Below are 144,179 nucleotides of genomic sequence, written 5' to 3' on the forward strand. Positions count from 1 at the left end.
ATTTCTCACTTCGCTAGCACGTTGCACGGGTAACAACCCAGAGATAACAACTCGGTTTGTTCTAGCTCTCAGCTTCCACCCTAACTCCCTGAATTTCTGTCTCAAATCCCCATCTCTCTTTCTACCTATGTCGTTGGTACCTATGTGGACCACGACTTGGGGCTGCTCCCCCTCCCCCTTAAGGATCCCAAAAACACGATCAGAGACATCACGAACCCTGGCACCTGGGCGGCAACACACCAACCGTGAGTCTCTTTCGTTCCCACAGAACCTCTTGTCTGTTCCTCTAACTATGGAGTCCCCAATGACAAGTTCTCTGTTCCTCTTCTCCCTTCCCTTCTGAGCAACAGGGACAGACTCTGTGCCAGAGACCTGTGCCCTATTGCTTACCCCTGGTAGGTCGTCCCCCGCAACAGTATCCAAAACGGTATACTTGTTATAGAGGGGAATGACCACAGTGGATCCCTGCACTGCCTGCCGGTTCCCGCTCCCTCCCCTGACGGTAACCCATCTACCTTCTTCTTTTACCTGAGGTGTGACTACCTCCCTATAACTCCTCTCAATAACCTCTTCCGCCTCCCGAATGATCCGAAGTTCATCCAGCTCCAGCTCCAGGTCCCTAATGCGGCTCTCGAGGAGCTGGAGTTGGGTGCACTTCCCGCAGATGTAGTCATCAGGGACACTAGAGGTGACCCTTTCCTCCAACATTCTGCAGGAGGAACATTCAACTGCCCTAGCCTCCATTCCCACTGAACTAACTTCCCAACTACTGAAAAATAAAAAATAAAAACTTGTTAGTTTAGCAATCCAACGGACAGCACTTTTTTTTGGTTAGAGGAGGAGGATCTTGGCACAGCTCGGATATTAGCAGCTACTTCATTCACAACAGAATTTCAGCGATTTACAAATGAACATATTTAATCACCATCTCAAACATGTCTAAATGTATGACAAATGCAACTTACTGAGGATGCTTCAAACGGAAACAAAAACAGAAAATACTGGATAATCTCAGCAGGTCTGACAGCCTCTGGGGAGCGAAATGGCAGCTGTCGTTTTCAGTCAAGTGGACTCTTTGTCAAAGCTGGAGAACTGGAATTGGAGATTCAGCCGATTGTGGGTGGGGGGTGGGGGTGGTGGAGTGCTGTATTGGGCATCGATAGAGGGCTAGCAATAGGTGGGAAATGACGAAAATGTCTCGGACACAAGGAAAAAGGCAATGTAAATGAGGCTAATCAAGGCTATGAAAGGTGCTGATGGCGCATCAAGCGGTCAGAATGTGTTAATGGCAGAACAAAGGTAAGCAGTGCGTCAGAGAACAATTACAAACAGGGATCAGATTGCTGAAGTAGGATGGTATGGGCTGGGGGGAGGTGGGCAATGCTGAGGGTAAAACATATCAATGTAAGGAATGATAAGTTGATGGAAAAAACATGTGGTGGAGGGGGAAGTGAGAGTTCACAGTCTGAAGTTGTTGAACTGATAAAATGAAAGGGACAAAGAGCTGTCTGAGTCCACCAGAATTAGTCAATAGAAATGTGAATGCCCACACATAGACAAACTTCTCGGGAACGTATTGGTTTCATGCAGTTTGAGCTCAGCTTCTCAAAGCAAACCCAATGTGAATGAATCCCGCCGTCGACGCCGCAAAGAAATGAAGAAAACATGCGGCTTGACCAACGGGAAAACCTCATCGAAGGGCTCGTCCGGGATTTGAACCCGGGACCTCTCGCAAATTCCGACAGCGAGAATCATACCTCCAGACCAAAGAGCTCGGCGAAAAAACATAAACCATTCTGTCATTGCCATCGAAAACCAACTAACATCTGCGGAGAACGAAAAAGTACTGCAACATCTCAGGTAGTCAGGCGGCATTTGTCGACAGGACAACAAAATTCGTCTTTCACCGTCACCTTTCATTAAAACCGGGACAGGTTAGAAATCAGAAGGGGGTTCAGTGCAGTTAGATTGCGAATGTACAGACCGGACCATGTACCACATGCTATGGTGTCAGCAAAAGCCGGCACAGCCGCCGAGATTGGTCATCATTAACATATTGACGATGAAGAAAGAGGAGATCTCAGGACGATATCTGGCGGCTGCCAACAAGTCTAAAAAGAATGGTTATCTCAATATAAACGCGCTCAGTGTGGAGGACGGGGCGGTCTATTACTGTGCAATGAGCACAGTGTCACAAAGCAGCTCCAACCACGTACGAAAGCCTCAGAGAGTATTTTCAATTCCAGTACATTTGCGTTCCTGCCCTTGTACCGGAGGATGGTTTGATCTGGATTCAGAAAAATACTCAGGTCTATCTCTCCACAATTGCATTGCCGTCTCTGTCCTTGTATAGGTCAATATTATTTCTGTTAACCGGAAGGTTGGTGGTTCGATCCCACCCAGAGACGAATTGTTGTTCAACTCCTGGATGATATGTTTTTAGGGGCTGTTTAGGACAGGGCTAAATCGCCGGCTTTGAAAGCCGACGAAGCAGGTCAGCAGCACGGTTCGATTCCCGTAACAGCCTCCCCGAACAGGCGCCGGAATGTGACGACGAGGGGATTTTCAGAGTAACTTCATTTGAAGCCGACTCGTGACAATAAGCGATTTTCCTGTTCTGATAACACGTACCGTGCACCGGCTGCAGCATGGAGTTGCCTCTATCGCTGCAATATCCTTCATGGCGCTGAGCTGGGGAATAGCTCAACGATGCTGTGTCTCCCTCGATAACTCAGGAGATTGTGACACCTCCTCACGGACTTGCTGACAGACGAATGTTGAGCAGGAGTTGGCTATTCATCCCCTTGAGCCTTCTCCAACATTCAATAAGTTCGTGACAGATGCGAACATGACCTCAGATTCACATTTCACCTACCCCGGATAACCTTTGATTACCTTTTCAGTTGAGAATCCAACCACATCTGTCTTAAAATCTTCTTTGGGCCTATCTCAGCGGTCTCTGGAGAAGAATCCCTCAGAAAAAAAGCCCAAAGATCTACATAACCGGGCCGGTCCGAGCAGTATCTCTGGCCATGATGTGGAGATGCTGGCGCTGGACTGGGGTGAGCACAGTAAGAAGTCTTACAACACCAGGTTAAATGATTCTGTTTTGTGATTCCCCTGAGGAAGGAGCTGCGCTCCTAAAGCTCGTGTTTGAAACAAACCTGTTGGACTTTAACCTGTTCGACTTTAACCTGGTGTTGTAAGACTTCTTACTGTATCTCTGGCAGAAGCGCATCCCTTCCCGATGAACTTAATGCATTCTATGCTCAGTTTGAGCAGGTAACCAACAATCCGCTGTCCAGTGCCCCAGCAGCCCTTAATTCACCCATACCCACCATCACAGTTTCCGAAGTCAGATCGGCCTTCCTGAAAGTGAACCCACGGAAGGCGACGGGCCCGGACGGGATCCCTGGTCGTGCACTCAGAGCCTGCGCATACCAGCTGGCAGAGGTATTCACAGACATCTTTAACCAATCCCTACTCCACTCCGAGGTCCCCACCTGCTTCATAAAGACCACCATCATACCGGTACCAAAGAAGAACCAGGCAACATGCCTCAATGACTACCCTCCGGCGGCCCTGACGTCAGTTGTAATGAAGTGCTTCGAGAGGCTGATCATGAAGCGCATCACCTCCATACTCCTGGAACGCCTTGACCCACTTCAATTCGCATACCATCGCAACCGGTCCACATCAGATGGCATTTCCCTGGCCCTACACTCATCCCGAGAGCATCTCGAAAACAAGGACTCCGACATCAGACTCCTATTTATTGACTACAGCTCCGCCTTCAACACCATAATCCCAGCCAAGCTCATATCAAAGCTCCAAAACCTAGGACTTGGCCCTCCACTCTGCAACTGGATCCTTGACTTTCTGACCAACAGACCACAATCAGTAAGAATGAACACCAACACCTCCTTCACAATCGTCCTCAATACCGGTGCCCCGCAAGGCTGGGTACTTAGCCCCCTACTTTACTCCCTGTACACATACGACTGCGTGGCAAAACTTGGTTCCAACTCCATCTACAAGTTGGCTGACTATACGACTAGAGTGGGCCGGATCTTCAATAACGACGAGTCCGAATACAGGAGGGAGATAGAGAACCTAGTGGAGTGGTGTAACGACAACAATCTCTCCCTCAATGCCAGCAAAACTAAAGAGCTGGTCATCGACTTCAGGAAGCAAAGTACTGTGCACACCCCTGTCAGCATCAACGTGGACGAGGTGGAGATGGTTAGCAATTTCAAATTCCTAGGGGTGCACATCACCAAAACTCTGTCCTGGTCCACTCACGTCGACGCTATCACCAAGAAAGCACAACAGCGCCTACGCTTCCTCAGGAAACTAAGGAAATTCGGCATGTCCACATTAACCCTTACCAACTTTTACAGATGCATTATAGAGAGCATCCTATCAGGCTGCATCACAGCCTGGTATGGCAACTGCTCGGCCCTGGACCGCAAGGAACTTCAGAGAGTCGTGAATAGCGCCCAGTCCATCACACGAACCTGCCTCCCATCCATGGACTCCATCTACACCTCCCGCTGCCGGGGGAAAGCGGGCAGCATAATCAAATTCCCTTTAAATCTTCTGCCCCTTACCTTAAATCTACGCCTCCTCGTTGTTGATCTCTCTACTAATGGAAAGGTATATTCCTATCTATATTATGCATAATTTTGAACACCTCGATTAGGTTCTCCTCAGTATTCTCTGCTCGAAGGACAATATCGCAGACTATCCAGCCTCTCCTCATAGCTGAAACATTCCTGCCCAGAAAACCTCCTGATTAATCTCTTCTGCAGCCTCTCCGGTGTAATCTCATCCTTTCCGTAAGGTGGCGACCGGATATGCACAGAATACTCCAGCTGAAGTCTAACCAGCGTTTTAAACAGCTCCATAATAACCTCCCAGCTCTGAAATGCTGCCTCCCAGGCAGCACGGTAGCATGGTGGTTAGCATCAATGCTTCACAGCTCCAGGGTCCCAGGTTCGATTCCTGGCTTGGGTCACTGTCTGTGTGGAGTCTGCACGTCCTCCCCGTGTGTGCGTGGGTTTCCTCCGGGTGTTCCGGTTTCCTCCCACAGTCCAAAGATGTGCGGGTTAGGTGGATTGGCCATGCTAAACTGCCCTTAGTGTCCTAAAAAAATAAGGTTAATGGGGGTTGTTGGGTTACTGGTATAGGGTGTATATGTGGGCTTGGGTAGGGTGATCATTGCTCGGCACAACATCGAGGGCCGAAGGGCCTGTTCTGTGCTGTACTGTTCTTAAAAAAAAATATTCCATGCCTCAGCTAATAAAGGCAGGTATCCCGTATGTCTGCTTCACCACCTTGTCCAGTTGCCTGCGGGGATCTGTGGGCATGAACGCCAAGGTCCCTCTTGCCTCTGTATTTCTTGGCGTCCTGCCATTCATTGTGTATTTTCTTGCAATGTAGGTCCTCCCAAAATGCATCAGGGTTAAATTCCATTTGCCACTGTTCTGCCCATCTGGCCCGTCCGTCTATATCATCCTGCAATCTAAACCTTTCCTCCTCGCTATTTAGCACACCTACGATTTTCATGTTGTCTGCGAACGACGGTTGAGGATAGCTCAGGAGATTGGAAAGCCAGAAGGGTCTGGATTCCTGTTCCAGCGCTGGGGTGGTTGCGACCTGTCTCCCAGTGACGTTGCAATGGATTGGACGTGCCTTCCGAAAGATGGCGCCAGAGAAAGAAATAGTGAGAATCCAGATTTGGATAGTCAGTTCTCATTCCTGACATTGATGTTTTGACATACAAACCAATAAACCTTAAATCCATTCAGTAACCCCCATTCTGAACCGGATTGAACAGAATCCTCCAGCAGATGGCGCAAAGCCCCAAGCATTATAGTTCGAAAGTCACATGAGACCAAAGCCAGACGTATACTCAGTGATGTCACAGTGGGCCTGGCTCCCTTTCTGTGTCTGGGTGGGACATTGAGTTGAACAGAGCTCGGGTTCCCTCTCTCCTCTCAATCTCTAATTCATTCCATTCCCAATCACTGAGAGATCCAGACAGACATGTTTCTAGTAATACTGGCGGGGCTCTTGCACATTAAGTACTGGATTATGCGCATCAAGACAGTTTAACAGATTGATGGGAATTTAAACAGACCCATACAGTTAGATAGAGGTTAATACTTCGATCCTGTTTAACCTTTTGCTCTTGAGATTCTCTACTTTCACAGGCGGACTACTTGCAGATCCAGTTTCCGGTGACGGTAGCTGTGTTTGAACGGTTGGAAAAGTTATACAACCCAGGTAATAAGAAACATCCACTGATATGAACGGAAACGCGCACAGTGTCCAAACTGGATTATTAATGAAGTAGTAAGACTATAAAAACTGTAAAAAGATGGAATCTGAAGACAATGTCTACCTGTTGCTCATAATATAAGCGGTCTAAGTGTGATGGTCTTTTCCTGTGCAGTGAAACACAGCATCAGATAAAAACCAAGAACCCGCAAAAAACTCCGCTGCGAGTATTTGTGTAGTCTTCTTTAGCTCCTTGATCAGCCAGGTTAATCCCATCCCAGGCCCACGGGGAACAAACATTGGCAGGTTTCTTAATCAAACATTTGCACTGTTGTCTTTATCCTTGTTCAAATCAACCGATGTGAGAAATATTGTGACGTAGCTCAATGTCTCAGCCGATACCTCCTCAGTAAATATCTCGCAGTTATCCCGTCATATTGACCTGCCTACATAGGCAGGGAAAGCTCTTGGATATGGAGTGATTATAACTGAACTGTCTTTCCAGAGCCTTCAACTCGGACGGATCCTGGGAGACTCATTGTGCATCATTCATCTCTGTAACAAAACGTGGAATGTGTCTCAGTCTGGAATTTGATTTATCACAAGAAATAGACAACAGCTTCTGAATATTGACTCGCCGAACGGCACAATGATTATTATCTTTAAGCACCATGGAACAGAAGCTCTCTGTTTGTGACTTCTACAGAAATAAAATGAATTCTGGCCCTTCTTTTCTGATATGAAAGAGCAAACCCAAATCATGAACTGGCCTCTCGGATAACTGCGCAGGCTACTTTCAGATTCACCCGGCATGTTTTTGTACGGCGCTGAATTGTCTTCAGTTCACTGTGCCTCACTGCACAGAGATAGGTGGCGGTTTCTGTCACTCGAGTGTCACTAACATTCAGAACGCTGTGCTTGTCTGCTGAAATAAACCGAGCTGTGATCCTGTCCTGATCTCTGCTACCGCTCGCCAGATGCTGCATGGTTCCATCTGGGTATTGTCTGTACCATTGTAGGATCCGTCCTGTTACTGTGGTGGAACAGGCCAAGGATGCAACGTCTCCCTCGGTAACCACCATTGACTCAGGAGACTGTGATACATCGTCACTGCCAGCAGCATCTGAGAAATATGCAGATGTAAAATAATATGATTAATTTAATATCACACAGAGCAGTAGAATACACTACAGCACAATCAATTACAAAATGGCACAACAAGATCGACAATAAAGCAAACTATATGTTACTACAACATGACATATCTGATGTGTGACATATTCCTGCCAGATATAGTGATCACACTCACACGGAGAGAAGAGCAAGAAATTCAGGGAGATAATCACTAAAGTGAAGCTCAGCTTCATGTTGGATCCTATCGATCTGTGTTAAGTAGCTCTCGGTAGTTTTCAGGACGAGAGACAATGCTGCGAAGGAAGCGCTGTTGAATATCAAACTGAGTCTAACACCAATTGCACCGTGCCCGCCCGAGCCGGGTCTCTGGGGCTTGTGATCACAAAGTGAAGCTGTGAAGGAGCTTCAGCATTGGTGGAGTGTGGGTAGGAGAATGCGCACGCGGCAGACCAGCGTCACTGTGACGTCAGAATGAGGACACGTGTGACGTTACCCTGCATATTTAGTGACGTAGGTCTGTAAACTGAGTGACGTCAGTGGGACTGGTTGAAGGGGCAGAAACATCTTTGCCGGAGCTGATCTGAACATCCAGCCCTGAGTTTCAGAGAATTAACAGCTGATCAGAAACAGAAAGGACGGGTTAACCTGGAGACTGGTTTGATGATGGATCTGGCGGTCGGATCGGATTCTCCAGTGTATTTTTACTGCCGTTGTTGGAAACAGGTGGCTAACAGTTTGATTCGAGGTTAAGGTGGCTTCCTCCCGGTCTGGGTTTGAGCGGCTGACATCGCCACTGGTCGATGTGGCTGAATCTGCTCGAGTTTCTGTCGAAACGTCAACAGACTGGTGCTCGAAGACACAGTTCAAAGTAAGGGAGTGGGACTCTTGTTCATGGTATACTCAGTCTGTGAGTCCCACTTCTGATCAACTCTTCAGAGCCACTTTCTCCACCCAGAGATAGAGAGAGTTTAGCTCCCTGAGTGGTGCTGTTGCTGTTTTGTTATTTTAGCCTCACTGCTCGCCTGCTGACATGAGTAACGCAGCAGAGGTGAAATCCTAGAACTCCTTCCCTGACAGCACATAGACTGCAGCGGTTCAAGAAGGCAGTATCAAAGGTTAAACTAAAAACAGCAACTTCTTCTGTCATAACATCTGAGGACAGTAGCCGAGAAACAGAATTTCCGTCACTCAGATCAGAAATACATGTTCAAACAGGAAATAATCACGTGTTTACATTTCCGATTGAAACCATGATTTCAAATGCGATGAAATGTGTTTGTTCCACAATTACCTCCCGAAAAGCCCGCCTGCACCAGCCCCAAACAATCCAGACACTGGCTGACCGCTGTCGATCTGTAAAAATTGAAATTCGAAGCATCAACTTCTATTCCGCGCCATTAAGAATCGGCTGTCTTTCGCAGGTTTTTCTTACTTCACTTTCTTGCGTCTCCAAAGGTGATTTAACACCTGTAGGTGGCGAACTGTCTGTCAGTGAATGGGAACAATCCGAGCTGGGATACAGTCAGTGCCTTCGAAGAAGAATCGCTGCATAGATCCAGACGGGAGTCGGAATGGGTTTGCTGGACTGGTTATTGTAGGACGGAAACACAGTTGTATCAGAAAACATTAAATAGACACTGGAAAGGAGAAAAACCATTAGGGGGACTCTGTTCTTGGGGTTTGCTATAAACTGTGAAATCACTTCCTTGTGAAATTTGCTCCTTTCCTACAAACTGTCTGTCAACCAATAAAATTCCTCGGAGGTCTTCCGGGATACTGATTGTACCAGAACAGAGTATCAAAAACAGCTGTCGAGTATCTACAGCCTAGGTTAATGCTCTGTCCTTTCAGAACCGTTATCTCAGATCGATCCTGGGGCACTGATTCTTCACCATTTGTTCCTGAAAAAAAACACAAAACGTATTCAATATCTGGGAGTGAAGATCGTACACGGAGCAGCAGGGTATCATTATGGTTAGCACAATTGCTTCACAGCTTCAGGCTCCCAGGTTCAATTCCCGACTTGGACCACTGTCTGTGCGGAGTCTGCACATTCTCCCCGTGTTTGTCTGGGTTTCCTCATGGTGCTCCGGTTTCCTCCCACAGTCCAAAGATGTGCAGGTGGATTGGCCATGCTAAATTGCCCCTAGTGTTGGGTGGGGTTACTGGGTTGTGGGGACAGGTTGGAGTTGTGGACCTTGGGTAGGGTGCTCTTTCCAAGAGCCAGTGCAGACTCGATAGGCCGAATGGCCTCCTTCTGCACTGTAACTTCTGTGAAATCTATGAAAATAATCCCGTCATGTGGACCCTGTGACCCGGCTTTGATCAAAGGGATCTAGAAGAGCGGAACGGAGATGGAGAAATAATTCAGACAGCAATGTAAAGATCATAAAAAGACTAAATGTGAGCTAACGAACCGGAAATTAAGTTGTGAAATTCATTTTAGTAGAAATGCAAGTTATAAACTAATGAATATTATTATTCAGTTTCTGCTCGCTTGTTCTCAGTGAGTGTTGTGTTTGTTTTTGATGGTTTGGTAATGACACTGTGACGACCACAGGCTGAGTAATTGTGCCTGTCTATCAATGTGAGAGCGCCCTCTGCCGAGAAATTACTGGAATTCCAGTAGAGGGCAGCAGAGCAGAGCTACTGATCAGCTGTTCTGGGGAAATTTGCATACGTGCAGTGCGGTCAGCCTAAGTTGAAGGTGAACCTGCGAAGAAGACCCAAGGAGTTTGAGTAAAGGCAAGCAACCAGCAGAGGGCAGCAGAGCAGAGCTACTGATCAGCTGTTCTGGGGAAATTTGCATACGTGCAGTGCGGTCAGCCTAAGTTGAAGGTGAACCTGCGAAGAAGACCCAAGGAGTTTGAGTAAAGGCAAGCAACCAGCAGAGGGCAGCAGAGCAGAGCTACTGATCAGCTGTTCTGGGGAAATTTGCATACGTGCAGTGCGGTCAGCCTAAGTTGAAGGTGAACCTGCGAAGAAGACCCAAGGAGTTTGAGTAAAGGCAAGCAACCAGCAGAGGGCAGCAGAGCAGAGCTACTGATCAGCTGTTCTGGGGAAATTTGCATACGTGCAGTGCGGTCAGCCTAAGTTGAAGGTGAACCTGCGAAGAAGACCCAAGGAGTTTGAGTAAAGGCAAGCAACCAGCAGAGGGCAGCAGAGCAGAGCTACTGATCAGCTGTTCTGGGGAAATTTGCATACGTGCAGTGCGGTCAGCCTAAGTTGAAGGTGAACCTGCGAAGAAGACCCAAGGAGTTTGAGTAAAGGCAAGCAACCAGCAGAGGGCAGCAGAGCAGAGCTACTGATCAGCTGTTCTGGGGAAATTTGCATACGTGCAGTGCGGTCAGCCTAAGTTGAAGGTGAACCTGCGAAGAAGACCCAAGGAGTTTGAGTAAAGGCAAGCAACCAGCAGAGGGCAGCAGAGCAGAGCTACTGATCAGCTGTTCTGGGGAAATTTGCATACGTGCAGTGCGGTCAGCCTAAGTTGAAGGTGAACCTGCGAAGAAGACCCAAGGAGTTTGAGTAAAGGCAAGCAACCAGCAGAGGGCAGCAGAGCAGAGCTACTGATCAGCTGTTCTGGGGAAATTTGCATACGTGCAGTGCGGTCAGCCTAAGTTGAAGGTGAACCTGCGAAGAAGACCCAAGGAGTTTGAGTAAAGGCAAGCAACCAGCAGAGGGCAGCAGAGCAGAGCTACTGATCAGCTGTTCTGGGGAAATTTGCATACGTGCAGTGCGGTCAGCCTAAGTTGAAGGTGGTTTGTGGAGGGGCTGTTGGCAAGTGACAGTTAAACCCGAAACACTTTGTGAGTGTTTCCCACCCTACCTCCTCCTCTAACCAACCCCCCCACCCCACGGTGGTTGGGAAGCGGGAGCAGGGGCCTGTCGTGAAGGTGAGTGAGTGCCTTTAAATTTGCTTACCTTTCAGCGGGATCAGCGTTTGAGGTAATATCAGGTAAGCTCTTCCTTTCTTTTTCTTTTTCTTGTTTTTTTTTTAATCTAGAGGGGATGTCAGGGAAGGCAGTACAATGCTCCTCCTGCAGAATGTTTGAGGTGAGGGACGCCGTCAGTGTCCCTGCTGATTTCATCTGTGGGAAGTGCACCCAACTCCAGCTCCTCAAAAACCGTGTTAGGGACCTGGAGCTTGAGCTGGATGAACTTCGGATCATTCGGGAGGCAGAGGGGGTCATAGATAGGAGCTTCAGGGAAGTAGTTACACCAAAGATTGGAGATAGATGGGTAACTGTAAGAGGGACTGGGAAGAAGCAGTCAGTGCAGGGACCCCCTGCGGTCGTTCCCCTGAGTAACAAGTATACCGTTTTGGATACTTGTGGGGGGGACGACTTACCAGGGGTAAGCCATGGGGTACGGGCCTCTGGCACGGAGTCTGTCCCTGTTGCTCAGAAGGGAAGGGGGGAAAGGAGTAGAACATTAGTAATTGGGGACTCAATAGTCAGGGGCACAGATAGGAGATTTTGTGGGAGCGAGAGAGACTCACGTTTGGTATGTTGCCTCCCAGGTGCAAGGGTACGTGATGTCTCGGATCGTGTTTTCCGGGTCCTTAAGGGGGAGGGGGAGCAGCCCCAAGTCGTAGTCCACATTGGCACTAACGACATAGGTAGGAAAGGGGACAAGGATGTCAGGCAGGCCTTTAGGGAGCTAGGATGGAAGCTCAGAGCGAGAACAAACAGAGTTGTTATCTCTGGGTTGTTGCCCGTGCCACGTGATAGTGAGATGAGGAATAGGGAGAGAGAGCAATTAAACACGTGGCTGCAGGGATGGTGCAGGCGGGAGGGATTCAGATTTCTGGATAACTGGGGCTCTTTCTGGGGAAGGTGGGACCTCTATAGACAGGATGGTCTACATCTGAACCTGAGGGGCACCAATATCCTGGGGGGAGATTTGTTAGTACTCTTTGGGGGGGTTTAAACTAATTCAGCAGGGGCATGGGAACCTGGATTGTAGTTTTGGGGTGCGAGAGATTGAGAGTAGAGAGGTCAGGAGCACAGTTTTGACTTCGCAGGAGGGCGGCAGTGTTCAGGTCTGTGGTTTGAAGTGTGTCTATTTCAATGCCAGGAGTATACGAAATAAGGTAGGGGAACTGGCAGCATGGGTTGGTACCTGGGACTTCGATGTTGTGGCCATTTCAGAGACATGGATAGAGCAGGGACAGGAATGGTTGTTGCAGGTTCCGGGGTTTAGGTGCTTTAGTAAGGTCAGAGAAGGGGGCAAAAGAGGGGGAGGTGTGGCGCTGCTAGTCAAGGACAGTATTACGGTGGTAGAAAGGATGCAAGATGGGGACTCTTCTTCCGAGGTAGTATGGGCTGAGGTTAGAAACAGGAAAGGAGAGGTCACCCTGTTGGGAGTTTTTTATAGGCCACCTAATAGTTCTAGAGATGTAGAGGAAAGGATGGCGAAGATGATTCTGGAAAAGAGCGAAAGTAACAGGGTAGTTGTTATGGGAGACTTTAACTTTCCTAATATTGACTGGAAAAGATATAGTTCGAGTACATTGGATGGGTCGTTCTTTGTACAATGTGTGCAGGAGGGTTTTCTGACACAATATGTTGACAGGCCAACAAGAGGTGAGGCCACTTTGGATTTGGTTTTGGGTAATGAACCAGGCCAGGTGTTAGATCTGGAGGTAGGTGAACACTTTGGAGACAGTGACCACAATTCGGTGACCTTTACGTTAGTGATGGAAAGGGATAAGTATACCCCGCAGAGCAAGAGTTATAGCTGGGGGAAGGGCAATTATGATGCCATTAGACATGACTTAGGATGTGTTGGTTGGAGAAGTAGGCTGCAAGGGTTGGGCACACTGGATATGTGGAGCTTGTTCAAGGAACAGCTATTGCATGTTCTTGATAAGTACGTACCAGTCAGGCAGGGAGGAAGGGGTCGAGCGAGGGAACCGTGGTTTACCAAAGAAGTGGAATCTCTTGTTAAGAGGAAGAAGGAGGCCTATGTGAAGATGAGGCGTGAAGTTTCAGTTGGGGCGCTTGATAGTTACAAGGAAGCGAGGAAGGATCTAAAGAGAGAGCTGAGACGAGCAAGGAGGGGACATGAGAAGTCTTTGGCAGGTAGGATCAAGGAAAACCCAAAAGCTTTCTATAGGTATGTCAGGAATAAAAGAATGACTAGGGTAAGAGTAGGGCCAGTCAAGGACAGTGGTGGGAAGTTGTGTGTGGAGGCTGAGGAGATAAGCGAGATACTAAATGAATACTTTTCGTCAGTATTCACTCAAGAAAAAGATAATATTGAGGAGGAGAATGCTGAGACCCAGGCTATTAGAATAGATGGCATTGAGGTGCGTAGGGAAGAAGTGTTGGCAATTCTGGACAAGGTGAAAATAGACAAGTCCCCGGGGTCGGATGGGATTTATCCTAGGATTCTCTGGGAAGCCAGGGAAGAGATTGCTGAGCCTTTGGCTTTGATTTTTAGGTCATCATTGGCTACAGGAATAGTGCCAGAGGACTGGAGGATAGCAAATGTGGTCCCTTTGTTCAAGAAGGGGAGTAGAGATAACCCCGGTAACTATAGGCCGGTGAGCCTAACGTCTGTGGTGGGTAAAGTCTTGGAGAGGATTATAAAAGATACGATTTATAATCATCTAGATAGGAATAATATGATTAGGGATAGTCAGCATGGTTTTGTGAAGGGTAGGTCATGCCTCACAAACCTTATCGAGTTCTTTGAGAAGGTGACTGAACAGGTAGACGAGGGTAGAGCAGTTGATGTGGTGTATATGGATTTCAGTAAAGCGTTTGATAAGGTTCCCCACGGTCGGCTATTGCAGAAAATACGGAGGCTGGGGATTGAGGGTGATTTAGAGATGTGGATCAGAAATTGACTAGTTAAAAGAAGACAGAGAGTGGTAGTTGATGGGAAATGTTCAGAATGGAGTTCAGTTACGAGTGGCGTACCACAAGGATCTGTTCTGGGGCCGTTGCTGTTTGTCATTTTTATAAATGACCTAGAGGAGGGCGCAGAAGGATGGGTGAGTAAATTTGCAGACGACACTAAAGTCGGTGGAGTTGTAGACAGTGCGGAAGGATGTTGCAGTTTACAGAGGGACATAGATAAGCTGCAGAGCTGGGCTGAGAGGTGGCAAATGGAGTTTAATGTGGAGAAGTGTGAGGTGATTCACTTTGGAAAGAATAACAGGAATGCGGAATATTTGGCTAATGGTAAAATTCTTGGTAGTGTGGATGAGCAGAGGGATCTCGGTGTCCATGTACATAGATCCCTGAAAGTTGCCACCCAGGTTGATAGGGTTGTGAAGAAGGCCTATGGTGTGTTGGCCTTTATTGGTAGAGGGATTGAGTTCCGGAGCCATGAGGTCATGATGCAGCTGTACCAAACTCTGGTACGGCCGCATTTGGAGTATTGCGTACAGTTCTGGTCGCCTCATTATAGGAAGGACGTGGAAGCTTTGGAACGGGTGCAGAGGAGATTTACCAGGATGTTGCCTGGTATGGAGGGAAAATCTTATGAGGAAAGGCTGATGGACTTGAGGTTGTTTTCGTTAGAGAGAAGAAGGTTAAGAGGTGACTTAATAGAGGCATACAAAATGATCAGAGGGTTAGATAGGGTGGACAGCGAGAGCCTTCTCCCGCGGATGGAGGTGGCTAGCACGAGGGGACATAGCCTTAAATTGAGGGGTAATAGATATAGGACAGAGGTCAGAGGTGGGTTTTTTACGCAAAGAGTGGTGAGGCCGTGGAATGCCCTACCTGCAACAGTAGTGAACTCGCCAACATTGAGGGCATTTAAAAATTTATTGGATAAGCATATGGATGATAAGGGCATAGTGTAGGTTAGATGGCCTTTAGTTTTTTTTTCCATGTCGGTGCAACATCGAGGGCCGAAGGGCCTGTACTGCGCTGTATCGTTCTATGTTCTATGTTCTATGTCCAGTGTGAGTGTTTGTACGGGACCCGCAATACCTCTGCAGCAGTGTGGGCTCCATGGCGCAGAAATAATAGGCACTGTCGGAGAGATCAGCCACGGCGATATTTAAAGATACCGTTTGGTTTTCTTTGAGCAAAGCAGCCAAAAACCTGGCTAGGAAATCTGGAGATTTATCTGAACTGCCCTAACTATAGATTCTCAATACATTCCTCGGAGGTCTTCCGGGATACTGAATGTACCAGAAAAGAGTTTCAAAAACAGCTGTGGAATATCTACAGTCCGGGTTAATGCTCTGTCCTTCCAGAACCCGTTAACTCAGATCGATCCTGGGCCACTGAGTCTTCACCATTTCTTCCTGGAACTAAACACAAAATGTATTCAATATCTGAGAGTGAAGATAGCACACGGGGCACACGGTGAACATTAGAACATCAACTCACCATTCACCAGTCACCAACATGGGGAATATATGGTGCCTGGATTAGAGTCCGACAGAAATCAATCAGATTTTGCATATGGTCTGGTATTAAAGCGGAAATTCAGATGAATGAATGCTTCAGTTACTGGGAAAAGGAGGGGGTGGTGGCGTGCTGTATTGGGCCTCGATAGAGGGCTAGCAATAGGTGGGAAATTACGAAAGTGTCTCGGGCAGAAAGAAAAAGGGAATGTAAATGAGCCTCATCAAGGCTATGAAAGGTGCTGATGGCGCATCAAGCGGTCAGAATGTGTTAATGGCAGAACAAAGGTAAGCAGTGCGTCAGAGAACAATTGCAAACAGGGATCAGATTGCTGAAGTAGGATGGTATGGGCTGGGGGGAGGTGGGCAATGCTGAGGGTAAAACATATCAATGGAAGGGATGATAAGTTGATGGAAAAAACATGTGGTGGAGGGGGAAGTGGGAGTTCACAGTCTGAAGTTGTTGAACTGATAAAATGAAAGGGGCAAAGAGCTGTCTGAGTCCACCAGAATTAGTCAATAGAAATGTGAATGCCCACACATAGACAAACTTCTTGGGAACGTATTGGTTCCATGCAGTTTGAGCTCAGCTTCTCAAAGCAAACCCAATGTGATTGAATCCCGCTGTCTCCGCCGCAAAGAAATGAAGAAAACATGCTGCTTGCCCAACGGAAAACCTCACTGAAGGGCTCGTCCGGGATCTCTCGCAAATTCCGACAGCGACACACCCAAAGCGAGAATCATACCTCTAGACCAACGAGCCCCGCAAAAAGAGCCAAAGCATACTGTCATTGCCATCGAAAATCAATCTAACATCTGCGGAGAACGCCAAAAGTACTGCAACATCTCAGGGACTCAGGCGGCATTTGTCGACAGGACAACAAAGTTCGTCTTTCACCATCACCTTTCATTAAAACCGGGACAGGTTAGAAATGTAGTACGTCTTAACCAAGTGAACTCCCGGAGGGAGGAAACAGAACAACAGGAAAGGGCTCTAATGGGGGGCAAGTCAGGAGAGATTCAATGAGAAGAGGCCTTGGGACCCTGGCCACAGAGTGAGGTTAGCATCAAATCAGAGAATAATGACACCACAGTATGAGGCCATTCCGGCCGCCGTGTCTGTGCCAGCTCTCTGTTAGCGCAATGGAAGAAACAAAGAAACAAAAGATATGTCTGGAGGAGCTATCGATGGCAGATTGATCAACAACTACCGCCCGGGCACAAAGAACAAGTGGAAACAAGATTGAAACCCAAATCTGCGATGGAAGGACACACAAAATGGGTGCAGCATTTACAGTGTGAAACTACTGAACACACACTGAGTGTGAAAGCTTATTGAGCCCAGTGGAAAGATGCACTGCTGCTCCTCGAGTGGCTGTTGAGCTTCTTTGGAACATTTCACGACGCCGAGGTCCGGGAGGTCAGCGTTAAGATCCAGCTCCCCAGTCAGTTCAATTCTCCACTTTGGCTCTGTGGATTAGATGGGTCACGTCCCTGTGGTTAACACAGATCTGGAGCATCAATTCTACCCAAACGCACTCCAGCTCAGACACTATCTCTCTCTCTCTCGAGCATCATCTGTGGGGAGAGAAACGACGTAAACATTCCGAGTCCTGAGAAATATTTTTCAGAGTGGGCCAATGTAAATCAACCCCGCCGTCAGCATCGCAAACAATTCGTAATCTCTGACCTGGAGTAAAGAGCCTGTCCTGGATTTAAACCCACGACCACTCCCATAGGCATTGCTTGAAAATCCTTAAACGAGAACCAGACCTCGAGACCAAAGAGCACAAATTTAAGACCGACATTCAGCAAAATATAACTTATGTTAATTTCGATATAATTTCTACATCTCACGGCTTTATATGTTGAGACATCTGTTAATTTCAGACACACCTGTCGCTTGCAACAAGGGACCTGGCCTCTTAAACAGACCATCAGAATCTGCAGCAACACAGTGAGGTTGTACATTCCGTAAGTCCATTGATGCCAGCGGTTTCTGCAGTGTAGCGGTTATGACATTCGCCTCACACGCGCATGGTCCCCGGTTCGAAACCGGGCAGAAACATCCAACGTTTAGCATTTCGTGTGAGAAAAGTTTGCCCAATTATTGGGCATAAAATAATTCTATTCCTAAATGTTGCCGGAATCTCGTGTGTTCCATGACTACGAAATTTCGTCTCACACGAGCCACTACACAGAATTGAACATTAAGGCCCAAGCACTGAATGTTCGGCAGGCAATGAGAGGTGAAGAATTTTCATATCTTGGCACACCTCGGATATTAGCAGCTAGTTCTTCCATAACAGAGTTTCAGCGATTTACAAATGAACATATTTAATCACCACCTCAAACATGTCTAAATGTGTGACAAATGCAACTTACTGCGGATGCTTCAAACGGAAACAAAAACAGAAAATACTGGATAATCTCAGCAGATCTGACAGCCTCTGGGGAGCGAAATGGCAGCTGTCGTTTCCAGTCAAGATGTGGAGATGCCGGCGTTGGACTGCGGTGAGCACAGTAAGAAGTCTTACAACACCAGGTTAAAGTCCAACAGGTTTGTTTCAAACACGAGCTTTCGGAGCACGGCTCCTTCTTCAGGTGAATGGAAAGGCTTGTTCCAGAAATGTTTATATAGACACAGTCAGAGATGCCCCGGAATGCGAGCACCTGCAGGCAATCAAATCATCAAAGATGCAGAGAGAGAGGTAACTCCAGGTTAAAGAGGTGTGAATTGTCCCAAGCCAGTTCAGTCGGTAGGCCTCTGCAAGTCCAGGCTTGTTGGTGGGGGCCGAATGTAATGCGACATGAATCCCAGATCCCGGTTGAGTCCGCATTCATGCGTGCAGAACTTAGCTATAAGTTTTTGCTCAGCAATTTTGCGTTGTCGCGTCTCCTGAAGGCCTCCTTGTAGAATGCTGACCCGGAGATCAGAGGCTGAATGTCCTTGACTGCTGAAGTGTTCCCCAACTGGAAGGGAACAGTCCTGCCTGTTGATAGTCGCACGATGCCCGTTTATTCGTTGTCGCAGTGTCTGCATGGTCTCGCCAATGTACCACGCTTCGGGACATCCTTTCCTGCAGCGTATGAGGTAGACTACATTGGTCGAGTCGCACGAGTATGCGCCGCGTACCTGGTGGGTGGTGTTTCCACGTGTAATGGTGGTGTCCATGTCGATGATCTGGCATGTCTTGCAGAGATTACCCTGGCAGGGTTTTGTGGTGTTGTGGTTGCTGTTCTGAAGGCTGGGTAATTTGCTGCAAACAATGGTTTGTTTGAGGTTGCGCGGTTGTTTGAAGGCCAGTAGTGGGGGTGTGGGGATGACCTTGGCAAGATGTCCATCCTCGCTGATGATGTGTTGGAGGCTGCGAAGAAGATGTCGTAGTTTCTCCGCCCCAGGAAAGTACTGGACGACGAAGGGTACTCTGTCAGTGGTGTCCCGTGTTTGTCTTCTGAGGAGGTCGGTGCGGTTTTTTGCTGTGGCGCGGTGGAACTGTCGATCAATGAGTCGAGCGCCATATCCCGTTCGTACGAGGGCATCTTTCAGCATCTGTAGGTGTCTGTTGCGCTCCTCCTTGTCTGAGCAGATCCTGTATACGGAGGGCTTGTCCATAGGGGATGGCTTCTTTAATGTGTTTCGGGTGAAAGCTGGAGAAGTGGAGCATCGTGAGATTATCTGTGGGCTTGCGGTAAAGCGAGGTGCTGAGGTGACCGTCCTTGATGGAGACGAGTGTGTCCAAGAATGGAACTGAATTTGGAGAATAGTCCATGGTGAGTTTGATGGTGGGATGGAACTTATTGATGTCATCGTGTAGTCGTTTCAGTGATGTCTCGCCGTGGGTCCAAAGGAAAAAAATGTCATCGATGTATCTGGTGTATAGCATCGGTTGAAAGTCCTGTGTGGTGAGGAAGTCCTGTTCAAACTTGTGCATGAAGATGTTGGCATATTGAGGTGCAAATTTGGTCCCCATGGCTGTTCCGTGCGTCTGGATGAAGAATTTGTTGTCGAAGGTGAAGACGTTGTGGTCTAGAATGAAACGGATGAGTTTCAGAATTGCGTCTGGAGATTGGCAGTTGTCGGTGTTGAGGACTGAGGCTGTTGCAGCAATGCCGTCGTCATGGGGGATGCTGGTGTAGAGTGCCGAGACATCCATTGTGACGAGGAATGTTCCTGGTTCAACTGGTCCATGGGTGCTGAGTTTCTGTAGGAAGTCCGTCGTGTCGCGACAGAAGCTGGGTGTACCTTGTACGATGGGTTTCAAGATGCCCTCGATGTGGCCAGAGAGGTTCTCACACAGGGTCCCATTGCCTGAAACGATAGGACGGCCTGGTGTGTTGGCCTTGTGTATTTTCGGGAGGCAGTAGAGATCTCCAATGCGGGGATTACGTGGGATGAGAGCACGTAGGGTGTTCTGAAGGTCTGGATCTAAGGTCTTGATCAGTCTGCTGAGTTGGCGGATGTGTTCCTTGGTTGGATCTGCGGGTAACTGCCTGTAGTGTTCCTGGTTGTCGAGTTGTCGGTATACTTCTTTGCAGTAGTCTGTTCTGTTCAGTATGACGGTGGCCCCTCCTTTGTCTGCTGGTTTGATGACGATGTTGCGGTTGGTCTTGAGAGTGCGGATGGCGTTGCGTTGTGCTTGGGTGACGTTTGAGGCTGCCTTGTTTCCAGTCAAGTGGACACTTTTTTGTGGGTGGGGGGGGGGGGGGGGGTGGAGTGCTGTATTGGGTCTCGATAGAGGGCTAGCAATATGTGGGAAATGACGAAAATATCTCGGGCAGAAAGAAAAAGGGAATGTAAATGAGGCTAATCAAGGCTATGAAAGGTGCTGATGGCGCATCGAGCGGTCAGAATGTGTTAATGGCAGAACAAAGGTAAGCAGTGTGTCAGAGAACAATTACAAACAGGGATCAGTTTGCTGAAGTAGGATGGGATGGGCTGGTGGGAGGTGGGCGATGCTGAGGATAAAACATACCAAAAGAAGGGATGATAAGTTGATGGAAAAAACATGTGGTGAAGGGGGAAGTGAGAGTTCACAGTCTGAAGTTGTTGAACTGATAAAATGAAAGGGACAAAGAGCTGTCTGAGTCCACCAGAATTAGTCAATAGAAATGTGAATGCCCACACATAGACAAACTTCTCGGGAACGTATTGGTTTCATGCAGTTTGAGCTCAGCTTCTCAAAGCAAACCCAATGTGAAAGAATCCCGCCGTCGACGCCGCAAAGAAGTGAAGGAAACATGCGGCTTGACCAACGGGAAAACCTCATCGAAGGGCGCGTCCGGGATTTGAACCCGGGACCTCTCGCAAATTCCGACAGCGATACACCCAGAGCGAGAATCATACCCCTAGACCAACGCGTCCCGCGAAAAGAGCCAAAGCATACTGTCATTGCCATCGAAAATCAATCTAACATCTGTGGAGAACGCCAAAAGTACTGCAACATCTCAGGTAGTCAGTCGACAGGACAACAAAGTTCGTCTTTCACCATCACCTTTCATAAAAACCGGGACAGGTTAGAAATCAGAAGGGGGTTCAGTGCAGTTAGATTGCGAATGTACAGACCGGACCATGTACCACATGCTATGGTATCAGCAAAAGCCGGCACAGCCGCCGAGATTGGTCATCATTAACATATTGACGATGAAGAAAGAGGAGATCTCAGGACGATATCTGGCGGCTGCCAACAAGTCTAAAAAGAATGGTTACCTCAATATAAACGCGCTCAGTGTGGAGGACGGAGCGGTCTATTACTGTGCAATGAGCACAGTGTCACAAAGCAGCTACGATGTGGAGATGCCGGCGTTGGACTGGGGTGAGCACATGTCTGCTTTTTTGCATCTTTGTAGAAACTGAATGTCAGTGTCTATATGCGCGATCTTCCTGGAGATCCTCTCCACTTTGAGTTTGCGGTGTCAATGGTAGCCATGATGTGGAGATGCCGGCGTTGGACTGGGGTGAGCACATAAGAAGTCTTACAACACCAGGTTAAAGTCCAACAGGTTTGTTTCAAACACGAGCTTTCGGAGCACGTGTCCTTCTTCAGGTGAAGAAGGACACGTGCTCCGAAAGCTCGTGTTTGAAACAAACCTGTTGGACTTTAACCTGGTGTTGTAAGACTTCTTACAAAGCAGCTACAACCACGTACGAAAGCCTCAGAGAGTATTTTCAATTCCAGCAAATTTGCGTTCCTGCCCTTGAACCGGAGGATGGTTTGATCTGGATTCAGAAAAATACTCAGGTCTATTTCTCCACAATTGCATTGCCGGCTGTGTCCTTGTATAGGTCAAGAGAGGAGCCGTTTCGGATTCGTGAGATTAATCAGCATGTCGCGATGCACAGTAAATTTAAGCTTGGAATATCCACTTCCGAGCAGCAGTAATGAAAGTTCTCAGATGTGGGGATAATAAAATCTTCCAGGACCGTTAACTTAGGTCGACCTTGTGCCAACGAGTCTGAGCCCCTAGTAGTCTTCAGCGGAACATCGACTTTCCGATCGAAAATACATCAAATCTATGTTGACACTTCCTGCTTTCTGTTATGGAGGTTCCCAGATAAGGGACGTGTTTCAAAGAAAGTGCGGTGCTGTCCAAGTGAGTTCTGTAAAATCCACGGGCCTGTGATGATTCCACGTCTCACAAATGTCCATGCCCGCGGGACCATGTGTACGGTCCTTCCAGATATTTTCCGCACTGCCTCAGGGGACCAATATTGCCAGCATTCTCATTCGGTCCCTGGCAATCAGAGGATTGCCCGTCACTGTTGAAATGCACAGAGTTGCGATCTCGCTGTCGTTTCCGTGGCGCAATCGGTTAGCGCGTTCGGCTGTTAACCGAAAGGTTGGTGGTTCGATCCCACCCGGCGACGAATTGTTGTTCAACTCCTGGATGATATGTTTTTAGGGGCTGTTTAGGACAGGGCTAAATCGCTGGCTTTGAAAGCAGACCAAGCAAACCAGCAGCTCGGTTCGATTCCCGTAACAGCCTCCCCGAACAGGCGCCGGAATGTGACGACTCGGGGATTTTCAGAGTAAATTCATTTGAAGCCCACTCGTGACAATAAGCGATTTTCTTGTTCTGATAACACGTACCGTGCACCGGCTGCAGCATGGAGTTGCCTCTATCGCTGTAATATCCTTCATGGCGCTGAGCTGGGGAATAGCTCAACGATGCTGTGTCTCCCTCGATAACTCAGGAGATTGTGACGCCTCCTCACGGACCTGCCAACAGACGAATGTTGAGCAGGAGTTGGCTATTCATCCGCTTGAGCCTTCTTCAACAATTCCAGACAATTTGGTCTCTGAAAAAAGCGATGTTCAGAGCAGTTTCCCTTTTGTACCTTCTTCGTCAGAACCAAAATAAAGAAAACTAGTCTGTTGAGCCCTGCTATTATTCTGAGTTCTAACCTCCGCCTGTCCACCAAAGTCTTGGCATTCTTTCGACTTCGTCCTAAGGTGTGAAACGAGAACTCCAGGGATGATTTGCACAGATTAAGCATAGTTTTTTGATTAGAAACACCTATAGTGACAAAGATAGTGTATAAACAGCTGAAATTTAGATTTCTGTGTAGGTGTCTCGCCCTGATATGCATTGCAGTCAACACTGAATCCACTCAACAGCCGAATTCTAACACGGAGTAAACCGAATCCGGCAGCAGAGGGCGCCAAATTCAAGCACGGGCGTCAGAAACTCACCTGATGGTGTCGGCCAAGCCGATAGGATGGGAGGCGAGTGATGTCACAATAGACCCTCTCCCTGCACTGCACTAAGTTCCCTCTCTCCTACACAATCCCTGACTCAGTCCAGTCCAGTTCACTGGGAGAGATTCAGTCAGACATGGTTGTGATAATACTGGCGGCGCTTTGGCACAGTAAGTAGTTATAGTGTTAATTAAACCAGATTAGCATATTAATACACATAGGCTAGAGTATAATTAACGATCGGGAATATCTAAGAAGTGCCTGCATCAGAGGTCCCAGAAAATGCCGCAGATACAAGCAAATTTGTATCAACTCTGTTTAAACTCAGGGCGGCACGGTGGCGCAATGGTTGGCACTGCTGCCTCATTGCACTGAGGACACGGGTTCGATCCCGGTCCCAGATCACTGTTTGAACATTCTCACTCCCACAACCTAGATGTACAGGCTCAGTGGACTAGCCACGCTAAAAAGCACCTCTTAATTGAACAAACTCTAACTTCATAAAGGAACAACAATCTGTTCATTTCAGTCCTTCACTTTCGCAGGCCGGCTATATGCAATCCAGTAGCTCAGTCACCAGTGACAATAACAGTCTCAGAAGGGGCTTCGGTGAAGTTAAATTGCCAATATAAAGGCCCCAACATGTACAAAATGCAATGATATCAGGAGAAACCGGCACAGCCACTGAGATGGATTATCACCAACAACTCAGCAATGAAGAAAGATGTGGGTTCAGGACGATATCTGGCGTTTGCTGACAAATCTAAACAGAAAGGTTACCTCAGGAAAAGCGCATTCGATGTGGAGGACGGGGAGGTCTATTACTGCGCACTGAGAAACAGCGTTCGAGAAAACCTAAAGCCCCGTACACAACCCTGAGTGAGTGTTTACAGCATCACTGAGGTTCCTTTCCGAGAAGGAATTGATCCCAGGCACAGGCAGTCAATCATGTCTATTTACCGGACATGTCTCTGTCCTTGTGTAGGTCAAGAGAGGAATAGTTTGGGAAATCTTGAGAGCTATGGTTGAAAACATCAGCCATGATTGAATGGCAGAGCGGACTCGATGGGCCAAGTGACCTAATTCTGCTCCTATGTCTGATAGTCTTATGGTCTTATTATGGTCTATTATACCGCAAATTGTATTGTAACTTTAAAACCAGAATATCTACCTACCTGCAGAGGGTGGCACTCAACTGAGGAGATGGACGAAAATCATGTCCTGCTCTTGCAGAAAGTCCAAGGACAAAGACTCCTCGTTATCTGTTCTTTTAACGCAAAGCAGAATGGATCAATACGTTCTGCGGTACAAAATGTACAAGGTACTTAATGGGCGGCACTGTGGCTCAGTGGGTTGCTCTGCTGCCTCACGCTCCTAGGACCCGCGTTTGATTCCCGGCTTGGTTCTCTATCTGTGCGATGTCTGCACGTCCTCCCCGTGTCTACGTGGGTTTCCTCCGGGTGCTCCGGTTTCCTCCCTCAAATCCCGAAAGGACGTGCTGTTAGGCGAATTGGACATTCTGAATTCTCCCTCTGTGTACCTGAACAGGGGCCGGAGTGTGGTGACTCGGGAATTTTCACAGTAACTTCATTGCAGTGTTAATGTAAGCCTACTTATGACACTAGTGAAGATTATTATTACGACAATGTACGCTTAATAGAAATCAATTTTTCGATCGAAAATACCTGAAATTTCTGTTGACACGACATGTCTTCTGTTCGATTCCCACGCAGATCAGGGACATACTTCGCCCATTTATGTTATGAAGAGACGTTGCATAGTTTTGGGTGTACAGGATTATGAGGGGCATGGCAGGGTAGATAGGGAGCAGTTGTTCCCCTTAGTTGAAGGGTCAGTTACGGGGGGACACAAGTTCAAGGTGAGGGGCAGGAGGTTATGGTGAATTTGAGGAAAATCTTATTTAGCCAGAGGATGGTGACTGTCTGGAGTAAACTACGTGGGAGGGTGGGAGAGGCAGTGTGCTTCACATCCATTAAATAGTACCTGGCTGAACACATGGCATGTCTTCACATTCAAGGCTATGGAACACGTGCTGACAAATGAGGTCCTGTAGTTAGTCCTGTATTTTTCACACGTTGGTGCAGACTCTATTGACCGGAAGGCCTCATCTGAATTGCTTGGTTCTGTGCATCTGTGATTCTGGGTGCTATAACATTCCTGGCGCTATAATAATTCCGCGAGTGACAAACTTCCAGGATTTCTACGTACATATTTATGTCCAGGTATTGGCTGCCCATTTTTACTGGCCTTGTCTTTCACTGGCGTGTCACTGGCAATCAGAGGAATGCATTTCCCTGCTGCAATAAAGCAAGATGTGATAATGTTGTGATAACAAGTATCGTGAGCTGGCTGCAGTATTGGGATCGCCGCACCATTGAAGGATACGGCCTGCTGGACCGCTCGCAAATTCTGACAGCGAGACACCCAAAGCGAGAATCATACCCCTAGACCAACGCCCTTCTAATCCACAGAGCCCAAGTGGAGAATTGAACTGACTGGAGAACTGGATCTCAACGCTGACCTCCCGGACCTCGGACTTTGAATTGTTCCAAAGAAGCTCAACAGACATTTGTTGCTTCCATTGATCTGACAGAGAGCTGGCACAGGCACGTCGGGCGGAATGGACTCAATCTGTGGTGTAATCATTCTCTGATTTGATGCGAACCTCCCCTTCTGGGCAGGAACCCAAGGCCTCTTCTCATTTAATCTCTCTTGACTTGCCCCCTATTAGAGCCCTTTCCTGTTGTTCTGTTTGCTCCCTCCGGGATTTCACTTGGTTAAGACGCCCTACATTTCTAACCTGTCCCAGTTTTAATGAAAGGTGATGGTGAAAGCCGAGCTTTATTGTCCTTTGGACAAATGCCGCCTGACACCCTGAGTTGTTCCAGTATTTTCCGCTTTCTCCGCAGATGCTAGAGTCACAGACAGACTCTCGGTGGTTGTGGCAAGGACTAAACAACATAACGGGCTACAAAGCGAAGCCGAGCAGTATCTCTGGCAGCAGCGCACCCCTCCCCGATGAACGAAATGCATTCTATGCTCGGTTTAGGCAGGTAACCAGCAATCCGCGGTCGAGTGCCCCAGCAGCCCATAATTCACCCATATCCACGATCAAGTTTCCGAAGTCAGATCGGCCTTCCTGAAAGTGAACGCACGGAAGGCGATGGGCTGGGACAGGATCCCTGGTCGTGCACTCAGAGCCTGTGCATACCAGCTGGCAGAGGTATTCACAGACATCTTTAACCTATCCCTACTCCAGTCCGCGGTCCCCACCTGCTTCAAGAAGACCACCATCATACCGGTACCAAAGAAGAACCAGGCAACATGCCTCAATGACTACCGCCCGGTGGCCCTGACGTCAGTTGTAATGAAGTGCTTCGAGAGGCTGATCATGAAGCGCATCACCTCCATACTCCTGCAACGCCTTGACCCACTTCAATTCGCATACCGTCGTAACCAGTGCACATCAGACGCCATTTCCCTGGCCCTACACTCATCCCTAGAGCATCTCGAAAACAAGGACTCCTACATCAGACTCCTATTTATTGACTACAACTTCGCACCGTAAAATCACTCTTCCCACTTAACCACATGTTTATTTACATCAACTTAATTTCATTGCTTCCATTGATATGTCTTCCTCTCCCATTGTCTCCCCCTCCCCATTCCCCTAGCCAATTGCATCCCTCTTGGGAAATCCGCCCCTTGTTCCTCATTGTCATCTGCCATTAATACATTCTAATCTTCTAATCGCCTCTATCAGCACCGTTCTTAACACTGATTAGAAACATTTACATTCCCTTTTTCTTCCAACCCACACATTTTTGTTATTCTCCACCCATGGCTGGCCCTCTGTCGAGGCCCAATGCTTCACACTCCTCCCCCCCCCCCGCCCCCCGCCCATCCTACTTCCCCAACACACTCCGCAAGTCTACACCTGACCAAAGATCCAGTTGTCCAGCTTCGACAAAGAGTCACCCAGACTCGAAACGACACTTGCCATCTCTCTCCACAGAGTCTGTCAGACCTGCTGAGACTGTCCTGTGTTTTTTGTTTTTCTTTCCCATTGACGCATACGCAGTAAGTTGCTTTTATCGTACATTTAGACATGTTTGAAATGGTGATTAAATATGTTCATCTGCATCTGTAAACCCAACAGATTCTGTGGTGGATGAACAAACTGCTAATATCCGAATCGTGGCGAAATAGTGGAGACTTTTCTTCCCCTGGCGTCTTGAAAATTCAGTATTTCTGACTTTGTTGCAGGAATTTTAATATATCATGCGGGACCAAATTTCATGTTCCTCGAACGTGCGAGATTGAGGAAGAAAGGTATTTTGTGCAAACATTCGTCACACAAAATGAGAAGCACACAATGTTGTTACCCGGTTTCGAACTGGGGACCTTTCGCGTGTTAGGCGAATGTGATAACCACTACACTACAGAAATTGCTGGGAGCACCGCAATCAGTGGCCCTGTGCAATGTTGAACCTCAATGTACTGTTGCAGCTTCTAACGGTTCCGCTGAGAGGCCATGTAACTTATTGGAAGAAGCCGTTTCTTTAAAACTGATGTCTCAACTTATCAAAGGATCAGATATTGAACTTTGCTGAACTGGAGATAAGTTATGTTTTGCTTGAAGTTAAATTGAGAGGGCAGGGCTTTCATAAGTAACCACAGCTGAAACGAGAATTGATGATGCCCTGCTCACTTTGCTCTGCATCGGGATTTTGTTCAGCAAATCTCTCACGGCGAAATGCTCTCTTCTATTATTAACGCAGCATTCTGAAATCCTACAGAAAAAAGCAACCGACTTTATACAATATTCGTTTCGTTATTCAATGCTTGAGTTGAGTTTAAGAATTGACAATTATGTGTTTCTTATATTGGACCTCTTTGTGTTTTGGTGTGTAAAATTCTGCAGCCTAAATACCGTTCATGTATAAGAAAGGAGGGGTAATTCGAAATCAACATTGAGCCTGGATTCCCACACTGGCTTTTCCTGTTTCTCCATCAGGAAAACCGTTTTTTCTTTCCCAAAGCTGGTTCAGTTAAGTCTCTGGCATTTCCTCTAAGTCAGTTTCAGTATCGTTTGTGTCTGTCCTTTTGACTACACATTACTATAAGACATCCTTCAATTTGGCCTGTTGCATTTGCTGATCCCAATGCCATCTACTCTCCATTGGAGAGACTAAATGCCGACTGGGTGACCACTTTGCAAAACACCTTCGCTCCATCGACAAACTGGTGGCAGACTCTCCTGTCGCTTGCTATTTGAACTCACTGTCCTGCTCTCATGTCCACATGTCCGATCTTGGCCTGCTGCAATGTTCCCATGTAGCTCAGCACAACGCCGAGGAACAGCACCCCATCCTCCGAATAGGCACGGTACAGCCTTGCTGATTTTACAGTAGGCTCAACAACTTCGCACCGTGAAATCACTCTTCCCACTTCACCACATGTTTATTTCCATCAACTTATTTTCATTGCCTCCATTGATATGTCTTCCTCTCCCATTGTCTCCCCCTCCCCATTCCCCTAGCCAATCGCATCCCTCTTGGGAAATCCGCCCCTTGTTCCTCATTTTCATCTGCCATTAACACATTCTAATCTTCTAATCGCCTCTGTCGGCACAGTTCTTAACACTGATTAGAAACATTTATATTCCCTTTTTCTTTCGACCCAACACATTTTTGTTATTCTCCACCCATGGCTGGCCGTCTGCCGAGGCCAAATGCTTCACGCTCCCCTCTCCCCCCACCCAACCACACTTCCCCCACACACTCCGCCAGTCTACACCTGACCAAAGATCCAGTTGTCCAGCTTCGACAAAGAGTCACCCAGACTCGAAACGACACTTGCCATCTCTCTCCACAGAGGCTGTCAGACCTGATGAGACTGTCCTGTGTTTTCTGTTTTTCTTTCCCATTGACGCATACGCAGTAAGTTGCTTTTATCGTACATTTAGACATGTTTGAAATGGTGACTAAATATGTTCATCTGCATCTGTAAACCCAAAAGATTCTGTGGTGGATGAACAAACTGCTAATATCCGAATCGTGGCAAATAGGGAAGGCTTTTCTTCCCCTGGCGTCTTGAATATTCCGTATTTCTGACATTGTTGCAGGAATTTTAATATCTCATGAGAGACCAAATCTCATGTTCCTCGAACGTGCGAGATTGAGGAAGAAAGGTATTTTGTGCAAACATTCGTCACACAAAATGAGAAGCACGCTATGTTTCTGCCCAGTTTCGAACCGGGGACCTTTCGCGTGTTAGGCGAATGCGATAACCACTACACTACAGAAACTGTTGGGTGTATCACACTCAGTGGCCCTGTGTAATGTTGAAACTCAATGTACTGTTGCAGCTTCTAACGGTTCCGCTGAGAGGCCATGTAACTTATTGGAAGAAGCCGTTTCTTTAAAACTGATGTCTCAACTTATCAAAGGATCAGGTATTGGACTTTGGTGAACTGGAGATAAGTTATGCTTTGCTTGAAGTTAAATTGAGACGGCAGGGCTTTCATAAGTAACCACAGCTGAAACGAGAATTGATGATGCCCTGCTCACTTTGCTCTGCATCGGGAACCAGCTGTCCAACCCACTGAACTGAAGGGGACGCCAAAACTAGGAACTGCACGCCAGCCAGGAGTCGAACCTGGAATCTCCTGATTCGTAGTCAGACGCGTTATCCATTGCGCCACTGGCCCACAGCAGTTATTGGCTTTTGCTATTCCTCGATGATGAAGACCAGTTACGAGATTGAGGTAATATTTAGCAACAGACTAAACTGAAAACACCAGATGTCTCTGCTCGATTTCGAACCGGGGACCTTTCGGGTGTAAGACGAATGTGATAACCACTACACTACAAAAACCGCCGGCCATCAATCGACGTGCGGAATGTACAACCTCACTGTGTTGCTGCAGATTCTGATGGTCTATTTGAGAGGCCAGGCCCCTTGTTACAGACGACAGCTGTTTCTTAAATTAACAGATGTCTCAACATATAAAGCCGTGAGATGTAGAAATTATATCGAAATTAACATAAGTTATATTTTGCTTAATGTCGGTCTTAAATTTGTGCTCTTTGGTCTCGAGGTCTGGCTCTCGTTTAAGGATTTTCAAGCAATGCCTATGGGAGTAGTCGTGGGTTTAAATCCAGGACAGGTTCTTTGCTCCAGGTCAGAGATTATGAATTGTTTGTGATGCTGACGGCGGACTTGATTTACATTGGCCCACTCTGAAAAAAGATTTCTCAGGACTCGGGATGTTTACGTCGTTTCTCTCCCCACAGGTGATGCTCGAGAGAGAGACAGTGTCTGAGCTGGAGTGCGTTTGGATAAAATTGATGCTCCAGATCTGTGTTAACCACAGGGACGTGACCCATCTGATCCACAGAGCCAAAGTGGAGAATTGAACTGACTGGGGAGCTGGATCCTAACGCTGACATCCCGGACCTCGGCGTCGTGAAATGTTCCAAAGAAGCTCAACAGACACTCGAGGAACAGCAGCGCATCTTTCCACTGGGTTCAATACAGCTTTCACACTCAGTGTGTGCTCAGCAGTTTCACACTGTAAATGCTGCACCCATTTTGTGTGTCCTTACATCGCAGATTTGGGTTTCAATCTTGTTTCCACTTGTTCTTTGTGTCCGGGCGGTAGTTGTTGATCAATCTACCATCAATAGCTCCTCCAGACATACCTTTTGTTTCATTGTTTCTTCCATAGCGCTAACAGAGAGCTGGCACAGACACGGCGGCCGGAATGGCCTCATACTGTGGTGTCATTATTCTCTGATTTGATGCTAACCTAACTCTGTGGCCAGGGTCCCAAGGCCTCTTCTCATTTAATCTCTCCTGACTTTCCCCCTATTAGAGCCCTTTCCCGTTGTTCTGTTTCCTCCCTCCGGTAATTCACTTGGTTAAGACGTACCACATTTCTAACCTGTCCCGGTTTTAATGAAAGGTGACGGTGAAAGACGAACTTTGTTGTCCTGTCGACAAATGCCGCCTGACTACCTGAGAAGTTGCAGTACTTTTGGCGTTCTCCGCAGATGTTTGATTGATTTTCGATGGCAATGACTGTATGCTTTGACTCTTTTCGCGGGGCTCGTTGGTCTAGGGTATGATTCTCGCTTTGGGTGTCTCGCTGTCGGAATTTGCGAGAGGTCCAGCAGGCCGTATCCTTCAATGGTGCGGCGATCCCAATACCGCAGCCGGCTCACGGTACTTGTTATCACAACATTATCACATCTTGCTTTATTGCAGCAGAGAAATGCATTCCTCTGATTGCCAGTGAGACGCCAATGAAAGACAAGGCCAGTAAAATTGGGCAGCCAATACCTGGACATAAATATATACGTAGAAATCCTGGAAGTTTGTCACTCGCGGAATTATTATAGTGCCAGGAATGTTATAGCACTCAGAATCACAGATGCACAGAACCAAGCAATTCAGATGAGGCCTTCCGGTCAATCGAGTCTGCACCAACATGTGAAAAATACAGGACTAACTACAGGACCTCATTTGTCAGCACGTGTTCCATAACCTTGTATGTGGAGACGTGCCGTGTGTTCAGCCAGGTACTATTTAATGGATGTGGAGCACACTGCCTCTACCACCCTCCCACGTAGTTTACTCCAGACAGTCACCATCCTCTGGCTAAATAAGATTTTCCTCAAATTCACCATAACCTCCTGCCCCTCACCTTGAACTTGTGTCCCCCCGTAACTGACCCTTCAACTAAGGGGAACAACTGCTCCCTATCCACCCTGCCATGCCCCTCATAATCCTGTACACCCAAAACTATGCAACGTCTCTTCATAACATAAATGGGCGCAGTATGTCACTGATCTGCGTGGGAATCGAACAGAAGACATGTCGTGTCAACAGAAATGTCAGGTATTTTCGATCGAAAAATTGATTTCTATTAAAGTCTAAACCTGGCACCATGTGCTTCCCATGTCCCAACTGATAGTAATTCTCATGTTGCTCGGCGGTTATTATACATTAAGCGTACATTGTCGTAATAATAATCTTCACTAGTGTCATAAGTAGGCTTACATTAACACTGCAATTAAGTTACTGTGAAAATTCCCGAGTCACCACACTCCGGCCCCTGTTCAGGTGCACAGAGGGAGAATTCAGAATGTCCAATTCACCTAACAGCACGGTTTTTCGGGACTTGAGTGAGGAAACCGGAGCACCCGGAGTAAACCCACGTAGACACGGGGAGGACGTGCAGACTCCGCACAGATAGAGAACCAAGCCGGGAATCGAACGCGGGTCCTAGGAGCATGAGGCAGCAGAGCAACCCACTGAGCCACAGTGCCGCCCATTAAGTACCTTGTACATTTTGTACCGCAGCACGTATTGATCCATTCTGCTTTGCGTTAAAAGAACAGGTAACGAGGAGTCTTTGTCCTTGGACTTTCTGCAAGAGCAGGCCATGATTTTCGTCCATCTCCTCAGTTGAGTGCCACCCTCTGCCGGTAGGTAGATATTCTGGTTTTAAAGTTACAATACAATTTGCGGTATGATAGACCATAATAAGACCATAAGACTATTAGGCATAGGAGCAGAATTAGGTCACTTGGCCCATCGAGTCCGCTCTGCCATTCAATCATGGCTGATATTTTCAACCATAGCTCTCACGATTTCCCAAACTATTCCTCTCTTGATCTACACAAGGACAGAGACATGTCCGGTAAATAGACCTGATTGCTTGCCTGAGCCTGGGATCAATTCCTTCTCGGAAAGGAACCTCAGTGATGCTGTAAACACTCACTCAGGGTTGTGTACGGGGCTTTAGGTTTTCTCGAACGCTGTTTCTCAGTGCGCAGTAATAGACCTCCCCATCCTCCACATCGAATGCGCTTATACTGAGGTAACCGTTCTGTTTAGATTTGTCAGCAAACGCCAGATATCGTCCTGAACCCACATCTTTCTTCATTGCTGACTTGTTGGTGATAATCCATCTCGGTGGCTGTGCCGGTTTCTCCTGATATCATTGCATTTTGTACATGTTGGGGCTTTATATTGGCAATTTAACTTCACCGAAGCCCCTTCTGAGACTGTTATTGTCACTGGTGACTGAGCTACTGGATTGAACATTGCCGGCCTGCGAAAGCGAAGGACTGAAATGAACAGATTGTTGTTCCTTTATAAAGTTTAAGTTTGTTCAATTAAGAGGTGCTTTTTAGCGTGGCTAGTCCACTGAGCCTGTACATCTAGGTTGTGGGAGTGAGAATGTTCAAACACCACACGGACAGTGATCTGGGACCGGGATCTAACCCGTGTCCTCAGTGCAATGAGGCTGCAGTGCCAACCATTGCGCCACCGTGCCGCCCTGAGTTTAAACAGAGTTGATACAAATTTGCTTGTATCTGCGGCATTTTCTGGGACCTCTGATGCAGGCACTTCATAGACATTCCCGATCGTTAATTATACTCTAGCCGATGTGTATTAATATGCTAATCTGGTTTAATTAACACTATAATTACTTACTGTGCCAAAGCGCCGCCAGTATTATCACAACCATGTCTGACTGAATCTCTCTCAGTGAACTGGACTGGACTGAGTCAGGGATTGTGTAGGAGAGAGGGAACTTAGTGCAGCGCAGGGAGAGGGTCTATTGTGACATCACTCGCCTCCCATCCTATCGGCTTGGCTGACACCATCAGGTGAGTTTCTGACGCCCGTGCTTGAATTTGGCGCCCTCTGCTGCCGGATTCGGTTTACTCCGTGTTAGAATTCGGCTGTTGAGTGGATTCAGTGTTGACTACAATGCATATCAGGACGGGAAACCTAGACTGAAATCTAAATTTCAGCTGTTTATAAACTATCTTTGTCACTATAGGTGTTTCTAATCAAAAAACGATGCTTAATCTGTGCAAATCATCCCTGGAGTTCTCGGTTCACACTTTAGGACGAAGTCGAAAGAATGCCAAGACTTTGGTGGACATGCGGAGGTTAGAACTCAGAATAATAGCAGGGCTCAACAGACTAGTTTTCTTTATTTTGGTTCTGACGAAGAAGGTACAAAAGGGGAACTGCTCTGAACATCGCTTTTTTCAGAGACCAAATTGTCTGGAATTATTTTCATTAGCTGAAGGTGAAATGTCCTATGAAGGAAATAGGTGAATGATATTTCATGCTGCAAGTGTTTGCGAGAAAATGAAACGTCACAGAGGACTTTGAATGGATCAGCACCGAGGCACGGGCGGGATCCGAACCCGCGATTTTTGGGATTATGGTGTTGAAGGCGGAGCTGTAGTCAATAAATAGGAGTCTGATGTAGGTGTCCTTGTTTTCGAGATGCTCTAGGGATGAGTGTAGGGCCAGGGAAATGCCGTCTGATGTTGACCGGTAGCGACGGTATGCGAATTGAAGTGGGTCAAGGCGCTCTAGGAGAATGGAGGTGATGCGCTTCATGATCAGCCTCTGGAAGCACTTCATCACAACTGATGTCAGGGCCGCCGGAGGGTAGTCATTGAGGCATGTTGCCTCGTTCTTCTTTGGTACCAGTATGATGGTGGTCTTCTTGAAGCAGGTGGGGACCTCGGAGTGGAGTAGGGATAGGTTAAAGATGTCTGTGAATACCTCTGCCAGCTGGTATGCGCAGGCTCTGAGTGCACGACCGGGGATCCCATCCGGGCCCATCGCCTTCCGTGGGTTCACTTTCAGGAAGGCCGATCTGACTTCGGAAACTGTGATGGTGGGTATGGGTGAATTATGGGCTGCTGGGGCACTCGACAGCGGATTGTTGGTTACATGCTCAAACCGAGCATAGAATGCATTAAGTTCATCGGGAAGGGATGCGCTGCTGCCAGAGACACAGTAAGAAGTCTTACAACACCAGTTTAAAGTCCAACAGGTTTGTTTCAAACACGAGCTTTCGGAGCGCAGCTCCTTCCTCAGGGGAATCACAAAACAGAATCATTTAACCTGATGTTGTAAGACTTCTTACTGTGCTCACCCCAGTCCAACGCCGGCATCTCCACATCATGGCCAGAGATACTGCTCGACCCGGCCCGGTTATGTAGATCTTTGGGCTTTTTTTCTGAGGGATTCTTCTCCAGAGACCGCTGAGATAGGCCCATTGAAGATTTTAAGACAGATGTGGTTGGATTCTCAACTGAAAAGGTAATCAAAGGTTATCCGGGGTAGGTGAAATGTGAATCTGAGGTCACGTTCGCATCTGTCACGAACTTATTGAATGTTGGAGAAGGCTCAAGGGGATGAATAGCCAACTCCTGCTCAACATTCGTCTGTTAGCAGGTCTGTGACGAGGTGTCACAATCTCCTGAGTTATCGAGGGAGACACAGCATCGTTGAGCTATTCCCCAGCTCGGCGCCATGAAGGATATTACAGCGATAGAGGCAACTCCATGCCGCAGCCGGTGCACGGTAACTGTTATCAGAACAGGAAAATCGCTTATTGTCACGAGTCGGCTTCAAATTAAGTTACTCTGAAAATCCCCTAGTCGTCACATTCCGGCCCCTGCTCGGGGAGGCTGTTACGGGAATCGAACCGTGCTGCTGGCCTGCTTGGTCTGCTTTCAAAGCCAGCGATTTAGCCCTGTCCAAAACAGCCCCTAAAAATATATCATCCAGGAATGGAACAGCAATTCGTCTCTGGGTGGGATCGAACCACCAACCTTTCGGTTAACAGCCGAACGCGCTAACCGATTGCGCCACAGAGACGGCAGCTGGATCACAACTCTGTGCATTTCAACAGTGACGGCCAATCCTCTGATTGCCAGGGACCGAATGAGAATGCTGGCAATATTGGTCCCCTGAGGCAGTGCGGAAAATATCTGGAAGGAGCGAACACATGGTCCCGCGGGCATGGACATTTGTGAGACGTGGAATCATCACAGGCCCGTGGATTTTACAGAACTCACTTGGACAGCACCACACTTTCTTTGAAACACGTCCCTTATCTGGGAACCTCCATAACAGAAAGCAGGAAGTGTCAACATAGATTTGATGTATTTTCGATCGGAAAGTCGATGTTCTACTGAAGACTACTAGGGGCTCAGACTCGTTGGCATAAGGTCGACCTAAGTTAACGGTCCTGGAAGATTTTATTATCCCCACATCTGAGAACTTTCATTACTGCTGCTCGGAAGTGGATATTCCAAGCTTAAATTTACTGTGCATCGCGACATGCTGATTAATCTCACGAATCCGAAACGGCTCCTCTATTGACCTATACAAGGACAGAGACGGCAATGCAATTGTGGAGAAATAGACCTGAATATTTTTCTGAATCCAGATGAAACCATCCTCCGGTACAAGGGCAGGAACGCAAATTTACTGGAATTGAAAATACTCTCTGAGGCTTTCGTACGTGGTTGTAGCTGCTTTGTGAGACTGTGCTCATTGCACAGTAATAGACCGCTCCATCCTCCACACTGAGCGCGTTTATATTGAGGTAACCATTCTTTTTGGACTTGTTGGCCGATATCGTCCTGAGATCTCCTCTTTCTTCATCGTCAATATGTTAATGATGACCAATCTCGGCGGCTGTGCCGGCTTTTGCTGATACCATAGCATGTGGTACATGGTCCGGTCTGTATATTCGCAATCTAACTGCACTGAACCCCCTTCTGATTTTTAACCTGTCCCGGTTTTAATGAAAGGTGATGGTGAAAGACGAACTTTGCTGTCCTGTCGACAAATGCCGCCTGACTACCTGAGATGTTGCAGTACTTTTGGCGTTCTCCGCAGATATTAGATTGATTTTCGATGGCAATGACAGTATGATTGGCTCTTTCCGTGCGGCTCGTTGGTCTATGGGTATGATTCTCGCTTGGGTTTGTCACTGTCGGAAGTTGCGAGAGGTCCCGGGTTCAAATCCCGGACGAGCCCTTCGATGAGGTTTTCCGTTGGTCAAACCGCATGTTTCCTTCACTTCTTGCGGCGTCGACGGCGGGATTTATTCACATTGGGTTTGCTTTGAGTAGCTGAGCTCAAACTGCATGGAACCAATACGTTCCCGAGAAGTTTGTCTATGTGTGGGCATTCACATTTCTATTGACTAATTCTGGTGGACTCAGACAGCTCTTTGTCCCTTTCATTTTATCAGTTCAACAACTCAGACTGTGAACCCTCACTTCCCCCTCCACCACATGTTTTTTCCATCAACTATCATTCCTTCCATTGATATGTTTTACCCTCAGCATCCCCCCCCCCCCTCCCAGACCATCCTACTTGATCATCAGATCCCTGTTTGTAATTGTTCTCTGACGCACTGCTTACCTTTGTTCTGCCATTAACGCATTCTGACCGCTTGATGCGCCATCAGCACCTTTCATAGCCTTGATTAGCCTCATTTACATTCCCTTTTTCTTTCTGTCCGAGGCATTTTCGTCATTTCCACCTATTGCTAGCCCTCTATCGAGGCCCAATACGCCACCCACAATCGTCTGAATCTGACCCTATTTCCCGTTCTCCAGCTTTGACAAAGAATCAACTTGACTGGAAACATCAGTTGCCGACAGATCCACAGAGGCTATCAAACATGCTGAAATTGTCCAGTGTTCTTGTTTCCCATTGAAGCATCCGTAGTAAGTTGCATTTGTAGTTCATTTCGACATGTTTGAGATGGGGATTGAATACGTTCATCTGCATTGTAAATCGATGAAATTCTGTTGTGGATGAACTTGCTAATATCCGAACTAAGCTAAAATAGGAAGATCCTTTTCTTCTGCCTGTCGAAAATTCAGTGCTTGTGACTTAATGTTGAATATATTTTAGTGGCTCATGTGAGACGAAATCTCGTTTTCTTCCAACATCCGAGATTCCGGCAATATTCAGGATTAGACGTGTTTTGTGCAAACGTTCCTCACAGGAATTGCTAAATGTCTAATGTTTCTGCCCGGTTTCTTTCTGACCGGGACCTTTCACATGTGAGGCGAATGTTATAACCACTGCACTACAGAAACAGCTGGCAACCAATCGATGTGTACAATGTACCACCTTACTGTGTTGATGCAGATTCGAATGGTGAGGCTGAGAGGTCACGTCACTAATTACAAGACGACAGCTGTTTCTTTCAAAAACAAATGTTTCAATATATAAAACAATGAGATGTAGAAATTATATCGAAATTAACATAAGTTATATTTTGCTTAAGCTCGGTCTTAAATTTGTGCTCTTTGGTCTCGAGGTCTGGTTCTTTTTTAGGGATTTTGAATCAATGCCTATGGGAGTGGTCGTGGGTTTAAATCCAGGACAGGCTCTTTACTCCAGGTCAGAGATTATGAATTGTTTGCGATGCTGACGGCGGGGTTGATTTATATTGGCACACTCTGAAAAAGATTTCTCAGGACTCGGGATGTTTCCGACGTTTCTCTCCCCACAGATGATGCTCGAGAGAGAGAGACAGTGTCTGAGCTGGAGTGCGTTTGGATAAAATTGATGCTTCTGATCTGCGTTAACTTGACAAGGACTTGGCTCATCTAATCCACAGAGCCAAAGTGAGGAATTGAGCTGACTGGGGAGCTGGATCTTAACGCTGACCTCCCGGACCTCGGCCTCCTGAAATGTTCCAAATAAGCTCAACAGCCACTCGAGGAACAGCAGCGCATCTTTCCACTGGGCTCAATACAGCTTTCACACTCAGTGTGTGTTCAGTAGTTTCACACTGTAAATGCTGCACCCATTTTGTGTGTCCTTACATCGCAGATTTGGGTTTCAATCTTGTTTCCACTTGTTCTTTGTGTCCGGGCGGTAGTTGTTGATCAATCTGCCATCGACAGCTCCTCCACACGCATCTTTTGTTTCTTCCAGTGCGCTAACAGAGAGCTGGCACAGACACGGCGGCCGGACTGGCCTCATACTGTAGTGTCATTATTCTCTGATTCGATGCTAACCTAACTCTGTGGCCAGGGAAGGCACGGCCTTTTCTCATTTAATCTCTCCTGACTTGCCCCCATGCTAGGGCCCTTTCCTGTTGTTCTGTTTCCTCCCTCCGGGAGTTCAGTTGGTTAAGACGTACTACATTTCTAACCGGTCCCGGTTTTAATGCAAGGTGATAGTGAAAGATGAACTTTTTTTTTCCTGTCGACAAATGCCGCCTGACTCCCTGAGATGTTGCAGTAATTTCGGCGTTCTCTGCAAATGTTAGATCGACTTTCGATGTCAATGACAGTATGATTGGGTTGCTTTCGAGGGGTTCGTTGGTCTAGGGGTATGATCCTCGCTGCGGGTGTCTCGGTGTCGAAATTTGCGAGAGGTCCCGGGTTCAAAACGAGCCCTTTTCTGTTGGTCACGCAGCATGTTTACTTCATTTCCTTGCGGCTCACATTGGGGTTGCTTTGAGGAGCTGAGCTCACACTGCAGGGAATCAACGCGTTCCCGGGAAAATCGAAACATTTTCGATCAACTTGTCGATGAGTGGACATTCACTTATCTCTATTCACTAACTCTGGTGGATCAGGCAGCTCTTGGTCTGTTTAATTTTATTCTGCACACTTCACACGTGTTTTTTTCTATCAACTTATTTTCATTCCTTCCATTGGTATGTTTTACCCTCACAATTGCACCCCTCCCCCCCCCCCGCCTATACCATCCTACTTGATCAATCTGACCCCTGTTGCCAATTGTTCTCTGACACACTGCTTACCTTTGTTCCCATTCTGACCTCTTAATGCGCCACTATCAGCACCTTCTCAGCCTTGATTAGCCTCATTTACATTCCCTTTTTCATTCTGTCCGAGACATTTTCGTCAATTTTGCATGTGAGGTAAATGTGATAATCACTACACTACAGCAGTCAGCGGACGTGTGAAATGTGCAACCTGACTGTGTTGCTGCAGATTCTAATTGTCTGGTTGAGAGGCCAGGTCACTTATTACAAGACAACAGCTGTTCCTTTAAAAAAAACAGTAAGAAGTCTGACAACACCAGGTTAAAGTCCAACATGTTTGTTTCAGCACTAGCTTTCGGAGCACTGCTCCTTCCTCAGGTGAATCTCAGGTGAATTTGAAAAACAGGTGTCTCAACATAAAAAAACCATGAGATGTAGAACTTATATCGAAGTTAACATAAGTTATATTTTGCTGATACTCGATCTTACAATTGGGCTTCTTGGTGCGGAGATATGGTTCACGCTTGGTGCCCAACTGTCAATTGTTTAGCCAATCATGTCTCTGGGAAATGCCCCTCCTTTTCCCAGTAACTGAAGCATTCACTCATCTGAATTTTCGCTTTAATACCAGAACATATTCAAAATCTGATTGATTTCTGTCGGACTCTAATCCAGGCACCATGTATTCCCCATGTGGTGACTGGTGAGTCGATGTTCTAATGTTCACCGTGTGCTATCTTCACTCTCAGATATTGAATACATTTTGTGTTTAGTTCCAGGAAGAAATGGTGAAGACTCAGTGGCCCAGGATCGATCTGAGTTAACGGGTTCTGGAAGGACAGAGCATTAAGCTGGACTGTAGATATTCCACAGCGGTTTTTGAAACTCTTTTCTGGTACATTCAGTATCCCGGAAGACCTCCGAGGAATGTAATGAGAATCTATAGTTAGGGCAGTTCAGATAAATCTCCAGATTTCCCAGCCAGGTTTTCGGCTGCTTTGCTCAAAGAAAACCAAACGGTACCTTTAAATATCGCCGTGGCTGATCTCTCCGACAGTGCCGGGTATTTCTGCGCCAAGGAGCCCACACTGCTGCAGAGATACAGCGGGTCCCGTACAAACACTCACACTGGGAGTTCAAGTCATTTCTCGGCAGAGGGCGCTCTCACATTGATAGACAGACACAATTACTCAGCCTGTGGTGGTCACAGTGTCATTACCAAACCATCAAAAACAAACACAACACTCACTAAGAACAAGCGAGCAGAAACTGAATAATAATATTCGTTAGTTTATAACTTGCATTTCTACTAAAATGAATTTCACAACTTAATTTCCGGTTCGTTAACTCACATTTAGACTTTTTATGATCTTTAGATTGCTGTCTGAATTATTGTGTGAACGTTTCGCCATCTCCGTTCCGCTCTTCTAGGTCACTTTGAGCAAAGCCGGGTCACAGGGTCTATATGACGGGATTATTTTCATAGATTTCACAGAAGTTACAGTGCAGAAGGAGGCCATTCGGCCTATCGAGTCTGCACTGGCTCTTGGAAAGTGCACCCTACCCTAGGTCCACAACTCCAACCTGTCGCCACAACCCAGTAACCCCACCCAACACTAAGGGAAATGTTGGACACTAGGGGCAATTTAGCATGGCCAATCCACCTGCACATCTTTGGACTGTGGGAGGAAACCGGAGCACCAGGAGGAAACCCAGGCAAACACGGGGAGAATGTTCAGACTCCCAACAGACAGTGGCCCAAGTCGGGAATTGAACCTGGGAGCCTGAAGCTGTGAAGCAATTGTGCTAACCATAATGATACCCTGTTGCTCCGTGTACGATCTTCACTCCCATATAGTGAATACGTTTTGTGTTTTGTTCCAGGAACAAATGGTGAAGATTCAGTGCCCCAGGATCGATCTGAGTTAACGGGTTCTGGAACGACAGAGCATTAACCTGGACTGTAGATACTCGACAGCTGTTTTTGATACTCTGTTCTGGTACAATCAGTATCCCGGAAGACCTCCGAGGAATTTTATTGGTTGACAGACAGTTTGTAGGAAATGAGCAAATTTCACAAGGCAGTGATTGCATAATTTATAACAAACCCCAAGAACAGAGTTCCCCCCTAATGGTTATTCTCCTTTCCAGTGTCTGTTTAATGTTTTCTGACACAGCTGTGTTTCCGTCCTACAATAGATATAGATATAGAACAGTACAGCACAGAACAGGCCCTTCGGCCCTCGATGTTGTGCCGAGCAATGATCACCCCACTTAAACCCACGTATCCACCCGATACCCGTAACCCAACAACCCCCCCCCCTCTCCTCTCCTCCCTCCACCCTCCACCTTACTTTTTAGGACACTACGGGAAATTTAGCATGGCCAATCCACCTAACCCCGCACATCTTTGGACTGTGGGAGGAAATCGGAGCATCCGGAGGAAACCCACGCACACACGGGGAGGACGTGCAGACTCCGCACAGACAGCGACCCAGCCGGGAATCGAACCTGGGACCCTGGAGCTGTGAAGAATTTATGCTAACCACCATGCTACCGTGCTGCCAATAACCAGACCAGCAAACCCATTCCGACTCCCGTCTGGATCTATGCAGCGATTCTTCTTCGAAGGCACTGACTGTATCTCAGCTCGGATTGTTCCCATTCACTGACAGACAGTTCGCCACCTACAGGTGTTAAACCACCTTTGGAGACGCAAGAAAGTGAAGTAAGAAAAATCTGCGAAAGACAGCTGATTCTTAATGGTGCGGAATAGAAGTTGATGCTTCGAATTTCAATTTTTACAGATTGACAGCGGTCAGCCAGTGTCTGGATTGTTTGGGGCTGGTGCAGGTGGGCTTTTCGGGAGGTAATTGTGGAACAAACACATTTCATCGCATTTGAAATCATGGTTTCAATCGGAATTGTAAACACATAATTATTTCCTGTTTGAACATGTATTTCTGATCTGAGTGACGGAAATTCTGTTTCTCGGGTACTGTCCTCAGATGTTAAGACAGAAGAAGTTGCTCTTTTTAGTTTAACCTTTGATGCTGCCTTCTTGAACCGCTGCAGTCTATGTGCTGTCAGGGAGGGAGTTCTAGGATTTCACCTCTGCTGCGTTACTCATGTCAGCAGATGAGCAGTGAGGCTAAAATAACAAAACAGCAACAGCACCACTCAGGGAGCTAAACTCTCTCTATATCTGGGTGGAGAAAGTGGCTCTGAAGAGTTGATCAGAAGTAGGACTCACAGACTGAGTATACCATGAACAAGAGTCCCACTCCCTTTGAACTGTGTCTTCGAGCACCATTCTGTTGACGTTTCGACAGAAACTCGAGCAGATTCAGCCACATCGACCAGTGGCGATGTCAGCCGCTCAAACCCACACCGGGAGGAAGCCACCTTAACTTCGAATCAAGCTGTCAGCCACCTGTTTCCAACACGGTAGTAAAAATACACTGCCGAATCCAATCCGACCGTCAGATCCATCATCAAACCAGTCTCCAGGTTAACCCGTCCTTTCTGTTTCTGATCAGCTGTTAATTCTCTGAAACTCAGGGCTGGATGTTCAGATCAGCTCCGGCAAAGATGTTTCTGCCCCTTCAACCAGTTCCACTGACGTCATTCAGTTTACAGACCTACGTCACTAAATGTGCAGGGAAACGTCACACGTGTCCTCAATCTGACGTCACAGTGACGCTGGTCTGCCGCGTGCGCATTCTCCTACCCACACTCCACCAATGCTGAAGCTCCTTCACAGCTTCACTTTGTGATCAGAAGCCCCAGAGATCTGGTTCGGGCGGGCACGGTGCAGTTGGTGTTGGACTCAGTTTGATATACAACAGCGCTGCCTCTGCAGCATTGTCTCTCGTCCTGAAAACTACTGAGAGCTACTTAACACAGATCGATAGGATCCAACATGAAGCTGAGCTTCACTTTAGTGATTATCTCCCTGAATGGCTTACTCTTCTCTCCGTGTGAGTGTGATCACTATATCTGGCAGGAATATGTCACACATCAGATATGTCATGTTATAGGGACGTACAGTTTCCTTTATTGTATATCTTGTTATGTCATGTTGTAGTTGATTGTGCTATATCATATTCTCGCCGTCTGTGTGATATTAAATTATTCATGTTATTTTACATCTCAGATGCCGCTGGCAGTTACGAGGTATCACAGTCTCCAGAGTCAATGGTGGTTACCGAGGGAGATGTTGCATCCTTGGCCTGTTCCACCACAGTAGCAGGAAAGATCCTACAATGGTACAGACAATACCCGGATGGAACCGTGCAGCACCTGGCGAGCGGTACCAGCGATCAGGACAGGATTACATCTCGATTCATTTCAGCAGACAAACACAGCTCTCTGAATGTTAGTGACGTTCGAGTGACAGACACCGCCACCTATCTCTGTGCAGTTGAGGCACAGTGAACTGAAAACCATTCAGCGCCGTACAAAAACCTGCCGGGTGATTCTGACAGTTTCCGCAGATTCCGCAGTTATCCGAGAGGCCTGTTCATGATTTTGGTTTGCTCTTTCATATCAGAAAAGAAGGGCCAGAATCCATTTAAATTCATTTTATTTCTTTAAAGTCACAACCAGAGAGCACGGGTTCCATGGTGCTTGAAGATAATAATCATTGTACCGTTCGGTGAGTCAATATTCAGAGGTCGTTGTCTATTTCTTGTGTCAAATCAAATTCCAGACCGAGACATATTCCACGTTTTGTTACAGGGATGAATGACGCACAGTCTCCCAGGATCCGTCCGAGTTGAAGGCTCTAGAAAGACAGTTCAGTTATAATCACTCCATATCCAAGAGCTTTCTCTGCCCATGTAGGCCGGTCAATATGACGGGATAACTGCGAGATATTTACTGAGGAGGTATCGGCTGAGACATTGAGCTACGTCACAAGATTTCTCACATCGGTTGATTTGAACAAGGATAAAAACAACAGTGCAAATGTTTGATTAACAAACCTGCCAATGTTTGTTCCCCGTGGGCCTGGGATGGAATTAACCTGGCTGATCAAGGCGCTAAAGAAGACTACACAAATACTCGCAGAGGAGGTTTTTGCGGGTTCTTGGTTTTTATCTGATGCTGTGTTTCACTGCACAGGAAAAGACCACCACACTTAGGCCGCTTATTTAATGAGCAACAGGCAGATATTGTCTTCAGATTCCATCTTTTTACAGTTTTTACAGCCTTACTACTTCATTAATAATCCAGTTTGGACACTGTGCTCGTTTCTGTCCATATCAGTGGATGTTTCTTATTACCGGGGTTATATATTTGCAATCTATCCCTTCAAACACAGCTACTGTCACCGGAAACTGGATCTGCAAGTAGTTCGCCTGTGAAAGAAGAGGATCTAAAGAGCAGGAGGTTAAACGGGATCAAGGTATTATCCTCTATCTAACTGTATGAGTCTGTGTAAATTCCCATCAATCTGTTAAACTGTCTTGATGAGCAAAATCCAGTACTCAATGTGCAAGATCCCCGCCAGTATTATTAGAAACATGTCTGCCTGGATCTCTCAGTGAATGGGTATGGAATGACTCAGAGATTGAGAGGAGAGAGGGAACCCGAGCTCTGTTCAGCTCAATGTCCCACCCAGACACAGCAAGGGAGCCAGGCCCACTGTGACAAAGGCCCACGGTGACATCACTGATGGCTTTGGTCTCATGTGACTTTCTAACTATCATGTTGGGCTTTGCGCCCTCTGCTGGTGGATTATGTTCAATCGGTTCAGAATGGGGGTTACTGAATAGACTTACGGTTTATTGATTTGTATGTCAAAACATTAATGTCAGGAATGAGAACTGACGATCCAAATCTGGATTCTTCTCATTATTTCTTTCTCTGGCGCTATCTGTCCGAAGGCAGGTCCAATCCATTGCAACGTTACTGGTAGGCAGGTCGCAACCACCCCAGCGCTGGAACAGGAATCCAGACCGTTCTGGCTTTCCAATCTCCTGAGCTATCCTCAACCGTCCTTCGCAGACAACATGAAATCGTCGGTGTGCTAAATAGCGAGGAGGAATGGTTTAGATTGCAGGATGGTATAGACGGACGGGCAGATGGGCAGAACAGTGGCAAATGGAATTTAACCCTAATGCATTTTGGGAGGACGAAAATTGCAAGAAAATACACAATGAATGGCAGGATGCCAAGAAGTACAGAGGCAAGTGTTCATGCCCACAGATCCCCGCAGGCAACTGGACAAGTAGATAAGGTGGTGAAGAAGACATACGGGATACTAGCCTTCATTAACTGTGGCATGGAATATAAGAGCAGGGAGGTAATTATGGAGCTGTATAAAACGCTGGTTAGTCTTCAGCTGGTGTATTTTGTGCACATCTGGTCGCCACCTTACGGAAAGGATGTGATTATACCAGAGAGGGTGCCGAGGAGATTAATCAGGAGGTTTTCTGGGCAGGAATGTTTCAGCAATGAGGTGAGGCTGGATAGGCTGGGATATTATCCTTAACGCAGAGAATACTGAGGAGGACCTAATCGAGGTGTTCAAAATTATGCGTAATATAGATAGGAAGATACATTTCCATTAGTAGAGGGGTCAACAACGAGGGGGCGTAAATGTAAGGTCAGGGGCAGAAGATTTAGTGGGAATTTGAGCGTTGTAAGATCCTGGAACACACTGTCTGTAAGGCTGGTCGAGGCGGGAACACTCACAACAAGAAAGAAACGTTCAGATGAGGACTTGAAACGCCATTGCATGCAAGGTTCCGGGCCAAGTGTCAGAAATTGGTTTCGACTAGATAGGTACTTGATGGCCGAGGCAAACACGATGGGTCAAAGGGACTCTCCTTTGCCGTAAAGCTCTACTGCTAAGGAGCCAGAGGCACGGAAGCTGCTGATGACGCCACAAGGCCATCTCTCCTTAGGTCAAAGAAAGTAAAGGAGAGACTGAACTGAATTACTGAAATGTAAGTGGGTCTGTCAAAGACGATGACACAGAGCTGTTTCCACGAGCAGCTCCTTGGATAATGGGGCTGGTTTAGCACACTGAGCTAAAAGCGCTGGCTTTTAAAGCAGACCAAGGCAGGCCAGCAGCACGGTTCAATTCCCGTACCAGCCTCCCCGAACTGGCGGCGGAATGTGGCGACTAGGGGTGTTTCACAGTAACTTCATTAAAGCCTACTCGTGACAATAAGCGATTTTCATTTTTTTTCATAATACAAGGATGGAGGAGAAATAAAGCCCAGGAAAATTCAATTCATTATCTACACTGCGATTTGCTACACCACAGAAGAGGTGTCTAAATAAAGGAAGAAAATTCAACAATAGCTTTAAGAAGTAAATGTAAAGGCAATTACCCGGCTATGTAAAAAATGCTATTTTTGAAAGAAGAATAAGATAACGATTACAAAGTGTCTCAGGAATTGAGATTGTGTGGCCTCATCCCTGAATCGAAGATTCTAGTCCGCCATGTCCTTCCCGATATTTTCTTCTCAGTACCTTGCACTGTGAGCAGGTGCAGGATGGTTACGGTCTAGTGAACTATTTCCGCTCCATCAGTTCGGAGTGCAGCTGAGAGTCACCGCACACTTCACTGAATATTCAGACTGCGGTATCCCCACCCACAGCTTCCGGTTGCTGCTCTCACTCTGATCCAATTGTATTACTGGAGAGATTGCTGCTGCCTGTTCATTCCTTTCATTGGCCGGATCAGCAATGCAGTGTGACGGGGATCTGTATTTCCGTTTCTGACAGATGGTTTCTCTCATTGTAGAGTTACAAACTCAAGAAGGATCATGAGGAACCATCTCCCTTCGCTCTTCATCGTTATCTCACTTCTCCGTAAGTATTTCCTTCATTCTCTTCCTGGCTGCTGTAACACAGATTTTATTGTTGGTAAAATGGCAGTGATTATTTTGCTGATGATCGTCTTGCATAATATGAAGCTGACTCTGATTGTCATTATCGCTGTTACTCCTGTTAGAATGGAGCCATCAAGACACCGTGGAACAAAAGGAACCTGAAATAACGGTTAAAGAGGAAAGTAATGTCACAATAACCTGCAACTTGAAAACAAATGCTCCTATCCCTTATGTGTATTGGTACAGTCAGCAGCCCGGGAAAGCTCCAAGCTACATGTTTCTTCTCATTGGACAGACTGTGCAAAGGAAAACCGACCTCAATGGTCGGTTTTCTTCTACGTTTGATGAAAAGAAAAAGACTACCGAGCTAACGATCAGTAACACAATGATCTCCGACAGCGCCGTGTATTTCTGTGCCATGCAGACCACACTGCTACAGACATATGGGGGATCCCGTACAAAAACCGCACGCTGGCAGTTCCAGCTGCTGCTCAGCAGATACCGCCCTCATCGATAGTTCAGTTTCCACAGTGAATGACAAACATTGTAACAAAACATCGCACAAAAAACAATAGGTGAGGTCCACTTGCACAGTTAAACCAGTTTACGATTGCAACTTGCATTCATAACAGATGTAAGATTGACGAATCGATCTGTGATTCGAAAACTCCTGCTTCTTGTTCATATCTTGGTGTACAGACTCACTCACTCAGTAAACTATCAGGTCTCACTGAACTATAACAAATGCAACAATTTAAATTCATATTGAGCTTTTCACATCATTACATGTCGAAAGGAGTTTCAGAGGAGCATTCAGGTCATATAATCAAAAGCCTGCTCAAAGACTTTGGTTATTTGGGGCGGCACAGTGGCTAGCACTGCTGCCTCACAGCGCCAGGGACCCGGATTCAATCCTCGCCTTGGGCGAGTTCATGGCCTTTGCACGTTCTCCCCGTGTCTGTGATGGTTGCCGCCGTGTGCACCGGTTTCCTTCCACAACCCAAAAATATGCAGAATAGGTGGATTAGATAGATTTAATAAACCTGAATCAGGCCCCCCTTCAGTCTTCTCTGCTCTGAGGAAAACAACCCTAAGCTAATCAGCCTGTCTTCATAGCTGAAACACTCCATCCCCGGCAACATCCTGGTGAATCTCCACTGCACCCGCTCTACTGCAATCAAATCCTTCCTGTAGTCCGGCGACCAGAACTGCACACAGTGATCTAGCCGTTTCCTAACCAGCGTTTCTGCAGCTTCATCATAACCTCCCTGCTCTTATGTTCAACGGAAAATAAACACAACTATTTCATAAGACTTTCTTAACTACCGTATTTACCTGTCCTGCTGCTTTCAGGGGTCAATGGATACGCACCCCAGGTCCCTCTGGTTACTGTAATTCCGAGCGGCCTATCTTTCATTATATATTCCGTTGCCTTTCTAGCCCTCCCAAATTGCATCACCTCGCAATTTTCAGAGTCAATTTGCCACTGTTTTAAGGTTTTCCTCCTCACTATTTACCACATCAACAATGTTCTCGGAATCTGCGAATTTACTGATTATACCTCTACCAGCGCCCCTGGGTTACACGGAATGTGGAGCTGAGGCCTTAGTCATGATGTCACTGAATTGTGGCGTAGACTCGAGTGGCCGATTGACCAACTCCCTGCTCCCAAATCGGATGCTCATATGGCAATGAAAAGACCCTGCATTTTCCAGAGTCAGTGTTTGTTACTGAGGGAGACACAATCGTTGAGCTGAGCCCCCACACCAGCAGGCCGTATCCTTCAATGGTGCGGCGATACCAATGCCTCAGCCAGCTCACGGTACTTGTTATCCTAACATTATCACATCTTGCTTTATTGCAGCAGAGAAATGCATTCCTTCGATTGCCAGCGACACGCCAGTGACAGACAAGGCCAGTAAAATTGGGCAGCCAATACCTGGACATAAATATGTACGCGGAAATCCTGGAAGTTTGTCACTCGCGGAATTATTATAGCGCGAGGAATGTTATAGCACTCAGAATCACAGATGCACAGAACCAAGCAATTCAGATGAGGCCTTCCGGTCAATCGAGTCTGCACCAACATGTGAAAAATATAGGACTAACTACAGGACCTCATTTGTCAGCACGTGTTCCATAGCCTTGAATGTGAAGACGTGCCATGTGTTCAGCCAGGTACTATTTAATGGATGTGAAGCACACTGCCTGTACCACCCTCCCACGTAGTTTACTCCAGATAGTCACCATCCTCTGAATAAATAAGATTTTCCTCAAATCCCCATAATCTCCTGCCCCTCACCTTGAACTTGTGTCCCCTCGCAACTGACCCTTCAACTAAGGGGAACTGTTGCTCCCTATCCACCCTGCCATGTCCCTCGTAATCTTGTACACACAAGACTATGCAACTTCTCTTCATAACATAAATGTTCCATCTCAGGCAACATAATGGTGAATCTCTTCTGCAACCCCTCCAGTGCAATCACATCCTTCCTATAATGTGGCGCCCAGAATTGCACACAATACTCCAGCTGTGGCCTCACGGCAGTTCTGTACAACTCGAACATGATCTCCCTGCTTTTAGAATCCATGCCTCTATTGTCCTGCTAGCAGGGACGGTGCGGTGGAACAGGAGTGGTACAGTGGTTAGCACTGCTGCCTCACAGCGCCAGGGACCCAGGTTCACTTCCGGCCGTGAGTGTGCAGTTTGCACTTTCTCCCCATGGCTGCGAGAGTTTCCTCCGGCTGCTCAATTTTTTTTAAAGACCTTATCAGAGTTACAAAGCTAGAGCTCAGAGTGTGGACAGGGGCAAACCCCTAATGCAGCTCCATGCCTGCTCCAAAAACTAATTCAAATTGAATCCAATTCATGGCACCCAGAAGAGAGACATACCAGATCCAGGCATCACACCTGACCTCACGCTCAACTTAGCAAAAAGGCGAGAAACGATTTCGTCCCACAGTTCAAAGATGTGTAGGAAACCTGGATTGACCATGCTGAATTGCCCCTTAGCGCCCCTTCGTCTCAATTTGGCGAAGTCTGTCCCTGATCTGTGTGGGAATCCAACATAAAACATGTCGTGTCAACAGAAACTTCAGGTATTTTCGATCGACAACTTGATTTCTATTAAAGTCTAAATCTGGCACCATGTGCTTCCAATGTCCCAGACTGACAGTAATTCTCATGCTGTTCAGCGGTCATTGTACATAATAATAATAATCTTCATTAGTGTCACAATTTGGCTTACATTAAGACTGCAATGAAGTTACGTTGAAAATCCCCTAGTCACCACATTCCGACGCCTGTTCGGGTACACTGAGGGAGAATTCAGAATGTCCAAATTACCTAACAGCATATCTTTTTGCGAATTGTGGGAGGAAACCGGAACACCCTGAGGAAACCCACGCAGACACTGGGAGAATGTGCAGACTCCACACAGACAGTGACTCAAGCCGGGAATCGAACGCGGGTTCCTGGAGCTGTGAGGCAGCAATGCAAACCACTGAGCCACAGTGCCGCCGTTAAGTAACTGGTACATTTAGTACCGCAGCAGACATTGATCCATTCTGCATTTCGTTACAGGAACGGGTAACGAGAAGACTTTGTCCTTGGACTCATCTGCGAGAGCAGGCCATGATTTTCGTCCATCTTAACTCCTCATTCGAGTGCCTCCCTCTGCTGGTAGGTAGATATCCGGTTTTAAAGATACAATAAAATGTGCGGCATAATAGACAATAACAAGATGATAATGCCATTAGACATCGGAGCAGAATAGGCACTTGGCCATCGAGTGCGCTTCGCCATTCAATCATGGCTGATATTTTCAGCCAAAGCTCTCAAGAATTCCCAAACTATCCCTCTGTCGATCTACACAAGGACAGAAAAATGTCCGGTAAATAGACATGATTGCTTGCCTGAGCCTGGGATCAATTCCTTCTCGGAAAGGAACCTCAGTGATGCTGTAAACACTCACTCAGCGTTGTGTACGGGGCTTTAGGTTTTCTCTAACGCTGTTCCTCAGTGAGCAGTAATAGACCACCCCGTCCTCCACATCGAATGTGCTTATACTGAGGTAACCGTTCTGTTTAGATTTGTCAGCAACCGCCATATATCGTCCTGAACCCACATCTTTCTTCATTACTAAGGTGTTGGTGATAATCCATCTCGGTGGCTGTGCCGGGTTCTCCTGATATCATTGCATTTTGGACATGTTGGGGCCTTTATATTGGCAATTGAACTTCACCGAACCCCCTTCTGGGACTGTTATTGTCACTGCTGACTGGGCAACTGGATTCCATATAGCCGGCCTGCGAAAGTGAAGGAATGAAATGAACAGATTTTTGTTCCTTTATAAAGTTAGAGTTTTTTTTTCAATTAAGAGGTGCTTTTTAGCGTGGCTAGTCCACTTAGCCTGGGCATCTAGGTTGTGGGAGTGAGAATGCTCAAACACCACACGGGCAGTGGTCTGGGACCGGGATCGAACTCGTGTCCTCAGTGCAATGAGGCAGCAGTGCCAACCATTGCGCCACCGTGCCGCCCTGAGTTTAAACAGAGTTGATATAAATCTACTTGTATCTGCGGCATTTTTTGGGACCTCTGATGCAGGCACTTCATAGACATTCCCGATCGTTAATTACACATAGCCTATGTGTATTAATATGCTAATCTGTTTTAATTAACACTATAACTACTTACTGTGCCAAAGCGCCGCCAGTATTATCACAACCATGTCTGACTGAATCTCACCCAGTGAACTGGACTGGACTGAGTCAGGGATTGTGCAGGAGAGAGGGAACTTAGTGCAGTGCAGGGAGAGGGTCTATTGTGACATCACTCGCCTCCCATCCTATCGGCTTGGCCGACACCATCAGGTGAGTTTCTGACGCCCGTGCTTGAATTTGGCGCCCTCTGCTGCCGGATTCGGTTTACTCCGTGTTAGAATTCGGCTGTTGAGTGGATTCAGTGTTGACTGCAATGCATATCAGGACGGGAAACCTAGACAGAAATCTAAATTTCAGCTGTTTATACACTATCTTTGTCACTATAGGTGTTTCTAATCAAAAAATGATGCTTAATCTGTGCAAATCATCCCTGGAGTTCTCGGTTCAAACCATGGATGCGACGAAGTCGAAAGAATGCCAAGACTTTGGAGGACATGCGGACGTTAGAACTCAGAATAACAGCAGGGCTCGACAGACTAGTTTTCTTTATGCTGGTTCTGAACATCGCTTTTTTCAGAGATCAAATTGTCTGGGATTATTTTCATTAGCTGATGGTGAAATGTCCTATGAAGAAGATATGTGAATGATATTTCATGCTGCAAGTGTTTGTGGTATAATGAAACGGCATAGAGAATTTTGAATGGATCAGCACCGAGGCACGGGCGGGATTCGAACCCGCGGTTTTTGGTTTACGAGACCAACGCCTTTCCTCTTGGCCACCGCACCTTATGCAAGTCAAAGATGTTGATTGCACTGTGAGTTGTTATCATTTGGAGTCTGGCGCAACAATTGATGAGAGAAGAAGAATCAATAGAACATTTCAAAAGGTATTGTCAGAACTTGAGAACGGAAAACCCCGCGGGATTTACATGCAGGGTGAAGAGGGCAATAGAAAAAGTTATTTCTAATAGGCCCAGGTAGCGTCAGTTCAATCTGCCCCCACCCCTCCGACACTATATTCTTCTCAGTGAGTTGAGCAGGCGCAGGATGGTCACGGGCTGCTGGGTGCTCAACTGTCGCTATTTCCGCCCCATCACTTGTGACTGCAGCTGATAACCGCCGCACACATTTTTCAGCTTTGTGTCTGGGGTGCCCCGGTCACAGCTTCCGTTTGGTGCTCTCGCCCCAACACCATTGGGATATTCTAGACATTGCTGCCGCTGCTCGATTCCTGTCATTGGTTGGATCAGCAATGCAGTGGGACCTGAATCTGGATTGCTGCTCTGACAGACAATTGCCTGCCATGAAGAGCGATTGATTCAGGAAATATCGCGGGGAACCGCCTCGTCACCCTCCTCGTTATGATCTCGCTACTCAGTATTTCCTTCACTGCAAAACCCCTATTCTCCCCTTACTGAGTAACCAGATATTATTGTTAATTAAATAATAATGAGTATGGTGCAGGTGACCGTTACGTTGGTCAATATGAGGCTGATTCTGAATTTTGAAATTATTATTGTTTTCTGTTCGTTTCTATCAGACTGGAGCCACCAAGACCCAGTGGAACATCTGGACGCTGAAATGAGGGTTGAAGAGGATACTAACACCACACAGCAGTACAATCGATACTGACGATCCTGATACACAGTCAGCATCGGGCAGTTTGCACAGTTCACATTCCGTCTGATTGGAGAGAATCTGCGTAGCAGCAAATGTAGAAGTGATCGCAATATGACACATATATAAAGAAATACCAGCACAAAAATATAGAGATCCCTATACGTGTCTGTGCCGTCAATCACATTATAGCAGAAAGGCAGTGGGTCCCAGAAACAAACCGACACCGAGAGGGGTAGGGGTATGTGTGTGGGGGGGGGGGGGGTGATATTCATCTCTCAAGGTGGATGCGAGAGGGCGGTCAGAAAGACCATCGCCATTTATTATTATGTAAAAATGGAGCAAGACGGGTTATTGGATTGGATTTGTTTATTCTCACGTGTACCGAGGTACAGTGAAAAGTATTTTTCTGCAAGCAGCTCAACAGATCATTCAGTACATGGAAGAAAAGGGAATTAAACAAAATTCAAGAAAATACATGGGACTACATAATAGGGCAACACAAGATATACAATGTAACTACATAAGCATTGGCATCGGTTGAAGCATACAGGGTGTAGTGTTAATGAGGTCAGTCAATAAGAGAGTCATTTAGGAGACTGGTGACAGTGGCAAAGAAGCTGTTTTTGAGTCTGTGTTCTCAAGCTGTTTTGAAGCTGTGATCTCAGACTTCTGTATCTCCTGCCCGATGGAAGAAGTTGGAAAAGTGAGTAAGGCGGGTGGGAGGGATCCTTGATTATGCTGCCCGCATTCCCCCGCAGCAGGAGGTGTAGATAGAGTCCATGGATGGGAGGCAGGTTCGTGTGATGGACTGGGCGGCATTCACGACTCTCTGAAGTCCCTTGCGGTCCTGGGCCGAGCAGTTGCCATACCAGGCTGTGATGCAGCCCGATAGAATGCTCTCTATAGTGCATCTGTAAAAGTTGGTAAGGGTTAATGTGGACATGCCGAATTTCCTTAGTTTCCTGAGGAAGTATAGACGCTGTTGTGCTTTCTTGGTGATAGCGTCGACGTGAGTGGACCAGGACAGATTGTTGGTGATGTGCACCCCTAGGAATTTGAAACTGCTAACCATCTCCACCTCGTCCACGTTGATGCTGACAGGGGTGTGTACAGTACTTTGCTTCCTGAAGTTGATGACCAGCTCTTTAGTTTTGCTGGCATTGAGGGAGAGATTATTGTCGTTACACCACTCCACTAGGTTCTCTATCTCCCTCCTGTATTCGGACTCGTCGTTATTCAAGATCCGGCCCACTCTGGTCGTATCGTCAGCCAACTTGTAGATGGAGTTGGAACCAAGTTTTGCCACGCAGTCGTGTGTGTACAGTGAGTAGAGTAGGGGGCTAAGTACGCAGCCTTGCGGGGCACCGGTATTGAGGACTATTGTGGAGGAGGTGTTGGTGTTCATTCTTACTGATTGTGGTCTGTTGGTCAGAAAGTCAAGGATCCAGTTGCAGAGTGGAGAGCCAAGTCCTAAGTCTTGGAGCTTTGATATGAGCTTGGCTGGGATTATGGTGTTGAAGGCGGAGCTGTAGTCAATAAACAGGAGTCTGATGTAGGAGTCCTTGTTTTCGAGATGCTCTCGGGATGAGTGTAGGGCCAGGGAAATGGCGTCTGATGTGGACCGGTAGCGACGGTATGCGAATTGATGTGGGTCAAGGCGTTCCAGGAGTATGGAGGTGATGCGCTTCATGATCAGCCTCTCGAAGCACTTCATTACAACTGACATCAGGGCCGCCGCAGGGTAGTCATTGAGGCATGTTGCCTGGTTCTTCTTTGGTACTGGTATGATGGTGGTCTTCTTGAAGCAGGTGGGGACCTCGGAGTGGAGTAGGGATAGTTTAAAGATGTCTGTGAATACCTCTGCCAACTGGTATGTGCAGGCTCTGAGTGCACGACCAGGGATCCCGTCCGGGCCAGTTGCCTACACTTTCAGGAAGGCCGATCTGACTTCGGAAACTGTAATGGTGGGTATGGGCGAATTAAGGGCTGCTGGGGCACTGGACAGCGGATTGTTGGTTACCTGCTCAAACCGAGCATAGAATGCATTAAGTTCATCGGGAAGGGATGCGCTGCTGCCAGAGATACAGTAAGAAGTCTTACAACACCAGGTTAAAGTCCAACAGGTTTGCTTCAAACACGAGCTTTCGGAGCGCAGCTCCTTCCTCAGGTGAATCACAAAACAGAATCATTTAACTTGGTGTTGTAAGACTTCTTACTGTGCTCACCCCAGTCCAGCGCCGGCATCTCCACATCATGGCCAGAAATACTGCTCGACCCGGCCCGGTTATGTAGATCTTTGGGCTTTTTTTCTGAGGGATTCTTCTCCAGAGACCGCTGAGATAGGCCCATTGAAGATTTTAAGACAGATGTGGTTGGATTCTCAACTGAACAGGTAATCAAAGGTTATCCGGGGTAGGTGAAATGTGAATCTGAGGTCATGTTCGCATCTGTCACGAACTTATTGAATGTTGAAGAAGGCTCAAGGGGATGAATAGCCAACTCCTGCTCAACATTTGTCTGTTAGCAGGTCCGTGAGGAGGTGTCACAATCTCCTGAGTTATCGGGGGAGACACAGCATCGTTGAGCTATTCCCCAGCTCGGGCCATGAAGGATATTACAGCGATACAGGAAACTCCATGCCGCAGCCGGTGCACGGTACGTGTTATCAGAACAGGAAAATCGCTTATTGTCACGAGTCGGCATCAAATGAAGTTACTCTGAAAATCCCCTCGTCGTCACATTTCGGCGCCTGTTCGGGGAGGCTGTTACGGGAATCGAACCGTGCTGCTGGCCTGCTTGGTCTGCTTTCAAAGCCAGCAATTTAGTCCTATCCGAAACAGCCCCTAAAAACATATCATCCAGGAGTGGAACAACAATTCGTCGCTGGGTGGGATCGAACCACCAACCTTTACGGTTAACAGCCGAACGCGCTAACCGATTGCGCCACGGAGACGACAACAGGGTCACAACTCTCTGCATTTCAACAGTGACGGCCAATCCTCTGATTGCCAGGGACCGAATGAGAATGCTGGCAATATTGGTCCCCTGAGGCAGTGCGGAAAATATCTGGAAGGAGCGTACACATGGTCCCGCGGGCATGGACATTTGTGAGACGTGGAATCATCACAGGCCCGTGGATTTTACAGAACTCACTTGGACAGCACCACACTTCCGTTGAAACGCGTCCCTTATCCGGGAACCTCCATAACAGAAAGCAGGAAGTGTCAACATAGATTTGATGTATTTTCGATCAGAAAGTCGATGTTCCGCTGAAGACTACTGGGGGCTCAGACTCATTGGCATAATGTCGACCTAAGTTAACGGTCCTGGAAGATTTTATTAGCCCCACATCTGAGAACTTTCATTACTGCTGTTCGGAAGTGGATATTCCAATCTTAAATGTACTGTGCATCGCGACATGCTGATTAAACTCACGAATCCGAAACGGCTCCTCGAGTGACCTATACAAGGACAGAGACGGCAATGCAATTGTGGAGAAATAGACCTGAGTATTTTTCTGAATCCAGATCATCCATCCTCCGGTACAAGGGCAGGAACGCAAATGTACTGGAATTGAAAATACTCTCTGAGGCTTTCGTACGTGGTTGGAGCTGCTTTGTGACACTGTGCTCATTGCACAGTAATAGACCGCCCCGTCCTCCACACTGAGCGCGTTTATATTGAGGTAACAATTCTTTTTAGACTTGTTGGCAGCCGCCAGGTATCGTCCTGAGATCTCCTCTTTCTTCATCGTCAATATGTTAATGATGACCAATCTCGGCGGCTGTGCCGGCTTTTGCTGATACCATAGCATGTGGTACATCGTTCGGTCTGTATATTCGCAATCTAACTGCGCTGAACCCCCTTCTGATTTCTAACCTGTCCCGGTTTTTATGAAAGGTGATGGTGAAAGACGAACTTTGTTGTCCTGTCGACAAATGCCGCCTGACTACCTGAGATGTTGCAGTAATTTTGGCGTTCTCCACAGATGTTAGATTGATTTTCGATGGCAATGACAGTATGCTTTGGCTTTTTCCGTTGGGCTCGTTGGTCTAGGGGTATGATTCTCGCTTTGGGTGTGTCACTGTCGGAATTTACGAGAGGTCCCGGGTTCAAATCTCGGACGAACCCTTTGTTGAGTTTTTCCGTTGGTCAAACCGCATGTTTCCTTCACTTTGCGGCGGAGACGGCGGGATTCATTTACATTGGGTTGACTTTGAGAAGCTGAGCTCAAACTGCATGGAACCAATACGTTCCCGAGAAGCTTGTCTATGTGTGGGCATTCACATTTCTATTGACGAATTCTGGTGGACTCAGACAGCTCTTTGTCCCTTTCATTTTATCAGTTCAACAACTTCAGACTGTGAACTCTCACTTCACCCTCCACCACATGTTTTTTCCATCAACATATCATCCCTTCCATTGATATGTTTTACCCTCAGCATTGCCCACCTCCCCCCAGCCCATACCATCCTATGTGTGGGCATTCACATTTCTATTGACTAATTCTGGGGGAATCAGACAGCTCTTTGTCCCTTTCATTTTATCAGTTCAACAACTTCAGACTGTGAACTCTCACTTCCCCCTCCACCACATGTTTTTTCCATCAACCTGTCATCCCTTCCATTGATATGTTTTACCCTCAGCATTGCCCCCTATCCCCAGCCCACACCATCCTACTTGATCAATCAGATCCCTGTTTGTAATTGTTCTCTGACACACTGCTTACCTTTGTTCTGCCATTAACACATTCTGACCGCTTGATGCGCCATCAGCACCTTTCATAGCCTTGATAAGCCTCATTTACATTCCCTTTTTCTTTCTGCCCGAGACATTTTCGTAATTTCCCACCTATTGCTAGCCCTCTATCGAGGCACAACACAGCACTCCACCACCCCCCACCCACAATCGTCTGAATCTCCAATTCCAGTTCTCCAGCTTTGACAAAGAGTCCACTTGACTGGAAACGACAGCTGCCATTTCGCTCCCCAGAATCTGTCACACCTGCTGAGATTATCCAGTATTTTCTGTTTTTGTTTCGTTTGAAGCAGTAAGTTGCATTTGTCATACATTTAGAAATGTTTGAGATGGTGATTAAATATGTTCATTTGTAAATCGCTGAAATTCTGTTGAAGATGAACTCGCTGCTAATATCCGAGCTGTGCCAAGATATGAAAATCCTTCACCTCTCATTGCCTGCCGAAAATTCAGTGCTTGGGCCTTAATGTTCAATTCAGTTTAGTGACTCATGTAAGACGAAATTTCATAGTCCTGGAACACACGAGATTCCGGCAACATTCAGGAAACAGAATTATTTTGTGCCCAATAATTGTGCAAACTTTTCTCACACGAAATGCTAACGGTTCGATGTTTCTGCCCGGTTTCGAACCGAGGACCTTTCGCGTGTGAGGCGAATGTGATAACCACTACACTACAGAAACCGCTGGCAATCGATGGACGTGCGGAATGTACAACCTCACTGTGTTGCTGCAGATTCTGATGGTCTGTTTGAGAGGCCAGGTCCCTTGTTGCAAGCGACAGCTGTTTCTTAAATTAACAGATGTCTCAACATATAAAGCCCTGAGATGTAGAAATTATATCGAAATTAACATAAGTTATATTTTGCTGAATGTCGCTCTCAAATTTGTGCTCTTTGGTCTCGAGGTCTGGTTCTCGTTTAAGGATTTTCAAGCAATGCCTATGGGAGTGGTCGTGGGTTTAAATCCAGGACAGGCTCTTGACTCCAGGTCAGGGATTACGAATTGTTTGCGATGCTGACGGCAGGGTTGATTTACATGGGCCCACTCTGAAAAAGATTTCTCAGGACTCGGAATGTTTACGTCGTTTCTCTCCCCACAGATGATGCGAGAGAGAGAGAGAGAGACAGTGTTTGAGCTGGAGTGCGTTTGGATAAAATTGATGCTCCAGATCTGTGTTAACCACAGGGACGTGACCCATCTAATCCACAGAGCCAAAGTGAAGAATGGAACTGACTGGGGAGCTGGATCTTAACGCTGACCTCCCGGACCTCGGCGTCGTGAAATGTTCCAGAGAAGCTCAACAGCCACTCGAGGAACAGCAGCGCATCTTTCCACTGGGCTCAATACAGCTTTCACACTCTGTGTGTTCAGTAGTTTCACACTGTAAAGGCTGCACCCATTTTGTGTGTCCTTACTTCGCAGATTTGGGTTTCAATCTTGTTTCCACTTGTTCTTTGTGTCCGGGCGGTAGTTGTTGATCAATATGCCATCGATAGTTCCTCCAGACATATCTTTTGTTTCTTTGTTTCTTCCATTGCGCTAACAGAGAGCTGGCACAGACACGGCGGCCGGAATGGCCTCATACTGTGGTGTCATTATTCTCTGATATGATGCCATCCTAACTCTGTGGCCAGGGTCCCAAGGCCTCTTCTCATTTATTCTCTCCAGACTTGCCCGCTATTAGAGCCCTTTCTTGTTGTTCTGTTCCCTCCCTCCGGTAATTCACTTGGTTAAGACGTACCACATTTCTAACCTGTCCCGGTTTTAATGAAAGGTGATGGTGAAAGACGAACATTGCTGTCCTGTCGACAAATGCCTCCTGAGTCCCTGCGATGTTGCAGTACTTTTGGCGTTCTCCGCAGATGTTAGATTGATTTTCGATTGCAATGACAGTATGCTTTGACTCTTTTTGCGGGGCTCGTTGGTCTAGGGGTATAATTCACGCTTTGGGTGTGTCGCTGTCGGAATTTGCGAGAGGTCCAGGGTTCAAATCCTGGACGAGCCCTTCGATGAGGTTTTCCGTTGGTCAAACCGCATGTTTGCTTCATTTCTTAGCGGCGTCGTCGGCGGGATTCATTCACATTGAGTTTTCTTTGAGAAGCTGAGCTCAAACGGCATGGAACCAATACGTTCCCGAGAAGTTTGTCTATGTGTGGGCATTCACATTTCTATTGACTAATTCTGGTGGACTCAGACAGCTCTTTGTCCCTTTCATTTTATCAGTTCAACAACTTCAGACTGTGAACTCTCACTTCCCCCTCCACCACATGTTTTTTCCATCAACTTATCATCCCTTCCATTGATATGTTTTACCCTCAGCATTGCCCCCCTCCCCATACCATCCTACTTGATCAATCTGATCCCTGTTTGTAATTGTTCTCTGACGCACTGCTTACCTTTGTTCTGCCATTAACACATTCTGACCGCTTGATGCGCCATCAGCACCTTTCATAGCCTTGATTAGCCTCATTTACATTCCCTTTTTCTTTCTGCCCGAGACATTTTTGTCATTTCCCACCTATTGCTAGCCCTCTATCGAGGCCCTATACAGCACTCCACCACCCACCACCCACAATCGTCTGAATCTCCAATTCCAGTTCTCCAGCTTTGACAAAGAGTCCACTTGACTGGAAACGACAGCTGCCATTTCGCTCCCCAGAGGCTGTCAGACCTGCTGAGATTATCTAGTATTTTCTGTTTTTGTTTCGTTTGAAGCATTCGCAGTAAGTTGCATTTGTCACACATTTAGACATGTTTGAGATGGTGATTAAATATGTTCATTTGTAAATCGCTGAAATTCTGTTGTGGATGAACTCGCTGCTAATATCCGAGCTGTGCCAAGATATGAAAATCCTTCACCTCTCATTGCCTGCCGAAAATTCAGTGCTTGGGCCTTAATGTTCAATTCAGTGAAGTGGCTCATGTGAGACGAAATTTCATAGTCCTGGAACACACGAATTTTGTGCCCAATAATTGTGCAAACTTTTCTCACACGAAATGCTGAAGGTTCGATGTTTCTGCCCGGTTTCGAACCGAGGACCTTTCGCGTGTGAGGCGAATGTGATAACCACTACACTACAAAAACCGCTGGCAAACAATGGACGTGCGGAATGTACAACCTCACTGTGTTGCTGCAGATTCTGATGGTCTGTTTGAGAGGCCAGGTCCCTTGTTGCAAGCGACAGCTGTTTCTTAAATTAACAGGTGTCTCAACATTTCAAGCCGTGAGATGTAGAAAGTATATCGAAATTAACATAAGTTATATTTTGCTGAATGTCGCTCTCAAATTTGTGCTCTTTGGTCTCGAGGTATTGTTCTCGTTTAGGGATATTTAATCAATGCTTATGGGAGTGGTCGTGGGTTTAAATCCAGGACAGGCTCTATACTCCAGGTCAGAGATTATGAATTGTTTGCGACGCTGACGGCGCGGTTGATTTACATTGTCCCACTCTGAAAAAGATTTCTCAGGACTCGGGATGTTTCTGTCGTTTCTCTCCCCACAGATGATGCTCGAGAGAGAGAGAGACAGTGTCTGAGCTGGTGTGCGTTTGGATAAAATTGATGCTCCAGATCTGTGTTAACCACAGGGACGTGACCCATCTAATCCACAGAGCCAAAGTGGAGAATTGAACTGACTGGAGAGCTGGATCTTAACGCTGACCTCCCGGACCTCGGCGTCGTGAAATTATCTAAAGAAGCTCAACAGACACTCGAGGAACAGCAGCGCATCTTTCCACTGGGCTCAATGCAGCTTTCACACTCAGTGTGTGTTCAGCAGTTTCACACTGTAAATGCTGCACCCATTTTGTGTGTTCTTACATCGCAGATTTGGGTTTCAATCTTGTTTCCACTTGTTCTTTGTGTCCGGGCGGTAGTTGTTGATCAATCTGCCATCGATAGCTCCTCCAGACATATGTTTTGTTTCTTTGTTTCTTCCATTGCGGTAACAGAGAGCTGGCACAGACACGGCGGCCGGAATGGCCTCATACTGTGGTGTCATTATTCTCTGATTTGATGCTGACCTAACTCTGTGGCCAGGGTCCCAAGGACTCTTCTCATTTAATCTCTCCTGACTTGCCCCCCATTAGAGCCCTTTCCTGTTGTTCTGTTTCCTCCCTCCGGTAATTCACTTGGTTAAGACGTAATACATTTCTAACCTGTCCCTGTTTTAATGAAAGGTGATGGTGAAAGACGAACTTTGTTGTCCTGTCGACAAATGCCGCCTGACTACCTGAGATTTTGCAGTACCTTTGGCGTTCTCCGCAGATGTTAGATTGATTTTCGATGGCAATGACAGTATGCTTTGCCTCTTTTTGCGGGGCTCGTTGGTCTAGGGGTATGATTCTCGCTTTGGGTGTGTCGCTGTCGGAATTTGCGAGAGGTCCCGGGTTCAAATCCCGAACGAGTCCTTCGATGAGGTTTTCCCGTTGGTCAAACCGCATGTTTTCTTCATTTCTTTGCGGCGTCGACGGCGGGATTCATTCACATTGGATTTGCTTTGAGAAGCTGAGCTCAAGCTGCGTGGAACCAATACCTTCCAGAGAAGCTTGTCTGTGTGTGGGCATTCACATTTCTATTGACTAATTCTGGTGGACTCAGACAGCTCTTTGTCCCTTTCATTTTATCAGTTCAACAACTTCAGACTGTGAACTCTCACTTCCCCCTTCACCACATGTTTTTTCCATCAACTTATCATCCCTTCCATTGATATGTTTTACCCTCAGCATCGCCCACCTCCCACCAGCCCATTCCATCCTACTTCAGCAATCTGATCCCTGTTTGTAATTGTTCTCTGACGCACTGCTTACCTTTGTTCTGCCATTAACACATTCTGACCGCTTGATGCGCCATCAGCACCTTTCATAGCCTTGATTAGCCTCATTTACATTCCCTTTTTCTTTCTGCCCGAGACATTTTCGTCATTTCCCACCTATTGCTAGCCCTCTATCGAGGCCCAATACAGCACTCCACCACCCCCAACCCCCACCCACAATCGTCTGAATCTCCAATTCCAGTTCTCCAGCTTTGACAAAGACTGGAAACGACAGCTGCCATTTCGCTCCCCAGAGGCTGTCAGACCTGCTGAGATTGTCCAGTATTTTCTGTTTTTGTTTCCGTTTGAAGCATCCGCAGTAAGTTGCGTTTGTCATACATTTAGACATGTTTGAGATGGTGATTAAATATGTTCATTTGTAAATCGCTGAAATTCTGTTGTGGATGAACTAGCTGCTAATATCCGAGGTGTGCCAAGATATGAAAATTCTTCACCTCTCATTGCCTGCCGAAAATTCAGTGCTTGGTCCTTAATGTTCAATTCAGTGTAGTGGCTCGTGTGAGACGAAATTTCATAGTCCTGGAACACACGAGATTCAACATTCAGGAAACAGAATTATTTTGTGCCCAATAATTGTGCAAACTTTTCTCACACGAAATGCTAAAGGTTCGATGTTTCTGCCCGGTTTCGAACCGGGGACCTTTCGCGTGTGAGGCGAATGTGATAACCACTACACTACAGAAATCGCTGGCATCAATGGACGTGCGGAATGTACAACCTCACGGTGTTGCTGCAGATTCTGATGGTCTGTTTGAGAGGCCAGCTCCCTTGTTGCAAGCGACTGCTGTGTCTGAAATTAACAGATGTCTCAACATATAAAGCCGTGAGATGTAGAAATTATATCGAAATTAACATAAATTATATTTTGCTGAATGTCGGTCTTAAATTTGTGCTCTTTGGTCTCGAGGTCTGGTTCTCGTTTAAGGATTTTCAATCAATGCCTATGGGAGTGGTCGTGGGTTTAAATCCAGGACAGGCTCTTTACTCCAGGTCAGAGATTACGAATTGTTTGCGAGGCTGACGGCGGGGTTGATTTACATTGGCCCACTCTGAAAAAGATTTCTCAGGACTCGGAATGTTTACGTCGTTTCTCTCCCCACAGATGATGCTCGAGAGAGAGAGAGAGACAGTGTCTGAGCTGGAGTGCGTTTGGATAAAATTGATGCTCCAGATCTGTGTTAACCACAGGGACGTGACCCATCTAATCCACAGAGCCAAAGTGGAGAATTGAACTGACTGGGGAGCTGGATCTTAACGCTGACCTCCCGGACCTCGGCGTCGTGAAATGTTCCAAAGAAGCTCAACAGCCACTCGAGGAACAGCAGCGCATCTTTCCACTGTGCTCAATACAGCTTTCACACTCAGTGTGTGTTCAGTAGTTTCACACTGTAAATGCTGCACCCATTTTGTGTTTCCTTCCATCGCAGATTTGGGATTCAATCTTGTTTCCACTTGTTCTTTGTGTCCGGGCGGTAGTTGTTGATCAATATGCCATCTATAGCTCCTCCAGACATATCTTTTGTTTCTTTGTTTCTTCCATTGCGCTAACAGAGAGCTGGCACAGACACGGCGGCCGGAATGGCCTCATACTGTGGTGTCATTATTCTCTGATTCGATGCTAACCTAACTCTGTGGCCAGGGTCCCAAGGCCTCTTCTTATTTAATCTCTCCTGGCTTGCCCCCCATTAGAGCCCTTTCCTGTTGTTCTGTTTGCTCCCTCCTGTAATTCACTTGGTTAAGACGTACCACATTTCTAACCTGTCCCGGTTTTAATGAAAGGTGATGGTGAAAGACGAACTTTGTTGTCCTGTCGACAAATGCCGTCTGACTACCTGAGATGTTGCAGTACTTTTGGCAATGACAGTATGCTTTGACTCTTTTTGCGGGGATCGTTGGTCTAGGGGTATGATTCTCGCTTTGGGTGTGTCGCTGTCGGAATTTGCGAGAGGTCTCGGGTTCAAATCCCGGACGAGCCCTTCGATGAGGTTTTCCCGTTGGTCAAACCGCATGTTTTCTTAATTTCTTTGCGGCGTCGACGGTGGGATTCATTCACATTGGGTTTGCTTTGAGAAGCTGAGCTCAAGCTGCATGGAACCAATACGTTGCTGAGAAGTTTGTCTATGTGTGTCTACATTTGTCAACATTGTATTCCATCTGCCAGACCCGAGCCCATTCACTTAACCTATCCAAATCCCTCTGCAGACTTCCAGTATCCTCTGCACTTTTCGCTTTACCACTCATCTTAGTGTCATCTGCAAACGTGGACACATTGCCCTTGGTCCCCAACTCCAAATCATCAATGTAAATTGTGAACAATTGTGGGCCCAACTCGGATCCCTGAGGGACACCACTAGCTACTGATTGCCAACCAGAGAAACACCCATTTATCCCAACTCTTTGCTTTCTATTATCGGTGCAGAGTGTGAGGAGGTGCTCTTTCACCCTGGTAAGTGACTGGTAAGTAGTCTCTCTTTTTCTTTTCATTGCCTAATTTATTTATTTTTATTTTGAAATTGTAGTTGTTTTAGTTTACCAAGGGTTTAAGACATGGCAGGAGATCCCAGACCCGTGTCATGCTCCTCGTGTGCGATGTGGGAGCTCAGGGACACGTCCACTGTCCCTGGCTCCTTCACGTGCAAGAAGTGTGTTCAGTTGCAGCTCTTGTTAGACCGCTTGACGGCTCTGGAGCTGCGGATGGACTCACGTTGGAGCATCCGCGATGCTGAGGAGGTCGTGGATAGCACGTTTAGCGAGTTGGTCACACCGCAGGTGAAGGTTACTGAGGGAGATAGAAAATGGGTGACCAAAAGAAAGAGCAAGAGTAGGACGGCAGTGCAGGTGTCCCCTGCGGTCATCTCCCTGCAAAACAGATATACCGCTTTGGATACTGTTGAGGGAGATGGCTCACCAGGGGAAGGCAGCAGCAGCCAGGTTCATGGCACCGTGGCTGGCTCTGCTGCACAGCAGGGCAGGAAGAAAAATGGCAGGGCTATAGTGATAGGGGACTCGATCGTAAGGGGAATAGATAGGCGGTTCTGTGGACGTAATCGAGGCTCCAGGATGGTATGTTGCCTCCCTGGTGCAAGGGTCAAGGATGTCTCGGAGCGGCTGCAGGACATTCTAGGGGGGGAGGGTGAACAGCCAGCTGTCGTGGTGCACATAGGCACCAACGATATAGGTAAAAAACGGGATGAGGTCCTACAAGCGGAATTCAGGGAGTTAGGAGTTAAACTAAAAAGTAGGACCTCAAAGGTAATAATCTCAGGATTGCTACCAGTGCCACGAGCTAGTCAGAGTAGGAATGTCAGGATAGATAGGATGAATGCGTGGCTCGAGAGATGGTGCAAGAGGGAGGGATTCAAATTCCTGGGGCATTGGGACCGGTTCTGGGGGAGGTGGGACCAGTACAAACCGGACGGTCTGCACTTGGGCAGGACTGGAACCGATGTCCTAGGGGGGGTGTTTTCTAGAGCTGTTGGGGAGGGTTTAAACTAATGTGGCAGGGGGATGGGAACCAATGCTGGAAGTTGGAAGGTAGTAAAACAGGGACAGAAACAAAAGGAAGTAAGGGGAAAAGGGCAAGGCAGAGAAGACATAGTCAGAAATCCATAAGGGCGACAGTACAAGGTACAGTGACTGAGGGGAGCACAGTGAATAGGCCCAGTAATAACAAAAGGAATAAAACTGGAGATGTTAAGATTCAAAACAGAGGTAAAAAAACCAACATAAGTGTACTTTACCTGAATGCTCGTAGTATTCGGAATAAAGTAAATGAGTTGGTGGCACAAATCATCGTGAAGGACTATGATTTAGTGGCCATTACTGAAACATGGTTAAAGGATGGTCACGACTGGGAGTTAAATATCCGAGGGTATCAAACTATTCGGAAGGACAGAGTGGATGGTAAGGGAGGTGGTGTTGCTCTGTTATTTAAGGATGACATCCGGGCAATAGTAAGGGATTACATCGGTGCTATGGAGGATAAGGTTGAATCTATTTGGGTGGAAATCAGGAATAGTAAGGCGAAAAAGTCACTGATAGGAGTAGTCTATCGGCCACCAAATAGTAACGAGATGGTGGGGCAGGCAATAAACAAAGAAATAACTGATGCATGTAGAAATGGTACAGCAGTTCTCATGGGGGATTTTAATCTACATGTCGATTGGTTTAACCAGGTCGGTCAGGGCAACCGTGAGGAGGAGTTTATAGAATGTATCCGCGATAGTTTCCTAGAACAGTATGTGATGGAACCTACGAGGGAACAAGCGGTCCTGGATCTTGTCCTGTGTAATGAGACAGGATTGATTCATGATCTCATAGTTAGGGATCCTCTCGGAAGGAGCGATCACAATATGGTGGAATTTAAAATACAGATGGAGGGTGAGAAAGTAAAATCAAATACGAGTGTTTTGTGTTTAAACAAGGGATATTACAAGGGGATGAGAGAAGAACTAGCTAAGGTAGACTGGGAGCTAAGATTTTATGGTGGAACAGTTGAGGAACAGTGGAGAACCTTCCAAGCGATTTTTCACAGTGCTCACCAAAGGTTTATACCAACAAAAAGGAAGGACGGTAGAAAGAGGGAAAATCGACCGTGGATATCTAAGGAAATAAGGGAGAGTATCAAATTGAAGGAAAAAGCATATAAAGTGGCAAAGATTGCTGGGAGATTAGAGGACTGGGAAATCTTTAGGGGGCAACAGAAAGCTACTAAAAAAGCGATAAAGAAGAGTAAGATAGAGTATGAGAGTAAACTTGCTCAGAATATAAAAACAGACAGTAAAAGGTTTTACAAATATATAAGACAAAAAAGAGTGGCTAAGGTAAATATTGGTCCTTTAGAGGATGAGAAGGGAGTTTTAATAATGGGAAATGAGGAAATGGCTGAGGAACTGAACAGGTTTTTTGGGTCGGTCTTCACAGTGGAAGACACAAATAACATGCCAGTGACTGATAGAAATGAGGCTATGACAGGTGAGGACCTTGAGACGATTGTTATCACTAAGGAGGGAGTGATGGGCAAGCTAATGGGGCTAAAGGTAGACAAGTCTCCTGGCCCTGATGGAATGCATCCCAGAGTGCTAAAAGAGATGGCTAGGGAAATTGCAGATGCACTAGTGATAATTTACCGAAATTCACTAGACTCTGGGGTGGTCCCGGTGGATTGGAAATTAGCAAACGTGACACCACTGTTTAAAAAAGGAGGTAGGCAGAAAGCAGGAAATTATAGGCCAGTGAGTTTAACTTCGGTAATAGGGAAGATGCTGGAATCTATCATCAAGGAAGAAATTGCGAGGCATCTGGATAGAAATTGTCCCATTGGGCAGACGCAGCATGGGTTCGTAAAAGGCAGGTCGTGCCTAACTAATTTAGTGGAATTTTTTGAGGACATTACCAGTGCAGTAGATAACGGGGAGCCGATGGATGTGGTATATCTGGATTTCCAGAAAGCCTTTGACAAGGTGCCACACAAAAGGTTGCTGCATAAGATAAAGATGCATGGCATTAAGGGTAAAGTAGTAGCATGGATAGAGGATTGGTTAATTAATAGAAAGCAAAGAGTTGGGATAAATGGGCGTTTCTCTGGTTGGCAATCAGTAGCTAGTGGTGTCCCTCAGGGATCCGTGTTGGGCCCACAATTGTTCACAATTTACATTGATGATTTGGAGTTGGGGACCAAGGGCAATGTGTCCAAGTTTGCAGATGACACTAAGATGAGTGGTAAAGCGAAAAGCGCAGAGGATACTGGAAGTCTGCAGAGGGATTTGGATAGGTTAAGTGAATGGGCTCGGGTCTGGCAGATGGAATACAATGTTGACAAATGTGAGGTTATCCATTTTGGTAGGAATAACAGCAAACGGGATTATTATTTAAACGATAAAATATTAAAGCATGCCGCTGTTCAGAGAGACTTGGGTGTGCTAGTGCATGAGTCACAGAAGGTTGGTTTACAAGTGCAACAGGTGATTAAGAAGGCAAATGGAATTTTGTCCTTCATTGCTAGAGGGATGGAGTTTAAGACTAGGGAGGTTATGTTGCAATTGTATAAGGTGTTAGTGCGGCCACACCTGGAGTATTGTGTTCAGTTTTGGTCTCCTTACTTGAGAAAGGACGTACTGGCGCTGGAGGGTGTGCAGAGGAGATTCACTAGGTTAATCCCAGAGCTGAAGGGGTTGGATTATGAGGAGAGGTTGAGTAGACTGGGACTGTACTCGTTGGAATTTAGAAGGATGAGGGGGGATCTTATAGAAACATTTAAAATTATGAAGGGAATAGATAGGATAGATGCGGGCAGGTTGTTTCCACTGGCGGGTGACAGCAGAACTAGGGGGCATAGCCTCAAAATAAGGGGAAGTAGATTTAGAACTGAGTTTAGGAGGAACTTCTTCACCCAAAGGGTTGTGAATCTATGGAATTCCTTGCCCAGTGAAGCAGTTGAGGCTCCTTCATTACATGTTTTTAAGGTAAAGATAGATAGTTTTTGAAGAATAAAGGGATTAAGGGTTATGGTGTTCGGGCCGGAAAGTGGAGCTGAGTCCACAAAAGATCAGCCATGATCTCATTGAATGGCGGAGCAGGCTCGAGGGGCCAGATGGCCTACTCCTGCTCCTATTTCTTATGTTCTTATGTGTGGGCATTCACATTTCTATTGACTAATTCTGGTGAACTCAGACAGCTCTTTGTCCCTTTCATTTTATCAGTTCAACAACTTCAGACTGTGAACTCTCACTTCCCCCTTCACCACATGTTTTTTCCATCAACTTGTCATTCCTTCCATTGATATGTTTTACCCTAAGCATTGCCCCCCTCCCCCCAGCCCATACCATCCTACTTCAGCAATCTGATCCCTGTTTGGAATTGTTCTCTGACGCACTGCTTACCTTTGTTCTGCCATTAACACATTCTGACCTCTTGATGCGCCATCAGCACCTTTCATAGCCTTGATTAGCCTCATTTACTTTTCTTTCTGTCCGAGACATTTTCGTCATTTCTCACCTATTGCTCGCCCTCTATCGAGGCCCAATACAGCACTCCACCACCCCCACCCCCCACCCACAATCGTCTGAATCTCCAGTTCCAGTTCTCCAGCTTTGACAAAGAGTCCACTTGACTGGAAACGACAGCTGCCATTTCGCTCCCCAGAGGCTGTCAGACCTGCTGAGATTATCCAGTATTTTCTGTTTTTGTTTCTGTTTGAAGCATCCGCAGTAAGTTGCATTTGTCATACATTTAGGCATGTTTGAGATGGTGATTAAATATGTTCATTTGTAAATCGGTGAAACTCTGTTGAAGATGAACTCGCTGCTAATATCCGAGCTGTGCCAAGATATGAAAATTCTTAACCTCTCATTGCCTGCCGAAAATTCAGTGCTTGGGCCTTCATGTTCAATTCAGTTCAGTGGCTCATGTGAGACGAAATTTCATAGTCCTGGAACACACGAGATTCCGGCAACAATCAGGAAACAGAATTATTTTGTGCCCAATAATTGTGCAAACTTTTCCTCACACGAAATGCTAAATGTTTCTGCCCGGTTTCGACCTGTGGACCTTTCGCGTGTAAGGCGAATATGATAACCACTACACTACAGAAAACGCCGGCGATCAGTAGACGTGCGGAATGTACAACCTCACTGTGATGCTGCAGATTCTGATGGTCTGTTTGAGAGGCCAGGTCCCCTGTTGGAAGCGACAGCTGTTTCTTAAATTAACAGATGTCTCAACATATAAAGCCGTGAGATGTAGAAATTATATCGAAATTAACATAAGATATATTTTGCTGAATGTCGGTCTTAAATTTGTGCTCTTTGGTCTCGAGGTCTGGTTCTCGTTGAGGGATTTTCAATCAATGCCTATGGGAGTGGTCGTGGGTTTAAAACCAGGACAGGCTCTTTACTCCAGGTCAGAGATTATGAATTGTTTGCGATGCTGACGGCAGGGTTGATTTACATGGGCCCACTCTGAAAAAGATTTCTCAGTACTCGGAATGTTTACGTCGTTTCTCTCCCCACAGATGATGCTCGAGAGAGAGAGGGTGTCTGAGCTGGAGTGCGTTTGGATAAAATTGATGCTCCAGATCTGTGTTAACCACAGGGACGTGACCCATCTAATTCGCAGAGCCAAAGTGGAGAATTTTTCCAAACAAGCTCAACAGACACTCGAGGAACAGCAGCGCATCTTTCCACTGGGCTCAATACAGCTTTCACACTCAGTGTGTGTTCAGCAGTTTCACACTGTATATGCTGCACCCATTTTGTTTGTCGTTCCATCGCAGATTTGGGTTTCAATCTTGTTTCCACTTGTTCTTTGTGTCCGGGCGGTAGTTGTTGATCAATCTGCCATCGATAGCTCCTCCAGACATATCTTTTGTTTCATTGTTTCTTCCATTGCGCTAACAGAGAGCTGGCACAGACACGGCGGCCGGAATGGCCTCATACTGTGGTGTCATTATTCTCTGATTTGATGCCATCCAAACTCTCTGGCCAGGGTCCCAAGGCCACTTCTCATTTAATCTCTCCTGACTTGCCCCCCCCCCCCCCCCCCCCCCCCCCCCCATTAGAGCCCTTTCCTGTTGTTCTGTTTCCTCCCTCCGGTAATTCACTTGCTTAAGACGTACCACATTTCTAAGCAGTCCCGGTTTTAATGAAAGGTGATGGTGAAAGACGAACTTTGTTGTCCTGTCGACAAATGCCTCCTGACTACCTGAGATGTTGCAGTACTTTTGGCGTTCTCCGCAGATGTTAGATTGATTTTCGATGGCAATGACAGTATGCTTTGACTCATTTTGAAGGGCTCGTTGGCCTAGGGGTATGATTTTCGCTTTGGGTATGTCGCTGTCGGAATTTGCGAGAAGTCCCGGGTTCAAATCCCGGACGAGCCCTTCGATGAGGTTTTTGCCTGCCGAAAATTCAGTGCTTGGGCCTTAATGTTCAATTCTGTGTAGTGGCTCGTGTGAGACGAAATTTCATAGTCCTGGAACACACGAGATTCCGGCAACATTCAGGAAATAGAATTGTTTTGTGCCCAATAATTGTGCAAACTTTTCTCACACGAAATGCTAAATGTTCGATGTTTCTGCCCGGTTTCGAACCGGGGACCTTTCGCGTGTGAGGCGAATGTGATAACCACCACACTACAGAAACCGCTGCCAATCAATCGACGTGCGGAATATACAACCTTACTGTGTTGCTGCAGATTCTGATGGTCTGTTTGAGAGGCCAGGTCAGTTGTTGCAAGCGACTGCTGTGTCTGAAATTAACAGATGTCTCAACATATAAAGCCGTGAGATGTAGAAATTATATCGAAATTAACATAAATTATATTTTGCTGAATGTCGGTCTTAAATTTGTGCTCTTTGGTCTCGAGGTCTGGTTCTCGTTTAAGGATTTTCAAGCAATGCCTATGGGAGTGGTCGTGGGTTTAAATCCAGGACAGGCTCTTTACTCCAGGTCAGAGATTACGAATTGTTTGCGAGGCTGACGGCGGGGTTGTTTTACATTGGCCCACTCTGAAAAAGATTTCTCAGGACTCGGAATGTTTACGTCGTTTCTCTCCCCACAGATGATGCGAGAGAGAGAGAGAGAGAGACAGTGTCTGAGCTGGAGTGCGTTTGGATAAAATTGATGCTCCAGATCTGTGTTAACCACAGGGACGTGACCCATCTAATCCACAGAGCCAAAGTGGAGAATTGAACTGACTGGGGAGCTGGATCTTAACGCTGACCTCCCGGACCTCGGCGTCGTGAAATGTTCCAAAGAAGCTCAACAGCCACTCGAGGAACAGCAGCGCATCTTTCCACTGTGCTCAATACAGCTTTCACACTCAGTGTGTGTTCAGTAGTTTCACACTGTAAATGCTGCACCCATTTTGTGTTTCCTTCCATCGCAGATTTGGGATTCAATCTTGTTTCCACTTGTTCTTTGTGTCCGGGCGGTAGTTGTTGATCAATATGCCATCTATAGCTCCTCCAGACATATCTTTTGTTTCTTTGTTTCTTCCATTGCGCTAACAGAGAGCTGGCACAGACACGGCGGCCGGAATGGCCTCATACTGTGGTGTCATTATTCTCTGATTAGATGCTAACCTAACTCTGTGGCCAGGGTCCCAAGGCCTCTTCTTATTTAATCTCTCCTGGCTTGCCCCCCATTAGAGCCCTTTCCTGTTGTTCTGTTTGCTCCCTCCGGTAATTCACTTGGTTAAGACGTACCACATTTCTAACCTGTCCCGGTTTTAATAAAAGGTGATGGTGAAAGACGAACTTTGTTGTCCTGTCGACAAATGCCGCCTGAGTCCCTGAGGTGTTGCAGTACTTTTGGCGTTCTCCGCAGATGTTAGATTGATTTTCGATGGCAATGACAGTATGCTTTGACTCTTTTTGCGGGGCTCGTTGGTCTAGGGGTATGATTCTCGCTTTGGGTGTGTCGCTGTCGGAATTTACGAGAGGTCCAGAGTTCAAATCCAGGACGAGCACTTCGATGCGGTTTTCCCGTTGGTCAAACCGCATGTTTTCTTCATTTCTTTGCGGCGTCGACGGCGGGATTCATTCACATTGGGTTTTCTTTGAGAAGCTGAGCTCAAGCTGCATGGAACCAGTACGTTCCCGAGAAGTTTGTCTATGTGTGGGCATTCACATTTCTATTGACTAATTCTGGTGGACTCAGACAGCTCTTTGTCCCTTTCATTTTATCAGTTCAACAACTTCAGACTGTGAACTCTCACTTCCCCCTTCACCACATGTTTTTTCCATCAACTTATCATCCCTTCCATTGATATGTTTTACCCTCAGCATTGCCCCCCTCCCCCCAGCCCATACCATCCTACTTCAGCAATCTGATCCCTGTTTGTAATTGTTCTCTGACGCACTGCTTACCTTTGTTCTTCCCTTAACACATTCTGACCGCTTGATGCGCCATCAGCACCTTTCATAGCCTTGATTAGCCTCATTTACATTCCCTTTTTCTTTCTGCCCGTGACATTTTCGTCATTTTCCACCTATTGCTTGCCCTCTATCGAGGCCCAATACAGCACTCCACCACCCCCACCCCCCACCCACAATCGTCTGAATCTCCAATTCCAGTTCTCCAGCTTTGACAAAGAGTCCACTTGACTGGAAACGACAGCTGCCATTTCGCTCCGCAGAGGCTGTCAGACCTGCTGAGATTATCCAGTATTTTCTGTTTTTGTTTCCGTTTGAGGCATCCGCGGTAAATTGCATTTGTCATACATTTAGAAGTGTTTGAGATGGTGATGAGATGATGGCTGCTAATATCCGAGGTGTGCCAAGATATGAAAATTCTTCACCTCTCATTGCCTGCCGAAAATTCAGTGCTTGGGCCTTAATGTTCAATTCAGTTTCGTGGCTCGTGTGAGACGAAATTTCATAGTCCTGGAACACAAGAGATTCCGGCAACATTCAGGAAATAGAATTGTTTTGTGCCCAATAATTGTGCAAACTTTTCTCACACGAAATGCTAAATGTTCGATGTTTCTGCCCGGTTTCGAACCGGGGACCTTTCGCGTGTGAGGCGAATGTGATAACCACTACACTACAGAAACCGCTGGCAATCAATGGACGTGCGGAATGTACAACCTCACTGTGTTGCTGCAGATTCTGATGGTCTGTTTGAGAGGCCAGGTCAGTTGTTGCAAGCGACTGCTGTGTCTGAAATTAACAGATGTCTCAACATATAAAGCCGTGAGATGTAGAAATTATATCGAAATTAACATAAATTATATTTTGCTGAATGTCGGTCTTAAATTTGTGCTCTTTGGTCTCGAGGTCTGGTTCTCGTTTAAGGATTTTCAATCAATGCCTCTGGGAGTGGTCGTGGGTTTAAACCCAGGACAGGCTCTTTACTCCAGGTCAGAGATTACGAATTGTTTGCGATGCTGACGGCGGGGTTGATTTACATTGGCCCACTCTGAAAAAGATTTCTCAGGACTCGGAATGTTTACGTCGTTTCTCTCCCCACAGATGATGCGAGAGAGAGAGAGAGAGACAGTGTCTGTGCTGGAGTGCGTTTGGATAAAATTGATGCTCCAGATCTGTGTTAACCACAGGGACGTGACCCATCTAATCCACTGAGCCAAAGTGGAGAATTGAACTGACTGTGGAGCTGGATCTTAACGCTCACCTCCCGGACCTCGGCGTCGTGAAATGTTCCAAAGAAGCTCAACAGCCACTGGAGGAACAGCAGCGCATCTTTCCACTGGGCTCAATACAGCTTTCACACTCAGTGTGTGTTCAGTAGTTTCACACTGTAAATGCTGCACCCATTTTGTGTGTCCTTCCATCACAGATTTGGGTTTCTATCTTGTTTCCACTTGCTCTTTGTGTCCGGGCGGTAGTTGTTGATCAATATGCCATCGATAGCTCCTCCAGACATATCTTTTGTTTCTTTGTTTCTTCCATTGCGCTAACAGAGAGCTGGCACAGACACGGCGGCCGGAATGGCCTCATACTGTGGTGTCATTATTCTCTGATTCGATGCTAACCGAACTCTGTGGCCAGGGTCCCAAGGCCTCTTCTTATTTAATCTCTCCTGACTTGCCCCCCATTAGAGCCCTTTCCTGTTGTTCTGTTTCCTCCCTCCGGTAATTCACTTGGTTAAGACGTACCACATTTCTAACCTGTCCCGGTTTTAATAAAAGGTGATGGTGAAAGACGAACTTTGTTGTCCTGTCGACAAATGCCGTCTGACTACCTGAGATGTTGCAGTACTTTTGGCGTTCTCCGCAGATGTTAGATTGATTTTCGATGGCAATGACAGTATGCTTTGACTCTTTTTGCGGGGCTCGTTGTTCTAGGGGTATGATTCTCGCTTTGGGTCTGTCGCTGTCGGAATTTGCGAGAGGTCCTGGGTTCATATCCCGGACGAGCCCTTCGATGAGGTTTTCCCGTTGGTCAAACCGCATGTTTTCTTCATTTCTTTGCAGCGTCGACGGCGGGATTCATTCACATTGGGTTTGCTTTGAGAAGCTGAGCTCAAGCTGCATGGAACCAATACGTTCCCGAGAAGTTTGTCTATGGGTGGGCATTCACATTTCTATTTTCTAATTCTGGTGGTCCCTTTCATTTTATCAGTTCAACAACTTCAGACTGTGAACTCTCACTTCCCCCTTCACCACATGTTTTTTCCATCAACTTATCATCCCTTCCATTGATATGTTTTACCCTCAGCATCGCCCACCTCCCACCAGCCCATACCATCCTACTTCAGCAATCTGATCCCTGTTTGTAATTGTTCTCTGACGCACTGCTTACCTTTGTTCTTCCCTTAACACATTCTGACCGCTTGATGCGCCATCAGCACCTTTCATAGCCGTGATTAGCCTCATTTACATTCCCTTTTTCTTTCTGTCTGAGACAATTTAGTCATTCTCCACCGATGGCTGGCCCTCTATCGAGGACCAATGTGGCACGCCACCCCCGCCCCAGCCACAATAGTCTGACTCTGACCCTATTTCCAGTTCTCCGGCTTTGACAAAGCGTCATCAAGACTCGGAACGACAGCTGCCATTTCGCTCCCCAGAGGCTGACAGACCTGCTGAGATTGTCCAGTATTTTCTGTTTTTGTTTCCGATTGAAGCATCCGCAGTAAGTTGCATTTGTCGTTCATTTAGACATGTTTGAGATGGCGAATAAATATGTTCATCTGCATTTGTAAATCCCTGAAATTCTGTTGTGGATGAACTAGCTGCTAATATCCGAGCTGTGCGAAAATAAGAAATTTATTTTCTTCTCATTGCCGATCGAAATTTCAGCGCTTGTGACTTAGTTTTCAATTTATTTTAGTGGCTCATGTGAGGCGAAGTCTCATATTCCTGGAACACACATGTTTCCGGCAATATTCAGAACCAGAATTATTTTGTGCAAACTTTTCTCATACGAAATGTTGGATGTTTCTGTCCGGTTTCGGGCCGGAGACCTGTCGCTTTTGAGGCGATGTGATAACCACTACACTGCAGAAACCGCTGGCAATCTTTCATAGAAATTACAGTGCAGAAGGAGGCCATTCGGCCCATCGAGTCTGCACCGGCTCTTGCAAAGAGCACCCTACTCAAGGTTAACACCTCCACCCTGTCCCCATAAGCCTACCATCACTGAGGGAAATTTTGGACACTAAGGGAAATTTTGGACACTAAGGGAAATTTAACATGTCCAATCCACCTAACTTGCACATCTTTTGACTGTGGGAGGAAACCAGAGCACCCGGAGGAAACCCACGCACACACGGGGAGGATGTGCAGATTCCGCACAGACAGTGATCCAAGCCGGAATCGATCCGTGCCCTCAGTGCAGTGAGGCCCAACCATTGCGCCACCATGCCGCCCTGAGTTTAAACAGAGTTGATACACATTTGCTTGTATCTGCGGCACTTTTTGCGACCTCTGATGCAGGCACCATAGACATTCCATTTCGTTAATTACACGTAGCCTATGGGTATTAATATGCTAATCTTGTTTAATTAACACTATAACTACTTACTGTGCCAAAGCGCCGCCAGTATTATCACAACCATGTCTGACTGAATCTCTCCCAGTGAACTGGACTGGACTGAGTCAGGGATTGTGGAGGAGAGAGGGAACTTAGTGCAGTGCAGGGAGAGGGTCTATTGTGACATCACTCGCCTTCCATCCTATCGGCTTGGCCGACACCATCAGGTGAGTTTCTGACGCCCGCGCTTGAATTTGGCGTCCACTGCTGCCGGATTCGGTTTACTCCGTGTTAGAATTCGGCTGTTGAGTGGATTCAGTGTTGGCTGCAATGCATATCAGGGCGAGACACCTAGACAGAAATCTAAATTTCAGCTGTTTATACACTATCTTTGTCACTATAGGTGTTTCTAATCAAAAAATGATGCTTAATCTGTGCAAATCATCCCTGGAGTTCTCGGTTCACACCATGGATGCGACGAAGTCGAAAGAATGCCAAGACTTTGGTGGACATGCGGAGGTTAGAACTCAGAATAATAGCAGGGCTCAACAGACTAGTTTTCTTTATTTTGGTTCTGACGAAGAAGGTACAAAAGGGGAACATCGCTTTTTTCAGAGACCAGATTGTCTGGAATTATTTTCATTAGCTGAAGGGTAAATGCCCTCTGAAGAGGATAGGTGAATGATATTTCATGCAGCAAGTGTTTGCGAGACAATGAAACGTCATAGAGAACTTAAAATGGATCAGCACCGAGGCACGGGCGGGATTCCAACACGCGATATTTGGTTTACAAGACCAACGCCTTTCCTCTTGGCCACCGCACCTTATGAAAGCAAACGATGTTGATTGCACTGTGAGTTGTTATCATTTGGAGTCTGGCGCAACAATTGATGAGAGAAGAAGAATCAATAGAACATTTCAAAAGGTATTGTCAGAACTTGAGAATGGAAAACCCCGCGGGATTTATATGCAGGGTGAAAAGAGCAATAGAAAAAATTCTTTCAAATAGGCGCAGGTAGCGTCAGTTCAATCTGCCCCCACCCCTCCGACACGATATTGTTCTCAGTGAGTTGAGCAGGTGCAGGATGGTCACGGGCTGCTGGGTGCTCAACTGTGGCTATTTCCGCTCCATCACCTGTGACTGCAGCTGATAACCGCCGCACAATTTTTCAGCTTTGAGTCTGCGGTGTCCCGGTCACAGCTTCCGTTTGATGGCCTCGCTCCAACACCATTGGGATATTCTAGACATTGCTGCCGCTGCTCGATTCCTGTCATTGGTTGGATCAGCAATGCAGTGGGACCTGAATCTGGATTGCTGCTCTGACAGATAACTCTATCTCCCTCCTGTATTCGGACTCGTCGTTATTCAAGATCCGGCCCACTCTGGTCGTATAGTCAGCCAACTTGTAGATGGAGTTGCAACCAAGTTTTGCCACGCAGTCGTATGTGTACAGGGAGTAGAGTAGGGGGCTAAGTACCCAGCCTTGCGGGGCACCTGTATTGAGGACTATTGTGGAGGAGGTGCTGGTGTTCATTCTTACTGATTGTGGTCTGTTGGTCAGAAAGTCTAGGATCCAGTTGCAGAGTGGAGAGCCAAGTCCGAGGTTTTGGAGCTTTGATATGAGCTTGGCTGGGATTATGGTGTTGAAGGCGGAGCTGTAGTCAATACATAGGAGTCTGATGTAGGAGTCCTTGTTTTCGAGATGCTCTAGGGACGAGTGCAGGGCCAGGGAAATGCCATCTGATGTGGACCGGTTGCGACGGTATGCGAATTGAAGTGGGTCAAGGTGTTCCAGGAGTATGGAGGTGATGCGCTTCATGATCAGCCTCTCGAAGCACTTCATTACAATTGACGTCAGGGCCGCCGGAGGTTAGTCATTGAGGCATGTTGCCTCGTTCTTCTTTGGTACCGGTATGATGGTGGTCTTCTTGAAGTAGGTGGGGACCTCGGAGTGTAATAGGGATAGGTTAAAGATGTCTATGAATACCTCTGCCAGCTGGTCCGCGCAGGCTCTGAGTGCACGACCAGGGATCCCGCCCGGGCCCGTCGCCTTCCGTGGGTTCACTTTCAGGAAGGCCGATCTGACTTCGGAAACTATGATGGTGGGTATGGGTGAATTAAGGGCTGCTGGGGCACTCGACAGCGGATTGTTGGTTACCTGCTCAAACCGAGCATAGAATGCATTAAGTTCATCGGGAAGGGGTGCGCTGCTGCCAGAGATACAGCAAGACGTCTTACAACACCAGTTTAAAGTCCAACAGGTTTGTTTCAAACATGAGCTTTCGGAGCGCAGCTCCTTCCTCAGGTGAATCACAAAACAGAATCATTTAACCTGGTGTTGTAAGACTTCTTACTGTGCTCACTCCAGTCCAACGCCGGCTTCTCCACATCATGGCCAGAGATACTGCTCGACCCGGCCCGGTTACGTAGATCTTTGGGCTTTTTTTCTGAGGGATTCTTCTCCGCTGAGATAGGCCCAAAGAAGATTTTAAGACAGATGTGGTTGGATTCTCAACTGAAAAGGTAATCAAAGGTTATCCGGGGTAAGTGAAATGTGATTCTGAGGTCATGTTCGCACCTGTCACAAACTTATTGAATGTTGGAGAAGGCTCAAGGGGATGAATAGCCAACTCCTGCTCAACATTCGTCTGTTAGCAGGTCCGTGAGGAGGTGTCACAATCTCCTGAGTTATCGAGGGAGACACAGCATCGTTGAGCTATTCCCCAGCTCGGCGCCATGAAGGATATTACAGCGATAGAGGCAACTCCATGCCGCAGCCAGTGCACGGTACGTGTTATCAGAACAGGAAAATCGCTTATTGTCACGAGTCGGCTTCAAATGAAGTTACTGTGAAAATCCCCTCGTCGTCACATTCCGATCGGGGAGGCTGTTACGGGAATCGAACCGTGCTGCTGGCCTGCTTGGTCTGCTTTCAAAGCCAGCGATTTAGCCCTGTCCGAAACCGCCCCTAAAAACATATCATCCAGGAGTGGAACAACACTCCAGTTCGTCTCTGGATGGGATCGAACCACCAACCTTTCGGTTAACAGCCGAACGCGCTAACCGATTGCGCCACGGAGACGACAACAGGATCACAACTCTGTGCATTTCAACAGTGACGGCCAATCCTCTGATTGCCAGGGACCGAATGAGAATGCTGGGAATATTGGTCCCCTGAGGCAGTGCGGAAAGTATCTGGAAGGAGCGTACACATGGTCCCGCGGGCATGGACATTTGTGAGACGTGGAATCATCACAGGCCCGTGGATTTTACAGAACTCACTTGGACAGCACCACACTTTCGTTGAAATACGTCCCTTATCTGGGAACCTCCATAACAGAAAGCAGGAAGTGTCAACATAGATTTGATGTATTTTCGATCAGAAAGTCGATGTTCCGCTGAAGACTACTGGGGGCTCAGACTCATTGGCATAAGGTCGACCTAAGTTAACGGTCTCGGAAGATTTTATTATCCCCACATCTGAGAACTTTTGTTACTGCTGCTCGGAAGTGGATATTCCAAGCTTAAATTTACTGTGCATCGCGACATGCTGATTAATCTCACGAATCCGAAACGGCTCCTCTATTGACCTATACAAGGACAGAGACGGCAATGCAATTGTGGAGAAATAGACCTGAGTATTTTTCTGAATCCAGATCAAACCATCCTCCGGTACAAGGGCAGGAACGCAAATTTGCTGGAATTGAAAATACTCTCTGAGGCTTTCGTACGTGGTTGTAGCTGCTTTGTGACACTGTGCTCATTGCACAGTAATAGACCGCTCCATCCTCCACACTGAGCGCGTTTATATTGAGGTAACCATTCTTTTTAGACTTGTTGGCAGCCGCCAGATATCGTCCTGAGATCTCCTCTTTCTTCATCGTCAATATGTTAATGATGACCAATCTCGGCGGCTGTGCCGGATTTTGCTGATACCATAGCACGTGGTACACCGTCCGGTCTGTATATTCGCAATCTGACTGCACTGAACCCCCTTCTGATTTCTAACCTGTCCCGGTTTTTATGAAAGGTGATGGTGAAAGACGAACTTTGTTGTCCTGTCGACAAATGCCGCCTGACTCCCTGAGATGTTGCAGTACTTTTGGCGTTCTCCGCAGATGTTAGATTGATTTTCGATGGCAATGACAGTATGCTTTGGCTCTTTTCGCGGGGCTCGTTGGTCTAGGGGTATGATTCTCGCTTTGGGTGTATCGCTGTCGGAATTTGCGAGAGGTCCCGGGTTCAAATCCCGGACGAGCCCTTCGATGTCTTTTTCCATTGGTCAAGCAACATGTTTTCTTCATTTCTTTGCGGCGTCGACGGCGGGATTCATTCACATTGGGTTTGCTTTGAGAAGCTGAGCTCAAACTGCACGGAAGCAATACGTTCCCGAGAAGCTTGTCTATGTGTGGACATTCACAATTCTATTGACTAATTCTGGTGGACTCAGACATCTCTCTGTCCCTTTCATTTTATCAGTTCAACAACTTCAGACTGTGAACTCTCACTTCCCATCCACCACATGTTTTTTCCATCAACTTATCATTCCTTCCATTGATATGTTTTACCCTCAGCATTGCCCCCCTCCCCTCAGCCCATACCATCCTTCTTGATCAGTCAGATCCCTGTTTGTAATTGTCTGCCACCAGCTTGTCGATGGAGCGAAGGTGTTTTGCAAAGTCGGCATTTAGTCTCTGCAATGCAGAGTAGATGGCATTGGGATCAGCAAATGCAACAGACCAGATTGAAGGATGTCTGAAAGTAATGTGTACTCAAAAGGACAGACACAAACGATACTGTAACTGACTTAGAGGAAATGCCAGAGACTTAACTGAACCAGCTTTGAGAAAGAAAAAACGGTCTTCCTGATGGAGAAACAGGAAAAGCCAGTGTGGGAATCCAGGCTCAAAGTTGATTTACAATTACCCCTCCTTTCTTCTACATGAACGGTATTTAGGCTGCAGCATTTTACACACCAAAACGCAAAGAGGTCAAATATAGGAAACACATAATTGTCAATTCTTAAACTCAACTCAAGCATTGAATAGCGAAACAAATATTGTGTAAAGTAGGTTGCTTTTTTTCTGTAGGATTTAAGAATGCTGCATTAATAATAGAAGAGAGCATCCACCGTTAGAGATTTGCTGAACAAATGCTTCAGTTCAATATAGGTTCTTCTTCTGGCTTGTAAGTTTAAACATGTGTTTTAAAGAAACAGACGTGTTCTTTTAAGAAGTGACATGGCCTCTCAGCCGAAACATGCGAAGCTGCAACAAGGCAGTTGAGTTGAAGGTGACACAGGTCCGTTGGAGTCTGGTCTGCCAGCTGTTTCAGTAGTGTAGTGGTTATCACATTCGCTTTACACGCGAATGGTCCCCGGTTCGAAAGCGGGCAGAAACATCTGGTGTTTCCAGTTTCGTCTGTTACGAAATATTACCTCAATCTCGTAACTGATCTTCATCATCGAGGAACACCAACAGCTTGGAACTGCTGTGGGCCAGTGGCGCAATGGATAACACGCCCGACTACGAATCCAGGTTCGACTCCTGGCTGGCTCGCAGTTCCTAGTTTTGGCGTCCCCTTTAGTTCAGTGGGTTGGACAGCTGGTTCCCGATGCAGAGCAAAGTGAACAGGGCATCATCAATTCTCGTTTCAGCTGTGGTTACTTATGAAAGCCCTGCCCTCTCAATTTAGCTTCAAGCAAAACATAACTTATCTCCAGTTCAGCAAAGTTCAATATCTGATCCTTTGATAAGTTGAGACATCATTTTTAATGAAACGGCTTCTTGCAATAAGTTGCAATAAGGCCTCTCAGCGGGAAAAAAAATAGAAGCTGCAGCAACATATTGAGGTTGAACATTGGACACGTCAACAGTTCGCGGCGCTGCCAGCGGTTTCTGTAGTGTAGTGGTTATCACATTCCCCTAACACGCGAAAAGTCCGCGGTTCGAAACCGGGCAGAAACATCCCGTGCTTCTCATTTTGTGTGACGAATGTTTTCACGAAATACGTTTGTTTCTCAATCTCGCACGTTCGAAGAAGTTCCAAATTGGTCTCGCATAAGGTATTAAAATTCCTGCAACAAAGTCAGAATTTTTAAGACGCGGGGGGAAGAAAAGCCTTTCCTATTTTGCCACAATTCGGATATTAGCAGTTTGTTCCACCACAACAGAATCTATTGGGTTTACAGATGCAGATGAACATATTTAATCACCATTTCAAACATGTATAAATGTACGATAAAAGCAAATTACTCCGGATGTACGATAAAAGCAAATTACTCAATGGTAAACAAAAACAGAAAAATTATTTGCGTCGCAAAGTCCATCTAACATCTGCGGAGAACGCCGAAAGTACTGCAACAACTCAGGGACTCAGGCCGCATTTGTCGACAGGAAAACAAAGTTCATTGACAGTGTAAAACTGCTGAACACACACTGAGTGTGAAAGCTGTATTGAGCCTAGTGGAAAGATGCGCTGCTGTTCCTCGAGTGTCTGTTGAGCTTCTTTGGAACATTTCACGACGCCGAGGTCCGGGAGGTCAGCGTTAAGATCCAGCTCCCCAATCAGTTCAATTCTCCACTTCGGCTCTGTGGATTAGATGGGTCACGTGCCTGTGGTTAACACAGACCTGGAGCATCAATTTTATCCAAACGCACTCCAGCTCAGACACTGTCTCTCTCTCTCTCTCTCGCGAGCATCGTCTGTGGGGAGAGAAACGACGTAAACATCCCGAGTCCTGAGAAATCTTCTTCAGAGTGGGCCAATGTAAATCAACCCCGCCGTCGAGAAGCAACCCCTAAACGAGAACCAGACCTAAATCAACCCCTAAACGAGAACCAGACCTCGAGACCAAAGTGCACAAATTTAAGACCGACATTAAGCAAAATATAACTTATGTTAATTTCGATATAATTTCTACATCTCACGGCTTTATATGTTGATCTATCTGTTAATTTAAGAAACAGCTGTCGCTTGCAACAAAGGACCTGGCCTGTCAAACAGACCATCAGAATCTGCAGCAACACAGTGAGGTTGTACATTCCGCAGGTCCATTGATTGCCAGCGGTTTCTGTAGTGTAGTGGTTATCACATTCGCCTCACACGCGAAAAGTCCCCGGGCAGAAACATCGATCGTTTAGCATTTCGTGTGAGAAAAGTTTGCACAATTGGGCACAAAATAATTCTGTTCCTGAATGTTGCCGGAATCTCGTGTGTTCCAGGACTATGAGATTTCGTCTGACATGAGCCACGAACAGAATTGAACATTAAGGCCCAAGCACTTCATTTTCGGCAGGGAATGAGAGGTGAAGAATTTTCATTCCTTGGCACAGCTCGGATATTTGCAGCTCTTTCATCCACAACAGAATATCAGCGATTTACAGATTTACAAATGAACATATTTAATCACCATCTCAAACATGTCTAAATGTATGACAAATGCAACTTACTGCGGATGCTTCAAACGAAACAAAAACAGAAAATACTGGATAATCTCAGCAGGTCTGACAGATTCTGGGGAGCGAAATGGCAGCTGTCGTTTCCAGTCAAGTGGACTCTTTGTCAAAGCTGGAGAACTGGAATTGGAGATTCAGACGATTGTGGGTGGGGGGTGTGGGTGGTGGAGTGCTGTATTGGGCCTCGATAGAGAGCTAGCAATAGGTGGGAAATGACGAAAATGTCTTGGGCAGAAAGAAACAGGGAATGTAAATGAGGCTAATCAAGGCTATGAAAGGTGCTGATGGCGCATCGAGCGGTCAGAATGTGTTAATGGCAGAACAAAGGTAAGCAGTGCGTCGGAGAACAATTACAAACAGGGATCAGATTGCTGAAGTAGGATGGTATGGGCTGGGGGGAGGGGGGCAATGCTGAGGGTAAAACATATCAATGGAAGGAATAATAAGTTGATGGAAAAAACATGTGGTGGAGGGGGAAGTGAGAGTTCACAGTCTGAAGTTGTTGAACTGATAAAATGAAAGGGACAAAGAGCTGTCTGAGTCCACCAGAATTAGTCAATAGAAATGAGGGCAGCACGGTGGCACAGTGGTTAGCATTGTTGCCTACGGCGCTGAGGACCTGGGTTCGAATCCCGGCCCTGGGTCACTGTCCGGATGGAGTTTGCACATTCTCCCTGTGTCTGCGTGGGTTTTGCCCCCACAACCCAAAAGATGTGCAGGATAGGTGGATTCGCCACACTAAATTGCCCCTTAATTGGAAAAAATAATTGGGTACGCTAAATTTATTTTAAAAAAAAAATGTGAATGCCCACACATAGACAAACTTCTGGGGAACGTATTGGTTCCATGCAGTTTGAGCTGAGCTTCTCAAAGCAAACCCAATGTGAATGAGTCCCGCCGTCTACGCCGCAAAGAAATGAAAGAAAACATGTGGCTTGACCAAACCTCATCGAAGGGCTCGTCCGAGATTTGATCCCGAGGACTTTGCGCGTGTGAGGCGAATGTGATGACCACTACACTACAGAAACTGCTGGGAGCATCGCAATCTGCGGCCGTGTACATAATCCAGTAACCCAGCCTCACCTTTTTTTGGGCACTAAGGGCAATTTTCATGGCCAATCCACCTAACCTGCACGTCTTTGGACGATGGGAGGAAACCGGTGCATGTGGAGGAAACCCACGCAGACACGGGGAAAGCGTGCAGACTCCGCACAGACAGTGACCCAAGCTGGGAATCGAACCAGGGACTCTGGAGTTGTGAAGCAACGATGCTAACCACTGTGCTACCGTGCTGGACAACGTCCCTACCCTTTGACCTGCCCTGGTAAATACGGTATTAATGTGGCTAATCCAGCTCAGTTTCTGATCAATGGTAACCCCCAGGATGTTGATTATGGGAGATTAAGTGATAGTAATGCCATTTAATGTCAAAGGACGATGGTTAGATCCTCAGTTGTAGGAGATAGTCATTGGCTGGAACCTCTGTGGAACGAGCATAACTTGTCACTTGTCAGCCCAAGCCTGGATATTGTCCAGGTCTTGCTGTATTTGGACATTGTCTGCTTAATTATCTCAGGAGTCGCGAATTGTGCTGAACACTGTGCAGTCATCTGCAAACATCCCCATTTCTGAACTTATGTTGGAAGGGAGGTCATTGATGAAACAGCTGAAGATGGTTGTGCCGAGGACGCTACCCTGAGGAACTCGTGTAGTGATGTCCTGGAGCTGAAATGATTGACGTCCAATCACCACAACGATCTACTTTGTGCCAGTTATGACCCCATCAAGTGAAGAATCTTACCACTGATTCACATTTCATCTAGGACTCCTTGAAGCCATACTCCGTCAAATGCTGCTTTGATCTGGAGCTCGTTGCATTGAATAGACAATAGAAATATGGATAAGAAATCGACAAAGAGCCAGGAAACAACTAGGACTTTTTGGAGAGCTATTTTTCGGACATAAAGGACGTGAAGTTCACAGTGATCGGGAGCTTTTTTCTGTAGGATTTCAGAATGCTGCATTAATCATAGAAGAGAGCATTTCGCCGACAGAGATTTGCTGAACAAATTATTCAGTTCAATATAGGTTCTTCTACTGGCTTTTAAGTTTAGACATTTGTTTTAAAGAAATAGACGTGTTCTTGTGAGAAGTGAAATGGCCTCTCAGCCGAACCATGCGAAGCTGCAACAAGGCAGTTGAGTTGAAGGTGACACTGGTCCGTTGGAGCCTGTGCTGCCAGCTGTTTCTGTAGTGTAGTGGTTATCACATTTGCTTTACACGCGAATGGTCCCCGGTTCGAAACCGGGCAGAAATATCTGGTATTTCCAGTCTGTTGCTAAATATTACCTCAATCTCGTAACTGGTCTTCATCATCGAGGAATTGCCAGAGACTATGTCTGCTGTGGGCCAGCGGCGCAATGGATAACGCGTCTGACTTCGAATCAGGAGATTCCAGGTTCGACTCCTGACTGGCTCGCAGTTTCAGGTTTTTTGAAAGGTGATGGTGAAAGACGAACTTTGTTGTCCTGTCGACAACTGCCGCCTGACTACCTGAGATGTTGCAGTACTTTTGGCGTTCTCCGCAGATGTTAGATTGATTTTCGATGGCAATGACTGTATGCTTTGGCGCATTTCGCGGGGCTCGTTGGTCTAGGGGTATGATTGTCGCTTTGGGTGTGTCGCTGTCGGAATTTGCGAGAGGTCCCGAGTTCAAATCCCGGACGAGCCCTTCGATGAGGTTTTTCATTGGTCAAACCGCATGTTTTCTTCATTTCTTTGCGGCGTTGACGGCGGGAATCATTCACATTGGGTTTGCTTTGAGAAGCTGTGCTCAAACTGCATGGAACCAATACGTTCCCGAGAAGCTTGTCTATGGGTGGGCGTTCACATTTCTATTGACTAATTCTGGTGGACTCAGACAGCTCTTTGTCCCTTTCATTTTATCAGTTCAACAACTTCAGACAGTGAACTCTCACTTCCCCCTCCTCCACATGTTTTTCCATCAACTTTTCATTCCTTCCATTGATATGTTTTACCCTCAGCATTGCCCCCTCCCCCCAGCCCATACCATCCTACTTCAGCAATCAGATCCCTCTTTGTAATTGTTCTCTGACGTACTGCCTACCTTTGTTCTGCCATTAACACATTCTGACCGCTTGATGCGCCATCAGCACCTTTCATAGCCTTGATTAGCCTCATTTACATTCCCTTTTTCTTTCTGCCCGAGACATTTTCGTCATTTCCCACATATTGCTAGCTCTCTATCGAGGCCCAATACAGCACGCCGCCACCCCCCCCCCCCCCCCCCCCCCCCCCCCACCCACAATCGTCTGAATCTCCAGTTCCAGTTCTCCAGCTTTGATAAAGAGTCCACTTGACTGGAAACAACAGCTGCCAGTTCGCTCCCCAGACGCTGTCAGACCTGCTCAGATTGTCCAGTATCTTCTGTTTTTGTTTCCGTTTGAAGCATCCGCAGTAAGTTGCATTTGTCATACATTTAGACATGTTTGAGATGGTGATTAAATATGTTCATTTGTAAATCGCTAAAATTCTGTTGTGGATGAACTAGCTGCAAATATCCGAGCTGTGCCAAGGTACGAAAATTCTTCACCTCTCATTGCCTGCCGAAAATTAAGTGCTTGGGCCTTTATGTTCAATTCAGTTTAATGGTTCATGTGAGACGAAATCTCACAGTCCTGGAACACACGAGATTCCGGCAACATTCAGGAACAGAATTATTTTGTGCCCAATAATTGGGCAAACTTTTCTCACACAAAATGCTAAATGTTCGATGTTTCTGTCCAGTTTCGCGTGTGAGGTGAATGTGATAACCACTACACAACAGAAACCGCTGGCAAACAATGGACGTGCGGAATGTACAACCTCACTGTGTTGCTGCAGATTCTGATGGTCTGTTTGAGAGGCCAGGTCCCTTGTTGCAAGCGACAGCTGTTTCTTAAATTAACAGATGTCTCAACATATAAAGCCGTGAGATGTAGAAATTATATCGAAATTAACATAAGTTATATTTTGCTTAATGTCGGTCTCAAATTTGTGCTCTTTGGTCTCGAGGTATGGTTCTCGTTTAGGGATTTTCAATCAATGCCTATGGGAGTGGTCGTGGGTTTAAATCCAGGACAGGATCTTTCCTCCAGGTCAAAGATTATGAATTGTTTGCGATGCTGACGGCGGGGTTGATTTACATTGGCCCACTCTGAAAAAGATTTCTCAGGACTCGGAATGTTTACGTCGTTTCTCTCCCCACAGATGATGCCCGAGAGAGAGAGAGAGAGAGACAGTGTCTGAGCTGGAGTGCGTTTGGATAAAATTGATCCTCCAGATCTGTGTTAACCACAAGGACGTGACCCATCTAATCCACAGAGCCAAAGTGGAGAATTGAACTGACTGAGGAGCTGGATCTTAACGCTGACCTCCCGGACCTCGGCGTCGTGAAATGTTCCAAAGAAGCTCAACAGACACTCGAGGAACAGCAGCGCATCTTTCCACTGGGCTCAATACAGCTTTCACACTCAGTGTGTATTCAGTAGTTTCACACTGTAAATGCTGCACCCACTTTGTGTGTCCTTACATCGCAGATTTGGGTTTCAATCTTGTTTCCACTTGTTCTTTGTGTCCGGGCGGTAGTTGTTGATCAATCTGCCATCGATAGCTCCTCCAGACATATCTTTTGTTTCTTCGTTTCTTGCATTGCGCGAACAGAGAGCTGGCACAGACACGGCGGCCGGAATGGCCTCATACTGTGGTGTCATTATTCTCTGATGTGATGCCATCCTAACTCTGTGGCCAGGGTCCCAAGGCCTCTTCTCATTTAATCTCTCCTGACTTGCCCCCATTAGAGCCCTTTCCTGTTCTGTTTCCTCCCTCCGGTAATTCACTTGGTTAGACGTACCACATTTCTAACCTGTCCCGGTTTTATTGAAAGGTGATGGTGAAAGACGAACTTTGTTGTCCTGTCGACAAATGCCGCCTGACTACCTGAGATGTTGCCGTACTTTTGGCGTTCTCCGCAGATGTTAGATTGATTTTCGATGGCAATGACAGTATGCTTTGGAACTTTTCGCGGGGCTCGTTGGTCTAGGGGTATGATTCTCGCTTTGGGTGTGTCGCTGTCGGAATTTGCGAGAGGTCCCGAGTTCAAATCCCGGACGAGCCCTTCGATGAGGTTTTCCGTTGATCAAGCCCAATGTTTTCTTCGTTTCTTTCCGGCGGAGACGTCGGGATTCATTCACATTGGGTTTGCTTTGAGAAGCTGAGCTCAAACTGCATGGAACCAACACATTCCCGAGAAGCTTGTCGATGTGTGGGCATTCACATTTCTATTGACTAATTCTGGTGGACTCAGACAGCTCTTTGTCCCTTTCATTTTATCAGTTCAACAACTTCAGACTGTGAACTCTCACTTCCCCCTCCATCACATGTTTTTTCCATCAACTTATCATCCCTTCCATTGATATATTTTACCCTCAGCAGTGCCCCCTCCCCCCAGCCCATACCATCCTTCTTGATCAATCTGATCCCTGTTTGTAATTGTTCTCTGACGCACTGCTTACCTTTGTTCTGCCATTAACAGATTCTGACCGCTCGATGCGCCATCAGCACCTTTCATAGCCTTGATTAGGCTAATTTACATTCCCTTTTTCTTTCTGCCCGAGACATTTTCGTCATTTCCCACCTATTGCGAGCCCTCTATCGAGGCCTAATGCAGCACTCCACCACCCCCACCCCATACCCACAATCGTCTGAATCTCCAGTTCCAGTTCTCCAGCTTTGACAAAGAATCCACTTGACTGGAAACGACAGCTGCCATTTCGTTCCCAGACAGCGTGTCGGTTCGTTATTTACAGAGGTCTCTGGATAGCATATCCTTATTTAGAGTGGTCCCTGGCTAGTATATCATTATTTCCAGTGGTCCCTGGGTAAAATGTCATTCTTTACACTGGCCCCTGTATAGTACATCATTATTTACATCGGTCCCAGCGTGTAATTTCATTATTTACAGTGGTCCCTGGGTAGTATATCATTATTTACAGTGGTCTTTGTGTAGTATATCATTAGTTACAGTGGTCCCTGGGTAGTGTATCATTATTGACAGTTGTCCCTGACTACTATTCTATTATTTCAGTGGTCCCTGGGCAGTATATCGTTATTTACAGTGGTCCCTGGGCAGTATATCATTATTTACAGTGGTCCCTGGGTAGGATATCATTATTTACAGTGTCCCTGGTTACTATTCTATTATTTAAGTGGCCCCTGGGCAGTATATCATTATTTACAGTGGTCCCTGTGTAGTTTATCATAATTTACAGTGGTCCCTGGGTAGAATATCATTATTTACAGTGGTCCCTGTGTAGTATATCATTATTTACAGTGGCCCCTGTGTAGTGTATCATTATTTACAGTGGTCCCTGGCTACTATTCTACTATATCAGTTGTCCCAGGGCAGTATGCCATTATTTACAGCAGCCCAGTTGTAGTACATCATTATTTGCAACGGTCCGAGCTTGTGATTTCATTATTTACAGGTGGCCCTGGATACTATATCATTATTTACAATGGTTCCTGGGTAGTATATCATTATTTACAATGGTTCCTGGGTAGTATATCATTATTTACAATGGTTCCTGGGTAGTATATCATTATTTACAATGGACCGTGGGTAGCATGTCATTATTTTCAGTGGTCCCTGGGCAGTATATCATTATGTACCGTGGTTCCCGTTTGGTATAAAACATTATTTACAGTTGTCCCTGGGTACTATATCTTTATATGTTGTGGTCTCTGGGAAGTATTCATTTTTTTCAGAGGTCCCTTTGCAGTACATGATTATTTTCAACGGCCCCAGAGTGGAATTTCACTGTTCACAATTGTTCCTGGCCAGTATATCATTATTTACAGTGGTCCCTGGATAGTATATCATTATTTACAGTGGTCCCTGTATTGTGTATCATTATATACAGTGGTCCCGTGTCATATATCATGATTTAATTTCGTTTAATTTCGTTTGATTTAGTTATTTGCTGGGGCCCTAGATAGGATATTTTATTTACAGTCGTCACTGTGTAGTACATCATTATATACAGTGGCCCAGCGTGTAGGTTCGTTGTTTATAGAGGTGTCTGGATAGTATATCCTTATTTAGAGTGGTCCCTGGCCAGTATATCATTATTTCCAGTGGCCCCTGGTTAAATGTCATTCTTTACACTGGCCCCTGTATAGTACATCATTATTTTGAACGGTCCCAGCGTGTAATTTCATTATTTACAGTGGTCCCTGGGTAGTATATCATTATTTACAGTGGTCCCTGTGTAGTATATCATTAGTTACAGTGGTCCCTGTGTAGTGTATCATTATTTACAGTGGTCCCTGACTACTATTCTATTATTTCAGTGGTCCCTGGGCAGTATATCATTATTTACAGTGGTCCCTGGGTAGGATATCATTATTTACAGTGTCCCTGGCTACTATTCTATTATTTAAGTGGCCCCTGGGCAGTATATCATTATTTGCTGTGGTCCTTGGGTAGTATATCATTATTTACAGTGGTCCCTGGGTAGGATATCATTATTGACAGTGGTCCATGTGTAGTATATCATTATTTACAGTGGTCCCTGGGTAGTTTATCATAATTTACAGTGGTCCCTGGGTAGGATATCATTATTTACAGTGGTCCCTGTGTAGTATATCATTATTTACAGTGGTCCCTGGGTAGTGTATCATTATTTACAGTGGTCCCTGGCTACTATTCTACTATATCAGTTGTCCCAGGGCAGTATGCCATTATTTACAGCGGCCCAGTTGTAGTACATCATTATTTGCAACGGTCCGAGCGTGTGATTTCATTATTTACAGTGGTCCTGGATATTACATCATTATTTCTAGTGGTCCCTGGGTAGTATATCATTATTTACAGAGGTCCCTGGGTAGTATATCATTATTTACAGAGGTTCCTGGGTAGTATATCATTATTTGCCGTGGTATCTTGGCAATATATCATTATTCACAGTTGTCCTGTGAAGGTCATCATTATTTACCAAGGTCCTAGGGTGGAATTTCATTATTAACAGTGCTCCCTGGAAACTATATTATCATTTACAGTGGTCACTGGGTGATATATCTTTATTTACAGTGTTGCCTGTGTAGTATGCCATTATTTACAGTGGCCCTCGGTAGTATATCATTAGTACAGTGGTCCCTGGGTAGAATATCATTATTTACTGTGGTCCATGGTCAGTACGTCATTATTTGTAGTGCGTCGCACATCACTATTTACAACGGTTCCTCTTTAACCTGTGATTATTCCTCTCTCTGGATCTGTAATGATTTGATTACCTGCAAATGCTCGCATTCCAAGCATTGTCCGGTATCTCTGACTTTGTCTATATAAATGTTTCTGGAACATACCTCGCCATTCACCTGCGGAAGGAGCTGCGCTCCGAAAGCTCGTGTTTGAAACAAACCTGTTGGACTTTAACCTGGTTTTGTAAGACTTCTTACTGTGCTCACCACAGTCCAACGACCGTCATCTCCACATCACAATATGATCGAGTTTACCCTGCAGTTTGAGAGGGAGAAGCTGGAGTCAGGTGTAACTTTAGCTGACTCATCACTTCACAGCATCAACTTAATTGTAAGTTCCAATCTGTCTGACCCTGGGCGCTGCCTGTGCTTTTCATATAAAAAACATCTCTGTTCCACCCAATAAAAACAGACGCACATTTCATAATCAGAGGGAAGTCTATCTTTTTTGAGTTTGCATTACAATTATTGTTAAAAGCGGCTGTGCCACGTGTTTGCTTTCTGGCCTCTCACTGGGGAAAGACAAGTTCGATTCCAGCTCTGCACAATAACTGACCTATCGCACTGTCAATTATTCACAACTTCAATGGTGGAATACTGCATGAAGGATATTTACTTTATCCAGTATCTGATTTTATAATTTAGGATCAAGTTTGTTTACTCAGCAAATTTATTAATCCGTATTGTGTTTTCCACATAAGAACATAAGAACATAAGACCTAGGAGCAGGAGTAGGCCATCTGGCCCCTCGAGCCTGCTCCGCCATTCAATTAGATCATGGCTGATCTTTTGTGGACTCAGCTCCACTTTCCGGCCCGAACACCATAACCCTTAATCCCTTTATTCTTCAAAAAACTATCTATCTTTACCTTAAAAACATGTAATGAAGGAGCCTCAACTGCTTCACTGGGCAAGGAATTCCATAGATTCACAACCCTTTGGGTGAAGAAGTTCCTCCTAAACTCAGCTCTAAATCTACTCCCCCTTATTTTGAGGCTATGCCCCCTAGTTCTGCTGTCACCCGCCAGTGGAAACAACCTGCCCGCATCTATCCTATCTATTCCCTTCATAATTTTAAATATTTCTATAAGATCCCCCCCTCATCCTTCTAAATTCCAACGAGTACAGTCCCAGTCTACTCAACCTCTCCTCATAATCCAACCCCTTCAGCTCTGGGATTAACCTAGTGAATCTCCTCTGCACACCCTCCAGCGCCAGTACGTCCTTTCTCAAGTATGGAGACCAAAACTGAACACAATACTCCAGGTGTGGCCGCACTAACACCTTATACAATTGCAACATAACCTCCCTAGTCTTAAACTCCATCCCTCTAGCAATGAAGGACAAAATTCCATTTGCCTTCTTAATTACCTGTTGCACTTGTAAACCAACCTTCTGTGACTCATGCACGAGCACACCCAAGTCTCTCTGAACAGCGGCATGCTTTAATATTTATCGTTTAAATAATAATCCCGTTTGCTGTTATTCCTACCAAAATGGATAACCTCACATTTGTCAACATTGTATTCCATCTGCCAGACCCGAGCCCATTCACTTAACCTATCCAAATCCCTCTGCAGACTTCCAGTATCCTCTGCACTTTTCCATTTACCACTCATCTTAGTGTCATCTGCAAACTTGGACACATTGCCCTTGGTCCCCAACTCCAAATCATCAATGTAAATTGTGAACAATTGTGAGCCCAACACGGATCCCTGAGGGACACCACTAGCTACTGATTGCCAACCAGAGAAACACCCATTTATCCCAACTCTTTGCTTTCCATTAATTAACCAATCCTCTATCCATGCTACTACTTTACCCTTAATGCCATGCATCTTTATCTTATGCAGCAACCTTTTGTGTGGCACCTTGTCAAAGGCTTTCTGGAAATCCAGATATACCACATCCATCAGCTCCCCGTTTATCTACTGCACTGGTAATGTCCTCAAAAAATTCCACTAAATTAGTTAGGCATGACCTGCCTTTTACGAACCCATGCTGCGTCTGCCCAATGGGGCAATTTCTATCCAGATGCCTCGCAATTTCTTCCTTGATGATAGATTCCAGCATCTTCCCTATTACCGAAGTTAAACTCACTGGCCTATAATTTCCTGCTTTCTGCCTACCTCCTTTTTTAAACAGTGGCGTCACGTTTGCTAATTTCCAATCCACCGGGACCACCCCAGAGTCTAGTGAATTTTGGTAAATTATCACTAGTGCATCTGCAATTTCCCTAGCCATCTCTTTTAGCACTCTGGGATGCATTCCATCAGGGCCACGAGACTTGTCTACCTTTAGCCCCATTAGCTTGCCCATCACCACCTCCTTAGTGATAACAATCCTCTCAAGGTCCTCACCTGTCATAGCCTCATTTCTATCAGTCGCTGGCATGTTATTTGTGTCTTCCACTGTGTTGACCGACCCAAAAAACCTGTTCAGTTCCTCAGCCATTTCCTCATTTCCCATTATTAAAACTCCCTTCTCATCCTCTAAAGGGCCAATATTTACCTTAGCCACTCTTTTTGTCTTATATATTTGTAAAAACTTTTACTGTCTGTTTTATATTCTGAGCAAGTTTACTCTCATACTCTATCTTACTCTTCTTTATAGCTTTTTTAGTAGCTTTCTGTTGCCCCCTAAAGATTTCCCAGTCCTCTAATCTCCCAGCAATCTTTGCCACTTTATATGCTTTTTCCTTCAATTTGATACTCTCCCTTATTTCCTTAGATATCCACGGTCGATTTTCCCTCTTTCTTCCGTCCTTCCTTTTTGTTGGTATAAACCTTTGCTGAGCACTGTGAAAAATCGTTTGGAAGGTTCTCCACTGTTTCTCAACTGTTCCACCATAAAGTCTTAGCTCCCAGTCTACCTTAGCTAGTTCTTCTCTCATCCCCTTGTAATCTCCTTTGTTTAAACACAAAACACTAGTATTTGATTTTACTTTCTCACCCTCCATCTGTATTTTAAATTCCACCATATTGTGATCGCTCCTTCCGAGAGGATCCCTAACTATGAGATCATGAATCAATCCTGTCTCATTACACAGGACAAGATCTAGGACCGCTTGTTCCCTCGTAGGTTCCATTACATACTGTTCTAGGAAACTATCGCGGATACATTCTATAAACTCTTCCTCACGGTTGCCTTGACCGACCTGGTTAAACCAATCGACATGTAGATTAAAATCCCCCATGATAACTGCTGTACCATTTCTACATGCATCAGTTATTTCTTTGTTTATTGCCTGCCCCACCATAAAGTTACAACTCCTATCAGTGACTTTTTCCGCCTTACTATTCCTGATTTCCACCCAAATGGATTCAACCTTATCCTCCATAGCACCGATGTCATCCCTTACTAGTGCCCGGATGTCATCCTTAAATAACAGAGCAACACCAACCTCCCTTACCATCCACTCTGTCCTTCGAATAGTTTGATACCCTCGGATATTTAACTCCCCAGTCGTGACCAATCCTTTAACCATGTTTCAGTAATGGCCACTAAATCATAGTCATTTATGATGATTTGTGCCACCACCTCATTTACTTTATTCCGAATACTACAGCATTCAGGTAAAGTACACTTATGTTGGTTTTTTTACCTCTGTTTTGAATCTTAACATCTCCAGTTTTATTCCTTTTGTTATTACTGGGCCTATTCACTGTGCTCCCCTCAGTCACTGTACCTTGTACTGTCACCCTTATGGATTTCTGACTATGTCTTCTCTGCCTTGCACTTTTCCCCTTACTTCCTTTTGTTTCTGTCCCTGTTTTACTACCTTCCAACTTCCAGCATTGGTTCCCATCCCCCTGCCACATTAGTTTAAACCCTCCCAATAGCTCTAGAAAAACACCCCCCCTAGGGACATCGGTTCCAGTCCTGCCCAAGTGCAGACCGTCCGGTTTGTACTGGTCCCACCTCCCCCAGAACCGGTCCCAATGCCCCAGGAATTTGAATCCCTCCCTCTTGCACCATCTCTCGAGCCACGCATTCATCCTATCTATCCTGACATTCCTACTCTGACTAGCTCGTGGCACTGGTAGCAATCCTGAGATTACTACCTTTGAGGTCCTACTTTTTAGTTTAACTCCTAACTCCCTGAATTCCGCTTGTAGGACCTCATCCCGCTTTTTACCTATATCGTTGGTGCCTATGTGCACCACGACAGCTGGCTGTTCACCCTCCCCCCCCCCCCCCCCAGAATGTCCTGCAGCCGCTCCGAGACATCCTTGACCCTTGCACCAGGGAGGCAACATACCATCCTGGAGTCTCGATTGCGTCCACAGAACCGCCTGTCTATTCCCCTTGCGATCGAGTCCCCTATCACTATAGCCCTGCCATTTTTCTTCCTGCCCTGCTGTGGCAGCAGAGCCAGCCACGGTGCCATGAACCTGGCTGCTGCTGCCTTCCCCTGGTGGAGCCATCTCCCTCACAGTATCCAAGCGGTATATCTGTTTGCAGGGAGATGACCTGCAGGGGACACCTGCACTGCCTTCCTACTCTTGCTCTTTCTTTTGGTCACCCATTTTCTATGCTCCCTCAGTAACCTTCACCATGCGGTGTGACCAACTCGCTAAACGTGCTATCCCACGACCTCCTCAGCATCGCGGATGCTCCAAAGTGAGTCCCATCCGCAGCTCCAGAGCCGTCAAGCGGTCTAACAAGAGCTGCAACTGAACACACTTCTTGCACGTGAAGGAGCCAGGGACAGTGGACGTGTCCCTGAGCTCCCACATCGCACACGAGGAGCATGACACGGGTCTGGGATCTCCTGCCATGTCTTAAACCCTTGGTAAATTTAAACAACTAGAATTTCAAAATAAAAATAAATAAATTAGACAATGAAAAGAAAAAGAGAGACTACTTACCAGTCACTTACCAGGGTTAAAAAGCACCTCCTCACACTCTGCACCGAATTACCTCACTGCACCAAATTACCAAGTTTCAATCTCCCACTCTGTATGAGTCTCACTCCGGATGAGTCTCCTGGAAAAGTGATACCCAGTTCCCCCTATCTCCAAGCACACTCCCTCACACTCTATCTCTCCCTTCCATTCTCTCCCTCTCTCACATATTCTCCCTCCTCACACTCTCTCACTCGCTCACACGTTCTCTACCTCACTCACCCTCCCTCCCTCTCTCTCCCTCTCTCACACACTCACCCTCCCTCTGTCTCTCCCTGCATGCCTCGCTCCCTCACACACTCTTGCCCTCTCTCACACTCCTTCCCTCTCACACTTTCTCTCACACTCTTTACTTCTCTCCCACTTTCTGTCACAGTCTTTCCCTCTCCCACTCCCTCAGTCACTCAGTCGCTCTCTCCTTTACTTATGTCTGATATTATGTTAGTGTTTTATACACCATCCTTCTCACACACTCTGCCTCCCTCATCCACTCACCCACTCGCTCCCCACTCTCTGCTTCCCTTTCTCTCAGATAATCTACCTACTTCTCTCGTTTTATCCTTTATTTCTCCCACCCTCTTTCTCTCCCATTCTATCTCCTCCCACCCTCTTTCTCTCTCACCCTGTCTTCTAGCAGCACATCACACAGACCAGTTCTCTCTTCCTCCACATCTCAGCCCGCCTCTCTCCCAGTTTGTGAATGAAATTAATGAAAATCGCTTATTGTCACAAGTAGGCTTCAGTGAAGTTACTGTGAAATGCCCCTAGTCGCCACATTCCGGCTCCTGTCCGGGGAGGCTGGTTCGGGAATCGAACCGTGCTGCTTGGTCTGCTTTCAAAGCCAGGAATTTAGCCCAGTGAGCTAAACCAGCAGTCTGGCCAGTCTGTGTATCAGATGGTCGGCTGGTATCAGTTAGAGACGGGGTATTAGTTTTCACAGCTGTATATGTTTTAATGCTGCTCTCTGAGGTGCTGAGTTTGAATGTGCTGCAGCCTCTGAGTTTTCTGAGGTTCCAATGGTTCTAAAGATGTTCTTACTTTGAGGGTCTGAATTAGATTTAGATATGGGATCACATACTTTGCGCTTAAAATAGTTCCAGATTTTGGAGACATTGAAATTTGCTACTTATGCTCAGACAGAACATACTGATATCAAATAAATGAATGGTCACAGATAGAGGCAGCTACACCCCAGTGTGCAGTGGATCCACCCAGATAAACACACTGACAATTGGAACTGAATCACTGAATGGTCACAGATAGAGGCAGCTACACCCCAGCGTACAGTGGAACCACCCAGAGAAACACACTGGCAATTGGAACTGAATCACTGAATGGTCACAGTTACAGATGATGTGGAGATGCCGGCGTTGGACTGGGGTGAGCACAGTAAGAAGTCTTACAACACCAGGTTAAAGTCCAACAGGTTTGTTTCAAACACGAGCTTTCGGAGCACGGCTCCTTCTTCAGGTGAATGGAAAGGCTTGTTCCAGAAATGTTTATATAGACACAGTCAGAGATGCCCCGGAATGCGAGCACCTGCAGGCAATCAAATCATCAAAGATGCAGAGAGAGAGGTAACTCCAGGTTAAAGAGGTGTGAATTGTCCCAAGCCAGTTCAGTCGGTAGGCCTCTGCAAGTCCAAGCTTGTTGGTGGGGGCCGAATGTAATGCGACATGAATCCCAGATCCCGGTTGAGTCCGCATTCATGCGTGCGGAACTTAGCTATAAGTTTTTGCTCAGCAATTTTGCGTTGACGCGTCTCCTGAAGGCCTCCTTGTAGAATGCTGACCCGGAGAACAGAGGCTGAATGTCCTTGACTGCTGAAGTGTTCCCCAACTGGAAGGGAACAGTCCTGCCTGTTGATAGTCGCACGATGCCCGTTTATTCGTTGTCGCAGTGTCTGCATGGTCTCGCCAATGTACCACGCTTCGGGACATCCTTTCCTGCAGCGTATGAGGTAGACTACATTGGTCGAGTCGCACGAGTATGCGCCGCGTACCTGGTGGGTGGTGTTTCCACGTGTAATGGTGGTGTCCATGTCGATGATCTGGCATGTCTTGCAGAGATTACCCTGGCAGGGTTTTGTGGTGTTGTGGTTGCTGTTCTGAAGGCTGGGTAATTTGCTGCAAACAATGGTTTGTTTGAGGTTGCGCGGTTGTTTGAAGGCCAGTAGTGGGGGTGTGGGGATGACCTTGGCAAGATGTCCATCCTCGCTGATGATGTGTTGGAGGCTGCGAAGAAGATGTCGTAGTTTCTCCGCCCCAGGAAAGTACTGGACGACGAAGGGTACTCTGTCAGTGGTGTCCCGTGTTTGTCTTCTGAGGAGGTCGGTGCGGTTTTTTGCTGTGGCGCGGTGGAACTGTCGATCAATGAGTCGAGCGCTATATCCCGTTCGTACGAGGGCATCTTTCAGCATCTGTAGGTGTCTGTTGCGCTCCTCCTTGTCTGAGCAGATCCTGTGTATACGGAGGGCTTGTCCATAGGGGATGGCTTCTTTAATGTGTTTCGGGTGAAAGCTGGAGAAGTGGAGCATCGTGAGATTATCTGTGGGCTTGCGGTAAAGCGAGGTGCTGAGGTGACCGTCCTTGATGGAGACGAGTGTGTCCAAGAATGGAACTGAATTTGGAGAATAGTCCATGGTGAGTTTGATGGTGGGATGGAACTTATTGATGTCATCGTGTAGTCGTTTCAGTGATGTCTCGCCGTGGGTCCAAAGGAAAAAAATGTCATCGATGTATCTGGTGTATAGCATCGGTTGAAAGTCCTGTGTGGTGAGGAAGTCCTGTTCAAACTTGTGCATGAAGATGTTGGCATATTGAGGTGCAAATTTGGTCCCCATGGCTGTTCCGTGCGTCTGGATGAAGAATTTGTTGTCGAAGGTGAAGACGTTGTGGTCTAGAATGAAACGGATGAGTTGCAGAATTGCGTCTGGAGATTGGCAGTTGTCGGTGTTGAGGACTGAGGCTGTTGCAGCAATGCCGTCGTCATGGGGGATGCTGGTGTAGAGTGCCGAGACATCCATTGTGACGAGGAATGTTCCTGGTTCAACTGGTCCATGGGTGCTGAGTTTCTGTAGGAAGTCCGTCGTGTCGCGACAGAAGCTGGGTGTACCTTGTACGATGGGTTTCAAGATGCCCTCGATGTGGCCAGAGAGGTTCTCACACAGGGTCCCATTGCCTGAAACGATAGGACGGCCTGGTGTGTTGGCCTTGTGTATTTTCGGGAGGCAGTAGAGATCTCCAATGCGGGGATTACGTGGGATGAGAGCACGTAGGGTGTTCTGAAGGTCTGGATCTAAGGTCTTGATCAGTCTGCTGAGTTGGCGGATGTGTTCCTTGGTTGGATCTGCGGGTAACTGCCTGTAGTGTTCCTGGTTGTCGAGTTGTCGGTATACTTCTTTGCAGTAGTCTGTTCTGTTCAGTATGACGGTGGCCCCTCCTTTGTCTGCTGGTTTGATGACGATGTTGCGGTTGGTCTTGAGAGTGCGGATGGCGTTGTGTTGTGCTTGGGTGACGTTTGAGGCTGCCTTGTGATTGCGAGTGATGAATCTGGCATTGACACGACTTCTGACGGCTTGAGCATACATGTCGAGTCTAGGGCAGCGGCCTTCCGGAGGGGTCCAATTTGACTCTTTCCTTTTCGGTTGCTGCACTGCAGATCTCGCGGTCTGCTGTTCCGGTTCATTGGTCGTGTCCCTGGGTTCGCTGTCGGCCTCTTGGGGTCTGTGGAAGAATTCCCGGAGCCTCATTCGCCTGATGAATTCCTCCGTATCTGCCGCGAGACTGATGGGGTCCATTTTGGTGGTGGTGCAGAAATTGAGCCCTCTGCTGAGGACTTCGATTTCGTCTGGTTGAAGGGTGTAGTCTGACAAGTTGACAATGGATTTCCCTGTATTGTTTTCGACTGTTGTACCGGGAGAAGCTTGATTGCTGCTGGCGGTGATGCCAAGTTTCTCAAGCTTCCTGTTCTTGGTGTGCATGTAGGTGGCATAGTATTGCTGTCTCATCTGTTTGGCGGTGTTCCGCAGCTGGTCTGCTGTGTCCTGAGCGTAAGTTGAGAATATGGCCTCTCTCTTGGTTTCCAGGTTGCGTCGACTGCTGTCGAGTTGGTGTACGAGGTGTTTGAGGAGTGTGACAGAGGTGCGGTGGCAGAGTCTTTCAGCGTAGTCTGTGTTGTAAGTCGACTTGAGTGGGTTTTTGATCTGTAGTCCTTTCGGGATCTTGTCTGCTTTTTTGCATCTTTGTAGAAACTGAATGTCAGTGTCTATATGCGCGATCTTCCTGGAGATCCTCTCTACTTTGAGCCGGCAGTTTGCGGTGTCAATGGTAGCCATGATGTGGAGATGCCGGCGTTGGACTGGGGTGAGCACAGTAAGAAGTCTTACAACACCAGGTTAAAGTCCAACAGGTTTGTTTCAAACACGAGCTTTCGGAGCACGGCTCCTTCTTCAGGTGAATGGAAAGGCTTGTTCCAGAAATGTTTATATAGACACAGTCAGAGATGCCCCGGAATGCGAGCACCTGCAGGCAATCAAATCATCAAAGATGCAGAGAGAGAGGTAACTCCAGGTTAAAGAGGTGTGAATTGTCCAAAGCCAGTTCAGTCGGTAGGCCTCTGCAAGTCCAGGCTTGTTGGTGGGGGCCGAATGTAATGCGACATGAATCCCAGATCCCGGTTGAGTCCGCATTCATGCGTGCGGAACTTAGCTATAAGTTTTTGCTCAGCAATTTTGCGTTGTCGCGTCTCCTGAAGGCCTCCTTGTAGAATGCTGACCCGGAGATCAGAGGCTAAATGTCCTTGACTGCTGAAGTGTTCCCCAACTGGAAGGGAACAGTCCTGCCTGTTGATAGTCGCACGATGCCCGTTTATTCGTTGTTGCAGTGTCTGCATGGTCTCGCCAATGTACCACGCTTCGGGACATCCTTTCCTGCAGCGTATGAGGTAGACTACATTGGTCGAGTCGCACCCTGCCAGGGTAATCTCTGCAAGACATGCCAGATCATCGACATGGACACCACCATTACACGTGGAAACACCACCCACCAGGTACGCGGCGCATACTCGTGCGACTCGACCAATGTAGTCTACCTCATACGCTGCAGGAAAGGATGTCCCGAAGCGTGGTACATTGGCGAGACCATGCAGACACTGCGACAACGAATAAACGGGCATCGTGCGACTATCAACAGGCAGGACTGTTCCCTTCCAGTTGGGGAACACTTCAGCAGTCAAGGACATTCAGCCTCTGATCTCCGGGTCAGCATTCTACAAGGAGGCCTTCAGGAGACGCGACAACGCAAAATTGCTGAGCAAAAACTTATAGCTAAGTTCCGCACGCATGAATGCGGACTCAACCGGGATCTGGGATTCATGTCGCATTACATTCGGCCCCCACCAACAAGCCTGGACTTGCAGAGGCCTACCGACTGAACTGGCTTGGGACAATTCACACCTCTTTAACCTGGAGTTACCTCTCTCTCTGCATCTTTGATGATTTGATTGCCTGCAGGTGCTCGCATTCCGGGGCATCTCTGACTGTGTCTATATAAACATTTCTGGAACAAGCCTTTCCATTCACCTGAAGAAGGAGCCGTGCTCCGAAAGCTCGTGTTTGAAACAAACCTGTTGGACTTTAACCTGGTGTTGTAAGACTTCTTACTGCACAGTTACAGAGGCAGCTACACCCCAGAGTGCAGTGGAACAACCCAGATAAAGACACTGACAATTGGAACTGAATCACTGAATGGTCACAGTTACAGAGACCGCTACACCCCAGAGTGCAGTGGACCCACCCAGAGAAAGACACTGACAATTGGAACTGAATCACTGAATGGTCAGAGTTACAGAGACAGCAACACCCCAGAGTGCAGTGGAACCATCCAGAGAAACACACTGACAATTGGAACTGATTCACTGAATGGTCACAGATAGAGGCAGCTAAACCCCAGAGTGCAGTGGACCCACCCAGAGAAACAACTGACAACTGTAATAATCTGAGATCTAGAGATGGGACTGATGTTGTCTGAGTGGACAGCATCCTTTCTGTTAATGTTAGCTGAACAATGTGATCAACACAGTTCAGTGTTTGGAAAGTGGTCACTCACTCAAAAAATAATATTTTCTTTCACTGAACACAATATCTTAATCAGTTTGTTCATATATTTCTAAACATAACGTGTACGATGTCACAACCTCAATATCCCCGAGGTGGTTCCCCTGGGGTATAAATTAAATGTTTTGGGAATATATAACCTCGGAGTTTCAGACACAGAGACTGACACCAGCACGAAAGGACACATCACTTCACACTGACAATGATTCTTCCAATTAATATTGCTGAGAAAATATTCTACCCAATCCTTGCTATCGTTGGTGTTCCTGGTAAGTGACTATCACCATTGAACTTGTGTAAATCTGTGTGTGAGCGGCTCTCTGATTTGAAACTCTGAGTGAAAATGTTTAATCCTGACCTCATGCTCACTGTTATACAGACACCTGATCAACTATATAATTGTCAAATGTCTTTAAGCATGTCAATGGTTTGATCCCTTCCATCAATTAATGATAAACCTCTGTTTGTTACTCACTGGATCTCTGACCGGTGAAGTTATTATATTGAGTGGGATCTTGTATAATGTTAGATTGGATATCAGTGAAGGCAATTTCTCTGATGGGAGGTTTAGGAGGAGAAAGAATTAAAGCACACTGCGTGGGGGTAACTAACCAGAGTGGAATATCTGACAGCGGTGAACAAGGATTACTGGAAGTATCTGTCAGTGTAGACTTGTACTGAGTGTGGGTCACTAACCAGAGTGGAATATCTGACAGCGGTGAACAAGGATTACTGGAAGTATCTGTCAGTGTAGAATTGCTCTGAATGTGGGTCTTTCACCAGAGTGGAATATCTGATCTAATTATCTCTCTATTACTGGGACTATCTGTCCGTGTGGAATTGTATTGTGTGTGGGTCAGTAACTGGACTGACATTAGTTGGTTCTATTTTGAAATGATTTATTTTATTGGTGAGTTGTCGCTCCATTCTGTGGAGTTCTCTCTGTGAGTTTTAACTTTGGAATACGTTGAAAACAGGAAGAGTTTGAAAATGAAATGAAAATGAAAAATGAAATGAAAATCGCTTATTGTCACGAGTAGGCTGCAATGAAGTCATTGTGAAAAGCCTCTAGTCACTACATTCCGGCGCCTGTTCGGGGGGCTGATATGGGAATCGAACCGTGCTGCTGGCCTGCCTTGGTCTGCTTTAAAAGCCAGCGATTTAGCCCACTGAGCTAAACCAGCCCCCAGTGAGCTAAACCAGCCCCTAGTGAGCTAAACCAACCCCTGTTTGGCTGGGTTTTGAAGATGTTTGATATTTATTGTATGAAATGAAATGTCTCAATCTCTGTTTTCTATTGACCTACTCTAACAGCAACAGATACCACCCACACTCCAATATTTCATAAAACCCACAACAGTCCAGTATTCCAATAGGTTTTGTGATATTTTCTAATTTCTATTCATTCTGAAATGAACTCACCTGTTTGATCAATTTTTATGGGTGTTTTCAAACTGTGTTTCTGCTTCACACGATTTGTGTATCTATTCACCTGAACCCAGAAACCCCTCCAGTCCATTCACACACTTTTTTTCCAAGGAGTGATTGGGGGACTTATTGTTCTGATCAAAATGCAGCAGCGGACACTGATCTGTCGGGAAATTAATTTCCCATTGAAATACCAATTTGCAAATTCATAATTACTGATAATGTGTTTCTGTAATTAGTTGTATTCTTCCTCTGTATTCACTATCACTCTCAATTTGATTTTATCTGTAAATTGTGTAATTATCATTCTGCTTCCCGATTCCATACTGATGGTGGGAATGGGGAAGGGGAGTGATCCCAGTGTTGATCCTTGTGGAACACCACTTCCCACCTTCCACCAATCAGCCTAAATCCCTTTACCTCCTCTCCCTGTTTTGTGTGTGTGTCGCCAGCATGTGTCCATTCTGCTGCTGTGTCCCCTAACAACACTGGCTCTGAGATTACTCATCAGTCTGTTATGTTGGATCTTACTGACGGCCTTTAGAAACTCAAATTGTTTAACATCTATTATACTACTCAGATCTATTATTTCTGATAGTTATTACAATAATTGGATGAAATGTGCCAGGAATAATGTTGACTTTGGAACATGTGCCGACTATTTAGTAGACTCTGTGTTACAGGATTTCTTTAACTCAGACTTCAAATTCAATTTTTCCTACTGTTGACATTGTGACTGGAAGATTTTATTATATTCTGTTGTAAATTCAAGAATTACAGAGACCGACTTCTGCTTTTCAATTCTTTGGTAATTATTCTGATGGTGATCGGTGAGCAGATAATATTGTCTCTGCTGTTTCTCACTGTCTATTTTATAAAAAATTGTTGTTGAAATCCATCTGCTTCCAGTAATCTCCCTCTACCTGGACCCCGCCCTCTGGCCTCCTATCATGTCTTGATATTTTCATTGAGATCTGTCAGTGCGACACGACCGTCTCAATTTCTCTGTGCCTCTCACCAACTCTATCCTGACTCACTCGAAACTTGCTCCAATCCTTTCTCTAATATCCAACCCTGACCTGGTGACCTGAGCTGCCCACAAGGGTGGTGCCATTATTGTCTGGTGTACTGACTTATTCCTCACAGAGACTGACCGTCCACTCTCAGGCCCATCCTGCTACCTCCTCCAGGACCAGCAGCACACCACCAAACATCATGATATTATTTCCAGGACTGTCACTGACCTCATTGGCTCTGGATATCCTCTGTCCACCACCTCGGACATCATAGTCCCACAACCCCACACATCCTGCATCAACCTCCCGCTTCTACCTCCTTCCCAAAATCCACACACAGGAAAGTCCCAGTAGACGCATTATTTCGGCCTGTTCCAGCCCAGCAAAATCATTTCTTCTTATCTTAATTCCATCCGCTTTATCCTGTTCTGTCCCTTCCCAATGACATTGGTGGCACGGTGACACAGTGGTTTGCACTGCTGCCTGACAGCACCAGGGTCCCCGGATCAATTCCTACCCTGGGTGACTGTCTGTGTAGAGACTGCACTTTTGCTCCGTGTCTGCGTGGGTTTCCTCTGGGTGCTCCGGTTTCCTCCCACAGTCCAAAGATGTGCAGGTTAGGTGGATTGGCCATGATAAATTGTGTTTACTTTCCAAACAATTTAGATGGGGTCACTGGGTTATGGGGATTGGGTGCTCTTAACTGGTGTTTACTTTCCAAGGGCCGGTGCAGATTCGATGGGCTGAATGGCCTCCTTTTGCACTATACATTCTATGTTTCTATTTCTCCCATGATTATGAAGTGGGAAGGTCCTGCGTTTGTTTTATTTTTTCCATTGATCGTGGAGGATTCAGATAAACCAGGAGTGGGGTCCAACCCCATCAGAAACCCAGTCCAGGGAACGGTCCAATCCGGGGTGTGGTCCAATAATTGAGCAGGGATGACAATCTCTGGTATGTTTGTATCCGGTTTGGGAAACCTGGCTGGCCTGAGTGCATCCTGTAAATCAGACTAAATGAGAAATGTAACCTCTCCCAAAGGTATCTGAATTATAAACATTTTCCTACCACTGCCATCAAACTGACAGGGCTGCAATTCACACTTTTCCCCCCATTCCCCATCTTTAACACTGGAGTTACATTTGCTACTTCCCTCTCAACAATGTTAATCTCTGTGCCCAATCCTCTCCCAACACCCCCACCCACCCACTGTCCAATTATATTGATGCTAAGATTGTGTTCAGACAGGGAGATTGATTATCCAGTAATTTCCCGCATCTCTGCTTTCTCTCTCTGACAGTTAATTTACTGGGAATTATGATTCTGTGTCGGGGGAAGTGTGGTCTCTCTACCTGCACCACTCGCTACCTGGTGGCCATGGCAACGGCGGATCTGCTGTATATTATCACCAACCCCATACTGAACAGGATCAATGGTGATTATTTCCCCCTGAATTTCCTGGACCTCACTCCTGTGTGCCGTGTTCGCTCTGTCCTGCTGGCTGCAGCCAGGGACTGTTCTGTCTGGTTCACCCTCACTTTCTCCTTTGATCGATTTGTGGCTATTCGCTGCCACAAACTGAAAACTAAATATTGCACCGGGAAAACTGCAGCTGTGGTTCTGTCCACAAGCGGCCTCCTGCTCTGTGTGAAAAATATCCCCCAGTACTTTATATATGAACCTATAGGGATAATCGACAATGTCCAGTGGGGCTGTAAGGCAAAGAGCATCGTTTGGACTGACCCCAGATGGGTTGGATATAACTGGTTTGATAAGCTTTTAACCCCATTGATCCCGTTCTTCTCAATCCTGTTGACCAACGCCCTGACAGTCAGACACATTTTACTCACCAGTCGGGTCCGGAAGACACTGAGGGCTCAGAGTCAGGGAGACAATCGCACAGACCCAGAGATGGAGAGCAGAAGGAAGTCAATGATTTTACTCTTCAGCATCTCCGGAGCTTTTATTCTCCTCTGGACCGTGTATGTTATTAAATTTTTCTATTTGGATTTGTCAGATTTTTATTACCTCACCGATCCTCAATATAATTTGCAACAAGTCGGATTACTGCTGCTGAATGTAAATTGCTGCACAAACACATTTATTTATGTGGTGACTCAGTCCAGGTTCAGGGAGCAGATCAAGATCGCGGTGAAATATCCGGTTACATCAATTATTAAATTAATGAGAAAATCAAACTGACTGACAGCCTCTCAGCCAATCAGAAGCTCCAGCCGCTGACTAACAGCCTCTTAGCCAATCAGTAGCTCCAGCCGATGACTGACAGCCTCCCAGCCAATCAGCAGCTCCAGCCGCTGACTGACAGCCTCTCAGCCAATCAGCAGCTCCAGCCGCTGACTGACAGCCTCTCAGCCAATCAGCAGCTCCAGCCGCTGACTGACAGCCTCTCAGCTAATCAGCAGCTCCAGCCGCTGACTGACAGCCTCTCAGCCAATCAGCAGCTCCAGCCGCAGGCTGACAGCCTCTCAGCCAATCAGCTGTGGGGGAGCAGTGTGGGGGCACTGGCAGAACTGGCTGTGGGGGGAGCACAGGCAGTGTTGGCTGTGGGAGGGCACTGGCAGTGCTGGCTGTGGGGGAATCACTGGCAGTGTTGGCAGTAGGAGGCAATGACAGTGTTGGCTGTGGGGGGAGCACTGGCAGTTCTGGCTGTGGGGGGAGCACTGGCAGTTCTGGCTGTCAGGGGATCACTGGCAGTGCTGGCTGTGGGGGAGGGGCGGAAGCACTGGCAGTGCTGGCTGTGGGGGGGAGCACTATCAATGCAGGCTGTGGGGGAGCACTGGCAGTGCTGGCTGAGGGTGGAGCACTGGCAGTGCTAGCTGTGTGGGGAGCACTGGCAGTGCTAGCTGTGGGGGGAGTGCTGGCTGTGGGGGGCACTGGCAAAGTTGGCTGAGGGGGGAGCACTGGCAGTGCTGGCTGTGGGAGGGGTCACTGGTAGTGCTGGCTGTGGTTGGAGCACTTGTAGTGCTGGCTGTGGGGGAGCACTGGCAGTTCTGGCTGTCGGGGGGGAGCACTGGAAGTGTTGGCTGTGGGGAGAGAGCACTTGCAGTGCTGGCTGTGGGGGGGCACTGGCACTGCTGGCTGTGTGTGGACCACTGGCAGTGTTGACTGGGGGGAGCAATAGCAGTGCTGGGTGTGGGGGGAGCACTGTCTGTGCGGGGGCACTGGCAGTGCTGGCTGTGTGGGGAGCACTGGCAGTGCTGGCTGTGCGGGGGGGGGTCACTGGCACTGCTGGCTGTGGGGGAGCCCTGGCAGTGCTGACTGTGAGTGAGCACTGGCAGTCCTGGCTGTGTGGGAGCACTGGCAGCGCTGGCTGAGGGGGGGGAGCACTGGCAGTGCTGGCTGCGCAAGGGAAGCACTGGCAGTGTTGGCTGTGGGGGAGCACTGGCAGTGCTGTCTGTGAGTGCACTGGCCATCCTGGCTGTGGGGGGGAGCACTGGCAGTCCTGACTGTGGGGGAGCCCTGGCAGTGCTGTCTGTGAGTGCACTGGCCATCCTGGCTGTGGGGGGGAGCACTGGCAGTCCTGACTGTGGGGGAGCCCTGGCAGTGCTGTCTGTGAGTGCACTGGCCATCCTGGCTGTGGGGGGGAGCACTGGAAGTGCTGGCTGTGGGGAGCACTTGCAGTCCGGGCTGTGGGAGGAACACTGGCAGTGTTGGCTGTGGGGGGAGCACTGGCAGTGCTGGCTGTTGGGGGAGCAGTGTCGGTTCTGGCTGCGCCGGGGGGGGTCACTGGCAATGCTGGCTGTGGGGGGAGCACTGGTGGTTCTGGCTGTAGGGGAGCCCTGGCAGTGCTGGCTGTGGGTGAGCACTGGCAGTCCTGTCTGTGGTGGGAGCACTGGCAGTGCTGGCTGTGAGGGGGGTGCACTGGCAGTGCTGGCTGTGGGTGCAGCACTGGCAGTATTGGCTGTGCGGGGAGCACTGGCAGTTCAGACTGTCGGAGGAGCACTGGCAGTGCTGGCTGTGTGGGGAGCACTGCCATTGCTGGCTGTGTGGGGTGCACTGGCAGTGTTGGCGGGGGGGAGCAATGGCAGTGCTGGCTGTGGGGGGAGCACTGGCTGTGTTGGCTGTGCGGGGGGCACTGGAAGTGCTGGCTGTGGGAGGAATACTGGCAGTACTGGCTGCGGGTGGAGCACTGCCAGTGTTGACCGTGGGGGGAGCACTGGCAGTGCTGGCTGTGGGTGGTGCACTGGCAGTGCTGGCTGTTGGGGGGGAACACTGGCAATGATGGCTGTGGGTGAGCACTGGCAGTCCTGGCTGTGGTGGGAGCACTGGCAGTGCTGACTGTGGGTGGAGCACTGGCAGTATTGTCTGTGCGGGGAGCACTGGCAGTTCAGACTGTCGGAGGAGCACTGGCAGTGCTGGCTGTCGGTGAGCACCGGCAGTGCTGGCTGTGGGGGGAGCACTGGCAGTGTTGGCTGTGGGGTGGGAAGTACTGGCAGTCCTAGCTGTGGGGGAGTCCTGGCAGTGCTGGCTGTGGGTGAGCACTGGCAGTGCAGGCTGTGTGGGGAGCACTGGCAGTGCTGGCTGTGGGGAGGGGAGCACTGGCAGGGCTGGCTGTGGGGAGGGAGCACTGGCACTGCTGGCTGTGGGAGGGGGTGCACTGGCAGTGCTGGCTGTGGGGGTGGAGCACTGGCACTGCTGGCTGTGGGAGGGAAGCACTGGCAGTGCTGGCTGTGGGGTGGAGGACTGGCACTGCTGGCTGTGGGGGGAGCACTGTCAGTGCTGGCTGTTGGGGGAGCACTGGCAGTGGGGCTGACAGTGGGAGTACTGGCAGTGCTGGCTGGGGGGGGCACTGGCAGTGCTGGCTGTGTGGGGAGCACTGGCAGTGCTGGCTGTGTGGGGGGGGGCACTGCAGTGCTGGCTGTGGGGGAGCACTGGCAGTGTTGGCTGTGTGGGGAGCACTGGCAGTGCTGGCTGTGGGGAGGCAGCACTGGCAGTGCTGGCTGTGGGCAAGCACTGGCAGGGCTGGCTGTGGGGGGGAGCACTGTCAGTGCTGGCTGTGGGGAGGGAGCACTGGCAGTGCTGGCTGTGGGGAGGGAGCACTGGTAGGGCTGGCTATGGGAGGTAAGCACTGGCAGTGCTGGCTGTGGGGGGAGCACTCTCAGTGTTGGCTGTGGGGAGGGAGCACTGGCAGGGCTGGCTGTGGGGAGGGAGCACTGGCAGGGCTGGCTGTGGGGGGTGGGGCACTGGCAGTGCTGGCTGTGGGGGGTGGGGGGGCACCGGCAGTGCTGACTGTGGGGGAGGAGCACCTTGCCCAATCGACCCAATCTCTCCTCCCAGGACATTTCGGCAACCTCGCTATCAGCCAGTTGACACTCCGCTGCTCTCTATATCCTTTCTTAGTTAGGAAGACAGAAACTGTACACAGTACTCCAGGTGTGGTCTGACCAAGGCCTTGCATAACTGCAGTAAGACATCTCTAAATCTGAACTCAAATCCCTCTTGCAATGAAAGCCAACATATCATTGGCCTTCTGAACTGCTTGCTGCACCTCCCTCCCCCTCTCCACTTTCACTGACTGGTGTACGAGGTCCCCCCGATCCGACTGTCCCTCCACATATCCCAACATCTCACTGTTTAAATACTACTCTTTCCTTCAATTTATTTTACACCAACCTGTACAACTGACAGAAATGTCTCAGTGTGGGTGGCACGGAGCACAGTGATTAGCACAGCTACCTACGGCACTGAGGACACAAGGGCCGATCCGTGAACTGTCATAAAATGGCCGCTGTGAACTGACACAAAATGGCCACCATGAACTGACATAAAATGGCCACCGTGAACTGACATAAAATGGCCACCATGAACTGACATAAAAAGGCCACCGTTAACTGACATGAAATGGCCACCGTGAACTGACATAAAATGGCCACCGTGAACTGACATAAAATGGTGGGAAACAAGGAGAAGGGGGATCACACCCCAGATCGCCCAGAAAGGGCATCACGGAGGTTCTGCGGGAGAGAGAGGGGAAGGGTTAGGGAAAGGGGGACTGGGGGGAGAGAGGGGAAGGTTAGGGAAAGGGGGTTGGGGGGAGAGAGCAGAAGGGTTAGGGAAAGGGCAACAAGGCCCCGCCCACTGAGCCCGGCCCTGCTAAATTGCCCATAGTGTCCAAAATTGCTCTCAGTGTTGGGTGTGGTTACTGGGTTATGGGGATAAGGTGGAGGTGTTGACCTCGGGTAGGGTGCTCTTTCCAAGAGCCGGTGCAGACTCGATGGGCCGCGTGGCCTCCTTCTGCACTGTAAATTCTATGATAATCTATGATTAATCTAGGACAAAGGTTGGGCACAACATCGTGGGCCGAAGGGCCTCTTCTGTGCTGTATTTTTCTATGTTCTACTACATGGGAAGAAAAGGGAATAAAAGAAAATACATAATAGGGCAACACAAGATATACAATGTAACTACATAAGCACCGGCATTGGGTGAAGCATACAGGGTGTAGTGTTAATGAGGTCAGTCAATAAGAGGGTCATTTAGGAGTCTGGTAACAGCGGGAAAGAAGCTGTTTTTGAGTCTGTTCATGTGTGTTCTCAGACTTCTGTATCTCCTGCCCGATGGAAGAAGTTGGAAGAGTGAGTAAGCCGGGTGGGAGGGATCCTTGATTATGCTGCCCGCTTTCCCCCGGCAGCAGGAGTTGTAGATGGAGTCGATGGATGGGAGGCGGGTTTGTGTGATGGACTGGGCTGTGTTCACGACTCTCTGAAGTTGCTTGCGGTCCTGGGCCGAGCAGTTGCCATACCAGGCTGTGATGCAGCCAGATGGGATGCTTTCTATGGTGCATCTGTAAAAGTTGGTCAGGGTTAATGTGGACATGCTGAATTTCCTTAGTTTCCTGAGGAAGTATAGGTGCTGTTGTGCTTTCTTGGTGGCAGCGTCGACGTGGGTGGACCAGGACAGGTTTTTGGAGATGTGCACCCCTAGGAATTTGAAACTGCTAACCATCTCCACCTCGGCCCCGTTGATGCTGACAGGGGTGTGTACAGTACTTTGCTTCCTGAAGTCAATGACCAGCTCTTTAGTTTTGCTGGCACTGAGGGAGAGATTGTTGTCGCTGCATCACTCCACTAGGTTCTCTATCTCCCTCTCCAAATTGGTTGGAGCCTGGGGCGAAGAAATGGCAGATGGAGTTTAATCCGGACAGTAGGATTAGTGAGGTAACGCACTTTGGAAGGTCCGATGCATGTAGGATTGACACAATAAATGGTCGAACTCTTGCGAGTACTGATGGGCAGAGAGATCTGGGCTTCCATGTCCACTGATCACTGAAAGTGGCAACGCATGTGGGATAAAGTGGTCAAGAAGGCATACGGCATGCTGGCCTTCATTGGCCGGGGCACTAAGTATAAGAATTGGCAAGTCATGTTGCAGTTGCATAGAACCTTAGTTAGGCCACACTTGGAGTATAGTGTTCAATTCTGGTCGCCACACTACCAGAAGGGTGTGGAGGCTTTCGAGAGGGTGCAGAAGAGATTTACCAGGATGTTGCCCGGTATGGAGGGCATTAGCTATGAGGAGCGGTTGAACAAACTCGGTTTGTTCTCACTGGAACGACGGAGGTTGAGGAGCGACCTGATAGAGGTCTACAAAATAACGATGTGGAGATGCCGGCGTTGGACTGGGGTGAGCACAGTAAGAACTTACTGTACAAAATTATGAGGGGCATAGACAGAGTGGATAGTCAGAGGCTTTTTCCCAGGGTAGAGGGGTCAATTACTAGGGGACATAGGTTTTAGGTGCAAGGAGCAAGGTTTAGAGATGTGCGGGGCAAGTTTTTTATACAGAGGGTGGTAAATATATGGAAGGCGCTGCCTTGGAGAGGTGGTGGGAGCAGGTACGATAGTGGCATTTAAGGGACATCTAGACAAATATACGAATAGGGTGGGAAGGATACGGACTCTGTAAGTGCAGACGGTTTAGTTTAGGCACGTACCATGGTCGGCATGGGCTTGGAGGGCCGAAGGGCCTGTTCCTGTGCTGTGTTCTTTGTTCAAACTCCCATCACCCTTTGCGCAGTGACTCCACTCCTGAAGAGCCTTGCCTCCCACGTATTAGACTACACCCCCCAAGCCCCGGACTCGCAGACCCAGCGGAAATAATTCCTCTCCGCCCAACCCGTCTGTTCCCCTCGATACCGTCATTCTCGATGTGGTTTAAGCAGTGTGGGTTGAGGCATGGCTTCTTATCTGTATTCTGCGGCCCTGCTGTCGTTGGCTGAGCAGCACACAGGACTGGGTCGCAAATTCCACCGGGAGGAACGAACGGGAATCAATCTTTTGCAGTTTGAGGGGGGGGGGAGAATGCGGGTTCTGAAACTAGTGTCTTAAACGCAAACAAAGGGCGGCTCGAAAACCCAACAGCTGCCTGGCTGTAACCTTCCGGGGAAAGAGTGCTCCACGCTCAACAGGTTCAGGAGTGGCCACGGCACCCACCACAGATGGGGCAGAGGTGCCAAGACCCCTCCCCCCACGTGCCTGTGGGAGAGAGAAAACTATGTACCAGCTCAAAGATTCAGCGGAGGCCTGTCCGCACTCGTCACAGGGGCTGGTTTAGCACACTGGGCTAAATCGCTGGCTTTGAAGGCAGGCCAGCAGCACGGGTTCCGATTCCCGTACCGGCCTCCCCGAACAGGCGCCGGGACGTGGCAACTAGGGGCTTTTCACAGTAACTTCATTTGAAGCCGCCCCGTGACAATAAGCGATTTTCATTTCATTTCAGGCCCCCCCGGGAAAAACTGCTCGGTTCAGGAACTTTACATCCACCGAATAAATACAGAAACGTTCACTTCCTCTCTCTCTGTGACTTTTGAATGACCCGTCTCTCGCTTTGAGGGACCGGACAAGCTTGTTCCTGTATCCGTGGCAGGGATTGTACCAGTTGTATCACAGGAGGTTGGTGTACAGCAGCTCGTTCACACGCGTGAATGGAGATGTTCTGATTCATTTAATTTGCGTCAAATATTTGCTTCACAAACATAGCTCACGTTTTTCCATTGCATTAAGAAAAAGCCCAGTTGGGAGGCACCCGAACCAAATGGACAATCAATAAGTTACACAAAAATGTACAGTTCTGAACATAACTGATGGAACCATCAATTCACCAGACACGTGTTTCCGATGTGAATCTAGGCTTTAATCGACTTACTTCAGAGCCAGCCTGGTACCTGTCGATGAACTCGTAGTGACCCAGGCTGACTCTGGACACGGATACTTATACAGCTGCACTAGGGAGAGGAGTCGTGGGCGGAACCAAGGGTGGAGCCCAGCACAAGTTCCTAAGTGCTCCCAGCGCTACTCCCCCTAGTGGTAGGATGGCGCTACTGCGCTTACAATAACAGTGTGAATTAGTAAATACACATTCATATATTACATTCACCACAGTAACCAACAAGAAATATGTTTAAAAAATGGAAGATATGTACACTCGGTTATATCAAAGACTGCAGTGAGCACTGTATCAAACAGTTACGAGGCCAGTGAAGGGAAATGGCTCATTTCCCAGTGAGGGAGGATCTAAAGTCAGTGGCTATGACAATGCAGAGCCAAACAAAGGGTCCCCACATTGAATCCCTGGTCTGCATTGAGCTCGATGCAGGTTTGGCACGATTCGCGACACCGAGACCGTCGGGAACAGCTTCGGGAACAGGTTTGGTGGAAGTCGGTGGGAGCTCGGAGCAGGGGAGGGGGGTGGGGGTTGCCATATTCGCAGGAAGGCCCCGGGTGTACTGGCCAGGTCTGCAGGAGCAATAAAAGGGCACGATCTGATGGTCATTGGGCATAGGTGGGTTGCAAGGTGTCTAGGCTGGGAACTGAATATTCAGGGGCCCTGAAGGATTTGTAGAAGGGAAAAGGAGATGGGGTGGTAGATCGGTTCAGTACAGTAGTGAGAAATTATCTCGGTTCGGCCGATTTGGACGCACAATCAGTTTTGGACGACGTTTTGGAATTGCGTGGTCCGTTTGAAGGTGAGAAAGCTGGGTCTGAAACTAGTGTCTTAAACATAAATAAAAAGGGATTATGTATGTGGGAGGTCAAGTTTTAATAATAATAACAATTACTTATTGTCACAAGTAGGAAGTGACTGTGAAAAGCCCCTAGTCGCCACATTCGGTGCCTGTTCGGGGAGGCCGGTACAGGAATTGAACCCCAGCTACTGAGATTGTTCTGCATTGCGAGCCAGCTGTTTAGCCCACTGTGCTAACCAGCCCCTGGCTATCGAAGTTGGCTGCCGTGAGCTTGGGAAAATAAATTCAAAGGTAAAATGGGCACATATTTAAGAACACAATTTCGTAACTCTTAAAACACGATCTATTGCATCGAGACAGACTCGACGAGAAAGATGACCCATTTGTGCCGAACTATGGAAGTTAAGGATTGTAACAACTGAAAGAAAGAAAGTGGTGTTAAAATAGGTCAGAGGACTGGGGCTGGTTTAGCACAGTGGGCTATACAGCTAGCTCGTAACGCAAAACAAGACCAGCAGCACGGGTTCGATTCCCGTACCGGCCTCCCCGAACAGGCGGTGGAATGTGGCGACAAGGGTCTTTTCACAGTAACTTCATTTGAAGCCTACTTGTGACAGTACGCGATTATTATTATTATTATAAGACTGAGAAATCTTTTACAAACTGCCAACGGATGACCAAAAAAAAACAAAGGGGGCGAAACGAGATGCTGAGAATAAGCAGCAAGCAATAGAAAAACAGATTAAGAATTTCGACAAGTACGTAAAAAGGGAGAGAGTAGCTAAAGTAAACGTTGGCCCTTTAGACAAAAGAATGAAAATCGCTTATTGTCACAAGTAGGCTTCAAAATGAAGTTACTGTCAAAAGCCCCACATTCCGGCGCCTGTTCGGGGAGGCCGGTACGGGAATCGAACCGTGCTGCTGGTCTGACGGTCTGCTGTGAAAGCCAGCGATTTGGCCCAGTACGCTAAACCAGCCCCCGAGAGGGCGAGACGAAAGATTCAGGAATGGAAACAGAGTAAATGCACTGTCCATAAATGGTCCTGGAATCTCATTGGACTATAACTTCCAAAAGGGAATTTGATGAATTCTGAAAAAGAAAACAAAATAGTCGAACTCTGGGATTAAATGGGTCGCTGTACAAAGAGCTGGCACGGGAAAAATGGGCCAAATTGACTCCTCTGTGCTCTCGGAGCCTTGTGCACAGGTAAAACGAGTGGTAACGACCTGGAACCTACTGCCTATGAGGGTTGGAGATGCAGAGACGACAGAAGGATTTCATTCAGAAATTGGACGGTTACCGGGATAAATAAACTGACAGGGATTAGGGGATAGAACGGGGCAATGGACAGACAGGCTTGCTCCATAGAGAGATGACATGGTCTCAAAGGGCTGAATGGCCCCATTCCCCATCCTCCAGATGCTGTGATATCAGGAGAGAAATTCAGCTGCTCCAGTCACTCCAACTAACTGGAATCCCTCATCCCTGGTGCCATTCTAGCACAATGGTTAACACTGTTGATTTGGGCAGCACGGTGGCCTAGTGGTTAGCACAACCGCCTCACGGCGCTGAGGTCCCAGGTTCGATCCCGGCTCTGGGTCACTGTCCGTGTGGAGTTTGCACATTCTCCCCGTGTCTGCGTGGGTTTCGCCCCCACAACCCAAAAATGTGCAGTCGGTGGATTGGCCACACTAAAATTTTGCCCCTTAATTGGAAAAAATAATTGGGTAATCTAAATTTTAAAAAAAAACACTGTTGCTTGACAGCGCCAGGGTCCCAGGTTCAATTCCCGGTTTGGGTGACTGTCTGTGCGCAGTCTGAGTCTCCTGTGTTTGGGTGGATTTCCTCCGGGTGCTCCAGTGTTCGCCCACAAGTCCCGAAGGGTGTGCAAGTTAGGTGAATTGGACATTCTAAACCAGGGGTGGGCAAACTTTTTCGTGCAAGGGCCACATTCAGAAATTCACAATTTAAAAGGGCCGCATAGTATATTAAGTAAAATAATTAATATTTAAAATAGCCAAAATAAAAGGTTTTTAAAGGGGAAAAAAGCAATTAATTTATATTAATTAATATTTTAAAGTAGAAACTTTACATGAAACACATTTATTTGAAAAACAAAGTAACTCAGTTTAAAGAAAAAAAAGCAATTAATTTTTATTAATTAAGTAGAAACTTCACATGATACACATGTTGTGCAGAGCAATGATCACCCTACTCAAGTCAACGTATCCACTCTATACCAGTAACCCAACAGCCCGCCCATTAACCTTAAAATTAAAAAAAATTTTAAAAATGTAAAACATTTTTTTTTACTTGATCTTGGTGGGCCGCATAAAGACCTTTGGCGGGCCGCATGCGGCCTGCGGGCCATAGTTTGCCCACCCCTGTTCTAAACGCTCCCTCGGTGTACCAGAACAGGCGCCGGAGTGTGGTGATTAGGGGCTTTTCATAGTAACTTGATTGAAGCATTAATGTAAGCCGACTTGTGACATTTTTATTGTAAATGTACTCTACACCCCCTGTAAGAACTTCCTGAAGTGTGGTACCCATATATAGGGTTCCATTCCAGAGGGAGAGAACTGAAAAGCACGGAGGAAATGTGCAACTTGTTCAGAACCTGGGTTAGACTACACTGGGAGCACTGGCAACATTGGTGATCTCCATTTAGAAAAAGGAAATAGAGGCACTGGATAAGGTGCAACAAAGATTCATAATATACAGAACTGAGAGCATTTAACACTCAGGAAAGGCTGGGGCTGCTTTTTTCTGGACTGATGGGTGACCTGATGGAAATCTTTAAGATTATGAAGGGATTCAATAATCCAATAGGAATTTCAATAGACACCTCTTTACCCAGCGAGTGGTGAGAATGTGGAACTCACTAACACAGCGAGTGGTTGAGGTGAACAGCATGAATACATTGAACGTAAAGTTCAATACATACGTGAGGGAGAAAGGAATAGAAGGAGATGCTGATGGGTGAGATGTAGAGGGGTGAGTGGAGGATCATGTGGAGCATAAATACTGACACAGACCATGGCTAACCTCAGCCGGTATGGGAATTTAACCTGTGCTGTTGGTGTCACTCAGCACAAACCAGCCATCCAGTCAACTGAGCAAACCGATCCCCATGTAAATCTGTAATAATTCCTTAAATATTACTGATTGCCTGTCTCTACCATACTATTTAATGTAGCTTCCCAGTGCCCCTCAGCTAACCTGCCCCTCATACCCTGATAGTTTTCTTCTGTGAGACGCACCAAGATAAATTAAACGAAAGAACCATGTAACCACCATAAGCCCACCTTCATGGCCATGTGGCATGATTTTTAGGGTTTCCAAACAGAAATGGCAATGAAACATCTTCTAACCTCCAAATACACTTTCACTCCTTGTGAAATGTGAAACCAGATATTCGCAAGAAGGCTCAGAGAGACGAAGCCATGAGACCGGCCAGTCCAGCAGAAAGAAACCCTCTGACCATCCCCATTGACCAACAGAATGAACAAAATGCAGTCCTGGATGTAATTGAGAACAGAAACAACACAGCAGAATCCAATCCCTGTAATCAGTTGTGAACTTGTTGGTGTCTCAAAGTGCGATGAATTACAAAACCCCTTCGCACATTGAGAGCAGGTAAACGGCCTCTCCCCAGTATGAACTCCCTGATGAGACTGCAGGCGGCATAACCAAGTGAATTGCGCAAATAAACGTAAACGGGTGTGATGTAATCGGGATTATGGAGAGATGGCTTCAGAATGACCAGGGATGGGAACTGAATATATTCAGTATTTGGGAAGAACAGACAAAAAGGAAAAGGCAGTGGAGTGGCAGTGCTGGTTAAAGAGGAAATTAATGCAATAGTGAGGAAGGATATTAGCTCCAACAGTATGGAATCTTTATGGGTAGAGCTGAGAAACACCAAGGGGCAAAAACATTAGTGGGCATCGTATATTGATCCCCAAACTGTAGTGGTGATGTTGGGAATGGCATAAAACAGGAAATTAGGCTGATTGTAAAACTTTCTCGAGGTAAGCAAAGAGAAAGATTGGTGAAGATAAATGTTGGTTCCTTACAGTCAGAAACAGGGGAATGTATAATAAGGGGCAAAGAAATGGCTGAGCAAATAAATGCATACTTTGGTTCTGGCTTCACAAATGAGAGTAAAAATTAGATACCAGAAATGTTGGGGAACGCAGGATTTAGTGAGGGAGGAACTGAAGGAGATCAATATTAGGAGAGAAATGGTGTTGGGGAAATACTTCAGGAAGTGTTCTAGAAATAGTGGAAGCATTGGTGGTCATCTTCCAGGATTCTATAGACGCTGGAACAGTTCCTGCAGATTGGAGGGTGGCTTATGTAACTCCACTATTTAAAATGTGAGAGAGAAAACTGGGAATTATAGGCCAGTAAGCCTGACATCGACAGTGGGGAAAATTCTAGAATCCATTATCAAAGGTTTTATACCAAAGCACTGAGAAACCAGTGGCAGGATCGGACAGAGTCAGCATGGATTTGTGAAGGGGAAAACATGCTTGACAAATCTACTGGAATTCTTCGAGGGTGCAACTGCGAGAGTTGACAAGGGGGAGCCAGTGGATGTGGTATATTTGGATTTTCAGATGGCTTTTGACAAAATCACCCAAAAGAGATTAGTGTGTAAAATTAAAGCACATGGGATTAGGGGCAGTGTATTGAGATGGATTAAAAAACTGGTTGGCAGCCAGGAAACAAAGAGTAGGAATTAATGGTCTTTTTCAAACTAGCAGGCAGTGACTAATGGGGTGCTGCAGGGATCGGTGCTGGGACCCGAGATATTCAGAAGACAGATGAATGATTTTTAAAAAAAATTAAAGTACCCAATTCATTTTTTCCAATTAAGGGGCAATTTAGCGTGGCCAATTCACCTACCCTGCACATCTTATTAATAATAATAATCTTTATTGTCACAAGTAGGCTTGCATTAACTCTGCAATGAAGTTACTGTGAAAAGAGTTGGATGATAAGTCATGATCATAATGAATGGCCTCTTCCTGTTCCTATTTCCTATGTTTCAATGTAATGCCTTCCAACACTAAGAGCAGGTGAATGGCCTCTTCCCAGTGTGAACTCGCTGGTGGGTCTGCACGCTGGATAACTGTGTGAATCCTTTCCCACAGAGGGAGCAGGTGAACGGCCTTTCCCCAGTGTGAACTCGCTGATGTGTCTGCAGACTGGATGAATGTGTGAATCCCTTCCCACAGAGGGTGCAGATGAATGGCTTCTCCCCAGTGTGAATTCTCTGATGTTCCAGCAGGGCGGATGAATCAATGAATCCCTTCCCACACACAGAGCAGGTAAACGGCCTCTCCCCAGTGTGAATTCGCTGATGTCTCCGCAGTTTGCATGAATCAATGAATCCCTTCCCACACTGAGAACAGGTGAATGGCCTCTCCCCACTGTGAATTTTCTGATGGTCCCACAAAGTGGATGACAGAGTAAATCCCTTCCCACACTGAGAACAGGTGAATGGCCTCTCCCCAGTGTGAATTCTGTGATGTTCCCGCAGGGTGAATGAATCAATGAATCCCTTATCACACACGGAACAGGTGAACGGCCTCTCCCCAGTGTGAATTCGCTGATGTCTCCGCAGGGTGGATGAATCCATGAATGCCTTCCCACACTGAGAGCAAGTGAATGGTCTCTCCCCAGTGTGAACTCGCTGGTGTGACTGCAGGGTGGATAACTGAGCGAATCCCTCCCCACACACAGAGCAGGTGAACGGCCTCTCCCCAGTGTGAACTCGCTGGTGTGCCTGCAGGTGAGATAACCGAGTGAACCCCTGCCCACACTGAGAGCAGGTGAATGGCCTCTCCCCAGTGTGACTGCGTCGATGAGTCTCCAGCTCAGATGGGGCTCGGAAATCCTTCCCACAGTCCCCACATTTCCACGGTTTCTCCATGTTTTGGGTGTCCTCGTGTCTCTCCAGACTGGACAAGCAGTGGAAGCCTTGTCTACACACAGAATATGTGCACTGTCTCTCCTCACTGTGAATGGTGTGATGTTTTTTCAGGCTGTATAATAGTTGAAACTCTTTCCACAGTTCACTGGAACACTCTCACTTCGGTGTGTGTTTTGTGGGTCTCTGTGCTTTTCGCGCTTAAAATCTTTTGAAGACTACAGATCGGACAAACATTTCTCCTTCTCGCCGATGATATTCAGATCAAAAGGAATCTATTGAGTTTGTCACATCGAGACGTGACCTTTGAGATTTCTGTCCACAATCCTCCTCTTCCAATATCCTTTAAAATCAATAGGCAAAAATCATCATTGTTAGTACACGATAGAAATTCAGAACAGACAATTCTAGTTCCGATGAAATATTATTTCCTCTATTTTTCTCCAAAAGCTGTAAATCTCCATCCCACACAATCTCCCTCCATTCTCACTCTGCTGTATCTAATATCCACCCTCCCAATTCTCCTGAAGGTGCTGATTCCTGTTGATTGACAGATCCAAGCTCAGCTCACTGCTTCCTGACCAGGACACAGAGATTATAAATGGAGCAAGGGTAGGCCATTCGGCCCACTGAGTCTGCTCAACCATTCAATGAGATCCTTGGCCGATCTCTCGCAGCACTATTTTCCCACACAATCTCCATATCCCTCTATATCTTCAATATCTAGAAACGTAGCAACATTTGTCTTGAACACACCTGATGATTGAGGCTCCACATTCCTCTGGGGTAGAAAATTCCAAAGCTTCACCACATCCTCGATTGAAGAAATCCCTCCTCATCTCAGCTTTCACTCTATTTTCCTACCTGTTCCCCATAACCCTGAACTCCATTGTCAATAAAATATCTGTCAAACTTGTGCTTCAATATATTCAATGAACCCCAGATACAACTGGTCCCTGTGGAAGAGAAATCCAAAGACTAACAACCCTCTGAGGGAAGAGATGGCTGGAAATCTATAACGTAGCTACAGTCTTATATTAGAAGAGAAATAATAATACATTTACGTTATTACAGAACGGTAAATAATATATCCAATCAGTACCATGTAACAACACTGGACATATCTCTGTCCATTATTAATTTAATTGCCCTGAAATGGCAGCCATCTCCTGGGGAACCCACCCCTTTAATTGTGAACATGAGGAAAGAGCCAAGCCTTATTTAAAATAAATTTAGAGTAACCTATTTTTTTTGCAATTAAGGTGCAATTTAGGGTGGCCAATCCACCTACCCTGCACATCTTTGGGTTGTGGAGGTGACACCCACGCAGATACAGGGAGAATGTGTGAACTCCACACAGACAGGGACCCGGGTCCGGGATCAAACCCGGGTCATCAGCGCTGTGAGGCAGCAGTGCTAATCACTGTGCCGCCAGAGACCATCCTTTTAGTCAGTGAAATAAATGCGTCAACCTGTTCAGGAGATGGGTGGGAGGAGTTGGAAACACTTTGTGCAGCCGCTAACCTTCATGTAATTTTTTTCCCCCAATTAAGGGGCAATTTTGCGTTATTCCAGGTTGGGCTCAAATCATCAATGAGGACTCTGATCTCCGGCAAGGAAGGAAACCCTGGCAGGTGGGCGGGGAGGATTCAAACACCCGCTGGAGGCCCCAAACCCCCCAATAAGACCCATTGATTTATTGTCAGTCTGCAGACAGGAGCTGGAGAACTGAACCCAGGCAGACGAGAGGGAGGGAGAAAACTGGGAGTGGAGGAAAGAAATGATGCAGATGGTGAGATGGGTTTGGATTTCAGCCCAGGGAGGCGGGAGAGTGTGTGGGATGGGGAAAAATGTTCCAGAGAAACTAGAATTGTCTGTTCAGAATTTTTATCCTGGATTGACAGTAATGGCTTTTGTTCATTTTTAATTAAAGCAGATTTTTAAAAAGAGTTCCCAATTTTTTACCCTCAATTGAGGCGTAATCTTTGCGAGGCCAATTCACCTCCCCTACACATCTATTTGGATTGTGGGGGTGAGTCCCACACAGTCACGGGGAGAATGTGCAAACTACGTAAAGGCAGTGACCCGGGGCCGGGATCAAACCCGGGTCCTCGGTTAATCAGATGGAAACTCAAATCAAACTTCACAAGATTTAACAGAGTCACTCCATTCATCAGGACCTGAATATGATTGGCCTGTGAATGTGGAAGACAAAATGTGTGTCTGTTCTGTCCATAGGAAAAGATTTTCTTTTTATAAAATAAATTTTGAGTACCCAATTATTTTTTGCCCACTTATGGGGCAATAGGGAGAGAGAGAGAGAGAGAGAGAGAGAGAGAGGGAGAGAGAGATATGTTATTTTTTAATAAATTGTTGGGATCCATCCCAGACCTGGATACACATCAATTAATTCTTGGAGCAAACTTCAATTGTGAACTGGATCCAAAAATGGACTGGTCCAAGCCCATTCAACCACGACAAAAAGCAAAATGGAGTGAAATCCGGATGGACCACCCGGCATCGACCCAGGCACCGGAAACGATAACGGCAAATCCGGCCAAAGATAAAGAAATCTGTTCTCATCTGCAGATTGTAAAAGGATTATGGGACACAGATTTATAATTGTGAACAAGATCTACAGGGGAGAGATGAGGGAGAAATTTTACACAGCGAGTGATAATGATCTGAACTCAATGCTTACACACAAAGGTCGATAATCTCCAGGTCCTGATATCCCGAATGGTGCTGTCAGAATTTGATGTGAGGATTGGTTGTGAGTTTCCTGTCTGCGAATCCCTTTCTAAGCCCCTGTGAAAGAAGTTTACAAAGGCATCACTGTCAGTCCAGAAATGAAATTCAGGAAAGATAAACATTTCTCCCGGTTTGAATTTGCTGTGTGTAAATCCTCCCCTATTAATCCCCTGTAAAAGGAGTTTCCAAAATTAATCACTGCCAGTCCAGGATAGAAATTCACTACATTCTCCCCTCCTGCTGCTGGGTCCAGGATGACCGCTCATGCCTCCCTGCTGCACACTGACCCTCATTGTCATCAGCAGTCCCTTGATTTGAGGGTGATGTTGACTCAGGGCTGCGAGTTTCTGCCCTCGGGCTTCATGTGACTGAACAGAGCCGCAGAGCTTCGGACATATGTGGCAGGAAGTCCAATGTGACAGTGAAATCTGGAGAGTAGGATTTCTTCCATTTCTTTCCATCTCTGCCACCGCTTTGCATCATCAATAAGACATTGGGACTCAAAGACTAATCCAGTTTGATGGACAAGTTGTCTCCATTCTGAACAATGGGGAACAAGCTCCTCCCACTCATTGAAACATCGCCCCGACAAAGATGAGAAACGCGCATGCGCCCTGATGCACATCCACTAAAATGGCGGCCGTTAACCCGAGCCCAACATGAGAAGCTGCAGCTCCTCTCGGTACAAACTGGGTCCCGGAAAGTATTCCGAGGTTTGCGGCTTACAACAGTTTTACACAACGTTTCCGCCCACTCCCGCGATCTCTCGCTCCCTCCGTATTGTTAAACGCCTTTTACCAATTTCGGATCTGAAGACACATCGCTTCGCCATTCACCTGAAGAAGGAGCCGTGCTCCGAAAGCTCGTGTTTGAAACAAACCTGTTGGACTTTAACCTGGTGTTGTAAGACTTCTTACTGTGCTCACCCCAGTCCAACGCCGGCATCTCCACATCATCGCTTCGCCTTCGCCATTACCCACACTGCGCATGCTTCAATCGCAGCGGGCGCCGCCCCTCATTCACTCCGATTGGTTGGAGGACCAGCTGCTCCCAGTCGATCCTCAAGTTCCGCCTCCCCTCTTCCTATTGGTCGGGAGGTGCCGTCAGTCACGGAATGATTGACGGAAGGTCCGGAACAATAGGAGGAAAAGGAGATTGATTGGAGGACCGAACTGGAGTGGCTGGTCCTCCAACCAATTAGTGAACGAGGGGTTGCGCTCTCAGGGTGCCGGAGTTTCAGAGAAGAAGCAACCGCGCAGGCGCACGTGCCAACTCAAACAAAGGAAGGTTCCTCTCCTCAATTTCTAACCTGGATGCAGTGATGATATTTTCAAACAGAGATTACAGCTATCGAGCAAAAATTATACAGATTGGGCATTATTTTCTTGAGAAATCAAGTGACTCAGTCGTGACCTGATGCAAAGCTTTAAAATGATCTGTGGGTTAGACAGGGGAGAGGTGGGGCGGAAAACTGGGAGCCAAGAATAAACATGGGAGGCACGGTAGTACAGTGGTTAGCACTGTGAAACGGTGCGGGATTTGCCACTTTCACGCTTGACACTGAGGAGGCTGACAAGCACTGTTGCTTCACAGTGCCAGGGTCCCAGGTTCAATTCCCGCTTGGGTCACTGTCTGCGGAGTCTGCATGTTCTCCCCGTGTCTGCTTGGGTGTCCTCCCACAAATCCTGACAGATGTGCTTGTTCGGTGAATTGGACATTCTGAATTCTCCCTCTGTGAACCTGAACAGGCGCCAGAATGTGGCGACTGGGAGCTTTTCACAGTAACTTCATTGCATAAGCCTACATGTGACAATAATAAAGATTGTTATTATAAACTAGGTCATAAATACAAGAGAGTTACTGATAAATCCAAGAGGGAGACATGGACACATTTCTTCATTCACCTGATTAGAATGTGCAACTTGTTACCAGGGAAGGAGTTGAGAAAAGTGCTGGGATGTTTCCAAAAGGAAATGGGACAAGCACATGAGAAAAGGGAATGGAATAATCATCTGACAGGCTGAGATGAGGTGGATGGAATGGAAGATGTGTCGAGTATAATCAGCAGAGCAGTTGAACCAACTGGCCTGTTTGTGCATTGTAGAATCTAAGTAATTCAATGTAAACTTCTTTTACACAATGTTAAGATTGCAGATGGGAAATTCAAACCAAACATCATGTCAAGTCCTAACAGAGTCTATCGATTCATCAGGAGTTGAATATCACCAGCCTTTCAATGTGGAAGGAGAAATGTTTGTCCTGTCTGAGAGAAAAGATTGCAAACATCCGTGCGACTGGAAAAGCACTGAGGCACATACACACTGACTGTGCAAAGAGTTTTAACCAATCACAGAGTCTGAAAAAATATTGCACCATTTACATCAGGAAGAGACCGGACTCAGGCTGTGTGTAGATGAGGCTTCAACACATCCTTCAACCTGGACAGACATAAGAACACCGGTACCACAGAGAAACCGTGGAAATGTGGGGACTGCGGGAAGGGTTTCAATTATGCATCTGAAATGGAAACTCATTGACACAGTCACACTGGGGAGAGGACACTCACCTGCTCTGTTGGAAGGGATTCACTCAGTCATCCAGCCTCTACAACACTGTGAAGTAATAAATACATTTGGGGCGGACAAACAAGGCAAAGAGAAATAATATTACTGGTATGAGTGAGAAGTGTAGAGGCACAGAGGGAGATTGAAGTGCAGGCTCACAGATCCCTGAATGCAGCAGGAGAGGTAGATGAGGTGGTTGAAAAGGCACACTGGGCAGCATGGTAGCATACTGGTTCGCACAATTGCTTCACAGCTCCAGGCTCCCAGGTTCGATTCCCGGCTGGGTCACTGTCTGTGCGGAGTCTGCACGTTCTCCCCGTGTGTGTGTGCGTTTCCTCCGGGTGCTCCGGTTTCCTCCCACAGTACAAAGATGTGCAGGGTCGGTGTATTGGCCATGATAAATTGCCCTTTGTGATCAACAATGTTAGGAGAGGTTATTGGGATAGGGTGGAAGTGAGGGCTTAAATGGGTCGATGCAAACTCGAGGGGCTGAATGGCCTCCTTCTGCACTGTATGTTCTATGTTCATGACACCGATATTAAGTGAGACACAGCATATAAGAGCAGCGAATATGTCCAGCATTTTCTGGTGATGAACGATTATGGGCTGGATTCTCTGTCCGCAGGATCCCTTATGACCAAAAGCCGGCGCCACCCCCACACCGACCCTCTGCCCAGTGGGGGGCCAGCAGCCACTCCGCGTAAAGCCCCCGGCTCTACCTGCGGATATGCTGCAGAATGGCTGGGTCAATGGCCGTGCATGCACAGGGTTGTGGCCTATGACGGACGTGCCGTACAGCATGGCACTGGCCACGTGTGGACCCAGCTTGCTCAAATCTGCCCCCCTCGCCACCCCCAGACCATCCCCCCAGCCCCCCCACCCCCCCGAAGCCTCCCCTGCCAGCGGAATGGCTCCCCCACCCCCCCCCCCCCCGACAGTGACAGCGCTGGACACAGTCCGCAGCCGCCACGCAAGGTCGCTGAAAGGTGTGAGGACACATGTCCCACACCATCAGGGAGTCGGCCAATTGGGGGTGGAGCATCAGGGAGGGTCCCAGGTGATGTCCTGGGGCCGTCCATACGCCGTGCGGCTTTAGAACACCGTTTTAGGGGACAGAGCATCGGAAAAACGGTGCCCCCTCTGATTCCAGCGTCAAAATGGATTGTCCGGCCGATCGCCGAATGTGATTTCGCCGATCGGAGAATCCAGCCTATTATGGGCCAGGGTTCAGAGAATTCCAAAGTACATCATGGAGTTCATCTGACCCACAACTTTAAATAGATTGTGGTTATGAGGAGCACAATGGCCCACTTTGCAGGTGAGACGCAACAGAGAGCTAAAGTTTGTTTAAAACAAAACAATGTTTATTCTATGAATCCAGTTAACATTTTATAAACACACAGTGAACAATTTATCAACTACCAATCCTGATATAGATAACCCTGGATAACTTTCCAAACAACATCCATAAGATAAATCGTTTTTGAAATAAAGACAACAGGTTTAAATGCTCTAGAGAGGCAGGTATTACTTTGAAATCATCAATGATGATAAGAAGTAAGACATAGGAGCAGAATTAGGCCACTCGGCCCATCGAGTCTGCTCCGCCATTCATTCATGGCCGATATTTTTCTCATCCCCCTCATGAAGAAGGAGCTTTTAAAGATCGTGTCACAGTAACTGTCACCTTCTTCAAAATCAAACTAAACTCCCTGTCTTCACCAAGGAGATAGATCATAGAACATAGAACATAGAACGATACAGCGCAGTACAGGCCCTTCGGCCCTCGATGTTGCACCGACATGGAAAAAAAAACTAAAGGCCATCTAACCTACACTATGCCCTTATCATCCATATGCTTATCCAATAAATTTTTAAATGCCCTCAATGTTGGCGAGTTCACTACTGTTGCAGGTAGGGCATTCCACGGCCTCACCACTCTTTGCGTAAAAAACCCACCTCTGACCTCTGTCCTATATCTATTACCCCTCAATTTAAGGCTATGTCCCCTCGTGCTAGCCACCTCCATCCGCGGGAGAAGGCTCTCGCTGTCCACCCTATCTAACCCTCTGATCATTTTGTATGCCTCTATTAAGTCACCTCTTAACCTTCTTCTCTCTAACGAAAACAACCTCAAGTCCATCAGCCTTTCCTCATAAGATTTTCCCTCCATACCAGGCAACATCCTGGTAAATCTCCTCTGCACCCGTTCCAAAGCTTCCACGTCCTTCCTATAATGAGGCGACCAGAACTGTACGCAATACTCCAAATGCGGCCGTACCAGAGTTTGGTACAGCTGCATCATGACCTCATGGCTCCGGAACTCAATCCCTCTACCAATAAAGGCCAACACACCATAGGCCTTCTTCACAACCCTATCAACCTGGGTGGCAACTTTCAGGGATCTATGTACATGGACACCGAGATCCCTCTGCTCATCCACACTACCAAGAATTTTACCATTAGCCAAATATTCCGCATTCCTGTTATTCTTTCCAAAGTGAATCACCTCACACTTCTCCACATTAAACTCCATTTGCCACCTCTCAGCCCAGCTCTGCAGCTTATCTATGTCCCTCTGTAACCTGCAACATCCTTCCGCACTGTCTACAACTCCACCGACTTTAGTGTCGTCTGCAAATTTACTCACCCATCCTTCTGCGCCCTCCTCTAGGTCATTTATAAAAATGACAAACAGCAACGGCCCCAGAACAGATCCTTGTGGTACGCCACTCGTAACTGAACTCCATTCTGAACATTTCCCATCAACTACCACTCTCTGTCTTCTTTCAACTAGCCAATTTCTGATCCACATCTCTAAATCACCCTCAATCCCCAGCCTCCGTATTTTCTGCAATAGCCGACCGTGGGGAACCTTATCAAACGCTTTACTGAAATCCATATACACCACATCAACTGCTCTACCCTCGTCTACCTGTTCAGTCACCTTCTCAAAGAACTCGATAAGGTTTGTGAGGCATGACCTACCCTTCACAAAACCATGCTGACTATCCCTAATCATATTATTCCTATCTAGATGATTATAAATCGTATCTTTTATAATCCTCTCCAAGACTTTACCCACCACAGACGTTAGGCTCACCGGCCTATAGTTACCTGGGTTATCTCTACTCCCCTTCTTGAACAAAGGGACCACATTTGCTATCCTCCAGTCCTCTGGCACTATTCCTGTAGCCAATGATGACCTAAAAATCAAAGCCAAAGGCTCAGCAATCTCTTCCCTGGCTTCCCAGAGAATCCTAGGATAAATCCCATCTGGCCCCGGGGACTTATCTATTTTCACCTTGTCCAGAATTGCCAACACTTCTTCCCTACGCACCTCAATGCCATCTATTCTAATAGCCTGGGTCTCAGCATTCTCCTCCACAATATTATCTTTTTCTTGAGTGAATACTGACGAAAAGTATTCATTTAGTATCTCGCTTATCTCCTCAGCCTCCACACACAACTTCCCACCACTGTCCTTGACTGGCCCTACTCTTACCCTAGTCATTCTTTTATTCCTGACATACCTATAGAAAGCTTTTGGGTTTTCCTTGATCCTACCTGCCAAAGACTTCTCATGTCCCCTCCTTGCTCGTCTCAGCTCTCTCTTTAGATCCTTCCTCGCTTCCTTGTAACTATCAAGCGCCCCAACTGAAACTTCACGCCTCATCTTCACATAGGCCTCCTTCTTCCTCTTAACAAGAGATTCCACTTCTTTGGTAAACCACGGTTCCCTCGCTCGACCCCTTCCTCCCTGCCTGACTGGTACGTACTTATCAAGAACATGCAATAGCTGTTCCTTGAATAAGCTCCACATATCCAGTGTGCCCAACCCTTGCAGCCTACTTCTCCAACCAACACATCCTAAGTCATGTCTAATGGCATCATAATTGCCCTTCCCCCAGCTATAACTCTTGCTCTGCGGGGTATACTTATCCCTTTCCATCACTAACGTAAAGGTCACCGAATTGTGGTCACTGTCTCCAAAGTGTTCACCTACCTCCAGATCTAACACCTGGCCTGGTTCATTACCCAAAACCAAATCCAAAGTGGCCTCACCTCTTGTTGGCCTGTCAACATATTGTGTCAGAAAACCCTCCTGCACACATTGTACAAAGAACGACCCATCCAATGTACTCGAACTATATCTTTTCCAGTCAATATTAGGAAAGTTAAAGTCTCCCATAACAACTACCCTGTTACTTTCGCTCTTTTCCAGAATCATCTTCGCCATCCTTTCCTCTACATCTCTAGAACTATTAGGTGGCCTATAGAAAACTCCCAACAGGGTGACCTCTCCTTTCCTGTTTCTAACCTCAGCCCATACTACCTCGGAAGAACAGTCCCCATCTTGCATCCTTTCTACCACCGTAATACTGTCCTTGACTAGCAGCGCCACACCTCCCCCTCTTTTGCCCCCTTCTCTGACCTTACTAAAGCACCTAAACCCCGGAACCTGCAACAACCATTCCTGTCCCTGCTCTATCCATGTCTCTGAAATGGCCACAACATCGAAGTCCCAGGTACCAACCCATGCTGCCAGTTCCCCTACCTTATTTCGTATACTCCTGGCATTGAAATAGACACACTTCAAACCACAGACCTGAACACTGCCGCCCTCCTGCGAAGTCAAAACTGTGCTCCTGACCTCTCTACTCTCAATCTCTCGCACCCCAAAACTACAATCCAGGTTCCCATGCCCCTGCTGAATTAGTTTGCTTTACAGATGCTATCTGTAAAGTCTCAGGCAAGCGACCACTCGGAAGCGATGACTGTAGAAAAGTTTAGATTTATTCCTCTTACTATTTACACCTTCTACTTACCAAAGGGTCTTCCACGCCGGCCCACACCTGGGTCGGGATATTTATGGTCCAACAGTCCCTGGAAAAGGTGGGGCAGCTCCCCCTCCCCTCACCTGGGTAAATAATACTCAGGTGAGGCCACAGGGGCTCTGAGATTGCAGATCCCTGGGCCTCCTCTAGGGTTAGAACACTACCCAGACCATGGAGACAGATTAGGAAACCCTGTCCCTAGATCGGCTCAAAATTGAGGACGTTTTGAAGTGAGAATGTAAATTACAGGAGTGCTGGCAATAATCTCCCAGTCATTCCTGGAGGTGCCAGAGGACTGGAGAATTACAAATGTTATGCACTTGTTCAAAAAGGACTGTTCCAGCAATTACAGACCAGTTAGTTTAGAATATCCTGGGAAAGGAGTTCACTAAAATCAGCAACAACTCAGCCTCTTGTGCGGTTTTGGTTTCTGTTTCTCTTCCTGCACAATGTAACCCTAAACTCCTGTTTACAATGATCCACTTCCCAAACAGAGATCTGTGGCTTCATTAATTTCAGCCCAAAGTGTAACCACAGGAAGAGGAGGCTTTGCAAACATCCCACCCTTACTGAGATTCAGTACATCAGTCCAAAAGACTGGCTCTTGTGTTTGTGGTCCCGGGAGTGTTCCCAATACATTCCCTGGATCCGAGGGTTAGGAAACACTCTGGAAGGTATGGGGAGCTGGGACCTGTCCATGGGAGTAACTGAAGGTATGAGAACTGGATTAAAAAGGAGAAAAGACCCTAAAATGGGGCAGTCGGGAACAGAATACCAATTAGTTTCCTCTTATCCTGGAGAAATTACTGTCCCTGCTGTGTATCTGAAAAAACATAAATTAATTTGACACATTTCAGAATATTAAACTGCAGCAAGTTGTGAGATGATTAACATCAGCATGAACATTCTCCACCTGTCAGAATGAACATGGTTCAGTCCTGGATGTGATTAACAGCAGCATTAACAACAGAATCCAATTCCAATTGTTGCTTGTGAACTCTCTGGTGTCTCAAGAGGTGGGACGAGTGGATGAATGTCTTCCCACAGTCAGAGCAAAGAAACGGCCTCTCCCCAGTGTGAACTCGCTGGTGTGTCAGAAGATTGGATGGATGAATAAATCCCTTCCCACACGTGGAGCAGGTGAATGACCCCTCCCCAGTGTGAACTCACTGGTGTTTCTGGAGGCTGGACGACAGAGTGAATCCCTTCCCACACACAGTGCACCTGAATGGCCTCTCCTCATTGTGAACTCGTTGGTGTGTTAGCAGATCAGTTGAGGTTTTGTAAATCTTCTCACATTCAGAACATTTGAAAAGTCTTTTATCCGTGTGAACCAGTTGGTGTTTAGCAAGGTAGGATGATCGTGAGAATCCCTTCCCACATTTAGAGCAGGTGAATGGCCTCTCCCCAGTGTGGACTCTCTGGTGTATCAGCAATTCACTTGTGGTTTTATAACTCTTCTCACATTCAGTTCATTTGAAAGGTCTGTTATCCGTGTGAACCAGTCGGTGTGTAGTGAGGTAGGCTGATTGGGTGAATCCTTTCCCACACACAGAGCAGGTGAATGGCCTCTCCCCAGTGTGAGTAGGTTCATGTTCGATGATGTCTGTGATCATATGAACTGCTTCACACAGTGAGAGCAACTGAATTGTCTCTCAGTGGGAACAACCTGGTGCGTGACCAGGTCCTCGGAGCTTTTAGAGTTGTTATCACAGCCTGAGGGGTTAAAGACCCTCTCGTCAATGTGAACTCGCTGGTGTGTCAGCAGGTGGGAGGACTGAATGAATCCCTTCCCACATACGGAGCAGATAAATGGCCTCTCCCCAGTGTGACTGTGTCGATGATTTTCAAGCAGGGATGGATAATTGAATCCCTTCCCACAGTCCTCACACTTCCACGGTTTTTCCATGGTGCTGGAATTGTTGTCTCTCCCCAGGTTGGATGATCAGTTGTGTAACTGGGTAAAACTTTCCACGGTCTGTTCACTGGAACACTGTCACTCGGGTGCGTGTTGTGTGGGTCTCGGTGCATTTCCAGTCACACTGATGTTTGTCACACTGATGTTTCCACAGTCAGTTCACTGGAACACTCGCACTCGGGTGTGTGTTGTGTGGGTCTCGGTGCTTTTCCAATCACACTGATGTTTCCACAGTCAGTTCACTGGAACACTCTCACTCGGGTGTGTGTGTATCTCAGTGCTTTCCAATCACACTGCTGTTTGAAATATTTTCCCACCAATAGAACAGAGAAACATTTCTCCTTCCACATTCTCCGAAGTTATTCAGATTTTGATGTAGTGAATGATTCTGTTACATCTCTGCGATGTTTTGTTTGAGTTTCCACTTGCAAAATTCTTTCTCCTAATACCCTGTAAAAGAAGTTTACAAACATCATCACTGTATAGCAATAGAAATTCAGAATAGACAATTCCAGTTTCTGTGGACTAATCTTTTATTGCTTGTTACCCCAAATAAGTGGTCCAAACAAACTGAAAGAAGACAAAATTAGCAACAAAATCAAAGGGAAGCTTCCTAACTAAACCAGAACGTTGCTTCCAGTGTTTTGAAAAAATGAAAATCGTTTATTGTCACGAGTAGGCTTCAAATGAAGTTACTGTGAAAAGCCCCTAGTCGCCACATTCCGGCGCCTGTTCGGGGAGGCTGTTACGGGAATCGAACCGTGCTGCTGGCCTGCTTTCAAAGCCAGTTTTGGAGTTGCTCTGTACCGAGTTTCCCACCAGTTGTGGAAGGTAGCAAGCGTACCAGTGGACACCACTGCTCCCTTTCAATGAAACGTTGTAAGGCAGTCTGACAGGCGCCCAACCTCCAGAGAAACTGCTCATTGAGGTTCAACGAATTTCGGTGTTAACCAGATCCAAGAACAGGTCCAGGAGAAGTACTTCTGATTTACCCAGCCTCCTCCACACTGGACAGCCAAAGATTAGGAGCCTGGGGCTCAAGTGTAACCAAAGTTGAGGAGTAGCCCCTTCAGGAAACTATACAGAGGCTGTAACCTCTCACCCTGAGTATATCCATGGCTTCATGCACTCTTCTCAACTGCAGCCTGGGGATGGGTGAAGTTGTTTATCTTGTTGCCAGAACGATGCTTTTTCGGGCACTAGGACCAGGCCGGGAATAGACAACGAAGCCCCGCCGATTACACACCTTTCCCAGGACAATCAGTGTCCTCTCGCCTACATTACTCTGATGGAGTTCAGAGGCTCAGAGGAGGAAAAAAATGATGACGGTTTTGGACCTGTGGGAAAGACTAGAACAAGGCGACACACTTTAAGAATGAAAGATGGGGAGAACGTGAAGGCTTAAATGAGGATAATTTTTTTGTTTCCGATGTTCATTAGTCTGTGGAATGCACTTCCCCAGAGAACAGTGGAGGCTGGGGTAGAGTTGGACAGATTTTTGATAGACAAGGGAGTCAAGGATTCTGGGTGCAGGTGGGTGGTGCAGACAGGCAAGGGGAACTGAGACCACAACCAGATCAACCCTGATATTATTAAATGGTGGAACTGGCTTGGAGGGCTGAATGGCCTGTTCGTCCCAGTCCGATAGGTTAAACCCAGCAGTATCTCCACCATCTCCACTCCAGCCCAAATTGCTTCTGCATCCAATGCCCATTCTAACTGAATCCTGCTCATAATTAGTCTGCCCAGACTTTCTGTACCTGCGCATTCCAGTCTTTTTGATTAAGATCGGATGCACTCACATACACAACTGTTTCTGGGTTGAACTGTGCTCCCACTTGGGAGGGGTGTTCTCTCTCTCTCCCTTCCGCCATGCCCCATATCAGTGTGTCCTTTACCAATGGTCTGTGCTGCTCGTTTGGGAGCCTTTCTGCTGATGCGGTGGTGGGCGTGTGCTGGCGTGAAATCTGGTGGTTTTGTTTTCTTGTTGATTATTCATTGGTTTCTGTTTCATAACAATAATCTTTATTGTCACAAGTAGGCTTACATTAACTGCAATGAAGTTACTCTGAAAATCCCTGAGTCGCCACATTCCGGCCCCCGTTCTGGTTCACCGAGGGAGAATTCAGAATGTCCAGTTTTGGTGTATTGTGGATGTTTCTACTGTATTGCTGATTGTTTTGTATTCAGCTGTGTTCTTTTGTAATATGGAGTTGTTAATAAACTAAAATATCTGTATTGACCCATGCAGGGAATTCTGGGTAGCATGGTCCACCATTTAAATGTCAGAAAAATGAAAGATGATGTGTCAGAACCAGAGAAAAGAAGAACGATATAAAACAACAAACATAATTTGCTTCCATTCTGCATAAGTGCCAGACAAAATTAATATATTAATTGCAATCAAATACTGTGACTTAAATCCTTCAGTTTATCATGTTTCTTTAACTGAATTTCTGAATTCAAATTCATGTCCTCTGTCTTTTCTTCCTGAGTCTCTGAACTCCATCAGACAGAGTAATGTAGATTGCCCTGGGAAACAGCAGCAAGAGGAGCTCAGAGGCCAGAAGGGCAAGGGAGCAGTGAGGTCTGTCACCAGACTTGAGGGCTGGAACATGAGTTGGTCAGTCAAGTGAGTGAATGTCTTTTTTTTATTAGTGTCACAAATAGGCTTACACTGCAATGAAGTTACTGTTCGGGTACACTGAGGGAGAATTCATAATGTCCATTTCACCTAACCTGTGGACTGTGGGAGGAAACCGGAGCACCCGGAGGAAACCCACGCAGACATGGGGAGAGCGTGCAGACTTCGCACAGACAGTGACCCATGCCGAGATTCGAATCAAGGTCCAACAATTTATATTTTAAGAATGTCTTCCATCAACTGGGCAGTTGGGTATTTGTCAGTACTTTGATTTCCTGAAGCTCCTGTTTATAGTTTCAGACAATTCTGTGCCAAGTGAGATGTTTAAAGGATTTTTATCTTCCTCTCTGCATATCGATGTTCATTAAGGATACATAAATTGTTCTCCCTGTGTCTGCGTGGATCTCAGCCCCAAAGATGTGCGGGTTGATGGATTGGCCACGCTAAAAAGGATACACAAATTGATTTCCCTCTCATTAGATACCAATTTTCCAATATTAGATGGATAGGGCTTCCCACATCGATGGTACGAACAAGAAAGCATAACAGCGCATATACTTCCTCAGGAAACTATGGAAATCCAGCATGTCCACATTGAGTCTTACGATTTTTACAGATGCAGGAAAACATGATAGGAAAACATCCTATCTGGCTGCATCACAGCCTGCTGTGGCAACTGCTCAGCCCAAGACCATCAGAGACGACAGAGAGCAATGAACACAACCCCAGTCCATCTTGTGCCTTAGGTCCTCAGCGCCTTAGTTCCACGTCTAACCACTATGCCACATGTTTCCCTCTTACTTGGATTTACGTTTCAATTTTATCCCACTCGCCCAATCTTCACATCATTGCAAACAAAAATCACTATTCACTAATTGGGATGGTCAATGGCGCGTGCATTACCCGACATTCCTGGCGGTGGTGAATGTCCCCTATCGACACCGCAGGACTCAGTGCGCAGGCGCAATGCCTGGGAGTTGTTGGAGTTTGCGCGGTGTGTGATGGTGCCCGGGAAAGAGACGCTTCTTTGTCTCATGTGAAATGGGTAAGGATGCGGAAATCCGGAGGAAGTTATAGAGCCCACTCTGGAGGGAGAGAGTTTCTAAACACCCCGTGAAGGCCTTAAACCAGGAATACGTACCTGCAGGTCCTGCGTTTGCAGATTCGGCTCTTTTTCCCGATAACAGGCCCAGTTTCACGGCCGCCATCTTGATTCAGATGGAGCGGCGCCCATGCGCGTGTGCGGTGACGTCGGTAATGGGCGAGGCTTCGGAGACTCACTCGGCAAGGTCCTTGTGCCCGATGCAGTGAAACAACCCATTCAGACCCAGCATTCATGCCCACGCTGCAGTGTCCCTCAGCTTCATTCATTTATTTGTCTGGCTAAAAGGATGGTCTCTTTCCTAATGTTCACAACTAAAGGGTTGGTTTCCCCAGAATATGGCTCACATTTAAGGGGGCAATCAATTAATATTGAGCAGAGATATATCTAATATCTAGGAGTCGCCCCCTCGAGGCTGCTCCTTACATACAAACTAGGAGTCGGCCCCTCGAGCCTGCTCCTTACACACAAACTAGGAGTCGGCCCCTCGAGCCTGCTCCTTACACACAAACTAGGAGTCGGCCCCTCGAGCCTGCCCCTTACACACAAACTAGGAGTCGGCCCCTCGAGCCTGCTCCTTACATACAAACTGGGAGTCGCCCCTCGAGCCCGCTCCTTACATACAAACTAGGAGTCGGCCCCTCGAGCCTACTCCTTACACACAAACTAGGAGTCGGCCCCTCGAGCCTGCTCCTTATACACAGACTAGGAGTCGGCCCCTCGAGCCTACTCCTTACATACAAACTAGGAGTCGGCCCCTCGAGCCTGCTCCTTACACACAAACTAGGAGTCGGCCCCTCGAGCCTACTCCTTACACACAAACTAGGAGTCGGCCCCTCGAGCCTGCTCCTTACATACAGACTAGGAGTCGGCCCCTCGAGCCTGCTCCTTACACACAGACTAGGAGTCGGCCCCTCGAGCCCGCTCCTTACACACAAACTAGGAGTCGGCCCCTCGAGCCTGCTCCTTACACACAAACTGGGAGTCGGTCCCTCGAGCCTGCTCCTTACACACAAACTAGGAGTCAGCTCCTCGAGCCTGCTCCTTACACACAAACTAGGAGTCTGTCCCTCGAGCCTGCTCCTTACACACAAACTATGAGTCGGCCCCTCAAGCCTGCTCCTTACACACAAACTAGGAGTCGGCCCCTCGAGCCTGCCCCTTACATACAAACTAGGAGTCGGCCTGTCAGACCTGCACCATCATTCAAAAATTTCAACCTCGATTCCACATTCCTGCCGACCCGATAACCTTTGATCCCCTCGCAAATCGAGAATCTATCCAACTCTGCCTTAAAAATATTCAAGGACTCGACTTCCACTGCCTTTTGAGGACAGAAGCTCCAAAGTCATAGAATCCCAACAGTGCAGAAGGAGCCCATTCAGCCCATCAGGTCCGCACCAACCCTCTGAAAGAGCACCCTACCCAGGCCCACTCCATCCCACCCACTCCATCCTCATAACCTGGGGCTGGTTCAGCACACTGGGCTAAATCGCTGGCTTTTAAAGCAGACCCAGGCAGGCCAGCAGCACTGTTCAATTCCCGTACCAGCCTCCCCGAACAGGCGGCGGAAGGTGGCGACTAGGGGCTTTTCACAGTAACTTCATTGAAGCCGACTCGTGACAATAAGTGATTTTCATTTTCATAACCCCACCTAACGTGCACATCGTTGGAGACGAAGGGGCAATTTAGCATGGCTAATGCACCTAACCTGCACATCTTTGAACTGTGTGAGGAATCCGGAGCACCCGGAGGAAACCCACACAGACACAGGGAGACCTTGCAAACTGCACACAGTCACTCAGGGTCGGAATTGAACCTGGGTCACTGATACTGTGAGGCAGCAGTGCTAACCACTGTGCCACCCCCTGTCTTACAACCCTCGAGAAAAAAATATCTTCATCTCCATCTGAAATGGGTGACTCCTTATTTTGCAACAGTGACCCCCTTGTTCCAGATTCTCCCACAAGAGGAAACATCCTCTCCACATCCACTCTGTCAAGACCCCTCAGGATCTTATATCGTTCAATCCAGGTTTTACCCAAAACTTTAAATCTGTGTCCCGACTGCTTGTCCGATCAGTGAATGGAAACAGAGTTTCTTTGTCCACCCGATGGAAATCTGGCATAATCTTGTGTCCCTGAATCAAATCTCCCCTCAACCTCCTTTGCTGGATCCATTCTGGTAAATCTCCTCTGCACCTTCTCCAAGAACCTTCACATCCTTCCTGAAGAGTGGTGACCAGAGCTTTATAAAGATTCATAGAATAGAATTAGAACCATAGAATTCCTACAGTTCGGAAGGAGGCCATTCGGCCCATCAAGTCTGTACTGATTCTCTGAAAGGGCACCTGTTTGGGCCCACATTCCTACTCTGTCCCTGTGACCCCCATAGCCCCACCTAACCTGCACATCCCTGGACACTATGGGACAATTTATCAAGGCCAATTCACCTAACTTTTCCTTCTTTAGACTGTGGGAGGAAACATCAGCACCGGGTGGGAACCCACGTAGACACGGGGAGAAAGTGCAAACTCCACATAGACAGTCACCAAGGCCGGAATTGAACCCGGGTCCCTGGCGCTGTGAGGCAGCAGTACGAACTACCGTTCCACCAGAAGCATAGTTTTGGTATCAACATTACTGTTTATGAAGCTCAAGGTCGAATTTGCTTTGCCATCTATTCTCTTTAATATGACTCGTAGATATACAAAATCCCTCTTCACTTCTTTCTGTCTCCTCCCAAAGAGGCCAGGTGGGTTTTTCTGCCAATTCACCAGTTTTCATGGTCACTTTTTCCCAGTGTCGACACCACAAATGACCAGATTCATTCAGCTCAATTTCACAACCTGCCTTTTGAGTTTTTGTGGGTTCTGTCTCACTCCCTATTTTCTGTTTTAAATCAGTTTCACAGGGTGTTCGAAGGGGAGGCTTCAAAGTCCAGAAACTCAAACCAAGCATCACATCAGGATCTGACAGAGACTTCAATTCATCATATCCTGATTATCAGCGGATTTTGAACATGGAAGGAAAAAGCATCGTTCACAGTGGGGAGAAACCGTACACATGTTGTGTGTGTGGACGAGGATTCAGTCAATCATCAGGCCTCACAAGCCACAAATGCAGTCACACTGAGGAGAAACCGTGGAAATGTGCGGACTGTGGGAAAGGATTCACTTCCCCATCCAAGCTGGAAACTCATCGACGCAGTCACACTGGGGAGAGACCATTCACCTGCTCCAAGTGTGGGAGGGGATTCACTCAGTTATCGACTCTGCGGAGTCACCAGCGAGTTCACACTGGGGAGAGAACATTTACCTGCTCCAAGTGTGGGAAGGGATTCACGCAGTCATCTGCTCTGTCTGCACACCAGCGAGTTCACACTGGGGAGAGACCATTCACCTGCTCAGAATGTGGGAAGGGATTCACTAAGTCATCCCACCTGCTGAGTCACCAGCGAATTCACACTGGGGAGAGGCCATTTGTCTGTGCCAAGTGTGGGAAGGGATTCACTCAGTCATCCAACTTACAGAAGCACCAGCGGGTTCACACTGATGAGAGACCGTTTCAATGTCCAGACTGCAGGAATTGCTATAAAAGTTCTGGGGAACTGATGTGCCATCAACGTTTTCACACTGACGAGAGACCGTTCAGGTGCTCTCACTGCGGGACTGGGTTCAGACACTCATCTCAGCTCACTGTACATCAGCGAATTCACACTGGGGAGAGGCCATTCACCTGCACCCAATGTGGGAAGGGATTCACTCAGTCATCTGTTCTGCAGAATCACCAGCGAGTTCACACTGGGGAGAGACCATTCGTCAGCGCCAATTGTGGGAAGGGATTCACCACTTCATCCCACCTGCTGACACACCAACGAGGACACAAGTAACTACGGTGATTGGATTTTGCTGTTCCTCACGTTCAGGACTGACCCATGTTCATTTGGGTCTCTTTCTGCTGATAACAAACTCCAGCCCATTTACAGGGGCTAATATCCTGGCGAAAAGTCAAATAAATTAGATTTGTGTTAAACACGTAGTGTGCTGAAACTTTTTAATATCTCTGACACAAGTTAGTTCCTTTTGAAGTACTCTCGCTCTCCCCTGTCTCTTCCATCCTCACCTCCAACAAGACGTGTGAGGAGCTTGTTGAGCTTCTTTGTGACTGAGATTGAGTCAATCCGATCAGCTGCCTCTGCTGCTTCCCTCCCTTCCACGAGCCCACCGGACCAAACTGTCTCTAAATTTCATCCTTTCCCGAGCCCAGAACCCACATCATTCTCTAGTTTATCTCCCATCTCCCCTCATGCCCTCTCAGAGCTCATCTTGTCCATGAGACCCAGCTCCTGCTCCATCAACCCTATTCCCACTGAGCTACTGATCAGCCAACTACCCTGTGTCCATGGATATTGTCAACATTTCTCTCTCTTCAGGTACTGTCTCTCTGTCCTTCAAATCTGCCATCATCGACTTCCGGTGGCTGTGATGGATCAGTAAGCCACACATTTGGAAGCTCCCGTTTTAAAGAGATTTTTCGGCTCTTTTGAGAGCCCAAAACGGAAATTTTTCGACGTCTCCCGGTGGGGGAAGGTGTGCTGAACGACTTTCCCTGCAGTCCATGACTCGAACTCGGAGTGGAAAGGGGGAAAAAACAGCAGCAGCTCCTCAGAAAAAACGGGGGAAGGGATCCAAGATGGCTGCCGACAGAGCTCCAGAGGGATGGAGACTCTGGGCCCAGGAACAACAAACTGATCTCCTGCGCTGCTTTAAAGAATTCAAGGATGAAGTACTGAGCTCTCTGCAGGAAACGAACAGAAGGCTGTCAGAGATTCAGTCCACCCAGGGTGCTGCCATCAAGAAGTTGCAGACGCAGGCCATTGAACGAGAGGAGGAGGCCGTGGTCCTCGTGAGTAAGGTGGAGGGGCACGA

At 47.1% G+C, this 144,179-nt stretch overlaps 15 non-coding genes across 15 annotated transcripts; 4 read left to right on the forward strand and 11 right to left on the reverse strand.

Annotated features, from left to right (window-relative positions):
• Positions 1-22,578: 22,578 nt before the first annotated feature.
• On the forward strand, positions 22,579-22,655 carry trnan-guu. Its single transcript has one exon. It is a non-coding gene; the product is annotated as a tRNA-Asn (tRNA).
• Positions 22,656-29,745: 7,090 nt separating this feature from the next.
• On the reverse strand, positions 29,746-29,818 carry trnav-aac. The gene has a single exon. It is a non-coding gene; the product is annotated as a tRNA-Val (tRNA).
• Positions 29,819-30,147: 329 nt separating this feature from the next.
• trnar-acg lies at positions 30,148-30,220 on the reverse strand. Its single transcript has one exon. It is a non-coding gene; the product is annotated as a tRNA-Arg (tRNA).
• A 5,922-nt stretch (positions 30,221-36,142) lies between these two features.
• On the reverse strand, positions 36,143-36,216 carry trnan-guu. Its single transcript has one exon. It is a non-coding gene; the product is annotated as a tRNA-Asn (tRNA).
• A 17,115-nt stretch (positions 36,217-53,331) lies between these two features.
• On the reverse strand, positions 53,332-53,403 carry trnat-cgu. The gene has a single exon. It is a non-coding gene; the product is annotated as a tRNA-Thr (tRNA).
• A 3,712-nt stretch (positions 53,404-57,115) lies between these two features.
• Positions 57,116-57,193, reverse strand: trnan-guu. Its single transcript has one exon. It is a non-coding gene; the product is annotated as a tRNA-Asn (tRNA).
• A 2,412-nt stretch (positions 57,194-59,605) lies between these two features.
• Positions 59,606-59,678, reverse strand: trnav-cac. The gene has a single exon. It is a non-coding gene; the product is annotated as a tRNA-Val (tRNA).
• Positions 59,679-62,009: 2,331 nt separating this feature from the next.
• trnav-cac lies at positions 62,010-62,082 on the reverse strand. The gene has a single exon. It is a non-coding gene; the product is annotated as a tRNA-Val (tRNA).
• A 2,361-nt stretch (positions 62,083-64,443) lies between these two features.
• Positions 64,444-64,516, reverse strand: trnav-cac. Its single transcript has one exon. It is a non-coding gene; the product is annotated as a tRNA-Val (tRNA).
• An 8,382-nt stretch (positions 64,517-72,898) lies between these two features.
• trnav-cac lies at positions 72,899-72,971 on the reverse strand. The gene has a single exon. It is a non-coding gene; the product is annotated as a tRNA-Val (tRNA).
• A 2,340-nt stretch (positions 72,972-75,311) lies between these two features.
• Positions 75,312-75,384, reverse strand: trnav-cac. The gene has a single exon. It is a non-coding gene; the product is annotated as a tRNA-Val (tRNA).
• A 5,890-nt stretch (positions 75,385-81,274) lies between these two features.
• On the reverse strand, positions 81,275-81,348 carry trnan-guu. Its single transcript has one exon. It is a non-coding gene; the product is annotated as a tRNA-Asn (tRNA).
• Positions 81,349-82,437: 1,089 nt separating this feature from the next.
• trnap-ugg lies at positions 82,438-82,527 on the forward strand. Its single transcript is given in 2 exon segments — positions 82,438-82,473; positions 82,492-82,527. It is a non-coding gene; the product is annotated as a tRNA-Pro (tRNA).
• A 1,066-nt stretch (positions 82,528-83,593) lies between these two features.
• Positions 83,594-83,666, forward strand: trnav-uac. The gene has a single exon. It is a non-coding gene; the product is annotated as a tRNA-Val (tRNA).
• A 4,301-nt stretch (positions 83,667-87,967) lies between these two features.
• trnav-uac lies at positions 87,968-88,040 on the forward strand. The gene has a single exon. It is a non-coding gene; the product is annotated as a tRNA-Val (tRNA).
• The last annotated feature ends 56,139 nt before the right edge of the window (positions 88,041-144,179 follow it).

Source organism: Scyliorhinus canicula, unplaced genomic scaffold, assembly GCF_902713615.1.
Source record: "Scyliorhinus canicula unplaced genomic scaffold, sScyCan1.1, whole genome shotgun sequence".
Lineage (NCBI taxonomy): Eukaryota > Metazoa > Chordata > Chondrichthyes > Carcharhiniformes > Scyliorhinidae > Scyliorhinus > Scyliorhinus canicula.